Source organism: Equus caballus, chromosome 11 (assembly GCF_041296265.1).
Source record: "Equus caballus isolate H_3958 breed thoroughbred chromosome 11, TB-T2T, whole genome shotgun sequence".
Classification (NCBI taxonomy): domain Eukaryota; kingdom Metazoa; phylum Chordata; class Mammalia; order Perissodactyla; family Equidae; genus Equus; species Equus caballus.
The window spans coordinates 5411732-5533627 of NC_091694.1; the positions used below are offsets into that span (position 1 = coordinate 5411732).

The window sequence follows — 121896 nt, forward strand, 5'->3', positions numbered from 1 at the left end:
ATAGTACTGGAGGTTTTGGCCAGAGCAATTGGGCAAGAGAAAGGAATAAAAGGAATCCAAACAGGGAGTGAAGAAGTGAAACTCTCACCATTTGCAGACGACATGATTTTATATATAGAAAACCCTAAAGAATCCAGTGGAAAACTATTAGAAATAATTAACTACCTCAGTAAAGTTGCGGGGTACAAAATCAACTTACAAAAATCAGTTGCATTTCTGTACTCTAGTAACGAACTTACAGAAAGAGAACTCAAGAATACAATTCCATTTACAATCACAACAAAAAGAATAAAAGCCCTAGGAATAAATTTAACTAAGGAGGTGAAGGACTTATACAATGAAAACTATAAGACTTTATTGAAAGAAATAGATAATGACATAAAGAGATGAAAGGAGATTCCATCACATGGATTGGAAGAATAAACATAGTTAAAATGTCCATACTACCCAAAGCAATCTACAGATTCACTGCAATCCCAATCAGAATCCCAATGACATTCTTCACAGAAATAGAACAAAGAATCCTAAAATTCATATGGGGCAACAAAAGACCCTGAATTGCTAGGGCAATCTTGAGAAAAAAGAGCAAAGCTGGAGGCATCACAACCCCTGACTTCAAAATGTGCTACAAAGCCATAGTGATCAAAACAGCACGGTACTGATACAAAAACAGACACACAGATCAATGGAACAGAATTGAAAGCCCAGAAATAAAACCGCACATCTACAGACAGCTAATCTTTGACAAAGGTGCCAAAAACATACAATGGAGAAAAGACAGTCTCTTCAATAAATAGTGCTGGGAAAACTGGACAGCCACATGCAAAAGAATGAAAGTAGACCATTATCTCATGCCATACACAAAAATAAATTCAAAATGGATCAAAGACTTGAAGATAAGTCCTGAAACCATAAAACTCCTGGAAGATAATATAGATAGTACACTCTTTGACATCGAATTTAAAAGGATCTTTTCGAATACCAAGTCTTCTCAGACAAGGGAAACAAAAGAAAAACAAGTGGGAGTTCATCAGACTAAAGAGCTTCTGCAAGGCAAAAGAAACTAGGATCAAAACAAAAAGACAACCCACCAATTGGGAGAAAATATTTGCAAATCCTGTATCCGATAAGGGGTTAATCTCCATAATATATAAGAACTTACACAACTGAACAACAAAAAACCAAACAGCCCAATCAAATAATGGGCAGAGAATATGAAAAGACATTTTTCCAAAGAAGATATGCAGATGGCCAATAAACACGTGAAAAGATGCTCTAATCATCAGCGAAATGCAAATCAGAACTACCCTAAGATACAAACTTACGCCCATTAAAATGGCTATAATCACTAAGACTAAAAGCAACAAACGTTGGGGAGGCTGTGGAGAAAAGGGAACCCTCATCCACTGCTGATGGGAATGCAAACTGGTGCAGCCACTATGGAAAACAGTACGGAGATGCCTCAAAAAACTAAAAATAGAACTATCATATGACCCAGCTATCCCACTACTGGGTATCTACAACTTGAAATCAACAATCCAAAGTGACATATGCACCCCTATGTTCACTGCAGCACTATTCGCAGTAGCCAAGATGTGGTAACAATCCAAGTGCCCATCGACTGATGACTGGATGAAGAAGAGGTGGTATATATACACAATGGAATACTACTCAGCCATAAAAAAGACAAAACCATCCCATTTGCAACAACATGGATGGACCTGGAGAGAATTATGCTAAGAGAAATAAGCCAGACTGAGAAAGACAAACACCAGATGATTTCACTCATATGCGGACAAGCACATGGACAAAGAAAACAGTTCAGTGGTTACCAGGGAAAGAGGGGTGGAGGGTGGGCACAAGGGGTGAAGGGGAGCACTTACGTGGTGACAGACAAGAAATAATGTACAACTCAAATTTCACAGTGATTTAAACTATTATGAATTCAAATTAAAAAAATTTTTTTAAAAACATAAAAACCTTGGGGGTTGAGTCTGTAATGGCTGTCCCTGGGCAGACGCATGGCACATGTTACTGCATTTTTCGTTGCTCTGTGTACCCCGCATAGGAAGGAGGGAGCGTCAGAAGCCCGCGGAGAGATTTCTCCAGACTCCGCCTGTGTCCTTTCCCCTGCTCATACTATTGCGCGTCCTTTTGCTGTAGTCAACCTTAGCCGTGGGTACAACTATATGCTGAGTCCTGTGGGTCCTTCTAGTGAATCACCTCATGTGGGGGCAGTCTCAGGGACCCCGAAACCCAAAGAGAAAGACAGGGACTAAGAAAACCAAAGAGAAAGATGGAGACTGAGTGGAAATCCATTATAAACAGTCCCCATCCAAAACAGGGTTGAGCGTGTGCTGTATCTATGGATTGCCTTGGCTACAAATATTCTGAAAATTGAGAACGCCTTCAGCAGAACAGTCATGGAAGGGGCTGCTGGGTGAGGGCTGCAAGGCAGAATGCAGAATGGGACCCCAGAGAGGCATGGTAGGGAGTCAAGCCCTCACAGAGCTGCCCAACATGCCAGTTGAAAGTTAGGCATGGGGTATACGGTCTGCCGTGGTGGGCGACCCAGCCGTTTCCACTGTTGCGAAAGGGTGCCCCAGGGCAGAAATCCTGCTCCCCCCCATACCCACCCTCTCCAGGCCTTCCCTGCTCACGTCACCACCCTTTTCCAGGGCTGAAGATTCCACCCAGTCTGAAAGAGGTCTTCCTGGTGACTTGTGTCCACATCCATCCCCCTTCCTTCTTCCCCATAACACATTTAGTTGCCGGTGATTCCTCCTGAGGGTGACTGCACCGGGCCGTGCACTGTCCAAGGGGGGACTCACTTTGCCTCTTGTCTTGACCCACAATGCATTTAGGGCGTCACAATTTGGCAGTGACCTTCAGAAAGTCTCCAACAATGAGGGTGCCCGGCAGGCATGACTCAGTCCCAGATAGCACCTGCCCAACTGGGTGCTAGACGTCATCCTTGAGCCCCACACAAGCTCTGCTCCTGTTTCTCTCATCACAGAACAGATTATCTGGCACAGTCAGCCACGAGGAAACACATGCTGAGCTCAGCTGCTCCCGCCCTGACCAGACACCGACTGACTTTCTAACATCCCTGTAGAAATGGCACGCTGCGAAAGCAAAGGCAACAAAAGCAACAATCGACAAGTGGGACTCCATCAGTCTGAAAAGCTCTGCACACCAAAGGACAGCATCAACAAAACAGAAAGGCAACTCATGGGAGGGGAGAAAATATTCACAAAGCACACATATGATAAGGGGTTAATATCCAAAATGTACAAGGAACTCATACAACTCAATAGCAAAAAAAAAAAAAAAAAAAAAAACAACTTAAAAATGGGCGGAGGACCTGAATAGACATTTTTCCAAAGAAGATGTACAAACAGACATCAGGTACATGAAAAGGTGCTTACTATCATTAATCGTCAGGGAAACGCACATCAAAACCCCAATGAGATATGACCGCACACCTGTTAGGATGGCTATTATCAAAAAGACAAGAGATAACAAATGCTGGTGAGGATGCAGAGAGAAGGGAACCCTGGTGCACTGTTGGTGGGAATGTAAATTGCTGTAGCCACTATGGGAGACACTGTGGGGGGTCCTCAAGAATTTAGAAATAGAGCTACCGCATGACCCAGCAATCCCACTTCTGGGTATTTATCCAAAGGAAATGAAATCACTATCTCAAAGAGATATCTGTGCCCCCATGCTCATTGCAGCATTATTCATGGTAGCCAAGATATGGAAACAGCCTGTGTCTACCAAAGGGTGACAGGATAAAGAGGGCAAATATATACACAGTAGAATCTTATTCGGCCTGTAAAAAAGAAGGAGATCCTGTCATTTGCAACGACATGGATGAACCTGGAGGGCATCACGCTAAGTGAAATAAGCCAGGCAGAGAGAGACAAATACTGCATGGTATCATTTATATGTAGAATCTAAAAGGAAAAAAAAGGTCAAACTTGTAGAAACAGAGAGTAGAAAGGTGTTTGCCAGGGGCTGAGGGGTGTGGAAACAGGGAGAGGTTGGTAGCAGGGTACAAACTTCCATTATAAGATGAATAAGGTCATGAGGTCTGAGAATCTGATGAATAACGTGGTGACTATAGTTGGCAACGTATAGGTGGCATGTGCTAGGAGAGTAGAAGCTAAGTGTTCTCACACAGAAAGGTCACTGTGTGAGGTGAGGGGTGTGTTAATTAACTTGGAAGTGGGAAGTCTTTCACAACGCGTATGTATACCAAATCACCACATTGTACGATTTAAAAATATTATAATTTTTTTTTGTCAATTATAGCTCAATAGGCTGGGGAAAGACTCTCTGTCTCGATTATGGTGTTGGTGACTGGTGGATACATTGGTTGATACACTTAAAACATGTGTATTTTAATTTTGAAAGCTATACTTCAATAAAGTTGATTTATTTTTTCAGAAAGAAAAGAAGGGAGTGCCACACACTCCATGGGGTGGAGGGGGCATTCGGTCTTAACACTAAGCTGGGTCTGCCTTTCCCTTCTGTACACACACCAACACAAGACACGTAAAGGAACAGACACGCTGTCTGTGTTCCATTATGCAACCCATACCTGCACGCACACCCATACCTGCATGCACACCCACACCTGCATGCACACCCCACACCTGCATGCACACCCCACACCTGCATGCACACCTCACATCTGCATGCACACTCACACCTGCGTCCATACCCACACCTCCATGCACAACCCAACCTGCATGCACACCTCACACCTGCATGCACATCCACACCTGCATGCACACCCCACACCTGCACACACACCCCACAACACATGGATGCACACCTCATACCTGCACACACACCTCACAGCTGCAGGCATGGACCTGCCGAGATGCATAACTGAACCTACCCCCAGGGTGTCACCGGCTGTCACTTTGATGCCAGGCCAGAGGAGAAGGCCCAGCTCCACTTGACCGACTGACCACAGACAGGTCCAGGAGACTGACCCCTCCTGGACAAGCCCCCTCAGGGACTAGGAGGACTCGTCCTGCTTCTCAGGCAGCGGCTGCACCGCCGTCCCCCCTGCCGAGGATGCTGGATCAGTCTGCCAGGGCTGCCATGATGAAGTGCGGAAGCCTGGGCAGCTGAAACACAGAAATCTACTTTCTCACACTTCTGGAGGCTGAAGTCCCAGGCGGAGGTGTGGGCAGGGCTGGCTCCTTCTGAGGCCTCTCTCCTCAGTTTGTAGGACCTTCGTGTGGTCTTCCCTCTGTGTCTCTGTGTCCTAATCTCCTCTTATAAGGCCACTGGTCATATTAGATTAGGGCCCACCCTAATGACCTCATTTTAACTGAATCACCTCTTTAAAGACCTCTCTCCAAATACAGTGACACCCCGAGGTCCTGGGGGCGAGGGCTTCAACACGCGAATCTGGAGAAGGGGGCACAATTCAGCCCACGACTGGTGCCCGCCCAGAAAACTGCCCCCCAGCAGCAAAGTGGTTAAAGTTAGAAGGCAGGAGTGGGGGCGGGTGGGGAGTGTGTGTCTGCATTAAGCAGATTAAAGGGGGAAGTAGTGCTCAGAGCCTCAGCTGTAATTAGAGAAATTAAAGTGAGGGCTGACGGAGCAGGCGCTCTCCTGCCTTATAATTAGGGTGGGATTGCGCTGTTGCTCATGGGGAAGTCGGGGTTTGCTGCTGCCGGGCTCTGTAATAAGGGAGGGGGCAGAGGAAGTAGGCAGACTTCAGCCAAGGTCCTCAGCTTTGGCTCAGGACAGACCGTCTCATGACCCTCCATGGTCAAAGCGCACCCCGACTCTCGCCTCCACCCTCTCACAGAGGAGAGCTGGGCGCAGCTCCAACCCGGGGAGGGCAGTCAGCCCCTCTCCCCAGGGGCAGCTCAACATGCTCCCTGGGCTACAAGAGGAGGTGTTCGTTTGAAACCTAAAGGTAGCAAAGGACCGATCCAGCCCGCTGGACACACTGGGTCTAAAGGGAAAGATTCCTGAGGATGCTTCTGGTGGGGGTGGGGCCAGAGCAGGTAGGGGGGCGCAGAGTGGACCCCTTGCTCAGCCCGAGGCCACGGAATGAGCAGCAAGTCCTGACTTCAGCTTGGGACGCCAATGGTGTGAGGCCGACTTCTCTTGCTCAGGAAGTCTGGCTTCCGCCTTCCTTCTACCCTGCACCCAAACATAGGAATGGGGTGTGGGGGTGTCCAGGGACAGTGATTACATAGCCAAGGACAGACACGGAAACACAGCCCGCACAGACAGGCAGGCAGGGATGCAGGGAGGGAGCGAGAGAGCGAGAGTGCGCACGAGCTTGACCCAGGGCTGATCATGAGTGTTTTTACTGGGAAGACAGGACGAGCAGGACAGAGCTCCAGCCTCATATTCCCGTCGGGGAGCCAGGTACATACGCCATCTCAGGGATGGCATGCTCTCTACAAAGAAGACTAGGGCTGTGCTGGGGCACAAGCGGCTGTGGGGCCAGCCCTCTTTGAGGAGGCGAATTCAGACTGGAGTGAGGAGAGGACACATCATGCAAGAGGAGGGAAGAGGGTCCCCAGAGCAACAATAGCAAACCCAGGAGCCCTGGGCGTGAGACTCGCACACAGAAAGGCGGGCGGCTGGAGTCCAGTAGACAAGGGCATGTAGAAGGAGACGGGGTTGAGAGGCGGGTGGGGGCCCGAAGGCTGTGGTCCAAAGGTGGGATTTTTCTGGCATATGTGCAGTTGCAGGGGGCAAGGTGCTAGGAGTCATGCTTTAGATGGATCAGGCGGGCTGCTGGGTGATGAGGACACAGGAGAGGAGGGGAGGCAGGGAGGCCAGTGCAGGTGCGTTGGGAATATGTTTGAAGGGAAGAGCCCACATGACCTGCTCGGGGTTGAGATGTTAAGGGCATGAGAAAGAAGGAGTCAAATAGGACTCCTGGGCTTGGGGGTCGAGCAGTGGGGCGGGTGGGTGCCGTTCTCTGAGAAGGGGAAGGCTGGGGCATGGAGGACTTGGGGGAAATGAGATAAAGAGTTTTAGCATGTTAAATTCAACGTGCCCGTCAGCCATCCAGTGGGAGTGTGTCAACAAGGCAGCTTGAGATGGTTCTGGAGCCCAGGAGAGGGACCCATAAGAGCAGCCAGCAGCCAGTGTGGCTACTTACATTGAAATTAATTAAAATGAAGTGGAAAGGAAAATTCAGTTCCTGAATCACGCTGGCCATGCTGCAGGGGGCGCGACAGCCACATGTGGCTTGTGGCTACTGCATTGGACAGTGAGGATAGAGGACATCTCCTTCATCACAGAAAGCTATATGGGCAGTGCTGAGAGAACAAACAGAGAGAGGAGAGCCATGGACTGAGCCCAGGGACAGGCTGACGCTGAGGACTGGGAAGGCGAGGCGTGGTTGGTAAGGGAAACCTGGCGAGCAGGAGGTGTCCATGGTGTGAGACGGTGCTGAGAGGTGAGGCCACTCACCAGAGACTTGTCAGGGCCATTCAGTGAAGACTGAAGCCAAGCGGAGTGGGTTGAGGAGAGAACGGAGGTGAGGAAGTGTAGACCATGAGAGGGAAGAAATGCACATTAATTCAAGAGCAATAACCAGGAAGCAGAAGGACGCTCAGGTCAGTGTCCTCATTAAGGAGGAAGGACTGGGGCCTTTAGGCCTCAGTGCTGCTAACAATGCATGGCAGCCACTTGCTGGCTGGTGTCCTCGGGAGCCCAGAGGACAGAGCCCAGGTTGGGAGTCACCTGGACCGTGACTTACGAGTGGCACTCTGCTGTCTTTCTGCTCATTCTAGATCCAGGTGCTATTGACACTGGCCCACTTCCACAGCCGGGCTAGAGCTCTTCAGTGGGAGTGGAACCTGTCTCAGGGGTCTAGGCCAGCACAGCCATTTCCACAGGATCAGAGCCTTCTCACTGGGTGGACCCATGGAAGCAGACGCTCCCACTCCCGGGCCCTGTGCCTGGAAAAGTCTGCGCTGCTTCCTTGAACCATAAGCTTGGGGCACAGGTGGACGGCCCCAGCCCCAAGCAGGCCGAGCAGAGCCCCAGGACGCAGGCCCTGGGCAGGGGTTCTAAGGCCCCGTCTCTGCCGCTTCCTGTGGGATCATACACATCACCCCGCAGACCCCCGCCCAGGGAAACAGCCCAGGTCATCCAAAGGCCCCACCCCACTCGTAGCTCTGTCCCCACAGGAGGAATAAGGCGAGGTGTGTTACGTGGCTCAGGCTGCCACAACGTGCCACAGACTGGAGAGTTTAAACAACAGAAATTTGCTTTCTCGCCGCTCTGGAGGCTGCAACCGAGATCCGGGTGCGGGCAGGCCGGTCTCTCGCCAGGCCTCTCTCCTCGGTTCGCAGCTGCCGCCTCCTTGCCATGTCCTCCGTCTGCGCACACACAGCCCTGGTGTCTCTCTGTGTGCCCGAATTTCCTCTTCTCAGTAAAGACACCAGTTGGATTGCACGAGGGCCACCCTCACGGTAGCATTTTCATTTACTCCCCTCTTTCAAGGCCCTTTCTCCAAAAACAGTCACGTTCTGAGGCACTGGGTGTGGGGGGGAAGTGGGGGGAGAGCCTCAACACATGAATTCTGGAGGGACACATTTCAGCCCGTAACACGTGGTTTACCGTTCCTATTCCTGGACACTCGAAACAGGAGGAGACCACGGCAGAGGCCCCCTCCCCACCGGGAGCCACCCTCCACGGCCTTCAGGAGACACAGTCTGAGCCTGTCGCCGTGACCCGGCTCTGGGTTCAAATCCTGCACAGACAGTAATGATGCAAATGATGTAAATTAAGTATGGGAACAAAGGAAATATTCCAAAATATTGAATGGCAGACTTAAGGGCGGGTTAAATTTTTTTCATTTTCCAATTTTTTTATAGTTAGTATGTATTAACTATTGTTTGTAATGAAGCATTTTTTTCAAACCCCAATTCAGTCACATACCGTGAAACCATGGGCAAATCACTCGTCCCAGGCTTGACTTCTCCATCTGTGAAACGGGGATAGTATGGCTCCCTATAAAGGTGGCTGGAGAATTAAATGACATTATTTACAGCAATGGTTCTCAAACTTTTGTCCCAGAATCTCTTTACCCTCTTAAAAAGTATTACAGATCCCAAAGGGCTTTTGCTTACATGCATGGTATTGACCAAGTCTTACTATATTAGAACTTAAAACTGAGAAATTTGAATTTTTATTTATGAACTCACTTAAAAATAGCAATAATAAACCATTACATATTATAAATAAGATTTTTTTATTTTATTCAAAAATTTTTTTCCAGTGTTATTGAGATGTAATTGACGTATAACGTTGTGTAAGTTTAAGATGTATGTGTGTTGATTTGATACACTTATATGTTGCAAAATGATAACCTCTTTTCTATCTATTGTTTGCATCACTTTTTTTTTAAAGAGTTTTGTAATTTATCGAGGTAACATTGGTTTATAACTGAATAACATTTTTTAATGAAAAAAAACTCTCGTTTCCAAGACAACACAGTTTTACTGAGAGAAAAGCCATGGTTTTATATCAGTACAAATCTCTTTAATGTCTGACTTAACCTAAGTCAGCTGCACTCTCTTGTCTTTCTGCATTCGGTCAGTTTCGATTGAAGTGTGTAAAGAAAAAGTGGCGCCTCGTGGGGACCCCGCTCTGAGAACTGCTGACTTACGCGAAGCCTCTTCCGCCCGGCGGCCCCCACAGACAGGAGCTCAGTGCGTGCCCGTCCCCGGGAACAGGGCTGGGCGGTGGCCCTGGTTTCAGTTCTCCAGGGACACTGTCAGGGTTGTGTTGGCCTTGGTGCTAATTCGGCAGCACAGGGGTGGCCTCATGCCAGGGCCCAGAGACAGCGGGAAGTGACAAGACTGGAGGCCACAGGTTGGGAGGTGGTGATAAGGGAGAATAGAATCAACCCAGGAAAGCAAACTTTGATTAGCTAAAAACATCCATCAGTTAGACAGGCCCCCTCCAGCTGACCGCCCGCCCCCATTCAAATCCACAGAGAGCCAGAAGCAGGGCGCCAAGCCAGGACTGAGATCGGGCTATTAGACCGTTCAAGACAGGCTTTCACGGCTCCGACTCCCAGTCGTTTCCACCGCACAAAGGAAATGTACTTTGTGGACACAATGAGAGCAAATCGGTTTCCATTTTCGTTCCCTGTCTCCGCCCCTGCTCAGAGGCAAGCAATGGAGGAAAATAAGCATAATTCAGTGCAGACAAGACAAAAATAAGTTTAGCAACAAAAGGAACATCTTGTAAGGGGGCGCAGGGCTGATGTGTCGCACAGGGGTGGGAGCAGGTCCCCAGGGCACAGCAGGCTAGGGCAGTCCACGGAGACCCTGGGATGACAGGGTCCGGGGCCCTCGGCCCTGCTTTGAAGACTTCAAAGCAACCAGCTAGAGTCAGAGAGACCACTCTCCGGGGGTCGTTGCTGAAGCTGCAGGGATCAGTGATGAGGGCAGCCCCCCAGTCTGGGGACGACCCTCTTTGGTCCGGGTTGGGTGGCTGTCCTCCCTGACTGAGCCCTCAGGGTCTCTGCAGGAAGGGTGCTTTCAGCTGGCCTTTGGAAGAACAGAAACAGTTCCAAAGACACTCACTAGCCTTGCCCTGGCTCAGAGTGGACTCTTGTGCCTTTCTCTCGGTCATGCGAGGCCACCGAATGTCGGGGGCTACGACCCGGTCAGTTACTGCCCCTTCACTACCCTAACCTCTGCCGAACAGCACGCAGCTCTTTCTGAGAAGGCTGCATTCTCTTCCATCCAGGTGTTCTGGGTCCCAGCCGCCCACAGAAAGCAACATCCTGCCACTATGCTGAACAGCAGCTGCTGCTGGGCAAAGCAGAAGCTTCCAGGGGGGCAGCTTGGAAGGGTCTCTCTTCAGCTCCACCATCAAAATACCATCTACTGGGGGAGGCTTAAACAACAGAAATTTATTGTCTCACAGTTCTAGGGGCTGGAAGTCCACGGTCCGGGTGCCAGCATGGTCAGGTTCTGGTGACAGCCCTCTTCCTGGCTTGTCGACAGCGGCCTTCTCATTGTGTCTTCGCATGGCGGAGAGAGAGAGCAAGCTCTCTGATATCTCTTCCTACAGGGGCACTGATGCCATCATGGGGGCCCCAACCCCATGACCTCATCTACCCTGATCAACTACCCAGGGCCCATCTCCAAATACCATCACTCTGGGGATTAGGGCTTCATCCTATGAGTTTGGGGGATGAAAACATCCAGTCCATGACACTCTGGGAGCCCCTTCTCCACTATCGCCCCACAAAGGACCAGGGAGGCTGCTCGGCTGTAAAACTCGCTGCAGAGGGATGGATCGACGCTGTCACTGGGGGGGCCCGCAATGGTCATGCGGTCAATGCCGCAGCCTCTCCTGCCACAAGAGGTCCTGCTCTTGACAGCATCACCACTGGCAGGGAGACACTCCCGGAAGGAAGTGCTAAGCAGAGTGACTTTGCCTTTAGCGGGCGGGGAGAAGGGAGGAGAGAACCTGTATCTCGTGTGACTGTGTCATGTCTGTCACTCTGCCAGGCTCTTGGTATAATTTATTTAATCTTCACCTAACTTGCAAAGTAGGTGTTATTATCCCCATTTCACAAACAGGAAAATTGAGATCTCACAGCTGAGAAGTCCCAAGGCCAGGATCCTAAAGGGTCTGTCCTGTCCCAAAGCCGTGCACTTGCTACCACGTCACACTCCCAGAAGAACCAGAGGCTTCCCCAGGTTGAGTGGGGCTCCCCAAAAGGGTAACAGATTATTGGAGGAGGAAGGGATAAATCAGAGTAATGCCTGGTCAATGGTCCTGACCCAAAGCCATCATTCTTAGGTTGTGCCCTTTAGTTAAATAGAATGGGACGACATGCCCACAGCGTACCCTGTAAATTCCTGGGATTCTAAGTTGCTTTAAGATACATACTTGTTCAGTAAAGGGAAGAAAATGGCCTGATTCCTGCCTACCCTCCCCCAGTACTCTGCCCAGTGGCCTAAGGAGCTGGCCTGGCCTGCTCACTAAGGTTGTCCCCTCTGGCCAGAGCTGAGGCTTGCCAAGTCATCTTACCAGCAGCGACAATGGATAGAACCCACTGTCTAAAGACCTTGTTTTCTCCAGGGTAAGCACAATCGTGTGGATGCATTAACGCAGGTCTGGCCCAGCAGCCCCGGAGGATAAAGTCTCACCCTGCCCATCGTTCAGGCAGAGCCCCCGTCTGCAAACTTACAACCATTGGCAAAACATCTTTTCATGCTGACCTTTTATCGCTGGCATTTTCCTATATATGCTGCTACCTGCTGCTACGCATGTGTGTAATTTATGGATTTTAACTGGATGCTCTATCAAAGACAGAAGCAAGCTGTTTGCAAAGTGTACAGTTTGATAAAGTCGAATAAATTTAATGGACTGCTGAGCGGGCCTATCCCTTCTCCATAGCCAGAAAGGCATGCTGCTGATCCATAAACCTGCAGGTGTTAACAAAGCTCCTGCAAACCAAACCCCACTCCCCCAGCACACACACATTCCCGCAGACAGTGAAGGTGCCGGGCCGCCTCCATGATGGTCCCCAGAGATCCCCACCTCGTGTCCTTGAGGAATCCCCTTCGCTGGAGTGTGGGCTGGACTGAGGGGCCTGCCTCTAACAAACAGAATACACAGAAGTGACGGGCTGTCACTCCCAAAATTAGGTTACCAAGCAGTCTGTGGCTTCTGTCTTGCCTGCCCCTTTCTGGCTCTCTCTGAGGGCGGCCGCCCTGGAGAAGGCGGCCCTTGTCTTTGAAAAGAAGGAAAGGAATCGGAGGCTCTTTCTAGCATTCCCCTGCAGCACCCCCTCATGAGGGCACTTCCCTCTGGCTTTAAGGATTAAGTCCACACCTCTGGTGATACAGATGAGCATCCCCGTGGCTTCCTGAAATGAAGCTATTCAGAGCTAGGGAAGTACCGCTTCTCCCCCAACCCTGGGCTTGGAGGGCTGCCCAAAACCCTCCCCTGAAAAGAGGCTCTGGCACAGCCCTAACAAGATGCCACGATGACTGTTTGCTCTCCTGGAAGCTGGTAAATAATTCAGGAGAAATACTTCTCCCCGTGTTAATTAGCCCACATAGAATTTCACCGGCAAATGTGCACATCTCTCCAGCCAGCAGACAGCGGGTGTGGAGCCTCATTACGCAGCGATTGATGGCTGGCCGTATAGGTCATAGGAAAAAACCCTCCACCACGCTGAGAGGATGAGGCTGCGTGGAGCAGGAGGTCTTGGGGCTTCGGGCCCCTCGGGCTTTATTCCACACCCGGTTGTCTCACCCTCACCTGGAGGACACCCCACCCACGGAAGAGCCACAGCGCACCTGTGGGTACTCGGTCCCGTTCAACCCCGGCAGCCTGTGATCCTGGCGCAGCTAAGCCCGAGGGCCCGAGACTCGGGGCCTGCCCAAGTCGTCAGGCGGCTAGTGGGACGTAGAGCTAAACCCACCCAGGGCTGCTCCGCACTGGGACAAACCCTGGTTGGCCCACGTGTTCCCAGCAGGGAGCTGCTGTAAGGCAGAAGGGAGGGGAGGCCCCAAGGCAGGAACTGTGGTGGAGGCCTGGCGGCCTAGGTGGCCCCGCCCAGCAGCCGCGGTCCCGGAGCCCCGCGGGCAGGCTCCGTCTCAGGTGGCAGAGTGCAGCGGGGTGGCCGGCCGGCAAGGCAGTGCAACACGTGAGGCCAGGAGTGTGGACTGCTTCTCTGGGCCATCTGGAAGCTAAGGAAAGTGGGATGAATGAAGTTCCAGGGTTAGTGGTCTTGAGAAAAATACTCTTCAGTTTGTTTTGTGTTCAAGACATGGAGGGGTTTAAAAATGTGCTATATACATGCAATGGACTACTACTCAGCAATGAAAAAAACAAAATGGTCCCATTTGCAACAACATGGGTGGACCTTGTGGGTATGATGCTAAGCAAAATAGGCCAGACAAAGACAAATACTGCATGATTTCACTCCTATGTGGAAGATAAACAAACACGTGGATAAAGAGAACAGATTAGTGGTTACCAGAGGGGAAGAGGGTTGGAGGGAGAGCAAAAGAGGTAAAGGGGCACATGTGTATGGTGAGGGGTAAAAACTAGACTATTGGGGGTGAGCACGATGCAGTCTATACAGAAGCTGATACGTAATAATGTACACCTGAAATTACACAAGGTTATAAAGCCAACATGACCTCAATAAAATAACTGAAAACACACACACACAAAACAAACAAACGAGACTGGGAGCGGTTTATAAGGGAAGGGAAAGGTGCTGGGAGAGGAGCCACAGATGTGAAAGAGGATGCCAGGTAGTCGGACAGGCCAGCTTTTAGAGAGTCCCGGGAGGGAAGGACAGCTCAGAAACCCAGCTGCAGTGGCACCCCAGTGCACATTCATTCTCCCAAAGATGGCCCCCCCCGAAATATTTGTCACTTCCTGGAATCCCGTGCAGGTGACCTTATTTGAAAAAGATTCTGTGCAGATGTCATTATGAGCTCAACATGAGATCATCCTGGATTATCCAGTTGGGCTTCAATCCGATGACAAGTCCTTAGAAGAGAAAGGCAGAGGGAGATGTGGGAGGGAGAAGAAGAAGGCCACGTGAAGACAGAGGCAGAGATCGGAGTGAGGCAGCCACAAGCCAGGGAATGCCTGCAGCCACCAGAAGCTGGAAGGGGCGGAGAAGGATCCACCCCTGGAGTCTTCGGAGGGAGCACGGCTCTGCTGACACCTTGGTTGTGGATGTCTGTGAGAGCATCACTTTCTGTCACTTTAGGCCACCCAATTTGTGATGATTTGTTACAGCAGCCACAGGAAGCTGATGCACCTCCTGCGCTCAGCTCTCTGAGAGGCCAAGAATCGACCTACTGACAGATTGTCAAACGGCCGAGAAGAAGGGACCCTCCTCTGCCCAGCCAGGAGGGCGGAGAGAGTGGCTGGCGAAGGAAATGCAGGATGGCGCAGAGCTCGAAAGACAAGAGACCAGGTGGGCACGAGCAGGCGGCAGGTGTCTGGAGGACCACCACAGGTGGGTGCCCGGAGTTTGGAGGTGATGCTGTGGGAAATGTAACGGGAAATCAGGTGGAACCACAAGCTGTGGAAGGCCAGCTGAGGTTGGCAAAAGTAAAATGACGTGGGAGCAAATCACTGAGTTTCAAGACCGGCTGCAGTGACTCCTGGCATCCAGGAGCAATAGCAGGAAACAGGCAGGGCTGTGTGTGTGTGTGTGCGTGTGTGTGCATGTGCGTGTGTGTAGGGGAGGGGAGAGTTCAGAGCATCAAGGATGTTAGGAGGAAGTCACCAAAAGAGTAATTTGACCCTTTTTTGATATTTTGCCATCTGTACTTTATTTTTCTCATATATTTTAGCTGTACAATTTCAGAGTCTATTGTAAAAATCGTAACACTTCACCTCTAAATATATCAGCATGAATCTTCAAAACACAAGGAAAATTTCATATGTGAGTATTTCATATGTAATCAATATGTAAAGACAATTTCATATATAATCATAAAACCATAATCAAACATTAGAAAATTAACAATAATTCCATAATATCATCTGATGATCTATCTAATGATCTAGTCTCTAATCCGTGTCCAAATGTGTAAATTTTCTCAAGAATGTCTTTTATAACTACTTATTTTCAAACTGGTGTCTTTTCTAGGTTTATGAATTTCATTTGATTATATGACTCTGCAATCTTCCTTAGTTTATAACAATATTCCTCTTGTTTCGATTTTTTTGGAGATGAAACTCACATAGCACCAACAATGTCAAAGTGTACAATTCAGCAACACTTAGCACATTCGCAATGTTGTGCAATAATTTGACTTTTTTAAATAAAAATTTTTTAATTGAGGGTTTTTTTGTTATAAAAGTACTATGTGCTTACATTAAAAATAAAATATATTCAAGCAGTACCAAGGGCATAGTATTTGATCCTGAAATTGACTCAGACCAGCAGCCCCTGGAGCCCCCCAGAGATGCCCACGCCCCAAGTCTAGGCAGCACTAGCCCAGGACCTTCCTGCTTCCTCTCCAGGGAAAACTCACTTTTCCTTGTCCCATTCCCTGAGTGCTACGGGGTGAAAATGATGCTGGAAGAGTTCACCAAACAGTTCCTCTAAAACATACGTGTCCTCGAAAGCCCTCGGGCATGGCGCTGAGCGTGGGAATTCCAGGCTCCCCGAACTTCCCAACACCCACCCCCCCTTCCTTTCACCTCGTCCTAATATCCAGGCTCATACTTAATTGGGGGTGCAGCCCGTGGCCCCCCATTTTCCTCCTTCATGCTGCCTCTTTCAGGGACCCAGGACCCAGCAGGCGGCCCTTGCAGTGACCTAGCCACGGACCCCGTGTTTTCAGCTGCAGGAAAGGACAGATTGGACTAGATGATTTCAAAGACCCTGTGCAGCTCCAACGTAACGTCATTTGGCTGTAGACTGTGAAGTGCCCTGAAGCTCACGGGGGATTGAATGTCACTGTAAAGTGATGCTGAGTGGGAGGTCAGCTGTCCCCAGCACCAGAAAACACGTCCCGTGCCAGAAAAGTAACACCTGCCAGATCTGGAGCTTTGGGGTCACAGCCAGGGCTGACCCCACCACCTCACCACCTTTCCCATCCTGACCCAGCCCTTTCCGCCTCAGCTTGGGATCCAGGGGCAAAATCTACTGTCGGGAAAGGACAACAGCATTTCAACCTTGCTGTGTGTTTCAGCATGCTCCCTCCCCCAGGAGAGGGGGATGCACGTGACGTTTCAGAGTCACTGAGACTATCGAGGGTCTCCTCTATACGCAAGGTAGCCTCATACCTCCTTTTGGCCTCACCGGACTAGGACAGTCACTACAGCCCCATGAAGGAGCCATTTCTCCAGGGCTGCAGATGAAATCGAGGCCCAGAAGAGGTAAAGCGCTCCCCCAGGAGGACATCTAGGAAATGGCAGAGTGTAATTGATGCTGAGTCTGCCTGTCCCCAAGTCCCCTGGACCACCTAGTGGCACAGGGTGGGCATCATGACCTCAGCAGCCCTGAGCACCCACACAGTGAAGCTTCCTGCTCTGCTCCTGGACGAGGGGCCCTCCCTACACCTGCTCCCAGCAGCAGAGGCCTTGGGAAAGGCAGCCTCCTTGGCGGGGCACCCTGAGGGGGAGGGCAGAGTGGCTCCTGCTGGAGAAGCAGCCCTGGGGTGGGCGAGTGCGCTGCACCAGAGCAAGCTGACTCTCTCAGTATGTTGCTCACATTGCTGGTTGCTCTCTGCACTTACCTCCTTCCCTCAGTCCCACTACTGCCGCTGAGTGTCAAGAACCTGCCTTAATGCGACCCAACCCAACCCAGCAAAGTTAGACGTTGGAGAGAGATGATATCCACGGGCAGTTAATCCTGGAATCTTGGATGAGAAGAGTGGGGACCGCAAGCAATTCTCTTATGCACCCCCTCTTTGCCCACCTAAGGAAAGACGCTTGATTCTGTTCAGGGAGTGAGTGGGTTCCTCTGACCTCAGCGAAGAGGAAGAACGTTCTTCCCAGGGCCTCCATCTTTCCCACAAGGAGCTCCAAGGCCTGTGTGGTAGGTCAGCCGCCAGCCAGGCTCCCTGCTTCCTGCGGGGCACTCCATGGGGACCTCCACCGGCCGAGACTGGCCTGGGCCTTTGCAATCTCCTATCTTGCAGGCCTGTAATTTTCTGCCCAGAGGAGGCAGCTGGGAGCAGAGGGGATCCCTGTCTGCTCAGACCTTCCTTGGCCCAGGTTGGAGCAGAAATCTCTCCTTTCAGAGTGGGGCTCCCCTGTGCCAGAGGACCGCAGGCCGGGAGCTGGTGCCCTCTGGGGTAATCTGGACCACCCACCTTCTCCCACAGAAAGAATTAGCAGCAGTGGGTGGGCTCCCAGCCTCTCTACCCAAGAGTGTGAGACCAAGCAATTATGGCAAGCTGAGAAATTGTCAAAAGGTAAAGTCTGTCTTCAGGAAATCAACAGAGAACTGAGGACAAAGTAGGAGAGAACCTAGCCCTCTGGGACTCTTTTCAGCTAATGACATTTGCCAACCAGCCTCAGGGCATAGGCAGCCCACCGCAGGCAAGGCAGGAGAAAAGGCAGGAAGAGGAGAGAAAGGCACACGCTTTGCCCCATGGGCGGTCACCAGAGGCGGTGGGGAGGCCGGGTGAAGTCAGGGAGGAGAATGTGTAGGCTCGAAGGCTACCGTGGCCCAAGGCAGACAGGCCCCGAGGAGATGCACGTCAAAATGAAGTCCTGGAACTTAAATTATTAAAAAACATGGGATTGTTTAACCGAAAGTTGAAAATGAGACTCAGCCATCGCACACCCGTGTTGAAAGTTTAAGGCTTGGGGAGAAGGTATATTCATTTCCTCGGGCTGCTGGAACAAATTACCACAACTGGGGGCTTAAAATAAGGGAAACGTATTCCCTCCTGGTTCTGGAGGCCAGAGTCTGAAGTCAAGGTGTGGGCAGGGCTGGTTCCCTCGGAAGCTCTGAGGGAGCATCCGCGCCAGGCCTCTCCCCGAATCTCTGGGAGTCGCTGGCCATCCTCGGCGCTCCTTGGCTTGTAGCTGCACCCCGCCAGTCTCTGCCTCCGTCTTCACATCCCCTTTCCTTCTGTGCATCTCCATCTCAAACCTCCCTCTCCTTTCTCTTAGAAAGACACCAGCCATTGGATTCAGGGCCACTGTAAACCCAGGATGATCTTATCTCAAGAACCTCAACTTAATCACATCTGCAAAGACCCTATTTCCAAAAAAGGTCACATTCACGGGTACCAGAGTTTAGGGCACAGATATATCCTTAGGGGGACGCAATTCAACCCAAGACAGAGGGGTAACTGGCTTGTCCTAAACAAAGAACAGGGAAATTCATCAAAGTCCCAGTAGGGGCAGATTCGGCTGGACGGCAGCTGTGGCTTCCTGATGGCAAGTGCTGAGGGATACTACAGCAGGTGTCAAGGCTGGAGGATCCTTCCCCCAATATGGAGGAAGGATAGATGACCCCTGGAGCCAGCTGAAGGGTTCCCAGATAATGTCCACGTGGAAAAGCAGAGGGGAGCACAGAGAGCCCAGAAGACGAGGAAAAACGTCCCTGAATCCCCCCAGTGCTGTGAGTGCTCAGCAGTCAGGACACCATGACAGCGGGCTAGGCCCCTCCTTTGCACCCACTGCTGAGCTGCTGGCCTCTTCTTGGCAGCCTGCAGCAGCATTAAATGGTTCTCTGGCAAAATACATATATTCCTCTTCTGGTGTACTTTCTAGGAATTCTAGTGCTGGGGAAAAAATAGACCCTTGGTTAAAAAATGAATTTATACGTTGGTTTCAACTGCGACTTCCCAGCCTTCCTGTTTGTGTTTTCTTCTCAGGTCAAGGGCAACAAGCATTAAATGAGTCCCTCCTCCTGGAGCTCGTACACTGTTATGTTTTTAGGCAAAGCCACTTTCAAAAGAGTAATATGTGGAAAGGTTTTCAATTTTCCACAAATTGAGTTCTCGGTGCCTTTCAAGGAGGAAATGAAAGATAAGGACAATCTATGAACTCAAGGATTTAAATAGGAACATCAGAATTTAGGCCACAGGCCAGAGGACAGTGACGGATGCCTCCTCACCAACGCAGAGGAGGGCTGCGCAAGGTGGGGGTCAGAACAGGGCAGCAGAAGCTTCACTGGAGAGGTTGAGCTGAAGTTTAAATCTCATTCGAGTCCATTCTGCCGGTTCGATTCCTCTCCCATCCCGGCCCCCGTCTGAGCCACACAAAAAGGAGGCAACTACCTCCAGACGCCAGTTGCAAGAGAGGGACGCCCACTGCAGGGTGTGAAAGGACAGGGGCCAGGTTTCTGCACCTGAGGATCCTTTCCTGTAAGACTGCAAACCAGCACGGTAATTGCTACACACCCCCTCGTGGACAGAGACCCGTTCCACCCGGAATTTGTCCATTTTGCAGGCAATGCAGGACCAGAGGGCTACAGGGACATGGTTGAAACTTTTGCCCAAGCATTTAGAATTAATCTGAGGCTGCTAGCTAAGGGTTGGGGTGTTTGGTTGACCAGGAACACGGAAACAAACAGGCGGGCCTGGTCCAGCAGGACCTCCACTGGGGTAAGAATTAGAGTCTTTCCCGGGTAAAAGAAATCCTAGGACCCATCAGGTCCAAACTCTCATTTTCAGATGAGGAGATCCAGCAGGAAAAGTCGGCGACTTGCTTAAAGGCCCCCAGCTGGAACCCAGGTTTCTCTTTTGTCATTCTTCCTCAGCCTCCCAAAAGAGCAAGCAACAATCCCAGGACGGAAAAAGGGGCTCTGGGAGAGAAGCTCTGGCCAGTGGTCTGGCCTCTGGAGCTTTGCCCGGCCTTGTTTAACGTACGCCCTGCAGACCAGCTCTCCCCTCTCCTGGGAAAGTTCCCCTGTATTATCTGGGCAAATCCTGGCTTATCCTAGGACAGCAGACCATGATTGTATCCAGCGCTTGCCGAGCTCCCTAAGTGACGCTGTGCTGGCCTGGAAGTTCTGGGAGGGCCGAGCTCTGTGGCTTTTGCTCCCTAAAATCCATAGGTGCTTGGTATTCACTGAATTTATCCCAATAGGTGAGCATGACTTAGTTTTTCCTGAAGTCGGGAGCATTTTACGCTGACCTGGTTGCATCCTCTCCTGCTCCTCCTTATAACAAAAAAATATACATTTGGTAGACAACTAGCCAAAGTTATAGGTGCCAGGTGAAGCTACGTGGGAATTACACCAAATATCTACCGAGAGAGCCAATCCTGACATGCAAAGTGTTTCTTGTGGTCTCCAGTCTGCGTTAGAAGTGAACTTGAGTGAAACTGCTCTGTGTGATACTACAGTGGTGAATGCATGTCATTATGCATTTGTTCAAACCCATAGAATGTACAACACCAGACATGAACCCTGATGTAAGTGATGGACATAGGGTGTTTATGATGTGTTGGTGGAAGTTGCTAGACGGTATCAAATGCACCACTCTGGCACAGGATGTTTAAGGGGGGAGGTTGCGCAGGTATAAGGGCAATGGATGTATGGGGCCTCTCTCAACTCTCCACTCAATTTTGCCGTGAACCTAAAACTGCTCTAAAAAATTAAGCCTATTAAAAATCTTTTAGGGGCCGGCCTGGTGGCACAGTGGTTAATTGCGCACATTCTGCTTCGGCAGCCCGGGGTTCGCCTGTTCAGATCCTGGGTGCGGACATGGTACCACTTGGCACGCCATGCTGTGGCAGGTGTCCCACATATAAAGTAGAGGAAGATGGGCACGGATGTTAGCTCAGGTCCAGTCTTCCTCAGCAAAAAGAGGAGGATTGGCAGCAGATGTTAGCTCAGGGCTAATCTTCCTCAAAAAAAAAAAAAATCTTTAAAATTTTTTGAAAAAGTGAAACTTAATGAATGCATGAAATCGGTAAGTTTTTGCACAACCCAATTCCCACGGTAAATGGGAAAAGGGTCCTCGAATTTACACTGTCCCAGCTGCATTTGACAGCCCCGCAGAGTGCCAACCGTCAAGAAGAAAAGTCCAATGGCTCTAAGAGAGAGACTGGCTGCTGGATACGCATGACCGAGGCGCCGGGGAGGAGAGGAGGGTACAAAGCAGACTCCCAGGGCCCCCAGGGTCTGCGTCACTTCACAGCTTGACTTCCGGTATTGCAGTCCTATTAGCTGATGGGTTAGAGGTCACCTCAAAGTCCAGGCCATCAGCTTTAGGTGGGCCCTCCAGGAAAGAGGACTTGCCCTCATCTCAAAGCTTATGGGAAACACTGCCTCTGTGAGGACAGCACCGCCCTCCCAACAAATGGCACTGTGCTGTAGGAGTGCAGAAAACAGGGCGCCGGCCCCCGCTCAGCAGCCTCGGTCTAGCTGAGGAAAAATAATGATTACCCACTGTATTAGTTTCTGTGGCTGCTAATACAAGTTACCACAAACTAGTGGCTTAAAACAACACAGACTTCTTCTCTTACCGCTGTGGAGGTCAGAGGGCCGACGTGGTTTCACGGGCTCACACCAAGCTGCCGGGAAGGCTGCTTCCTCCTGGGGGCCCTCAGGGGAGTGGGTCTCCTTGCCTTTTCCCTCTCTGACCCTCCTGCCTCCCTCTCACAAGAACCCTGTGACCGGGCCTGCCTGGTGGCACAGCGGTTAAGTTCGCACATTCCGCTTCTCGGCAGCCCGGGGTTCGCCTGTTCGGATCCCGGGTGCGGACATGGCACCGCTTGGCACGCCATGCTGTGGCAGGCGTCCCACATATAAAGTGGAGGAAGATGGGCATGGATGTTAGCTCAGGGCTAATCTTCCTCAGCAAAAAGAGGAGGATTGGCAGTAGTTAGCTCAGGGCTAACCTTCCTCAAAAAAAAAAAGAAGCTTGTGACCACACTAGGCCCACCCAGATCATCGGGACAGCCTCCCCATCTCAAGAGCCCTAACTTCACCACAACTGCAGAATCCGTTTTGCCGAGTGAGGCTCACAGGTTCTGGGAATTAGGACGTGAACGTCTTTGGGTGGCCATTATTCTGTCTACCACATCCAACCAACCGTTAAGTGCCAAATTCTGTGGAGACAGTTTTACTCAAAGACATCAGTTTGGCCCCTTATGAACGAGGCGGTCCCTTTCAATGCCAAAATGCCTCAGAAGTCTTTGGTCTCAGCTAATTCTTGCCATCCCCTAGAATAGCGGCTCTCCCCAGGAGGAGGAGATGTCCCTAGGAGACATCTGGCAATATCTAGAGATACTTTTGGTTGTCACACCTGGAGGAGTGGGGTGCTCTGGCATCTAGTGGGGAGAGGCCAGGGATGCTGCTCAACATCCTGCACTGCCCAGGACGGCCCCACAGCAGAGACGGACCTGGCCCAAATGTCAAAGGCACCACGGCTAAGAAACCCTGCTCTAGAAATCCAGAAAGGGATATGTTCAAGAACAAGGCTCTGGACCACAAAAGGGAGAAACAGCAGAATGAAAGAGACGCGCCTTCAGATCTCCTCATAGGCTGAAAACCACAGGAACAGGGACTGCACGGGCCCGCAGCTCCCAGCAACTCCGAGAGGCCCTCCCCTAGCCAGAAGCCACATTGAATCTCCCTGTGACTCCCACTTCACAAATGACCTGCCACTTAAGTCCTCCACTCTGCACAGATGCTGCTCCTTCCTATCATTTTTCCCCCAACACTGAGACTGCTGGTTTATTCGCCCAGTGCGGGCACTTGAAGGTACTTTATTGCCTTGAAATATTTTTAATCTCATTTTTCTTTGCATGAAATGAAATTCACTCTGCAGCCCCCTGAGGTCATTTTTCATCTCTTCACCCTCGGCGACACTGGTAAAGAGGGCATTGAGACCTTTCTTCAGCAGGCTCTGTCATTTTTTCCATTTTCGAGCGTAAGTGTTAATACTTGCAGGCTCGGCTGGGTTTAAATTGGCTTTGCTGTGGGAACCGTGCAGTTTCCAATAACACAGAAAGACAAGTGGCAAAAAATCTGCACAGAAGAGCATAATTTTGGAGATAGAGACAAACAAGACTGAGTCAGCAAGTGCTGGGACCTGCAGTCCCACGTCCCCGGCATAGCATCTCAGCCCTGTGCTGTAGTTTCAGATGCACTTGGGAAATTTCAGCAATTTACTCCTCCCTAAATGCTTCCGAGATCTTCCCAACCCACTCTCCGCATCTGGTAATGTTAGTCCCAAGCTCTAATGGACCTTAAACAAAACCTATGCTCCCCACGTCCTGATGAGGCAATGCTTCCACAAGCTTCTCTGATGTGCTCAGTAACTAAATTCTTTTGGACTAGATCAAAGAAAAGAGATGCCATACACTTTGAGTTCAACTTTTGGAATTCCAGTTAACCCAACAATTTAGTGAGCACCTAGGCAGAGGTCATGTTGAGAGGCAGCTGGGCCGAGTGCAGTGGAAAGAAGTCTGTTCCGAGGTGGCAGTGCCACCTGTCTGCCCTGCTAGGTGAGTCCCCATCTCTCTGAGTTCAGTTCTGAGCCATAATACGAGGATGCTAATTCCTCTCTCCTAACGTCTATGCCGAGTTCTTGGGAGGCTCGAGTGAAAATGTCCTTGAGAGGGCTCTGCAAAGTCAGTTTGTAGAAATGTGAAGTTTTATTCTACAGGTAAGGCTGCAGGAGGAGAATTATTTTCACTCAAAAGCGCAGGCCGCAGAAATGGCCTCAGGGCCTGAGCCACACAGAATTCCAGGCAGAGGCTGCAGCCCAAACCTGAACTTGGCTGAGCTGGCCCGAGTCCTAACTGCAACTCTGCTGGCTCGCTCTTGACTTGAGTACAATTGAACCTCGCCGTTTTGTGTCTTCACGCGATAACAAGAATAAGATTGCTCCTTGAAGTGGGATTAAGGCGCGCGTGTTTTTGCAAAGATGAAGCACTGTGCCACTGCGTATTGTTATGTCCCTCCTGGCTCACCTAGTCAAAACCCAAGGCCTGCTGACCAATCCTGTGGGCGTGTGATGTTCGTGCTGTGAACGTGAGCAACACCTTACTGTCCTTTTGTTACCGGTGTCACCGTGAGTCAGAGCCGATGCTCAATTTTCCCCCAGGTTATTCTTGGTTTGCATCAGGAACTGACGCATGTTTACAGGCCTGGGTTTCAAATGGCCAAAGAAAGAACAACAAGCCTGAAGATGGAAACAGAGGCTGGAGAGGCCCAATATATCGAAAGCAAGTCACATGTGCATTCATAGATAAATACTTAATGGCCCAGCATGAATTCCATCAATAAATGCAGTGTTCATTCACTCCCCACTGCGCGCCAGGGAACAGATCTGCTCTTGGTGCCCTGAATTCCATTTCCCGTAAACATTCTAATACAAAGGACAGATGAGTTCTTGTGTGGAACAATCTATCAGAGGCCGTCAGGAAAGCATCTCAAGTATCTAACAGCTCCTCCTTTTTGGAAAATTGGTGTAACATTCACTCCTTGTAACTGTGATTTAGTGACTCCTTAGCAGTTTCTAGAGTTGTGCACCATCTCCACAATCCAGTTCTAGAACATTTTCATCACCCTAAAAAGTTCCCTTGTACCCTTTTGAGTTAATCTCTGGTGTTACCCCCAGGCAATCACTAATCTGCTTTCTGTCTCTATAAATTTGCCTTTTGTGGACATTTCATATAAATGGGATTCTACAGTGTGTGGTCTTTGTGTTTGCTTTCCTCTACATTTTGAGGGTCGTCTATGATGTAGCAAGAATCAGTTGATTCCTTTTCGTTGGTGAGTAGTGTTCCATTGTAGGGATTATGCCTCATTTCGTTTATCCATTCACCTGCTGATCACATGTCCGTTGTTTCCCGTTTTTGACTATTATACATAATGCTGCTATGGACATTCGAGTACCTGTCTCGTGTGGGTAAATTCCTAGGAGTCAAATTTCCGGGTCATATGGTAAGTTTATGTTTAACATTTTGAGAAATTGCCAAACTGTTTTCCGAAGTAGATGTGCCATTTTATAGTCCAGCAGTGATATGTGAGAGTTTCAGTTTCTTTAAACATTCACCAACACTTGCTATTGTCTATCTTTTTCATTATAGTAATCCTCTTCTCCTAGGTGGATAGTGGTCTCTCATTGTGGTTTTAATTTACATTTACCAAAGGATTAATGATGCTAATCAGCTTTTCATGTGCTTATTAGCCATTCATGTATCTTCTTTGGTGAAATCAAATCTTTTGCCCATTTTTAAATTGGATTTTATTATTACTAATACATTGTAAAAGTTCTCTATATATATTCTGGATGGAAGTTGGTTGGGGTTTTTTTTTCATCAGATAAAAATTTGCAAATATTTTCTCCCAGTTTGTGGCTTGTCTTTCCTTTTTTTTTTTTTTGAGGAAGATTAGCCCCGAGCTAACATCTGCTGCCAATCCTCCTCTTTTTGCTGAGGAAGACTGGCCCTGAGCTAACATCCGTGCCCATCTTCCTCTACTTTATATGTGGGACACCTGCCACAGCATGGCTTGCCAAGAGGTGCCATGCCGACACCCGGGATCTGAATCAGCGAACCCCGGGCTGCCAAAGCGGAACGTTGCAAACTTAACCGCTGCACCACCGAGCCAGCCCCATCTTCCCATTTTCTGAATGTGGTCCCTTGAAGCATAAAAGTTTTTAATTTCGATGAAGTCTAATTTATCAATTTTTTGGATCATGCTTTTGGTGTCATATCTCAGAACTCTTACCTAACCAAGGTCACGAAGATTTTCTCCAGTGTTTCCACCTAGAAGTTTATAGTTTTAACTCTTATCTTTAGATCTATGATCCATTTTGCATTAATTTTTATGTATGGTGTGAAGTAAGGGTCTAAGTTCATCTCTTTTGCAGTGGATATCTAATTGTCCCAGCAACATTTGTGAACAGACAATGCTTGTCTTGGTACTTCTGTCGAAATTGTCTTGGTACATCTGCCGAAAATCAATTGATCATAAAAGTAAGGATTTCTGGACTCTCAGTTATCTTCCACTGATCTGTCCTTACGTCAACACTGTGCTGTCTTGGACAGGCCCTGTGGCCAGTGGTCAAGTTCATGCGCTGTGCTTCAGCGGCCCCAGGTTTCACTGGTTTAGATCCTAGGCATGGACCTGGCACCGCTCATCAGGCCATGCTGAGGTGGCATCCCACATAGCAGAGCCAGAAGGACCTACAACTGGAACATGCAACTATGTACTTGGGGGCTTTGGGGAGAAGAAGAAGATAAAAAGAAAAGATGGGCAACAGATGTTAGCTCAGGTGCCAATCTTTAAAAAAAAAAAAAGTGAATGTCCCTCCATGTTTGTTCTTTTTCAAAACCATTTTGCCAATTCCAGGTCCTTTGTGTTTCCTTATAAAGTTTAAAGTCAACTTGTCAATTTCTACAAAAAATATCCAGCTGGGATTTTGATAGGAATTGCATTGAATTTATAGTTCAGTGTGGTGAGAATTTCCATCTTGACAATTTGAGTCTTCCCATCCGTGAACATACCTCTCTCCATTTATTTAGATCTTTAATTTCTCTCAGCCATGCTTTGTAGTTTTTAATATACATTGCATTTTTGAGTTAAATTTATTACTATTTTATTCTTTTTGATGCTATCGCGAATGGAATTGTGTTAATTTCATTTTCAGATTGCTCAGTACCAGTAAATAGAAATACAATTGCTTTCTCTATATTAATCTTGTATCCTGCAACCTTCATAAACTCATTAGTTCTAATAGGTGTTTGTGTGTGTGTGTGTGTGTGTATTTTTAGAATTATTTACATACAAGATTCTGTCATCGGCAATTGACAGTTTCTTTGACAGTCTGGATGCTTTTTGTTTTGTTTTGTTTTTTGGTCTTTTTTCAGAAGTGCCAAAAGTGTACATCTGCCATGTTTCTGATCTTAGGGAAAAAGGATTTAATCTTCCACCATTAAGCATGATGTTAGCTGTGGGTTTTTCCGTAGATGACCCTATCAGGTTGAAGAAGTTTTCTATTCCTACTTTAATGAGAGGTATTTATCTTTTGTTTGTTTGTTTGTTTTTAAAGATTGGCACCTGAGCTAACAACTGTTGCCAATCTTTTTCTTCTTCTTCTCCCCAAACCGCCCCCCCCCCCCCCCGCCAGTACATAGTTGTATATTCTAGTTGTAGGTCCTTCTGGTTGTGCTATTTGGGATGCGGCCTCAGCGTGGCCTGATGAGCAGAGCCATGTCCATGCCCAGCATCCGTACTGGTGAAACCCTGGGCTGCAGAAGCCGAGCGCGTGAACTTAACCTCTTGGCCATGGGGCCAGCCCTTGTTTGTTTGTTTTTGACCATGAATGGTGTTGGAGTCCAGCGTGTTTTCTGTGATGAGAGCAATCACGTAATTTTTGTCTTCTATTCTATTAATATGGTGTATTACTGTAGTGCAATAAAAAATATATGTTTGGTCTTTTTCCCTGGTTCCCGGCACAGAGCTCCTAAAACCCCTGGAATTTCCTGAGTGGTAGGAGCATCTTTGGTTATCCATAACAAGCTGCTTTCAACCATAGCTGAGTTTATGCTAATGAGGTGACTCTTGGTGGGCCCTTAGATAGTTTCAAGACGGGGCTCGTTGCCTGGGGACCCAACTGCGTCATCAGACAGTTGGAACTTCAGCCCCACCTCTAGGAGGGGAGAGGAGCTGGAGATTGAGTTAATCACCAATGCCGATGATTTAATCAATCAGACCTAATTCATAAAATCTTGATACAAACTCTTGACCAAGGTTCAGGGAGGTTCTGGGTTGGTGAACTCATCGATGTGCTGAGAGGGTGGCATGCTTAGCTAGGACATGGCAGCTTTGTGCCCCCAGCCCTACCTTGCCCTGTGTATCTCTTCCATTTGGCTGTTCCTGAGTTGTATCATTTATAATAAAATTGCAATAGTAAATCTGGTGCTTTTGATACCAAACCTTTAATCTCACCTTTGTGTGCCCGGTGCTCAATAAGTCAATCACTGAGACACCGGTGCTTGGAGACGAGAAGGCAGGAGGATAGGTTCTCTCAAGTCTGCCTTAACAAAAGAAGAAAGCAGTGGCGTTTAAGGAGCTAAGAGGCTTGGGAGGAGCAGTTTCAGAGAAACCAAGGGGATCTGTGTTTCTTTTACTCCAGATAAGCCCTTAGGCAATCAGACTTCTCACTGTCAACTGGCAGCCGGGGACTGGTTCTCTAGTGATGTATCTTCCTTAAAGTCATTCTTTTCTTCTGCAAAACAAGCTCACAAATCCTTGTGACCCTTGAGTCACCCCTCAGGTTAAAGAAGAAACAGCAAATTAACAAGATTAACTTCATTTCCTCTGTGTCTGTGTTGGGAACAAGGTCGAAGGGTAATCACGTTCTTATTGAATATTTACAGTAACCCTTAGGTACCCGCTTTGCTTTCCTGACTCTGTGAGTTGTTCTAGAGAATTATCACACCTAAGGGAGGAGTGTGGGAGACCCTGAGTTGGACGTACGAGAACCTTGGGCACAGCCAAGACTTGTGGCTGGCATCTGAAGTGGGGGCTGTCTTGTGGGACCGAGCCTTCAACTTATGGGATCTGTGCTAACTCTGGCTAGCTAGTGTCAGAACTGAATTGACTTGTAGGACACCCACTTGATGTTGGAGAATTCCTGGTGCTGAAAAATGACAGAATTATATTAATTGATTTTTGGATGTTAAACTAATCTTGCACTCCTGGGCTAAATCCCACTGGGTCATGTTGTTTAATCCTCTTTATATGTTTGTTTTATCTGGATTTGCTAATATTTTGACCTCTCTGTTCATGAAGGATATTTGACTGTAGTTTTCTTCCCTTGCAATGTCTTTGTCTTTGGTGTCATACTGGCCTTGTGGAATGAGTCGGAAAGTGTTTCCTTCCTCCTCTATTTTCTGAAAGGATTTATGAAGGATAAGTATTATTTCTTCTTTAAATATTTTATAAAATTCACCAGTGAAGCTATTTAGGACTGAAGTTTTCTTTGTGGGAAGATTTTTAATGACTAATTAAATTTCTTTATTTCTTATAGGGCTTTTCATATTTCCTATTCCTTCTTGAGTCAATTTCAGTGTCTTTCTAGGAATTTGTCCATTTCCCCTTAGTGATGTAAGTCTCCGCCTCTTGAGGTTAACTTTCATTAATATGGAATGTACTTAATGTTGAAAGTTGCAATATTAACTTACTTATTCTTACTTACCCCTGAATTTAAGCCCATAACTCTCATTGGTCATTGCAGAGTATGACCATGCCATCACTCTGTCATACGCTTGAGATGGGTATGGTTTTTATAAAGGGACAAATACAGGAAGTTCTACTGGAACACAGAGCACATCTCAGGTTATTTCACTGCAGCTGATCAGTTCTGTAGCGGTAAGAAAAGTTTACGGACAGCTATCCACTGCACTCTGTTCTACAGCCAGAACACAAATACTGATGACCACTAAGGGGCTTTTTCAAACAGATTATTATGTGTGTCATTTTCTTTCTTAAAAAAAATTTAGGGGCCGCCTCCATGGCCCAGTGGTTAAGTTTGCGCGCTCTGCTGTGGCGGCCCAGGGTTCGGATCCTGGGTGTGGACATGGCACCACTTGTCAGGCCACGTTGAGGTGGCGTCCCACCTCCCACCACTAGAAGGACGTGCAACCAAGATATACAACTGTGTACAGGGGGGTTTTGGGGAGATAAAGCAGAAAAAAAATTTAATAGTAGTGACAATCTATTGCAAGTTGGCCATTACCCACAGAGGAATGGCCCAGCCCATTCAGAGACCACGGCACAAAGGAGAAGGCTTTTTAATTGGAGAAAATTTCATAAGTGACCATTAGCAGGGCAATTCTTCCCTCTCTGTGCCCGAATAAGTGATTTCTTCCTGGACACTGATGAGAGATTTTCACATATTGAGGTATATGGGGTAATTTCTGGTTCAAAAGTGGTTCGGCTTGAGCTAAAGAAGCCTGACTTATGGCCTGTCCAACACACACTGTACCTCTGCTCTAACCATTAAAGTGAAGAACGCACTCTCTTGAGATGGGAATGTGTGCATCCCCTCCCATATTAGTCCCTTTCCCAGCATCAAGGTGGCGCTGACCTGCTCATTTGCAACTGAATACCTCTCTGAACTTTGATGAATAGTATCCTGGGTGTGTTTAATGTATGTTCTTTGTTCTAAAAAGGTGTTAGACTGTCCTGGAAACCATGCTTCTCTGGAATGCTTTCTTCCTTTCTGGAAAAGGCCTTCCCGGGTTATAATCCTCACCCCGGCTGGAGTCAAACTCACTTTCTCTCTCTTTGCTGTGGAATGGTTGTCGGTGATTTTGCATTGACAACACTGAAGGAAGTTTTTGGACTTTTTTTTACCTTCTTTAAGGGCACCAATTCAGTACTTTGACTCCAAGAAAACCCTTTTAGCCAGATATTTGGTGAAAAGAGAAAACAACAAAGTTTAAGACTGCAGAGAGTGGCTGGAACAGCAAGAAGGGACATACCTTTTTCTCTAGACAAGCTGATTTTATTTTTGCTTTGTGAAGACAGCAGGTTGAGTCTTCCTCTCATTACGTCACTCTGACCCTGATCCTGAACCTGACCCTGACCCTGAACTGCCTCCTTCTTTCATTTATAAGGACCCTTCTGATTACATTAGGCAGACCAAGGTAATCCAGGATAATCTCCCCATTTCAAGGTCAGCTGATTAGCAACCTTAATCCCATCTGAAACCTTAATTCCCCTTTACCATGTAATATATTCACAGGTTCCAGTGATAAGCACATGGAAATATTTGGGGGGTGGGTGTCCTCCTCCTTCTTTTTCTTTCTTTTTTTTTTTGGTGAGGAAGGCTGTCCCTGAGCTAACACCTGTTACCAATCTTCCTGTTTTTGCTTGAGGAAGATTGTCCCTGAGCTAACATCTGTGTCAATCTTCCTCTATTTTTGTATGTGGGACATCGGCACAGCACGGCTTGATGAGCAGTGTGCAGGTCCGTGCCCGAGAGCTGAACCCACAAACCCCTGGACACTGAAACGGAGTGTGCAAACTTAAACACTGCCACTCGGCTGGCCCCTCGGGGGGTCCTTATTCTGCCCACCACAGTCCCCCTAGCAACCGGAAAACAAGTTTTGTCTCCATATTGCTTCTGCTGTGACAATCCTGGCATCCAGCCGTGACAGCCACCTGTAACATAGCTGGAGCACAGCTGTTAATTGTCTAGGTTCTGAAGCAGACACCTGGAGTTTAATTAAGCTCTATCACTTACTAGCTCTGCCATCTTGGTGTATTACTTGACCTCTCTGTGCCTTTCTCACTGCTGTTTATAGACGGCTTCCTCGTGTATAAAACGGGTATAATAATGGTACCTAGCTTAGAATACTTGTAAAGTGCTTAGAACAGCACCTGGGACGGTTAAGCACTCAACGTTTATTAGTGAAATCTGGAAACAAAGAAAATTAGCCTTGGGAAGTCAGATCTTGGAGGGCTTGGTGGCACTGTGTGAATGTGCTGTGGCCCATCTAGCAAATTAATTAACATGAACAGGCACAAATAATCCTGCCCTGCATGGGGCTGCTCAACTTTTGCTAGTTTTAATGATTACACGGACCCAGAAAGGAATGAAATGAAAGAAGTGATCTCTCAGGAAAGAAAACAGACTGTCTAACAAACCCAGTGTACTTGGTCCTGCAAAACACGGAGCCTGGGCTAAAGGGTCCCCAGTCACAGGGTTTGCTGATGCGAAGGCGACGGCCTTCAGTCTAACGCAGTTCTGGACACAAACAAGTCCTCACCGGCAGAACGGAGCCCACGCGCTGGAGCTTTGGGTCCACCACCTGCAGAAGAACCAGCCCAGATGCCCCCGCACGGCTCCTCTGACAGCACCATCCACCCAGCAGACCCCTCGCCTGACACGCCGACGGGAAGCGTTTGCTGCGCTCCTCTTTTATTTGAATGGTTGTAAGCACACAAAAGAAGTAGAGGGAAAAAAGCTGCTTTTCCTCAATATGTGCTCTCACAGAGCCTACAAGATGTCATCAAAACTGTGCTTTCAGTTCGTGTGACAATTATCTCAAAAGATCTCTTTTAAAATGTAAAACAGAGACAACTAAACCAATAAAAAAGAAAGTCAAACAGGCTTAGAATATAAACAAAAAGATTGAAGAATTGGGAATATCTGACAACATTTTAAGGAAGAAAAGAAAAAAAGAGGGCTATGAATTGAAATGGAGTCAAAAAGAAATGCCCAAATGAGCCTCTTTTGGATTCGATGTCTCTAAAACTGCAATCAGCTTTTTCTTTAAATTATCCACCTCAGTTCACACAGAATTAGGGCAGAGCGACTCGTGATAAAAACATCAAACCTTCCAGATTTAATAGCAGCTCAGAAAACCAACAGTCACAAGCAGATGTAGCAGGGAAGTGCTCAAGGCATATTCCAAGTATTTGTAGACAAAGTAGAAAATAATGTCGAGTCTGAAAGCCACTGGGAAACATTATAGTTTCTTGGCTTACCAGATTAACAAAAATACACTTCCTAGTACTAAAATTTAGTATATTGTGGATCAACAAAAAGAAATCATACTCCAGAGAATGAGAAGATAAGCCATAGCCTGGGAGAAAACATTTGCAAAAGATACATCTGATAAAGGGCTGTTAGCCAAAATATACAAAGAATAAAGATCTTAACAGATACCTCACCAGAGAAGATACAGGGGTGGCAAATAAGCACGTGACAAGATGCTCCACATCATATATCATCAAGGAAATGCAGCTTAAAACAGCAATGAGATACCACTTCATACCTTTTGAAGGCTGAATAATATTCCACTGGATGGATATACCACATTCATCCCTCTGATGACAGACACACTTGGGTTGTTTCCACCTTTTGACTATTGGGAATAATGCTGCTACAAATGTGGTTGTACAACTATCTCTTCAAGTCCTTGCTATCAATTCTTTTGGGTGTATACCCAGAAATGGAATTGCTGGCACATACGGTAATTCTAGTTTTAGTTTTCTGAGGAACTGCCAGTTTTCCACAGAGGCTGTACCATTTTAGGTTCCCATCAACAGTGCACAAGGCTTCCAATTTCTCCAATCCTCACCCAAACTTGCTATTTTCTGTTTTTTTGATAGTAGCTATCCTAATGGGTGTGAGGATCTCAAAATATCTTACCCATTGATCGGCAACGTATTTGCATTTTGAGAACCTAAAAACTCCCAAGGGATTTATTGTATGCAAATCAACAACTAACCAACCAACTAAAACTCTCAGAGGAAAGAAATCCTATAAAGAGCCAAAGCCCAGGTTCAAATGTTTTCAAGCTTTTGGGTATGAGAAAACTCTGGGGGTGAGGGGGCGGGGCACCTCTTCACACTCACAGAGAAAACATCTGGGATTCAGAGTCGCTCAAGGTCTAAACCAATTTCAATACATACCATATGACATTTTCAATAAAAGAGCAGCACACCCATATTTACACACACACACCCCCATGTGAGACTAAGCTAAGACTTTTACTTGCCTAGAGATACGAAGATAAAATTACTTGACAGGGTATATAAGAGAAGTATAAAAATTACTCTTTATTTCATTGTCACGTTTCATTTTTAACACAAATAATAAAAATTTAAAAGATGAACTTAATGATAGCAGCCATCCAAAGGGCCCACCGAGAGCAATACTACGTATAGACATAAAAACTAAGTAAAAACAAGACCTCAAGAAACAAAAAAGGTGAGTACAGAACTTGAAGTGAATAATGCCGTGCACAGCGGTGGGAGGCGCCCGGAAGCCGTGTTCCGACGCATCCACCTCACTCCAGCTCGTCTCCCTCCGACAACAGTTCCCGGCACTCCTGCAGGAGGTGATAGGATGCCACAGCTTCCCTGGATTGAAGTGCTCAGCGTCGTTAACAGAGGCTTCTGAACCTCTTTCCGCCAGCCTTGTTGGTGAGACCCATTATGAAGAAGGAGCCTGGGCGAAGGAGCGATGTGTGAATGCAGGATCCAGTTCTCAGCCTCAGTGTCAGAGAGCTTAAGCCCAGAGTGATAAGCAGTCTGGTAAGATGGTCCCAAAGATCCCTGCCTGTTGATCCCCAGTCCCCTGTGTAATCCCCTCCCTTGAGTATGGGCGGGAGCTAGTGACTTGCATCTAACAAAGAGAAAACAGCAAAAGTGAGGGGGTGTCACTTTCGAGATGAAGTTATAAAAGACCGTGACTTCTGTCTTGCTCCGACTCTCCCTTTGGCTTTTCTCGCTCGCTTTCTTTGATGAAGACAGCTGCCATGTTGTGAGCTGCCCTGAGGACAGCTCCATGGAACAAGGAACAGAGGGTGGCTTTCAGCCAACAGCCATGAGGAACTAAGACCCTTCGTCCAACAGCCTGCTGGGAGCCGACTCCTGCCAACAACCACAGGAGTGAGCTGAGAGGTGGGGCCTCCCCGAGCAGAGCCCAGCCAACACCTTGACTGCACGCAGCCTTGTGACAGACCCTGGTCAGAGGACCTAGCCTAGCCACGCCCAGACTCCTGACGGACAGACAGTGTGGGATGATAAAGGTGTGCTGTTTTACGCGGCTGAGTTTCGGGGTAACACGCCGTGATAGATGAATACACCTGGGTCAACAATAATGTGCTTCAAGAGATGATAACATCATTCGTATTAATTCCGAAATAGCATTTACAAATTATTTATATAGGGTCAACTAATAAGTAAGTTTATCTCAACTTCAAGAAAGAAACTCAAAACTTGGTAACCTACTACAGAAGGGTTTAGTGTTCCACACAAACGAAACTTCTCTAAGGACTCTAGCTAACTACAGGGTTTTTGAACTCCCTGCGCTTGCCATGGCATCTGAAAGTCACGTTTCATCGTATTTCTTTAGATTTGTAAGTCAACTATACATTTCTAAATTTCTAGCAGGTTTTTAAAAAACAGTGGGAAACAAGACATTGTTTGTCTTCTTGGCTAAATTCGCTTTGCCAGAAAACTCGTTTATACAGTTAAGCATCACAGTTAAAGGCGGGCTCCTGTGTTCATGTGAAATGTCCAGAACAGGCAACTCCAGAGACACAACGTAGACAGTGACTGCCAGTTCTAGCCCAGGGAACGGGGAATGAATGCTGAGAGGCAGGGGGTTTCTTTTCGGGGTGATGAAAATGTTCTGGAATTTGATCACAGTGATAGCTGTACAACCTTGTGAATAGACTAAAAAACCACTACACTGTACACTTTAAAATGGTGAGTTTGACGGTTTCTGAATTACATCCCAATTAAAAAAGTTTTTTTAAGCAAGCTCTGCTGGATGAAAGCTAACATGTCCACTTAAACATCTCCCCACATAGTTGCACCCCACCCCCAGACATATGTATGGAATGGGGTCTGCATTACATCCTCTAGGAAAATTACTAGCAAAAATCCTCCTCCAGTAAATGTGTTTGTTTTTTTAATGTGTTTTGTTAATTTACAAATGTTATTATATTACTGTTTTTTTAAGATTTAAGACAATTTTTACCTCACTTTATAATATGTACTTAATTAGCCACTCCTTGCTATGAACTGCAAGGTAAGAAAACTTATCAAACCAAACGTTTAAAGAGGAAGAAAGTGCAAATCTTTTCAAAGAGAAGATTCCACTTCAGCATCTCACAATTTATTTACATGTCATCCCCAGACACATATACGGAGTGGCAGGTGCTCCCTCCTATTCCACAGTAACACAGACTTCATCCGGAGCAGGAGTCTTTATATGACACAGGGCCTAGTATTTTGAATCAAGGCAGGACCTTTCAAAGAGAACAGGAGGGAGAAGAAAACATTTACATTCTGTAACATGATTATAAGGAACTTGAGTTAGATTAACTGAAAAACAACATCTTTGAACAATTATAACTGACGGAACAAACTTCCCTTAGTCCACTTGTTTTAAATAGCTAATATCTGTAAACTTGAATACCAACTCTGGCAGATTCAGCAGTCTTAATTCTTTGTCTTTCCGTACTAAACATCATCCAATCTATCGTGACAACGAAATGTGGCTTCTTCAACCCAGCCCCGGCACTCAGCTGTGTCGGGTGAAGACGCGCGCCTCCTCGCACTGGCGCCTCATCAGATGCTTCCGTAGTCGGAGCCGCGGGCTACAGTGGCGGCAGCTTCCCACTCCACAGTGAAGAATGAAACAGTTCCAAAAAACCCAAAGATCACCATGACCAGGAGTTGCCAATGAAGGAGAAGGTAGTTACTGTAGAAAAATGCCACAGCTGCACAAATGGACTACGAAGAAACAAAACAAAACAAAACAAATCACAACATGCGCACGGGTGACCCAAGCCCCACCATCAGCCCCAGTGCCCTCGGACGCCAGCTGCGGGGACTGGCACTGCTCCGCTCTTTCTGCATCTAGCCAGGCCTTCATGAGTCACTAGCTCACAAACATGCACCAGGAACTCCATTGAGAGTGGGTAACAATCAAGTAAGCTACCATCCCTGCTCTTTAAAATAGCATTTTGTGAAAAACTGGAGTAATAAAATAATGTGCATGCACAGGGAGAAACATACTTGTCTACATTCTGAATGGAGTCTGGCGTCTAAGGAAGGAAGTCTAATCTGAGCCACAGAGATCAGAATGTCAAGTCTCTCAGACAAGCAAGGGGAAAAAACCACACCGCTCACTGCTTCCTAACTCTGATCCCAAATCCTTTTAAAGGGTGGCCCTGACTGTCACTTAAGAAACACTGAGGACAAAGTTAAGGCACTAAAAGAAGAACCCCACTTTCGACACCATCTGAAGACGCAGTTACCTGAACAAACTTAAAGACCGCAAAGGCCGGGGCGCTGTCCTCGGAGTAGAGGAAGCCCAGAATGCTGAGCAGCTGGGTGTTGAAGCAGCTGTCCCCCAGGCCCAGCAGGAAGCTGCAGAAGACGGCAACTTCTTTGCTGAATAAAATGAAAAGTAACTTAGAATGAGGATTAACAAGATTTGTTAGAACCACTTCAAATGCAGACACACCTCACCCGCAAAAGCATTGTACTGTCGAGCTTTAAAGACTACGAAACAAGAAAAAACAAACGCTGGAACTTGCAAAGCAAGAACTCCTGCTCAGACGTGCTCACCCGCGCAGGCCAGCAAACGCTGGTCTGTTAAGTATTTGGGAAGCGGGGCTGCCCGTGGGCTGTGGATCTGGACACAGGCGTCCACATCTGGAATGACTTTGAGAGCTGCCCGCAGTAAGACAACATCCTCGAAACTTATACATAAACTTATAGAAACAACTGGGAAAGGACTGGACGGCCCACCGGCCCGTGGATTATCCCTTGCTCTTCCCTGTTTCTCGTCGAGGCCCTAACTTCTAGAGATTTCACTGCTCAAGAAGCAGAGGGATAAAATTCAAATCAGACACTGCACGTGCTCCCTCACGGAGCAAGAAAAAGATTTAGTGGGGAGAAAGCTTAAAACCAACAGTTACAAAGACAACTTGGGATTCTCTATGGATTCCTACTGAAACTTATTCTGGCTCCACTGAGACTTGGCAGATGAATTTATAAAGACAACAGACTTTCAGAAAAGGATTAATTGTTCCATTTTAAATATTTGGCCATCCGTTATCTTCTGCCCTTCCTTAAATTACTAGAAAAATGACAGTCACTGTACCTGGATTTGATGTAAGCACTGCTATCAGTTCCTTCAACAGGAGCAATAGGGGCGTCCGCAGGCATGTTGAGAAATATTAAATAAAAAGCTGTAAAATGCACCAGGATGCCCAACAGCACAACTGGATTCCTACCAAAACGATTATTCTTGCTCAGCAGGCCAAAGAGGCTTCCACCTGTAAAATCGATGAAGTAGAGAACAGGAAAACCCAAGATCAAGTTAATAAATCAAAATCTTGGTTCTTCGAACAAACCAATAGCTAATTTAATCAAGGGGGGAAAAAAGAAAGAAAGCACAAATAGACAAATAAGAAAAAGGATTGAAACAGAAGAAATTTTAAAAGTGAGAACAGACTTCTGGGTAGGATGGAGAAACAGTGACTTGCTGTACCCCCTGCCTAAAAACAGTGTGCAGAAAACATGAAGCAATGGTTTTGAAGACACTGGATATCAGGCAATAAAGGACGGTGACCTCTGAGACAGGAAACAAATGAGTTGAGGCCTACACCTGCCCCCGCTGAAGCTGCCGGCTGCAGAGAGGCTGCGCTACGGGAGGGAGAGGGAGCCCCGCAGCCCTCCTAGTTGAGGAGACAGAGCCAAGAGCTGGGGGTACCAAGGAGGCTCGAGTTCCCAGGTCAGGCTATCAGAAAGGAGAGCTGCACGGAGACTATTCCAGAGAGCTGCAGAGGGTCAGTCCCCCGCATCTTCACCAAGTGCCAAGGAGCACATCATGTGAGTAAATTAGCAGAGGCCGGGGAAGAACCGTCCAAGAGAACTCAAGGTCTTAGTGCTCTTCCCTGGGCTGGCAATAACGCCCGGTCCCACCAGCCAGACTGGAAATCTTACGGTTCACAGGCACTGGGTACACACAGAAGGGTCTTCCCGCAGGAGTGGGGAATAATTAGCCCTTGTCTGAGCACTGCTCCGGTCCTGCCTAACAAATCTTAAAAGCAAGACCTGGAAGAATCATACCGTCTCCAAGTAAATGAACTGCACCCAGGAACAAAGCTCAAGAAGATTCATGGACTACAGAAACATCCAGCACCCAACAAGGGAAAGTGCAAAATATCTGGTACCCAAAACATTAGCAGGCATGCAAAAAGCAGGAAAATAGGACGCAGCATGGGCAGAAAAATCAGTCACACAGAGTGATCATGCAACCCAGCGATTCCAGTCCTGGGTACCTACCCAAGAGAAATGAAACATAAAACTGTACACAAACGCTCACAGCAGCATTACTCACAATGACCCCAAAGTGGAAACAACCCAAGATCCATCAAATGATGAAGGGATGAATAAAAGGGTATAGTCAAACAATTAAATATTATTTGATAATAAAAAGGAATGAAGTACTGATACGTGCTGTAACCTGGAAGAACCTTGAAAACACCCTAACTGAAAGAGGCCAGACACAAGAGACCACAGATTGTGTGATCCAACTCATGTGAAACGTCCAGGATAAGCAAATCTATAGAGAAAGAAAGCAGATTAGTAGTTGTCTGGGGAAGGGCAATGAAAACGTTTTAAAATTGGATTGTAGTGATGGCCGTGCAACCCTTGGATACCCTAAAAAACTGAGCCAGACACTTGAAATGGGTGAATTATATCTTAGTAAAGTTGTAAAAAACTACCAGAACTGTCACTGACGACAGACTGACATTAAAACAACTACTGTAAGAGTATTCCATGTGTCCAAATACATATATACACCTAGTCCTGCTCCTGGTGTTGGCAATGAAGCAGGGAACAAAGTCTCCAAAGCTGCTTTCTCCATAGAGCTTAGCACCGTCTGCATCCTAAGCTTCCTATGCTTTTTACTGTCTGCGTTCTTCCCCTAGAATATAAGCTCCATGTGGGCAGGGAGTCTGCTGGGTTCACACAATGGATGCACAATAAACACCTGTGGAATTGACGAGTTCCTCAGATGTGACACAGGTCCAGTAGGCTGCAGGTGTTGAACAACTCTCTGTTGCATGAGGGATACCCAGTGTGGGGTAATAAAAACATACACTCAGTCTTTGCCTTGCCCCCCACCCATCCCTTTCTGGCACAGAGCTCCTAAGACCCCAGGAATTTCCTCAGTGATAGGAGTGGCTTTGGCATCTATAACAATCCCTTTCAATCACACCAGGCTACGCTTACGAGGTAATTCTTGGGGCAGGGGTGGCCCTAAATGGCTTCAGGATGCGGGCTGGTTGCCAGAAGGACCAGCCTTGACGAGGGTTGGGACTCTGTGGCCCACCCATGGACCTTGCGGGAGGGGAGAGGGGCCGGAGATTGAGTTCAATCACCAACGGCCGATGATTTAATCAACCGTGCCCACATAATGAAATCTTCATAAAAACCCCTAAACAACAGGTTTGGGAGAGCTTTCTGGTTGCTGAAGGCATCCACATGCTGGGAGGGTGGACAGAGGTTCCTGTGCTCGGGACTCTTCTGGACTTTGCCCTATATTCCTCTTCATCTGGCTGTCGGTTTGTTTCCTTTACAATAAACTTTAATAGTAAGTATAGCATTTTCCTGTGGGGTTGTGGGACCGCCTGAATTTATAGCCAAGTCAGACAGAACTGTGGGGAACCTGGGGACCCAAGGCTTACGACTGGGGTCTGAAGCGAGGGCGATCTTGCGGGATTGAACCCTTGAACCTGAGGAGTCTGACACCAACTCCCGTACTCAGCGTCAGAATTGAACTGTATCGTCGGACATCCAGCTGGAGTCAGAGATTCCGAGGACAAGAAAGTCAGGGATTCTAAGACACCTTCCCTAAGTATTCAAGAGGAAAGGCTGGGAGACCACGTGTTCTCCTGTTTACGGTTTTGTCTTTGAATTACTTGGCAAATGTTTTATAATTTAGTTATCTTAGAACAGTAATAACAAAAAAACAAAGATATACGCAATTGGGCAAAAATAAGCAAGGAAACAGAAATTCAAGGACAGACAGGTAAAGTACACTTAAAATTTCTATTAAAACTATAACAAACAGATTTAATAAAAAAAAAACTTTTTTAACCAACCTAAAATTTCTCCAATGCCAATGAAAATGCCAGAAAGTCCAATGAGGCTTTTCTCTTCTGTTCCAAATTTATTTACAGCGCCAATACAGGTTCCATACACACCAGAGAAGAAAGTCAACTCCAGACCTTAAGGAAAAATCAGACTCAAGTTAACTGTCCATTCCCATTCTCCCTCAGTTCCTGTCTCGGAGTATTTGAGCTGTATAAATATAAAACAAACATACAAAACAAAATTCACACAGGCTGAAATGATACTCCAAAAGCAGAGCATAATTTTATGCTACATAACTGAGAAAATAGAATTAGCCACAAGATGGCAGTTGTCACATATTTCAGATAAAAATATACAACTTAAGCAAAGATATCTTTATGCTAAAAACAGTCACTCTGCGTGTAGACAGGGGATGGACAAAGGACATAATGAACACAAACTTGGAACAGTGAAGACCAAAGTGCTCATGATCCTTATTAGTAGTTTTCCGAAGGAACAGGAACATATGCTTGAAAAACCAATGCATATGTACTATCCACTTTTCCTTAAAGGCACAATAACGGTTTTTTAAAAATATGGTTTTATTTATTTTTTTTTTGAGGAAGATTAGCCCTGAGCTAACATCTGCTGCCAATCCTCCTCTTTTTGCTGAGGAAGACTGGCCCTGAGCTAACATCCGTGCCCATCTGCCTCTACTGTATATGTGGGACGCCTGCCACAGCATGGCCTAACAAGCAGTGCTAGGTCCACACCCAGGATGCAAATGGGTGAAACCGAGGCCGCCAAAGTGGAATGTGTGAAATTACCACTGCGCCACCAGGCCAGCCCCACAAGAATGTTTTAATTAAACCTTTTTTCCCAGGAAAAGAAATTCAAAACATTAGGGTAAAAAGGGCAAATCAGTAGAAGCCCTGCTTCCTCAATGCTACAAAACCTTCACTGAATTTTAAAGATGTTTAATATTCATTCTATTTCTCGTAAACGGAAGATGTTTATACCTATCAAGCACATAAAGGCAAAAGTAGTAACTGGCACATTACAGCACTTTCTAAAAGGAAACAGATTTCCTCATTTTTCTTAAGACCTAAGAGTGTTCCACCTGTTATCACACCAGGTTATCAGCGGTGAGCCACAGAGCTCCTTCCGTTTCATTAGAAATTTTCCTAATCCACATAAAATCACAAAGATTTACTCATAGCTATTTTCTGTAGTGCTCCATTTCGCCCTAAAATCACTGGTTGGGATGAACCACGCCTCCTGGTTTCCAAGCCCTGTGCAGAATCCCTCCCACGTTGAACCTGGGCTGGCCTTGATTTGCTTTCACCAACAGGACGCAGTGCAAGCGAGGCTGGGCTAGTGCTAGGCCTAAGCTTTAAGGTCTGGTCCTTTCTCCTTTCGACCTTTTTGGAGTCCTCAGCCACTAAGAAGTCTGGCTATCTTGCTGGGTCCAGAGGAGGGGATCACATGGGAGGGGTCATGCAGCTGGGGGCAGACTACATGCAGAGAGAGACCCAGCTTTGTATCTGACCCCTTCAGACATGAAAATGATATTATCTTGCAAGTTACAACCCTAGCTGCCCTCTAACAGCACCCACAAGAGACCCCAACTGAAACCAGCAAAAGAACTGTTCACTGAGTCCAGGCAATGCAGAGAATTGTGAGAAAGAATAACACGTTTGTTGTTTTCGGCCCTTACTGTTATTATACAAGAGAAAATCAAAACTGCAATTAATCCCATTACCTGTATAAGCAGTTGTAATACTAAGAAGGAGCATCTCCTTGGTGACACACAACTTAAGAGACTTTTCTGTAAAAAAAAAAAGTAAACAAAGAAAAGAAAAAATTTAGGAGTACTTAACTAGATTTTAAATAATCAAACAAAAATTCTGAGACATTTATTCAACCAAAAACACCCCTTGTCAATAATGCCAGTAAACAAATACATTGGGACAGAGGTTAATGATTGAGATTAAAATGCTTATTGAGTTATGAACTAAATCTGCCCTAAAAATAAAATGGTTATTTCAACTGCTTAAATATATTCTAGAGTCCTGTTTTCTCCAACACATTCTCCAGCTCTAATTTTAAAAAACTACACGAAATGGAGAAAAGAAATAGGATCAAAACAACACAATACTCTAACAGACTTGATTAAAGGTTAGGCTGTTAAGGGAGTCAACAGCTGGCAAAGTGCTAACGTCCCTCAGGAGTGGTCACGGGCAGCTTTGAGAGTAAACTCAAGAGACCCAGGGCGGGGCTTCTGACCACACAAGGCTGCGACTCTACCTCCTGAGACTCTCACTCTCTGGGGCTGAGGACTGAAATGTTAGTTTTGCATATTTGTTAACCATCACTTTAATGTTTGTTTTTATACTGTTCAATTTAGTTGAAATCTACAATAGAAAACACATTTCTAAAAACTGCACTTTTTAACTGTCTTTTTGAACCTGCTCACATTTCATAATTTAAGGCCACTAATCTAGTATCCTAAACTAATAGTGGACCCAGATTTTAGCTCTTATTCAATTGCTGGCTACAAAACTTACATAAGTCACAAACACTCTGTCCTGAATTTCTCCAAATGCAAAAGAGGATACTTTTCTCTCTAATTTCACTGAAATATAGAGACTAAATGCAATAAGATATTTTCACCATTTTCATGTATTTTCATGAAAAAATACATCATCAACACAAGGTTTAAAACAATATATATATATATTTTTAGGAAGATTAGCCCTGAGCTAACTGGGGCCAATCCTCCTCTTTTTGCTGAGGAAGACTGGCCCTGAGCCAACATCCATGTCCGTCTTCCTCTACTTTATACGTGGGACGCCTACCACAGCATGGCATGCCAAGTGGTGCCACGTCTGCACCGGGCATCCGAACCGGCGAACCCCAGGCCGCCGAAGCGGAACGTGTGCACTTAACTGCTGCACCATCAGGCTGGCCCTAAAACAATATTTTTAATTTAAAAAAGTTACAATAGCAAAGCATGATTATTTGTGAATAAGGAGAAGATTTAGCTAACAAAAAGAAATTTTAAAATACAATCTAGTATGATACTATAATGGTGAATACATGTCATTACACATTTGTCCAAACCCATAAAATGTACAACACCAAGAGTGAACCCTAATGTAAACTGCAGACTCTGGGTGATAATGACACATCACTGTAGGTTTATCGATTGTAACGAACGTACCACTATGGTGTGAGGCATTGATAACAGGGAGGCTATGCATGGCAGGTGGGGGGCAGGGAGTATATGGGAAATCTCTGCACCTTGTTCTCAATTTTGCTATGAACCTAAAACTGCCCTAAAGAAATGAAGTCTGTTAAAAAAAAGAAAGAAACAAAAAGCCCACAATCTATTTGCAGAAATCAACAAACTGATCCTAAAATTCATATGGAAATTCAAGGGATCTGCAATAGCCAAGACAATCTTGAAAAAGAACAACGTTGGAGGACTCAGACTTTCTAATTTCAAAACTTATCAACACAGCATGGTACTGGCATTAGGACAGACACACACATCAAGAAACAAACTCACACGTACGGTCAACTGATTTTCAACACGGTGCCAAGAAAATTCAGTGGGGGAAAGAATAGTCTCTGCCGCAAATGATGCTAGGACAACTGGATATGCACATCCAAAAGAAGGAAGTTAGAATCCTCTCTCACAACATAGACAAAAATTTACTCAAAATGGAGCGCAGACCTAAATGTAAGAGCTAATATAAAATTCTCAGAAGAAAATATAGGAGTAAATCTATGTGACCTGGAGTTAGGCAAAGTCGTCATGGACACTAAAAGCACCCAACAAAAGATAAAATAAATAAATCAAAAAAAAAAAAAATCAGACTTCACCAAAAATGTAAAACTTGTGTGCTTCAAAAGGTACCATCAAGAAAATGAAAAGTCAACCCAAAGAATGGGAGAAAATATTTGCAAATCATATTTATAAGGGACTTTCAACTAGAGTATGAAGAACTCTTACAGCTCAATACTAAAAAGACCATCCAATTAAAAAATGGGCAGAGGCTGGCCTGGTGGCGTAGTGGTTGGGTTCGTGCCCTCTGCTTCAGCGGCTAGGGGGTTCGCCGGTTCAGATCCAGGGTGCGGACGTATGCACCGCTTATCGAGCCATGCTGTGGCAGGTGTCCCACATACAAGTAGAGGGAGATGGGCACGGATGTTAGCTCAGGGCCAGTCTTCCTCAAAAAGCAAACAAAAAAACCCCCAAACAAGCAAACAGAAAAGTGAGCAAAGGATTTGAGCAAACATTTCTCCAAAGAAATGCAAATGGCCCATAAGCATATGACAATATGCTCAACATCATCCTCCGTTAGGGAGATGCAAATCCAAACCATAAGATACCATCTACACCTACCAGGATAGCTACAATCAAAAGACAGATAACTTAAGGACATGGGGGAACTGGAACCCTTGTACACTTCTGGTGGGAATGTAAAATGGTACAGCCACTTTGGAAAACAGTACAGCAGTTCCCCAAAAGGTTAAACACAGAGATACCACATGACTCAGCAATCCCACTACTCCTAGGTACATATCCAAGAAATCTGAAAACACATGTCCACACAAAAACTTGTACACGAATGTTCATAGAAGCATTATTCATGACACCTAAAAAGCAGAAATAACTTAAACTTTATAACATGCTATAACATGGATGAGCCTTGAAACCATTATGCTAAGTAAGAGAAACCTATTGCAAAAGATCACATATTGTATGATCCATTTATATGAAATGTGCAGGACAGGCAAATCCATAGAGACAGAAAGTAGATCAATGGATGCCGAGGGCTAGTGATGGGGGCTGGGGGGAGGAAATGGGAAGTGATTGCTGATGCGTACAGGGATTCTTCTTGGGGTGACGAATAGGTTCTAAAATTGATCGTGGTGATAGTTGCACAAGTCCGTGAATATACTAAAAACCAGCGAACTGTACATTTTAAATGGGTGCATTGTATAGTATGTGAATTGTATCTCAATAAAGCTATTCTATTATGGAAAAAAAATACAAGCTAACACTTAATGGGTCTCCTTCAAGACTTTCCTATGCTTTTTTTCTAAATTAAAACAAATTCCAGGGGCCGGCCCCGTGGCCAAGAGGTTAAGTTCGCGCACTCTGCTTTGGCTGCCCAGGGTTTCGCCGGTTCTGATCCTGGGCGCGGACCTGGCACTGCTCGTCAGCCATGCTGGGGCAGCATCTCGCATGCCACAACTAGAAGGACCCACAACTAAACATATATACAACTTTGTACCAGGGGGGCTTTGGGGAGAAGAAGGAAAAATAAAATCTTAAAAAAACCCAAAAACAAACAAAAAACAAATTCCACTATATATACACTATTTTTTAATTTGTTTTTCACATAACAGAGCAAATATTTTCTAATTTCAGTCAAGACCATTTTAATGGCTAGGGTAATCTAGTGTATAAATGTACTAATGCCTTGCAGTTGAATATTTAAATTACTTCCAGTTTCTCACTAATATAAACATCCTAGTAGTTAAATCTTGACAAAAATTCTTAATTATTTCCTGAGGATAATCCTTAGTGGAATTGCTGGGGTACAGATATAAACATGTTTTTTGTTTTGTTTTCTGTCCTTGGTGAGGAAGATTGTCACTGAGCTAACCTCTGTGCCAATCTTCTTCTACTTTGCATGTGGGATGCCGCCCCAGCATGGCTTGACAAGTGGTGCATAGGTCTGGGCCCAGGATCCAAACCCGTGAACCCCGGGCCACCAAAGTGGAGGGCACGAACCTAACCACTACACCACGGGGCTGGACCCCCAGATATGAACATTTTTAAGGCTTTTGCTACTTATTGACAAATAGCTCTTCAGAGAGTAATACAAGTGTACATTCTTATCAGCAGTGTGGTCTTATGCACCTAAGTACCTACTCCTCATAATACTGAGAATTATTTTCTATCTTTTGAAATTTTGTAGAAAACTAAAATTTGCATTTCTCATACTTAGGTTATAATAATTTTTCTATGTTCTCCTGGAGTGTGTATGCTTTTCTTTCCGGTTCAGAAGAGCTCTCCATCACATCCTGCTCATATTTTCGCTGCCACTGTCACGCCGTCAGGCTGTTCTGATACACGGAAGTTTTACATTTTAGGTAACCAAAGAGCTTCTTTTCCCCTATTGTTTGACTGAGCTGCTTGAAATACTTTTCTCTACCCAATTAATTTCTTCAATTACTTCTATGGTTTCCTTTTTATCTTCAACCTACCTGGAAATGTAGTATGAGATAGGAAGTATGAATCCATATCTTTTTACATGGTCAGCTATCTACCTTTGCTTATTTTGATTGTATTCTACGTTCCTATCTGGACATGGACCTGATTCTAGACTTTAGTTCCACTGCTCTTTCTATTCCAATGATTTCAAATGAATTCACACGAGGTTTTAATATTTATTAGGGAAAAGTCCTTTTCCTTTTTAAGAATTCTCTTGGCTATTCTCAGACATTTATTCTTCCACATGAACTCTGGGAGTGTTTCATTAAGACCAAAAAATAAATTTAAAAAAATTTCACTGAAATTTTCTGGAATTGCATTGAACTATACATTCGGTTGAGGAAATAAATGCTTTTTAGATAAGGAGGAACTTTTTCTGTACAACATCTATCATAGCATCAACCGAAGGAATGTCATGATTAAATAATAAATGAAACACTGGCCTACAGACAAACTACTTACAGCTTAAACATTCTTTCCCTTTCTGTCTTTGCCTTTGGCTTCCTCGTCACCTCATAACCTCATGTCCCTCCCCAACTGCCCAGGAAGCACCACCTAGGTCTGCTTGCCCTACAGTAGTTTATATGCCTTACTATTTTTGGCTGGTGCCTTCTTTATGACAGCCCAGCATCCTATTCCTCCTGAACCCTACTAAGAAACTAACTAGCTCCATGATGAAAAGCAGGCGGCCCTAATGGCATCAGTGCCTCATTTTACAGACGGAGAAATTGAGGCAAAGTCTGTACAACTACCTAGGAAGAACATCCTGAATCCAGTGAACACCACTAGAAAGACAAGAAGGGGGTTCAGTCACGGAGCAGGGAGGCTGCAGCAAGCCTCACCAAGGCTGGACAAACCATCCCACAACCCTGAAGGGCATCAACCTCCCTTTTCCTGACTCCATGATCACCAAATAAGCCAATTCGGCTTTCTAGGCCCCTGATAACAAGAAGGGAATATCCACGAAAGGGCTCACTAAAAAAACTAAATGCCATCATAAACGGTTACGTTGTCTTTCTGTGAGTTTGTTTGGTTTGAGTCTTTTCCCTCTGACCCCTCTGATCAATAATGGGACTTCTGACAAACAGGTTTCTAGACCTGCAAAGCTGGAAAGCCAGGCCTTTGACTGTGGTGACCTCCCATCTTGATGGGGACAGTCACGCTATATCCTTTCTAATTATAACCTGTAGCCCACTTTATAATTATGAATGTATTCCTCAAACATAAGAAATGCATATAATAAAAGCCCGATAAAACAGCCTCAACGATGATATACTATAAATGTGAGGCCCAGACTACCACACCCACAGGCTCTTTCTAAAAAAGACGTTACAGGAATTCCTGGCTAAAAGTTGGCGTGCTCTGTGTCATTCGATCTAGGTCACATCTGATTAAATCAAGAATTTGCACCCTAGCCCAAGGCAACCCATAGGCTAACCATAAGTACAGAGGAGCATAAGGCCCAGGGACCCACAGGGGTTTACTGAAAGAATGTCGTCCCCAAAGGCTACTCCCTCCTAGAATGTAGCTACATCAGCCAGACTCTCCCTCTTCGGGGGAAGACAGAGAAGCTGCGAGAGCTCTAGGCAAAGAACTGGCTGGTCTCAGGCTGCATTAGAATCGGAAGCCATGGCCGCCTGTTTCTGAAGGAACCACGAGATGGCCATTACGGGAATTGCTGGCTCTGCTGGTCAGGCAGTTTGGGCTCAAACCCCAGTTCAGCCAGGTACTAGCTGTTTGACCTTGAGTAAATAATTTCTCTCAGCCTCAGTTTTCTCTCCTACAAAATGGAGATAATGATGGCGTATGTTATATGCTACCAATAGAATTGTTGTGAGAATAATATAAAACATAACACATAGAGGTTTAGCCAGGAAGAACCCTCAGCAGATGAGCACAGCTGTTTTCACAAGCTACTGGGTCACCAGAGCTCCTGCTCCGTTCTGAGGAGTGACAAGCGACACCTGAAGAAATGGTTGGTACGTCCCCACTTCCTCGTGGAAACTCCCAGCTCCTGAGTTCTCTGCGGCCTCCCTCACACCCCGACTCGGGGAGGGCAGTCGGATTATCATCCATCCCTCACATCCCCCATGTTAGAGAGAGAGTTACTGAGAAGACTAAGGTATTTCAGAGCGGCATACCTGGAAAAACGAAAATACTGGGGTATCGTCAATCCAAAGTTACCAGGGAAAAGGGGAAAGGCAAACGCTGAAGTTGTTCCCGACACATCTTGCATTTCAGACACAGAAAATACTTACTAAATGCATCTACTGCCTTTGTCATATTGTTCTGGGCAGACCTGATAAAATAAAAACGAAAAATAAAAGTTTTTTCCCTTGAAAATTGAAAAGAGAAGAAAAACACTATCACATTTTCACTGCAGTTTGTAAATGCGCTGTCCTCTAAACGGTCTGGCGAACATGGCCGGCGCCCCTCAATGCTCCTTGCTCCAGGTGCCCCTTCAGGACCCACGTCCTTGCTTTGGAGAACGCGGTTAAGGTCCCACCAGGGCAGCTCCTTATTAACGATGGAAGACACAATTCTTTCACACTACATCCACATATTCATGCAAGTCTTTTTGAGAAATGATACTTCAGACAGGACAGAAATTTCTTCCACTCTGCTATTTTTCACACTGTAAAAACAATTTGTGAGATGGGGCTGGCCATCTTCGTGCGCTCCGCTGCAGGCGGCCCAGTGTTTCGTTGGTTCAAATCCTGGGCGCAGACATGGTACTGCTCATCGAGCCACCCTGAGGCGGCGTCCCACATGCCACAACTAGAAGGACTCACAACGAAGAATATACAACTATGCACCAGGGGGCTTTGGGGAGAAAAGGGAAAAAATAAAATAAAACCTTTAAAAAAAAAACAAAAACAAAAAAACACTTTGTGAGAATTCAATTTTCCACCACTCCTACCATGTAAAAAGTAAGTCCTGCAGCGTCAAAATTCTTCGAAAGCAACACCACCATCTGCGGTACGTGGTTGGGTGCAGTACAATCTATTAGTTAAAAATGTGGGAGTTGGAGTCCTGCTTTGCCATTTATTAATTGTATGGTTTTAGACAAGTCACTTCATTTTTCTAGGTTTCATTTCTTCATTTATGAAATAGGGACACTACCGCTTATCTATGAGAATTAAATGAGATAATATAATTTAAGTGTAGTTGTTTATTATGATTATGAAAGAAAGTTTTTAAAAGATTACATTTCCTGGGGCCAGCCTGGTGGCGCAGCGGTTAACTGCGCACGTTCCGCTTCTCGGCAGCCCGGGGTTCACCGGTTCGGATCCCGGGTGCGGACACGGCACCACTTGGCAAAAAGCCATGCTGTGGTAGGCGTCCCACATATAAAGTAGAGGAAGATGGGCACGGAAGTTAGCTCAGGGCCAGTCTTCCTCAGCAAAAAGAGGAGGATTGGCAGTAGTTAGCTCAGGGCTATCTTCCTCAAAGAAAAAAAAAAAGATTACATTTCCTGCCCTACCAGCCAATACAGTAATACCATCTTCTCCTATATCTTTAAATGATATTGTTTACCAAAAAAGAAAGCTAATGGAGATCTGGGTGACTTAGATAAATTACTGATTAAAAAAAGGTAGCATGTTCTAACCAACAGGAAAACTTTTTTCCCTCACCATAAAAACTCTTGCCCTCCCTGGAAGAAAATACTATTTAGACTCCAGTTAATTGACAGCACCCTCGTCTTATACTTGGACAGGATCAAATATAGGCCCCAAGTAAGTAGGAACTGATTTATCCTCCACAGACTATTAAAATATAATCAATTCAGCTAGCGCTCAGCTGCAAATCATTCCCAATTCACTCCGAGATTTTAAGGAAGCCATTTCTAGTGGGAGAATTCTAAAATAAAGTAAGGTCCTGCAGGAATGCGGGTGGGGTAAGCTCGATCATTATCAGGCCCTCTCAAAACCCTCCAACACGTTCCCATCTCGCTCTAAGTAAAAGCCACAACTGGCTCACCTCTCTCAGGTCTCGCCTCTCAAGGACAGCAGAATGTGTCACCCCAAAATATGACCGGATGGGTTCAAGACGTGCCACCCCAAAATATGTCGCTTTGGTACATTGATTATTTTGAGCTGCAGGTGCTTGAAAAACAGCAAATGCAGGGAGAGGCTTTCTCTGAACTCCCCTTGTCTGCCTACAGACAGATCCTCCAAAAGGAACTCAGCTGCCATAAATCTGCTCCCCAGGAGTTTCACCAACCAGGGAGGCCTGACTCCTGTCACAGGAGAGGGGACTAGACGTTGACACCACACCCAGACAAACCTAGTCACCAACTATCATAACTCCCATCTATTCTTCTACGGGCCCATTCGTCTTTCCTAAAAATCATTTACTCTCCCATCAGAGGCCCACATCTCTCCTTCCCTTCCTCTATTAAGAACATATTTAAGCCTACACTAGCCCATCTTGGGCAGTCACTCTTTTTTCCCTAGGTGTCTCCCATGTACACATGAGGTAGACATGTTAATAAACTTGCTTTTTTGTTTCTTGGGTTTTTTTAAATCTTAAGGGTTTTCTTTGTTTTGTTTTGTTTTGTTTTTTAAGGTATGCTTTTTTTTTGGTGAGGAAGATTGGCCCTGAGCTAACATCTGCTGCCAATCTACCTCTTTTTTTTTTTCTCCCCAAAGCCCCAGCACATAGTTGTATATCCTATTTGTAGGTCATTCTAGTTCCTATATGTGGGTTGCCATCATAGCATGGCTTGATGAGCTGTGTGTATGTCCGCACCCAGGATCCAAACTGGCGAACCCTGGGCCGCCGAAGGAGAGCACACAAACTTAACCACATGGCCACAGGCTGGCCCTGTTTTTTCTCTTGTTAATCTGTCTTTTATTACAGGGGTCTTAGCTAAGAACTCAGAAGAGTAAAGGGAAAATTACTGTTCCTCTCCTACAACCTAAATGTTACCTTCTCAGCCTTCCCTAGAAACTCTATAGTTATATATTATATACAACAACTATTATATACAAATAACTCTATTATAACCTATCATTGCAAGCCACCCTTCCAGCCCATACTTCCGTGCTCCTGCTCAGCTTTAGATTTCTTCTGTTTTAAAATCCCAGATGGCAAAGGAGAACAGGATTCTTTTGAAGGGTAATGAAAATGCTCTAAAACTGGCTGTGACAATGAACACACAACTTTGTGAATACGCTAAAAGTCAATGAACTGTACGCTTTAAATGGGTGAATTGTACAGTATGTCAGTTATATCTCACTTACAGCTGTTTAAAAAAAAATCCCCGTTTCTCCTTTCTCTCACCCACTGACAGAAAGTAAGCTCCATGAATGCAAGACTTCTGTTTGTTCAGTGAAGTACCCTCTAAACAACACCTGAATATACGAGGGAAGGAAGGACGAGCGGGAGGGAGGGAGGGTGGAGAGGCAACCGCCACTGCAGAAATTCCTGGAGCTCCCTCAGCCAACAGATCCCCCGAGATGCCCATGAAGCACATGAGGACAACTGAGATAGAGGACAGATATCCAGCTGTCTTCTCGTATCTTCAAGTCATTTTCTGTACAGCCTTTAAGTGAAATCGTTTAAAATCAGATCCTACTTATTCCCTCAATGGCTTCTAATCACACCAAGAAGACAACGCAAACTCCTGACATGGATTTACTACCGTCTAATCCCCGCCTACTGCAGACACTCCTGCTCCCACTCCCTCCCAATGCCAAACCTCTCTGGCCTCCTTGCAGTGCTGGTACCCACCGCATCCTTTCTACCGCCCGGCCTTGGCAATGGCCACCAGCTGATCCTCATCATTCTCAGCAACCAGGTCTCAGGGAGCCACCCAGCTCTCGGTCACCTCCCTCTCTTTCCCTGCCTTCTTAGCACTCAGGGTGCCGTTTTCTTCCATGTATACTGTCTACCAGTCCCTCTAAAATTAAGTCCCTTCAAAACAGGGACTTGTTGTCTCGTTCACTGCTGTATCCCTCTGGTTCTGAACAGGGCTGGCACACAGTCGGTGATTTTTACAGAATAAAGACACAGAAGCTTCAAGCTTGGGAGACAATTCAGGAAGAGAAAATGCTTAAAGGGCTGAGCAGCAGTCCTCAGTTCCACACCTCACCACAGTTACGTAATGCCTGTCTGTCAGCAAAGCTCCCCGAACACAGGGACGGGCGGCATTTGTCATCATAGCACCAACACCCAACATTTGCTGAATGAGCAGGTGTTTAATTTTTGTTGAAATTGTAGTATTCATCTTCACAGGCCCCTTCCCCAATATCTATTAGTTTGTGCCTAAATATATATATAATATATACATACACATATACAGATACATGTATACATAATTTATGCTATACAAACATTGTATATATACGTATAAATACTTATATATTCAAAGCAAAGGTAATGCCTCTCTTTTGCTTGAAACAAACTTAGTGAAATTTCGAACACAATGATCCTATGACTGGAGAATTTTAGACCCTTTTGGGATTAATAAGGCAGCACAGAAAGCTCAATGCAAAAGTTATAAGAATAAATAAAATGCTACAAGGCAATCTTTCCAATTTGCTAATTCACAAACAAAGCAAAAGGAGAGTGGCAAAGACTTCTCATTCCCCTTTCCTCAAATCTAGTTAATACCTGCAGAGAAATCTTCTCTGATGTTTTAAACTGTTTTACTTATAATTGAAATATGCTCGAGGTAATTCACAACTTTAGGGTTGTATACTTGTGTCCTCATTTGGACTACTTTGGGGAAACGATCTGCGTAGGCTGCTGCAAGAACCAGGTCCTGTACACAAGAGCACGGGCGTGCCCAAGCCTCATCTGTGACAACTGCTGACGGCCCTGCCACTCCCAGGGACCATGAGCATCAGATTTCAGGCTTGGATCCAAGAAACAGTGGCTGAGGGCAGACTGCTTCTTACTTAACTTTCTAAGCCCCTATCTTTGCACATTAAGACACATGAGATGCCTGCAGAATTGAAGGAGGAAATTGAGGCCTGGAGAAACCAAGGGGATTATTGCTACTGTCCAGGGTCACACAACTGGTCAGTGGCAACAACCAGTGGGATCACACTTAAATCCCCTGGAAACCTTGTCACTACCTCCCGGCCTCCGTTCTGCCTTCTTTTTCCTTATTCCTCCCCCGAAGATCCCCTTACCTTCTTTCTCCTCTGATTTGCTTTAAAACTTTTCCCTCATGTCTGGGCAATATTGGCTATCAGGCAGGGCTATAAAAAGGCTGGTAACCTCTAGACTAGATCTACTCTAAATAAATTTTCAAATAAAAAGGACATTTCCAACTTCTTACTCGTTGACTTCCAGGTCCTGGTCATCAGAAGATTCATCCTCTCCCAGGACATTTTCAGAATCTGGTTTCCGAATGAGAAAGAAAAGAACTGTCCCGACAAGGCTAATCACCGTCAGGGCAATAAACACGGTCCTCCGGTCACTCTCTGGAGAAAGAAGAAGAAAGGAGACAGCATTCACCTTACAAACAATTCCAGAGGCAGTATTATATCCAGAGGTTGTTTATAACCACCCAACGCTTCCTCACTAGACTCCTAGTTCACTGCATTAGTAAAAACCTAGCACAAGGAGACAGTAGGATACCTCCACTTCTGCCTTTCAACCGGAGAAATACTAATAAGCCAACAGACAAACAGCACAAGAACTTAATCATATTCTTTTAATCAAATCAGTGTACAGACAAAACAATTAAGAGTTCAAAAGCCTGACAACTTACTAGTATCATCCATGTACCTAGCATAACCTCCCCCCACCCCTGGCGATGCCGCTTGAAGCATAGCCAGAAACTGTAACCTCCTCGAGAACATTGTCCAAGGAAGAAAGTTGCTAAACGCTAAAATCTGAGAGGACTCAGGGTACAAGGCTCATCAGAACAACTCGAATGAAGCAATAACGGGTGTTTCTGTGGAACTATTATGCTTTGAATATATCTGAATAAAGCAAAGCAAATAAAACAGACCTGATATTTGCGTTTTCCCTTGCCAAGCAAAATAGATGTAGAGATTTCCAAAGAACAAGCTGGGGGAAGAAAAGGGAGGAGAGGATGCTGGGAAATTATTTTCATATTTATAGTTCTTTAAACAATTTTTCCATTATTTGTTAAAAAGAGAAAGGGAGGCATATATAATTTAAAAAGTATCTACCTGCCCCACCCAGATCATCTAAAAGGATCAACTCGACCCCTATTCCTTCTGAAAACTTCACTGACCCAGAGGGAATTCAGTCTCCTTCCACGTGACAGTAACCTGACTCAGAGCCGCCCTGCAAAGAAGACTTGACTCACTTTGAAACACATGATTTACTGGTACTGGGAAAATGATTCCTAGGAAACAAGCTTATGCTACTTCTAAAAGGCAATATTTTAAACAAGCTATGAAAAAAAAAATCCACGATCTAGTTATCTGCATCTAATCAGGTACTTATTTGGCATACTTTCCTAGAGAAGGAATCATTCACCTACACTCTGGTTTCTTAACAAACAACCCCTCAGAACTAAAGCCCTGCATTTGTTAAGCCTTTTCAACGCCAAAATTTTAGGCGAGATCCATAAGGGTAAAGCCTCAGGACAGATTCCATGACACAATGACTGTTGTTGCTTTTTACTGAGGAAATATATAACATGCCACATTGGTCAGTGTTAATAAAATTAGCCTCATTTTTGACTTTTAATATATTGGTTAACAGCTATCAGGAAGTGCAGCTCAATGGGAAGGACGTGACCTTTGGAACCCAGATAAGGATGGTCCAAGTCAGATCAGTTACTTAACTTTTAAGCCTCTACTTTCTCATCTGTAGAATGGAGATAATACTTTCTCATCTCATGAGGCTGTGAGGATTACCGAAATTAAGTAACGAATCTAACAGTCCCTGAAATATAGCACATGCTAAATATATTATGGTTAATACGATTTTCTATTTACTAATCATAAGTTCCAATGAGGTCAGTCTACACATTTTAAGTAACTCCATAAAATTTTAAATCTATAGCACATGCAGCTAGGAACTTAAGTCACGTAACATGGAAGATCTGAATTTTCAACACAACAAAGACCTAAAAAATGGTGTGACAAAAAAAATTAAAGGAAAGCTGAGCTCGAAAAGGATTATTACCTGGATTGTAAGAGTGCCCAGAAAATTCCACTGTTTCTCCCAATAGTGTGCTCATCTGAATTTATTGTAAGGCAGTTTCCTTGTGCTGTCCAAAGCACTAAAATTCAAATCAAAAGTTTATCAAAGGAATGAAATCACTTTGCTTTACATATTAAATACATAAATGATACTTAGATAAGCCCCAGAAAACAGAGAAAATAAACATCAAAATGCTTACCAGCAGCTGCAATTCCAATGAAAACAGAGGCTGTGTAGAAGGACCATGGGAAAGGCTGGATAAAAACGGCAATGTACATGCTAAAATATAACAGGTCAACGTATTACAGTCAAACAATACCTGAAATACAACGCCAATCATGCCTCCTAGGAAGCAATCTGAGGAGTCTCTTTTATTTTTTTTTCCTTGCTGAGGAAGATTTGCCCTGAGCTAATATCTGTTGCCAATCTTCCTCTTTTTTTTGCTTGAGGAAGACTGTCCCTAAGCTAACATCTGTGCCAATTGTCCTCTATTTTGCATGTGGGTCACCACCACAGCATGGCTGATGAGTGGTGTAGGTCTGCACCTGGGATCCAAACCCGTAACTCCACAAACCCTGGCCACAGGGCCGCTGAAGCAGAGCACACCGAACTTAACCACTACACTATGGGGCAAGCCCCTCTCTTCTTCTAAAATTCGACCTGTAAAGGACTTCTCCAGTCATGGGGGAAAAAAAGGGACAAATGTGACCTCTTCATTTCTTAATTTGCTAGTTCAAATTTGTAAAAACAGACATTGAATGAAGGTTTGCAATTGGCCTTGCCAATAGCTTAGCACATGATGGCACTGGAGTTCTATAGCCCAGAAGAAAAATTTAGTTTTTTCATTTGAATTCTGATTAGTTAACTCGATATAAAATAAGATTATTTCATGGGAAGTTATTTTCAACTCTGGCAGAAAGATATTTTTGGATACTATTTTTATTAATAGTAAAACAAAAGCAAATATACACACATTCCGTCACATTAAAACAATGTGGTGTCTCTGCGCATCAAGCAGAGAGGCAAACTTCTAAAATACTGCTTGTGTTCCACTTGATCCAAGTCGGCAAGTACTTTTTTGGGTTTTTTTTTGTTTTTTGAGGAAGAATTGCCCTGAGCTAACATCTGCTGCCAATCCTTGTCTTTTTTGCTTAGGGAGACTGGCCCTGAGCTAACATCTGTGCCCATCTTCCTCTATTTCGTGTGGGATGCCTGCCACAGCATGGCTTGCCAAGCAGTGCGTAGGTCCACACCCGGGATCCAAACTGGTGGGCCACCAAAGTGCAACGTGTGAACTTAACCGCTGCGCCACCGGGCTGACCCCTAAGTCAGCAAGTTCTTGTTAAAAGTTTGCTATATGCTTAAAAGATGCCGAAGGTGTTCTAAATGAGTGAAAGAAAATTACACTACTCACCTGTAAAATAAACCACTAGCAAACATAGAGAGCTGAGGTCCTACAATGGCAACCACTGATGGTGTAATCAAATTTGAAGCAGAGAACACTCCATAAATAATTGCCATGCTGTACAGAAAACATACAAAAGGAAAAAAAACACAATACTCCTGAAACACTGTCTCAAAAGTTCGCTTTTTCAAATCTATTTAGAGTCCATAGATTTTTTTTTGCAATAAGCATTCATATTCTTTAGTCACAATTTAGGATAATTATGTCATTAAACTAAATGCTATATTAAAATTTTCACTTGTACAAAATATTGAAGTCTCATCAAATGTCTCTGAATCAGTCTGCCTTGGACAATATGTTTTTAACGTACTGGTAAGTTATAACAGCTAACATTTAACACGTAACAGGCACCGTGCCAAGTACATATTTTCTCTTTTAATCCTAACAGATCTGTGAAGAAGGTATTATTATTATCCTCCTTTTACAGAAAAGAAAACTGAAACAGAGGGGTTATGGAACTTGCCAAAAGTCCAGCTGGATAGCTGGTGAATGGTGGAGCCAGGATCCCATCCCCGGTAATCCGACTTCAGAGGCCCTAGTCAACCAGTCTGCTCTACAAACTTAGCCTACAATTCCTGGCAACTGCGTGAAATGTCCCGCTATAAATAACAAGCACAGAGTTAAAACTCGCTTAACCCGGAACTTATTTAACCCCATCTGATGGTCTCACTTGAACGTTATTCAGCTACTGCAGACCCGCCCCTAGTACATGTCTTGTAGCACTGGGACTAAAATGCTGAATTCATTTACCAGCCACTACTTATAAATCCAAAATAAATTATTCTTTGGTTTTTATGAATTTCTCAAATATCAAATGTTCTTTCACTTGTTTTTTAGAATATGTATGCATATAAAGCACCACAAAAAGTTGTGGTATTATTATTAATCACTTAGAAAAACGGACATTAACATCCTATTACCCTCAAATATCACAGGCAAGGTCAGGTTTAGGATAGGTAATAAAGAACGAAATAAGAAGAGTTGGGGTGGGGTAGGGAGAGGTGTTGGCCATGATCTGCTATTTAACCACAAAGAAATTTAAAAATCTGTTTGTGCTTATACACTTGTACGCATTACGTCCCCAGCTTCAATCACAGTGCACTACCGACTTAGGAAGGTCTCTTCACTTCATTTTCTCCCTTTGTAAAATAGGGACTAAACACCTGAACAAAAATCTAAGCTCCTGGTGACAGTATATTAATCATTAGGAAATTAGGAGAACAGGAAGACCAAATGTTTCAGGAATCATATAAAACACCCCCTGTTTAGGTTTGGGAAGATGTAATTATGACAAGAACAATACTTGAGAGCTCATTATGTGCCAGGCACTGTGCCAAGAGCTTTACCTGCTTTATCTCAGCAAGGAAACTGGGCTCACGGAAGCAACCTGCCTAAGATAAGGCAGCAATTAAGGTGTGAAGCCCGGGTTTCAAACGCAGTGTCTAATTCTACATGAAACCTAAACTCATCACCTTAATTCTATTATGTTCTCCCAAACAGTCTAGGTACAGAGAAGAAAACGGCAATCACTACCGATTCAATCACGATATTTTATTGCTCATGCTTTTGACGGGATTTAAGCAATTACTGTATTATAAAGAGTAAAACCAGTCATACAACACGATACCTGGTATATCCACTGCCGTGAAAATCTGTGCTATTTAAGCTCCTGATGACAGTTTGCTGTGTGGAAGATAAAACTAATCAACGAAAACATTTTTGCAGTCTTCCCTCCCCCCTGGAAAGTCCGTCTCCAAATAATGACAAATAAAGTAAAAACTCAAGACGCTCAATACTTAATGTTGAAAGTCGACTATGAGAGAAGAGAAGGGACTGCAGAACAGAAGACAAACCAATGACGGGGGGGGGGGAGGGGGACCCCCTGTAACCATGCCCTCCTTAACTCTCCAAGTACCAACGCGGACCTTAATATAGACAAGAAATAAAATAGGTCAACGTACAAACCCCAAATCAAACCAGAGAACGAATGGTAATGTTTAACACCCCATATATTAAGAAGAAATGCCTGACAGATGAATTCAGACCTAATCACGAAAAACGAGGAAGGGTGAGAAAATAAAAGGTGCCATTTCAGCGCGCTGTCACAGACAATAAACGTTTATTATCATCCTTGGAATGCATTCTGATCGGCTCTGCAAAGGAGGGAGAACAGACCCCAACTCACCGCCACATTTCCACAAGTTTGAAAGGCGGTGAACATGAACATAAAGGCAATTCCTAAAATAATGATGTTGAAAAGCTTTTTGGATTCCGGGGACATTTTAGCTCAACTCTCCCGGAGGTCAGCAGCAGCCCAGGGCAGTCAGCTCTCCTCGGGGCGAACCACTGACAATCCTGGGGAAACAAACGAGACGGTGAGAGGAGGAGGCAGATCCGGGAGCGAGGCAGCCGAGCTGTCAACTTGCAGTTCTTGGAACGGAATCCCGGGCTCAGGGTGAAGTTCTCCCCACGGGCACAGTTAGGACATTCCTAGGATACGATCCGAGTAGGGGAGAGCCCAACACCCGGAAAAGCGCCAAGAACGTTGTTGCTCCAGGTTGAGGGGCCCGCAAACGGGATTAGGGTCCAAGGGCGAGCTGCAGCGGCCGGCGCCGCCCCGCCCGCCCGGCCCTGACTCACCGCGGGTCAGGCGACTCGGTCACCTGACCGCAGCCGCGGCGCCGGCCGCTCGGCCTGCTGGGAAATGTAGTCCCGGGCTGTTACCGGCCCCAGCCAAATGGGCATCGACAGCGGAACCCAGCGAAGAGAAGTCGGGGACTGCGGGAGGGGGCCTAGAGACGGCGTAGCAGGGTTTGACAAGGCCGGAGACACAAAAGGGCAAATGTGGGAAGGAGGGGTTCCTCTGATAGAGGCGGGGCTCAGGTCCGAGCAGGAAAGCTGCGTGGAGCTCGGATATTGGCATGAAAAGAAGGCGGGGCTGAGAAAGGAAACACCTCCTCTTCCTGCTGCCCGAGAGCGCCCGTCCGGCCTCGCTGCCGGAAGGAGCGTTTCGCGGGCTTTCCAACTGCCCGCAAATTCCGCTCCCACCTCCCAGCAACAGTGACTCCGCGCTTTTCGGCCCGCCCGCCGAGCTCTGCGCAGGCGCGCCGGGCAGGGGCGGGGCGTGCGGCAGCGACGTTACGGGGCGGGGCGAGGCGAGCCAATCAGAGGATTCATTTCCGGGTGGCGCGGGCGCCATTTTGTGAGGAAGGCTATAAATGAACGCTGGGGCCGGACGCCAGCCCAGTTGTTTCTGTGGTGGAGGGCCTTGCTCGTGTGTTCCGGTCCTCTGCTCGGCTTTCCCAAACGTTTCCACGCGGGCGCCAACTGCCAGCGGAGAGGCGCGGCGTCGAGCCGAGCTAGGCTGAGGAAACCGCCGCCGCCGCGCGCGCCCGCCCAGAGCGTTAGTTGGTCGACGCGCAGCCGCGGGCCCAGGGCCGAGTCTCCAGGGCCATGAGTTACGGCCGCCCGCCTCCCGATGTGGAGGGCATGACCTCCCTCAAGGTGGACAACCTGACCTACCGCACCTCGCCCGACACCCTGAGGCGCGTCTTCGAGAAGTACGGGCGCGTCGGCGACGTGTACATCCCGCGGGACCGCTACACCAAGGAGTCCCGCGGCTTCGCCTTCGTGCGCTTCCACGACAAGCGCGACGCCGAGGACGCCATGGACGCCATGGACGGCGCCGTGCTGGACGGCCGCGAGCTGCGCGTGCAGATGGCGCGCTACGGCCGCCCGCCGGACTCGCACCACAGCCGCCGCGGCCCGCCTCCCCGCAGGTACGGGGGCGGCGGCTACGGACGCCGCAGCCGCAGGTAACGGGCCGGCCGGGCGGCGGGCGGGCGGGCGGGGCCGGGAAATGGCGGCGGCGGCGATCATGGCGGCGGCGGCGCACGCGGGCGGGCGGGCGGGCGGGCGGGGCGCGGCTCGGCCCCGGCCCCGGCCCGGCCCCGCTGACGCCGCCGCCGCCCCCTGCAGCCCGAGGCGTCGCCGCCGCAGCCGCTCCCGCAGCCGCAGCCGCTCCCGCTCGCGGAGCCGCTCCCGCTACAGCCGCTCCAAGTCGCGCTCCCGCACGCGCTCGCGCTCACGCTCGACGTCCAAGTCCCGCTCGGCGCGGAGGTCCAAGTCCAAGTCGTCGTCGGTGTCGCGGTCGCGCTCCCGCTCCCGCTCGCGGTCCCGGTCGAGGAGTCCGCCGCCCGTGTCCAAGCGCGAGTCCAAGTCCAGGTCGCGGTCCAAGAGCCCGCCCAAGTCCCCGGAAGAGGAGGGAGCCGTGTCGTCCTGAGCGAACGGTAATGTCCGGCCGGGGGCGCGGGCGCAGCCGGGGGGCGCTGGCGGCGGCGGCCGCGCGGGGCTGCGGAGCGGAGGCGCGGAGCTAGCGAGGGGCTGCGGAGCGCGAGACCGACTGCTGGCTGCCTGTTTGTCGCTGTTTGACCACCGTCTGCATTTTCCCCTAAAGCTGCGGTCTCCTGTTTGGTAACAGACTGTGGGCCGGTTTTGCAGACTTTAGCTGGTTTGGCTGATCCTCGGGGACCAGGTTCTGTGGGCGTGTGTTGGAGCAGGTTTGTGCACGCGTTAAAGACGCACTATCCGCGGAGGCGGCCGGGGGGGCCGGATAGTGTGTCTTTAACTCCGGTCGTCGGTCCTGCGTTGAGAGGAGGGGCCCTCGGTAGCTCCGACGGAGGCCTGTTCCCGGGTGCGAACGTTGGGCTTGCGAGCTCCGAGGCCGAGCGCAGACCCCCCTCCGGCCGCTCTCGGAGCCGCGGTCGGCGCCCAGCCCCGCCCCCTTTTTTGTTTTCTCCCCCCGTGGTCCTCGGCAGCACGGGCGCGCGTGGGTGCGCGCTGGGGGCTGCGGAAGCCCCCCGACCGCCCGCGGCCCCGGCGCCTGGCAGAGGCCGCGCGCTGGGCGGCTGCGCGTGCGCGGCGAGCTGAGCCGGTCTCTCTTCGCACCTAGATGTGTCCGCGCGCGGCGTAGCGGAGGCCGTGGGGAGGACCCGCACCCAGTCCGCCGGAGAGTCCTTGGAGCGAGCAGCTGGCTACCGAAAGGTTATTTTGTAACATTTGTCTAACTTCTTACTTGTTTTAAGCTTTGCCTCAGGCGGCAAACTTCATTTTATGTGCCATTTTGTTGCTGTTATTCAAATTTCTTGTAATTTAGTGAGGTGAACGACTTCAGATTTCATTATTGGCTTGGATATTTGAGGTAAAACTTCCTTTTTGTTTATATAGTGCTGACTTTTTTTGTTTGAAATTGAACAGATTGGTAACCTAAATTGTGGCCTCCTGACTTTTTAAGGAAACGTGCAGCCATTACACACAGCCTAAAGCTGTCAAGAGATTGACTCAACATTGCCTTCATTCCTTAAAATTAAAACCTACGAAAGTTGGTGTAAATTTGTTTGTATATGTTATTTACCTGCAGATCTAAATGGTAATCTGAACCCAAATTTGTGTAAGACTTTTCAGGTGAAAAGACTTGATTTTTTTGAGAGGATTGTTGACCAAACACAATTCTAATCTCTTCTCTTATGTATTTTTGTGCACTAGGCGCAGTTGTGTAGCAGTTGAGTAATGCTGGTTAGCTGTTAAGGTGGCGTGTTGCAGTGCAGAGTGCTTGGCTGTTTCCTGTTTTCTCCTGATTGCTCCTGTGTAAAGATGCCTTGTCGTGCAGAAACAAATGGCTGTCCAGTTTATTAAAATGCCTGACAACTGCACTTCCAGTCACCCGGGCCTTGCATATAAATAACGGAGCATACAGTGAGCACATCTAGCTGATGATAAATACACCTTTTTTTTTTTTGTCTCCCCTAAAAATGATAAATTTGATCATCTTCATGTATGAACTTAAAATATGGAAAATGTTAAGGAAGCAAATGGTTTGTAATTTTGTAAGTACTTATAACATGGTGTATCTTTCTGCTCATGAAGATTCTGTACTATGACTTTTGTTTCTGTAGTTTAATTAAAACGTTTTCTTGGTGTTAGCTTTTCTCAGAATATGTCTTGGTCTTTTTTTCCCCCTTTATTTGAAAGATCTGTGCAGTTATTTTGTGAATGTTACTGAATGTATAGTATGAAAGTGAAGTGTCTAGTTGCTGGCCTTTTTACTGAGTTAAAAAGTGGAAATGCCAGTTCAGCACCCACTACCCCTAAAAACCATGCTCTAAGGTAGCACTTGGAGGTCGTGGGTACCCCCTTCTCTCATAACCTAACTTATGCCCCATTTTGATGACTTAAGAACAATCTCAGTCCTTTTTCTTACAGATGTTTTAATTTTTGTTTTCATGGCTATGTAACCCACGAGTGCTATCTAGGTGACCTTCCATAATCTCAGGCCAACAGATCTGACCGTCTTCAGATGGTACTGCTTGTGCTCTCAAGAAGCTGAAGTGGTCTGAGTCCTAGTTGCCATACCAGGTTGCTAATCAGTATTGACATATTGTCCTAAAACAGCTTGTACATGTAATCAGAGACTGTCCTTTGCAAAGGAGATGACCAGCATTTCAACAGTATGTCTTCCTGGGAGGGCAGACTCTGCTATGTTTTCTTTGTCTGCATCAAAAGACTCCAGAGGGATGTGGACACATTTCATATCCCACTTGTAGAGCAAAGCTTCAAGTGACCAGTCAGCACTGAAAAAAATAAATTGTTTTTTAAAAGTCATGCTTTTCCTGTTTTGCTTCAGATATATTTTCATTTTATCGTTAAACTAGGCATTGTGTAAAATAGGGCTTAAGTTAACTTTTAATAAAATTGAGAGTAAACCAGGATTATTCAGGCCTACCTTCTGACCTGGTAAGTAGACCATAACTGGACCTTGGGGTTCTTCTGCATCAAAAAGTATACCGTAGTTAAAATGTCTTCAAAGTCTGGAAAGAGAGGAATTCTTAAGACCCCTACTTACATAGCATCTCTGGCCAAATTTACTACTGAAGAGCAAAGAAGTGTTACCTTCTGGTTCAAAGAAGACATCAGATGCAAGAAGGATATCTTGTGGTGGCAGAGCCAGGAGCTCTTGAGACATGTGACCCCACGTTAGTCCTATGATGCGCACCTGTGGCAGGTTATTCATTTGGCAGCTTTGCCGACAGACTTCTAGACAGTGAGGCAGCTCTGAACTGTCTGACAGTATTACTTCAGCACCACATTTTGCAGCCATAATTCCTGGAAGGCTCACTCCCCCTCCAATCTAAGAAGTTAAAAGATGGCATTTGAAAGTGTCTAGAACTGTGAAGAATTGGGGATTTTGGCAGACAGTTCCCCATTTCATTCTTGCATTGATCTTTAAATACAGGACCAACATGTAAGGTATATTCTAGAGCTGGTATCTATAAAACCTGCCCTGATTAAATGCTGCTTTACAACATGTGAAGCTTAGGCTTTAAATTTGTTAGGACAAAAGTTATTTCCTTGATTCTTCTAGTTGGATCAAAGGGCATACAGGGCCCTGTATTGTGCAACTGACATAATGTTGCTTCCAAACTCACTGTCTCAGGCAGTTTCATTACTTAATATGCCCAGGGAAGTAGTTTGGGGACACCTGTTCTGTCATTTCCAGTTCTCTTTGGTCTCTAAGTTAAGGAGCTCCTAATAGGACACCAGGTCTCTAGAATCTCTGGTCAACTTGAGCGGGCACAGCCAGCCATTCAGTTGTTTATACCAACTTAATTGCTTTTATGTGGATAAAGCCTGACAGGTCTGCAACATGGCTTTCTACCGAAGGGGATTTTCCAGTTGGGTCTTGAAGAAAGTGACAAACACTTGTACGTGTAACACCAAAGAATTCTTGGTAAGTGTTAACATTTATATCGATTGAAATACAGGCTTCCCATTTTTCAGTTTGAGAGTGGGCAGGATCCTTGATCTTTTGTGAATGCCTAACAGTTTTACCACTATTCTGGACCAGAAGTATGCCAAACCCCTTCTCCACCCTTCGTTTCATTTACATGGTGGTGTGAAAGTTGAGGTGTTAACCTGCTGATTTGTCTCCAGCCTTTGGGTCTATTAGTATAGTACCATTTCTGCAAATGACGAAAGTGTATTTCTCCAGGCCTTCAGCAGTCTCAAGTCAGGTGGAGTTTGATAAGAAGAGCATGAGATACATTTTTAAACTAATCTCTAGATTTCCAAGAATGGGAAGGGCTAATCTGTGAGGACTGCAGGTGTTACAGCAGAGCCCGGATGACCCTGTTGGGACAATCTGGAAGGACGATCTTAAGTGCTTCTGGGCCGAGATTCCATTAGTCAACAGGCTTCACTTAGAATAGGGGTCAGCAAACTCAAGGGCCAGATAGTGAACATTTTAGTCTTGGTGGGCCACGTATGGTCTCTGCCTATTCTTTTTTTAACACTTTAAAAATGTAGAAAGTGTTCTAGCTTACATGCTTTCCGAGCTAGCCAAAACAACCCTGACTTTAAAATATTTAACAAGCTAATAACAAGCATGTAGACTTAAATCTGAACATAGGATTTCTGGAAACCTCAAAGGCACTTGTACCTCTAAGACAGCCTTGCCTGGCAGAGATCTTCTGTGAAACCACAGGTACTGGGCTAGGACCACAGCACAGGGCCAAACATACATTCCATATTGGAGATGCAGGACCTGAAAAGAATTTTTTTGCATGCCATAAATAACTCATCTGCTGGAAGTTAGAATATTTATTTATACAACAATTACTGAGTGCCCAGCACTGGCATCCATTACAAGGACAGTTCTCTGCTCTCCAGTTCACAAATATGTGGGGATATAAAACTGCAGTACCATGTGGTAAGCACTCCATACCCTCACTGATTCAAGCATTTATCCAGCAACTGACTGGCTTAGTGTCTATTCTAGGCTGAGGGTGTATATATATAGATACATCCTACTGGGAAGAGACAGGCAACATGTAAGTAAATATAGTTTTGGTTGGTGAAAATGTAACAAAACAGAGTAATGGGGGTGTGGGGTGCGAGGGTTCAGTGATCACAAGGTGAGGTGGCTGCCCTAGATAGGGAGAGGGGGTGATTCAGGCAAAGGTCCTGAAGCAGGAACTGAAAGGCCTCTGGCTGGAGCATAGAAAGCACTGGCCACACGGGTATGGGGGCTGGAGGCAGGGCTCAGACCTGCGGGGTCTTGTAGACCACAGGAAGTTTTGCTTTTTTTCTATGTGCAATAAGATAACCGGAGGGTTTTAAGCACAGGCATAACTTGGTATGCTAAGAAACCATGTGGTCTTAGGAAGACATCCTAGAAGAGGTTTGAGTGGAGCTGAACTCAACTCGGAGTTAGGGAGGCAGGCAGCTTACAAAGCCTTTGGAAAAGCAGAATTGTGACACAGCACCGTATTTAGGGAGGCAAGATAACATAGCTCACACCTCTGGAATGAGCCTACCTGAGTTCAAACTCCAGATCTGTAACTGACCAGCTGTGTGACCTCACTCAAGGTCTGTGCTTCGGTTCCTCAACTGCAAAATACCATCTCAGGGTGATGAGGAAGATTCAATGCAAACTACTTAGTACAGTGCCAGGCCAAAAATAAGCATAGTTAGCTATTATTAAACCGCAAAATAGCAAGTCTTTGTTTTCTAGAGCAAAGGGTGACCCTAGTGGGGTGGTAGGAAAGGGGGCTGAAGAGGTAAAAACATCCAAGGTGAATGAACTGAAGGTCTGAACTTAATCAATCCACTCAACAAAAATATTAGTGTCTAGAATATGCTTGGCACTGTTCTCTTAGTGTAGGGGGTACAAGCATGATTAACGAGACAAAAAAGTCTGCTCTGGTGGATTTTACCCAGGAGTACAATTAAGGATTTCTGACAAGGAGTGGGTCAGCAGATTTGGGTGTAAAGAAAAGGGACCTCTACTCTCACAGGGTATATCTTCGCCCCCTAAATTTGGGGAGAACTCCAAATGGGTATTTCAATGTGAAGGCGTTTAGAAACTATCAGAAATGGGTTCCACTCCAGCCTTTAACTTCTGTTTCTCATCTTTAAACTGTTATTACTAATGCCTACCTCAAAGACTGCTGTTAAAGTCGAATGAAACACAGCAACGTGAAAGTGTTCTGAAAAACCGGACGTATATAAAATATAATTATTATTAAGAGTTTGGGGGCAGCCACCAGCTGAAAGAAGAGGTGAGTGCCAACCCAAGAAACTTTATTTGGGCAGTGAGAGTTGGAACTCCTGATCCCAGATAAAGCTGAATTAAGAAGCCCTTCAACAAGATCAAAGAAAACATTAGGTGTCAAAGAATGCCCTTTTCTGGCAAGAAATATTCGATGTGGAGAGGCCTCTCTCCTGGCAGGGTCCCCAAATTTCTTACTGAACGACATTTAATCTGCCAAAGGGCTTCAAACCGAACCTTTTCGCTCCGTGGTGCATCCCAAGGCAGGAAGCCGCGGACCCCTGCACCCCCATTCCTACCCCCCTGGTTGTCAGAACCGCTCCTGCCTGGGGCGCCACCGCAAAGACCAGAGGTGCGCCCGGCGGGTGCCGCTGCACGCACCTGCGGGACGTGGACCTCCAGCACGGCCCCCTCGGCTCCCGGGCCCGGCTCCTCCGAAAACCGAAAGCGCTGGGCCCGGACCACATGTCCTCGAAAGCCACGCTCGCCCAGAGGGGAGTCGGGTGCCGGCGGGAGCAGCGGAGGGCGCCGGGATCCCAGGCTGCGCGCGCGGGGGCCGCCTCCCCGGCGCCACGTGGCCATCCGCGTGCCCCGTCGGGTCGCCACAACCCGACGGCAAGAAGGGGGAAGCACTCCTAGGCCGACGAGGCAGCCGCGCAGCGAAAACCCACCCGAAGGCAAACAGGTGAGACACAGAGACAAGACCGGCCGGAAGCGGGCCACGAGAAGAGGCGCGCTGCCGGAAGTGACGCGCGGCCGGAAGCGGGCGCGGGAGAGGCGGGGCCGCACTGGGCGGGGCCTGAGCCGGCCCGACCTTCCAAACATGGCGGAGGCCCGGGGTGTGTGAGGGCGGACCCCGGAGGCGCCGAGGCCAATGGCTGACCGCGAGAGGCCGGGGGGCGGGGAAGACGGCAGCCGCATGCCCAACCCGAGGCCCGGGAGGTGGCTGGGGAGTGAATTTTCTGGAAGGCGACTTTAAAGCTGCCGGGCCGGAGCGAAGGGCGTTTGGGTGCCGCTGTCGCCGCCAGGGCCGGGGAGGGGGACGCGTTGGTGGCCGGAAGCGAGCTGCGCCGGGGTGGTCGCGGAGCCAGCTGGTGACCCCGCAGGATGAACCACAAGAGCAAGAAGCGGATCCGCGAGGCCAAGCGGAGTGCGCGGCCGGAGCTGAAGGACTCGCTGGACTGGACCCGGCACAACTACTACGAGAGCTTCTCGCTGAACCCGGCGGCCGTGGCGGTGAGCGGGCCGGGCCGGGCCGGGCACGGCGGGCGGGCATCGGGGCCGGGGCCGGGCACGGCGGGCGGGCTTCGGGGCCGGGGCCGGGCACCGCGGGCGGGCATCGGGGCCGGCGCCGGGGCCGGGCATGGGAACGGCGGGCGGGGGTCGGGGCCGGGGCCAGGCACGGCGGTCCCCGGGCGCTGTGGACCTCTCCGGGGCCATGGCCGCCCGCCCCGCCGGCGCTGAGCGCGGCCCCCAGAATTCCGATGGGCTCACCTGCACCCCGCGGAGGTCGGGGTCAAGGGGGCCCGGATTCCAGGGCGGGACTCCTTCCTCCCGGGCAGCTGGAGGCTCACGCCTTCGGCGCCCTCAATAAGAAGGCCTGTCGTCACTTGACCCCTTTGGGCGGCGGGACCCTCGGGGACCCACAAGTGGGAGATGCGAAGCCACCCTCCCTGGTGGGGTGGCGTTGGGTGCGACGTGCCAGCACGCACGCAGGTCCCCCTCCCTCCCGAAGAATCTGGCTCCTTAGGTATGTCATTGCTAATTGGCCCTGGGGGACACCCTTATCTGCCGCTAGACTTTTTTTTTTTTAACTGGATAGGTCTTTTTTTCTGATTTTCTCAGGATAACGTGGAGAGGGCAGACGCGTTACAGCTGTCGGTGGAAGAATTTGTGGAGCGATACGAAAGACCTTACAAGCCCGTGGTTCTGCTGAACGCCCAAGAGGGTTGGTCTGCGCAGGAGAAATGGACTCTCGAGCGCCTCAAAAGGAAATACCGGAACCAGAAGTTCAAGTGCGGTGAGGATAATGACGGCTACTCCGTGAAGATGAAGATGAAGTACTATATCGAGTACATGGAGAGCACTCGAGATGACAGTCCCCTCTACATTTTTGACAGCAGCTACGGTGAACACCCCAAGAGAAGGAAACTTTTGGAAGATTACAAGGTGCCCAAGTTTTTCACTGATGACCTCTTCCAGTACGCGGGGGAGAAGCGCAGGCCCCCTTACAGGTAAAGGACCTGACGGTGAAGCGGTTGCAGTTTCCTCTCCAACAGCATGGGGCAGCCGAGCTCAGTCAGCTCACCTGTTTCCAGCGCAGTGAGTGGTTCTCCCTTGGCTGCACGTGGAACTTAGAAGGCTGCTGATGCCTGCCTGGGTCCTACTGCCAGAGACGGATGTAATTAGTCTGGGCCTCAGGATTTCTGAAAGCTCCCCCCGCTGCTTCACATGTGCAACCAAAGTTGAGCCACTGGTCCATAAGAGAAGTTTTCAGAGTTCAGCAGTAAGCCGTGTCAGTGATTTTTCTTTTTTTTCTGTCAGAGCTTACTCCACGCACAATTCACCCAGCGTTTCTATGTAACAGAATTTGTGTAGTTTCTGAAATAAAGATAACATAATATATTGTATAAAACTGGAAACTTATTTTGTGTTGTTGTGCATAAAGTGAAATTATCCTTCACATCTTGGATGTTTCTATCTTTTAGGTGGTTTGTGATGGGGCCACCACGCTCTGGAACTGGAATTCACATCGACCCTCTGGGAACCAGTGCCTGGAATGCCTTAGTTCAGGGCCACAAGCGCTGGTGCCTGTTCCCTACGAGCACCCCCAGGGAACTCATCAAGGTGACCCGTGAAGAAGGAGGGAACCAGCAGGATGAAGCTATTACCTGGTTTAATATCATTCATCCCCGGACACAGCTTCCAACCTGGCCCCCCGAATTCAAACCCCTGGAAATCTTACAAAAGCCAGGAGAGACTGTCTTTGTACCAGGTATAGATGAACTGAAGGTACATTGTTTGATCTCAGTAATTTGTCGTTTTGGAGCAGAACTGTATAGAGAGGGAAGCAAAGATGTCTGCCTGCTGACTCTGAATGAACTGACCGGTGCCCCCCTCTGACAGTGATCGGTGCTGCATTGGCAAGCGCTTCGGGGCCTGCTGTCCATGTTTCTTGTAGCCCAAATGTGTAGTGACTGTTGATAAATTTTCTGTCTGTAGAGATCCTACTCTCTTTATCCCTTGAGTTACCTAGTGTCTTTGTGTCTGTGCAGTAACTTGTAGAAGCTTCTGTAAATGTGTTTGATACAGTGTAGCACTGGGTGAGTTGAGTGAGGACATAGTGACTTTAAGAGCTGGCCTGTTGGTATAGTGGTTAAGTTCATGTGCTCCACTTCCGTGGCCTGGGGTTTGCAGGTTTGGATCCTGGGCGTGGACCTCGCACTGCTCATCAAGCCTCGCTGTGGCAGCATCCCACATAAAATGGAGGAAGATTGGCACAGATGTTAGCTCAGCGACAATCTTCCTCAAGCAAGAAGAGGTAGATTGCCAACAGATGTTAGCTCAGGGCTAATCTTCCTCACGGGAGGGGAAAGAAAAAGAAAGGAAATAGGGACTTTGAGCCAAGAAGCAGGAAATCCCACACCTGAAAAGTACACTTTGTTTCAATACATTAAGTGTTGGGAGTGAGGATATTGAAGATGGGAGTTCTCTTCCTAGAAGCTGAAGAACTTGCTACCTTTACAGTTTGGGTCACAGCTTTAGGTTAACAGGGGTTGACAAATTTTGCTGTAAAGGGCCAGAGAGTAAATGTTTTAGGCACTGCGTGCCAGACCGTCTGTTGCAACTGCTTGGCTCTGCCTGTGTAGCAGGAAAGCAGCCACAGACAGTCTGCAAACGAACAGGCACAGCTGTGCTCCGATAAAGCTTTACACAGACTGGTCGTTTGTGATTCCTGGATCAGGAGGTGCATTCACCACTCTGGGCCCTGTGTCTCTGAGGGTCTCCCTCGTGGGTAGGAGTCCCCTGTTTTTGAAGTTTATGTTATACAGTGATTGTGTATAGAACCCAACCCCGTTTAACTGTGTATTGTTGGATTTCAGGAGGCTGGTGGCACGTTGTGCTCAATCTTGATACCACCATTGCCATCACCCAGAATTTTGCCAGCAGCACCAACTTTCCTGTTGTATGGCACAAGACGGTAAGAGGGAGACCAAAGTTATCAAGGAAATGGTATAGGTGAGAGATTTTTTTTTCTTGTTTTTGCTTTGTTCCAGTTTCTACCCCAGAGATTTGTACCCCAGTGGAAAGAGTCCACTGGTGCAATAACGTGTGCTGATTTTAGACAGGCTGGGAAAAGCTGGGGCTGCAAAACCCCATCAGTAGGAGGAGAGTGGGTCCAAGGTCAGGGCTAGTTCTCAGCATGCTTGCTGGCCTCGAGGTGACAGGCTAAGACTCTGCATGTTGATCCAAGTCAGTCAGTCACAACATGATCATAATTGGGATTGTTTCTCATTTTCTGTTTTTTTTGTATTTTGTTTTTTTTCTTTTTTCCCCCCCAAAGCTAGCACTAGCACAGGAAGCCATTTTGCTTGGGTTTTATTTTGGTTCCTTCCTTTCCTTACCCAGAAGCATTCCTCCCATTTGAACTTATTACCTTCAGTTCTTGTGAGTGAGGTGACTGCCCTGGAGACTTAGCTCCTCTGTTTATCCACAGAACAGACACAGCACGGGCAGCGGCAGTGCAAGCCACCCCCAGCCACCCCGTGCCACTGTGTCCCAACCCTGACCTGGAGGGACCAGCTCTCGGGGTAAGAGAGGGATTCTGGCTTGTTCAGTGCTCAGCCTCCCTGCTGAGAGGGCCAGCAAGGGTGGTGGCTTTGTTCTCCCCGGACTCTTGGGCCTCTGAGGCCCACTTACTCCATCCCGTAGGCCGCTGCGTGCTGCGATTTGGCATTCTGAAGGCCTTGCCATACAGCAGGTCTCTGTCCCTGGTTACACTGGATGCCAGGTTAGGTTCCTACGGGGAGGGCTGCTGCCTCTGAAAGTCCAGTTCAGTTTATCTTCGAGTGAGGGGGGACCCTCTCTGTTACTTGACACTTCGTGTTTCTTACAAACCTATTTGTTTCTATTCTTACAAATAGAATTTAACCAAGCCCAACTCCGATTGTGAAGTGCTGTACTGTGGAAGGGAAAGCTTCCCCAAAAATCGGCTAGGAAGGGCTCAGAAAAACAAGGAGGAGAGAGACTTTCTCCCAAGGGGGAAAAACTTAAGACCAACTCAAGGAAATGTGCCTTGCTGTCGACAGCCCGGCTGGCTCGTTGCACAGGTGGCAGTAGACCGCGTAGCTCGTTTTCTTTTCAGAAAAGCCTGAGCAGCCCGTTAGGGCTTTTGTTCCCAGCCTGTGGATTCGTGTGTCCTCACCACCACACAGCGCCCATTCTGAACCAGGCACTTCTGAGAGAGACAGGGCTCAGCTTTGAGTCTGGGTTATTGTGTGTGGCTGTCGTTGCCCCTCCCAGCACTGAGAACAGTGTCTCTTGTCTCTCAGGATCTTGAAGCAAGAGCACCCTGAGTTGGCGGTGCTGGCCGACTCCGTTGACCTGCAGGAATCCACAGGGATCGCCTCGGACAGCTCCAGTGACTCCTCCAGCTCCTCCAGCTCCAGCTCGTCTGACTCTGACTCAGAGGTGAGGCCTTGCTCGTTCTCCAGGCCTCAAGGGCAGGTCACCCCAGAAAAACCAGGTGTGACTCTCCCGCCTCCTCTCCAGGAGGGAGAAAGATGTGAAGGTTTTTCACTTTGTTCCAAGAACTACAACTGCCACCATTCCTGCTGTGTAGGGAATTTTGCCCGTTTTAGAGCTTTACACGTGTATGTGAGTCGTTAGAATAACCCCAGAAGGTAAAAGGAGTACTTGGGGATTTCGTCAAGTCCATGGTCCAGCATCACACAGCTGGCAAACAGCAGGGTTGGAATTCAGACTCAGAGCATTCTGACCTCAAAGTCCATGTTAAGAATTTTCTCTGTGGACTTGTAAGCCTAGAAACTCAGCAAATTCAGTGACTTGCCAAAAGCTAACACAGTATTGGGTAAGAGGGTCCTGTGCCCTTAGCAGATGGGATTTCTGTCTCGTCATTTTGCATCATCTACTGATGTAGTCTTTTCTTGTTGGGGCTGGGGGGTGTGTGCGTTGTGTGAACGGTCAGTGCTGTACTTGCTTGCTTTCCACTCCTCGGGCTCGCTGTTGGTACAGTGGGATTCCATAATGCGGTCTCAGACTGTAAAATATTCTTAGAGGGGGGTCTCTTGATCTCAAACAGATAAGCCTTCCATTAGAGAACACGGGAGGGCCACTGGGCATCTGAGGGGAGATTCCGGTTCTTTGGGGGCCAGAAACAGCTGAGGAGATGGGTATGCAGACTGTCTTACGGAGCTGCTGTCCAGCTGGTTTGCTTCTGGGAGAACGTGGACGCTATTTGCGCTGTCTCCTGAGGTTTGTGTAATGAAGAAGTGGGCTGCATCCAGTTGAATTCCTGTTTTCTCCTCCCGTATCCAGGGTGAGTCCGGGTCTGAAGGTGACGGGATGATGCACCGCAGAAAGAAGAGGAGGACGTGCAGCATGGTGGGCAATGGGGACACCACCTCCCAGGACGACTGTGTGAGCAAAGAGCGCAGCTCCTCCAGGTGACCGAGCGTGCTGTTGTCGGGGTAGAAGGACATGCCCGCAGCAAGCGGCAGGGCCCGGGGAGGGCAGCCCGTCGGATCTGCAGACAAGGGAGGGCCGGCGAAAGCCAGAGAATGAGGACACTCTTGGAATATGAGTCCATTCACTCAGCATTTGCTACAGTAGCTTTTTTCTTTGCTACCAGTGCAAATTAACATGGCTTGTTTTATGCATAAAGGCAAGAATCTATGTGGATGGTGCCAAGGAAACCCTTTACATTATTTAATAAAAATTAAACCTATTTTATATCTTGAGATTTTTTTCCTTTGACAATACCAGAACTTCCCTTGTTACTCTTCTTGTCGTGGTCTTAGGGGAAAGTAGGGACTCCACTGCTCTGTCTGTCTCCTCCTTGGGGAAGTGTTAGTTACAGCGGGAAAGGAGAAAAAGACTAGAGAAGTTCCCCAGTATCTTCTGCAGAGCCTGAGACGTGGCCTCCTGCTTTTTCTCCCAGTCTGCATTGCCAGCTTTGAGTGCTGGCACCAGGCCAGACAGCTGCAGGGAACTCAGATTTTTTTTTATAAAACCTTAATCATGTCTCCAGTGTTTTGTTTGTTTGTTTTATGAAACCAGATTGGATCTAAATAAATTAAAACATAAAAATCAAAAAGGTAACCTCTTTGCAAGCAGCTGCCCTAGTGCTGGGCACATGACAGACTCCCACTGAAGTCTGGTCACTCTGCAGGCGTCCAGGCTCTTTAAATCCCAGAGCCTTGTTTTCCAGGTGCTAGTTGAAGTGTCTTTGTCCATAGCATCAAAAGGTGAGATTTCGGGAAGATAGTAAAATACTGAAGCTTGTAGGATTCTCAGTGTCTGAAGTCCTTGACCACTGCCGGTGACATTCCTGTTATGTTCTTTGTCTCTCTGAGCAGCTGAGTGTTGTCTTAGATGTGCTGTGAAAGTTTAGGACCCACCTTCCTTTCTGTCGTCTTTTCCTCATTCTCTTTGGTCTCGCTGGAAGTCCATGGGGAAATTCAGATGTCTTATTCAAGTGAATTTCTCAGACTAGAATGTGCATTTCTCAACCCGAGTTGTCCTTTTCACAGCCGTACTCAGATTTCTTTTCTTGCCTTTTTAAGTTGTTTCTACTGTTGTAGACTTACGTCTGCACTTCCGTTGTGACTTCGTAATTTGTAAGAAAAATTTTTAGAGGAAGCTCTGCCATTATTTCAACATGGGGATCCTGGGGGTTCTGCTTTTACCGTTTCCTTCCAGCTCTGTACCCAGCTGTGCTGTCTACATGCTGATTACAGGCAGTTGTGCTTTCCTTGGCAGGATTAGGGACACCTGTGGAGGCCGTGCTCACCCCTGAGCAGATAAAGAGACTCTCCCGAGGTGGCTCCCGTGTAAGCTGTCCCTGGCCATCCAACTCAGTTTTCACGTCTTCTGCTCCTACCTTCTCCTTTGTCTTCTTTGAATTTGGATAATCCTTCTTTGGTCTAAGCTTCTGTCTTCGGTCAAATGCTGTTTTTACTGCTCACTAAGAATAGATTCTCAAGAAGTTCAAAAACTCGGCAAGCTCAGTGAAACACTGAAGGCTGATGTGATGTTGGCTAAGAAGGTTCTGTGCTGTCTCCTTTAAAACCAAGCTGGTCAACCCCGAGGCCGAGGGTTATGACCCTTTGAATGTCTGGTTGCGTCTGTTCCCTCCCTGATGTTGCTGAGGAGCTTCTGCTGTCCGCAGAGCCGGCTGCACACAAGCAGAGATGCTGCAAGTGGTGAGTGGACTTTGATTTGGGTGTGAACCAATGACGTGTAAGAAGTACTGTGAGTACGCTCCCTTCCTGGATGTCACTGTTTGTCTAAAAATGTGTTGAGTACAGCAACGCAGCCAGCGTGCCCAGCACCGCTCCCCACTGCCTAGTACCTTTTCTCCGTGCTCAGAGAGGCTGTTAAATTGCAGGGTGTTTGTGTGTGGTGTATTTGGGGGAGCGATGACACATCGGGTTTTTTTGCTTATGAACAGAGTGGGAACGGTGTTCACTGTGTTCTTATCACAGAACTTAAACTATAAATAGGGCCAGTTCCAACAGATTTGTCCCATTCTCTCCCAGCATGTGGTCTCTAAGTCAGAAGCTCCCATTCTGGAGGTGACTTCATGATGAGCGTCCCCATTTGTTTGACCTGCAGGTGTTAGGTGGGTGGCTTGTGCTACACACCAGGAATAAGTTCAGAGACGGTGCTTCTAGTCTTCAGGATCTGTTTAGGCTTCTCAGTAACTCTGGTATGAATACTTGGGGATTGACCAGCAGGTTCCATCTCATGCCCTCTTGATTCACCTGCTTGCCTTAATCTGTCCCTAAATTCAACTAAATTTAAGTAAAAATAAGAAGGGGACTGTCAAGGACATGCCCAGTGAAAAGCACTGTCCTGGGCTGGAATGTAGGTAAGGGCATAGGCAGCCAGAGGGGAGAAGGAGCTCTCCCTGTAGTTGCCCAGAGGAGAGAGTGTGGAATACTGGAATTGCATGGTGTTGCCTCTCAAAATCCCCCTAAAAATGAGTATAATTGGGAATCCAGGTCTCTCCTTGCCAAATGTTACATTTTTAACAGACTGGTTATCATTTCCTGACGCTGGATCCGTCATGTGGCTTTACTGTAGGAGGATGGTCCCCTATTTTGTCTTAGTCCAGTTTTCTTCAGCCTAAAATACCAACCCAAATATGTGGCTGGGTTGGATGGAGAACTGGCCATCTTCCTGGGCGTCCGCGTGCATCACTCTGCCTGCCGCATGGCGCGGCTCTCCCACTCCTTCCCAGGCCACAGGGCTCGGGTTTCAGGGTGGGCCCACTGTGTGTTTGAGTGGGAGTAAAGTCAAACCTTGAAGGTGTAGTCTCTTTGTATTAATGTCTGAATGGTGTTCCTCCTTCTCTTTTTTAAAAATTTTTCTTGCCATCTTCAAAATGCTTTTTTCTTTTCCCCAGTATTGCTTCCTGGCTGCCACACTCACCTTCCTCTCAAATCCATACCAACTGCTCCTTTCTAAAACCAAAGGCAAAAGGCTGTTTGCCGCCAGGGGGCGTGGTGGGACGCGTTTCCAGGGGCTGGGATGGTGGAGCGGAAATTTGAATTTGAGAGATTAGCCACCCAGTTTTCTTCCCCAGGTACCCAAGGTGATCTTGTGTGATAAACAGTATCCAGAAAGAAGGGATCCAGCCTGTCCAACAGGCCTGCGGTCACCTCTCCTCAAAGGGTCTGGGTAGCACAGATCACATGCTGCTGTTGGCTCTTGCCAACCCATGATGACTGTGGAACACTCTTTATTTGCTTTAGCCAGGCCAGAGATTCAACAGCCCCCCTTTCACTGTCGCTGTCGGCCAGCCAGGCGCACCACTGTGTTAGCAGAGCAGGGATGAGGTGGGGAAGCCACGGGAAGGGAGTGGTGGTGGCTGGGTGATCAGGATAAGGTAGGAAGTGGGCAGCAAGGGCTCCATCTGTTCTAAAGTTAACCCTTCTACCCTCCGAGCATGAGCTACTCCTTTGAGTGGCATCAGCAATAGTAAGGGGAAGGATACAACATTAAACTGTTTTTAGGGACTATTTTCCAAGATGACACTAGTCTTCAGATCAATGGGCTGTCTTGAAAGAAGGGATGTTACACTAGTCACTACTGATGGGGAGGAGCAGGGTGGGCGAGACAAGAGTGGAGGACCAGGACAGCCAGGACAGGAGGAGAGTTCTGGGTCTCTGGGAATCCAGGGCTGCACACAGGGGCCTCTGGGCTCAGTAGTAGCACTGTGATGTTTACCGTGACACCTTTGAAGGGAGAGCCACCAAAAACAAGGACATTATTCACATTTCGCTTGTGCTTGCAGATGCCCATTTATTAATCATTCAAGCATTCTGCAAATGTTTGAGTGCCAGGCACTGTTCTAGGTGCTGGTGAGCCAGCAATGACAAGCCCAGGTCCTTGACCTCGTGAGCTTAATGGACAGTAAATGTGCTGTTGTTCACAAGGGCCGCTGGTCAGCGTAAGTAGAGCTGTGCACATCTGTTTCTACAACCAGAAAAGCAAGTTTAGCCCTTACTAAACGCAAGTTATGAGATCTTCATAAGAGAACATAATTATCATTATAGCTGTATTCTTAACTTAGGATGTGGCTTCTTTGCAAGTTAGCTAAAGGTATTTAAACTAAGGATAGCAAGAAAGTTGCTGGTGCAAGTGCTTTACAAATTTATTCAAGGTTCAGCCTTGATGTGACTTAGGACTTTAGACGAGAGTGTGGGATGGAACAGGAATTGTGCAGTAAACGTAGAAAGTGTTCTCTAGGAGGTAGATGTCTAAGCACGCAGCTTAGGTTCGCGGGATAGTGTAGCATTTCCACAAATAAGTTGTTTGTCATGTGTGTTCTGAACACTGCTGATGGTGCCATGTGGAGTCTGGTTTCTCCCTACAACCCCGTTCCCTGGCTTCTGTCAAGATGTGACATTGTGTGCAGTAAAACCAGATGAACTGTGTGCCCTAGGGTAGTGGCTCTCAACTTTATCTCATTGTTGGTTAAAAAACTGGAAACATCTAGCCCCCACTGCATCTCCCAGGAGGATTGGCCCCGGCCTGCTGTCTCCGAGGTGACCGCACACCACAGAAGAACTGGGACTGTCTGCTGAGTGCCTCGTGCCTCCTGCAGTTGTCAAATGGAACTCTGAGCAGCCTCCTCCTTCTGCTCCCGTCTCCGTGGGGTCCGCCACAAAATGCCTGTGGGTCTGCCATTTGATTGGTATTTTTAACTTTCACTTGGATGAAACTTGTTCATCATTTTAAATAAAGCAACTTGATTTGGAGTTGGGTTTTTTGCATTGTTTTGTCCTCGTTTCTTTTCACTGTAACTGAGTTTGCCTGCACAATAGGACATCTTAAATCTCTACTTTAAAACGGTGGGGATGGGGCTGCCCTGTGGCCCAGCTGTTGAGTTCGCGTGCTCTGCTTCAGCGGCCCAGGGTTTCGCCGATTCGGATCCTGGGCGTGGACTTGGCACCGCTCATCAAGCCATGCTGAGGCAGTGTGCTATATGCCACAACCAGAAGGACCCACAACTAAAATACACAACTATGTACCGGGGGGCTTTGGGGAGAAAAATAAAATCTTTAAAATAATTAAGGTTGGGTTGAGAGTGGTTGAGAAATAATGTTTTTGGTTACAGCATATTTATCTCAAACATACACTATTCAGCAACTGAGCCCTGAAAGGATCTGGAGAAACAAAAACAGTAGACTTCCCTTCCCTCATCCCACCCTCCCATACATTCCAGAATTATGCAGAGAAGAAAGTCAGGAGGGGAAAGAGTTGACTCAGGGTACCTGGAGCTGAGTTCCAGAAACTGGTCTTCGGCGGGCAGTCTCCTTACCAAGAGGCATGTGTTGAAGGCTGCTGGCTCTCAGCCCAGAGGGGCATTCACTGGCCAGGAACTGGAAACGGCCTCTGCGAGATTGCATGGAGGGGGCCCTGAGGAACAGAAGCAGCCTTTGACATGTCTGTGGAGCAGGTTGCTGTGGGTTTTCATCATCTCACAGCAGCCAGCCACACTTCATGTGAGCCTTCCTGCGTTGACTTGGCCCTCAGCATTCCCAGACTAGCACTTCTGTTTCTGAGATGCTCTAAGATGACCTTCTGTGCAGGGCTAAAATGATGCTGAAAGATCTAAGAGCACCTGAGTAAGGGGTATTTCAAACCGGTTTTCAAAAGGAGCCTACGCCCAAAGCTTCAGGCCTGGCCGGGGCAGGGAAGATTGGCCCTCCTCGGGCCCCAGAGGTCGTGGCTCCTGTCCCCACACGTCTGAGTCACCCGCAGCGGCCAAAGGATGGCGGGGGCGGGGCCGGGGCGTGGCGACGGCGGGGGCTCCGCCCTGGGGCGGGCGCGGGCGGGGCGCGGCGGCCTCCTCGGGGTCCCCGCGGGCTGGCACTCGGGCGGCCGCGGCGCGATGGAGGCGCCGGCCGAGCTGCTGGCCGCGCTGCCCGCGCTGGCCACCGCGCTGGCGCTGCTGCTCGCCTGGCTCCTGGTGCGGCGCGGGGCGGCCGCGAGCCCGGAGCCCACCGGCGCGCCCCCAGAGCCCGCGCCCCCGGAGCCCGCGCCCCCGGAGCCCGCGCCCCCGGCCGAGACCGGCGGGACCCCCGCGCCGCCCGGGCCCTGCGCCCCCGAGCTGGCGGCCGCGCCCGAGCGGCCGGGGGAGCCCAACGGACAGGGGGAGCCCGCGGGGCCGGCGGAGGCGGAGGAGCAGGCGGCGGAGGCGAGGCAGGTACGGACCCGGCCCTCCCGGGCGCCCCTCCCCACCCCGGGCTTGGTTTCATCGCGGCTCCGGCCGCCGCCCTTCCTCCCCGCGCGGGGACGGGAACCGGGTCCCCAGCCTCGGGCAGGGCCGCCCCGAGGGAGGGCAGAGCCCGCGGCCGGCAGAAAAGGAGGCCCCCGCGAGCAAACTCACCATCCTCCCTGGAGAGTGTCGCCGAGAGCGAGCGTGTCCGAGTTGTTTCCTTGTTTTGCTTGCTTTCCGCGTCTCGGCTCCCTCCTCCCCGGCCCAGGGCGACGCCCCGCAGCAGCTTCACCCCCAGGGTGCACACCCACCCCTCACCCCTCCCGCCCACGGGTTCCCAAATCCACGTGCATGTGGCTTATTTCAAGGCCTGCAATGAGAGTTGTCTTGATAGTGAAAAAAAAAATACTTAAAGAAAAAAAAAAAGCTGCCCTTTTCTTTTTAGACCGATTTGAAATCCAGACTTCAGAGTCAGTGATGTCGCGTTGTGTGAAGCCCATAGGGTGGGACTGAAAGAAAAGGCACCGGTCATTGCCATCATTTTTATTGTCGTTTTCACACTGCACATGTGCGTTGGCACATCTCCCCTGGGGTTGCAGATAAGCCTGGCCAGCCAGGATGGAGTGAAGATGCAGAATAAAGCCTCCTGCAGGGTGGGGGAGCGCCCCCAAACCAGCTCTCCTTCTTCTGCCCCCAGCCCACTCTGGCCTGCTCCATCAGCTCTGTCCTGACCTCTCTGTCTAGCTTCAGGACACCCAGAGCTGTCTGATAGCTCACGTGTGCTCATCTGATAGCCCCATAGACTTTTTCCCATCATCTCTTTTTAGATTGCAAACCTGCTTGCCAGGCGTGAAAGCCCACGTTCCGCGGATTTCAGCACCCTTGGTGGCTCCAGGCCACCGCTGAGGGTCCCAGTCTGATTGTAATGCCTTGTTCTTATTCCTGAGCTCCTTTTCTTGGAAGGGAGGCTGGCTGGGATGGTAGGAACCATGAGCAAGCTGCTTTGGTGCGTTGTCAGCGTGTCTGCAGTGCCCGCTCTATCTTTTGCTGGACATAGTGGTTTTGCGCTGGAGAGAACCCTTGGGAGCGTGGGGGGCAGCAAGGCTGGGCGGAGGCCTTTCTCTTCGCTCAGTGTGCCAGACCCCCTCTGAGCAGGTGCTTTGCTTGACAAGTGGGTAACTAATTGCCTTATTAGAGTGGATTCCAACCAGCCTGGGAAGGGCTGTCTGTTCGTCCCAGGGAGGACAGGGGCTCTGGTTTAATGGGAACTAGCACTCTCGGCGGGGGAGCGGAGGCCCCGTTGTTCTTGCTAACCTCACCCGCGGCAGTGGCAGGTGGGGCTTGGACGGATGCTGCTGTCTTAGGTTTGCTCCCATATTTGGGATTCCTGCCCGTGCTCATGGCGTCTTGGGAACGGAAGTGTGTGGACTGTTCTCAGGCTGCCACTTGCTCTCAGTCAGCCCTGCTCCTGCAGTTCACACAGCCGCCCCTTTCACCCAGCGGCAGGTTCTAGACTGAAGTTTAAAATGCCCTTTAGTGGCTGTCAATCATATCTTGATCCTCTGGGTTACAGCATTTCTGAAAGAACTTTCTACAAGGCCTTTGGGCTCTCGGCAATATAGTATCTTAACGTAGTGGGTTTCGTGCCGTTGTTTAAATAGCAGCCCTCAAACGGTTTCCTCCATCTGGGAGAATTCACGTCCTGTGGGGGTGAGTGGGTGCTTTGAAGGAAAAGGTACATTACAGGGGTTCACATACCAGCACAGACTCGGAAGCTCCCGCCGCTGGTGCCGCTGCCAGAGAGGATGACTCTGTGAGAGTAGAGGCTTGTGTTGTCCTCCCTCCATGGGACCCTGCCCTGAGGGAATCCACTCAACTGGAGGATTTAAACTCACAGTTAAATCAGTTTCCTCCCTCGGGGGTCTTGCCCTCCCTTCTGGGTTCACTCCCCGGCCCTTGCTGAGCTGGCATGCTCCCCTCGACTTCGACACACAGACGTTAAGTCCTTGCTGTGCATAAGGCCCTGGGGCCAGGGGCCGCGAGGGACACAGACATCTACTGCCCCCTCCGCCCACCCTGACTGCTCCGCCTTGCCCGTGGTGGTACCCTTTGGAAATGGACTTGAGCATTTTCAAGAGCAGGTCCCAGTGCCTTCTTCTGATTGTCATAGTGCCTGAGCCTGGAGAGCAGGCAGGAAGGACCCCCCGGGGAAATAACTCAGGTCCGCATTTGGGGAAGCAGCGGGAGAGGCTCTCAGCCAGCCTCCTTGCCTCTCGCTAAGTGAGCACCAGCAGTGGGGAGGAGGGAGGCCGCCCCGCTGTTGTGAGCGGGAAGTCGCTGCACCCCCCCAGAGCAGCCAACCACGCTGAACTCGCCTCTCCCCGCCCCCCTCGTTTTCCATTAACCACGTTTCTTCTAATCCAATCGTCTTCCTTCCCTGCGAGGCCTGGGAGGCCCAGGGCAGCTGCTGCCTCCACTCACAAAGCTGATTATTGAGAAGGCTCCGGAGCCCAGGGAAGCCGCCTTCCCCTGCAGCTGTGGGTCACTGGGCAGCGACCCCTCCATGCTGGGGAACAAAGTAGCCAGCAGGCCCCTGATGAACTGACTGACACACTGAGCAGCAACTGAAGAAATGAGGGGGAGACCAGCCAGGCCAGGGCTGAGGGCAGAGTTACATTAGAACCTCTTTCTTTTCTTTCCCGTTAGGGATTAGTGCGGGGCTGGGCAGGGAGGAAGGGGGTAGGTATGCCTCGCCCTCACAAAGAATTATGAGCAAACAATGTCATGGACAAGAGCTGGTCCCTTTTAAGGCCAGGAAACAGTGCTTTTGGGAACTGATGTGTAGGGTGGGATTTAGGATTTGCAGGCCTCTTCCCTGCTGAAGGCGTGGACTCCAGCAAGGCAGCAACGTGGGATTCCCCACCAGTGGTCTTGGGTGAAGGACCCGGGTCTGGGGTCATTGGAATAGTACTAGTTAAATGCCGTGTCTGTGCCAGAAGTCTGACGTCTTGGCACTTGGGTCCTAGCGCCACTCGAAAACTGAGTCGGGACTGTCCTAAAGGGCAGCTGGCCAAAGTCACCCAGCACAACAGTCAGGGAGACTCTTCTAGATGGAAGGAGACTGAAGAGACATGACAGACAAAGGCAGTGCTTGGTGCTTGATTGGATGCCGGCTCAGGGTCGGGGCGGGCAGCTATAAGGAACATTTGGAGATAACTGGGACGATCTTCAAGTGAGTAGTTTATTGGATAAGTTTATTCCATCAGTGCTCAATTTCTTGAGTGTGATGCTGGCCTTGCGGTTATGTAGAAAAATGTCCTTGTTCTTAGGAAGATGTGTGCCGAAACATTTAGGGATGACACGTCATGATTCAAATAGTTACACGCACACACACAAGCGTGGGTGTGGATGTAGAGAGAAAGAATGCAAAGATGGCAAAATGCTAACAATTGGTGAATCTAGGTGAAGGGTATATGAGTGTTCATGGCATTATTCTTCCAACTTTTCTGTAGGCTTGGAATTTTTCAAAAGTGTTGGAAAAAAGAAACCCAGTGGGGCATTCCTCAGGAAGGGCTTGGTTTTTTGGGCACGCTGGTGGTGCTGGTCCTGTGGGGCCGCACAGCGTCCATCTGTCTGTCCTGGACATGCAGCTGGGCCCTGCTTCACCTTTCTGAAGTTATCCTGCTGTTTGGTCCATCTTGTGTCCCCTGCCCTCACCAGCCTTGTCACCACAGGTGTGCCCCCGAGAGGCCAAAGACCTTTCAAAGAGCAGGTGAATCCCCTCCGTCATCATCGGTCCTGGCCTTCATGATGTCAGCGTGGCCCCACTTTCTGTTCTCTTACCAAAAGCAGGGAAGCCAGCTAGTGGAGGGCCAAATCCATATCTGGCAGTCGCTCACATCCCTCGGAATCTTGTCTGAGTCAGCTCGGGCTGCTATAACAAAATACCACAGACTGGGGGACTTACACAGTAGACATTTATTTCTCACAGTTCTGGAAGCTGGCAAGTTCAAGCAGATTCAGCATATGAATTCTGGGGGACATAAACATAACAGGTCTAGGGATTCACTGGGGAAAAACTGGAGATAATCCAAATGTCCATTAATTAGGACATGGGATTAATTAGCAAATTTGGTAGGAAGAAGAAAGGAAAAAAGCAGAACACAAAACAGTAATAGTGTGTTCACACTGTTCACAGTCATTACAGCGATGAGCACCAGCTGAATGGGAGCCTGTGCAGAGGCCTGGAACCGAGTTCGCTGTTCATAGTGGAAGAGGGTATTTTGGTAAAGTCATTTAAGCCCATCATTTAATTTTTTTCATATGAGAAAGAAGTCTAGGAGCTTTCCTAATGGTTAAACCTTGTTCTTTCTTTCAGAGATAGTCTTGTTTGCACACAGAAAATTTAGCTGCCAGAATTTTTAGTGAGAAGTAGTAAATTTTTTTAACGAGCATATCTTTTTTCTTTTTTTTTTTTTGGTTTTAAAGAGCATGTCTTAAGAAAAAAGCTGGCTGGCTTTGGAGAATTAGAAAGCAAACACTGAGCATGTTCACTTTTAGACAGTTTCTTTTTGTAGCCCTGCTCTTTCCCAGACAGTTGGCCCAAACCACGGTGGGGTGGGGGGGAGACCAACTTAGACCATCGCTGGATGTTCTTCCAGAGAAATGCCAAATCCCTGGCAGCCAGGGCATTTCTGGAACAACCTGAATCTGAGCACACTCGGTTTGCCACTGGTAAGGAAAAATGAATGGAACAGGCCTCCTAATGGGGTTCAGACACCTCCTCCTATAAGGGGTGCTGATGCACGGATAGAGCTGGGGGCTGGCATTCCGGGTGCTCGCTGCTTGGTCAGAACTGAAAGGAAGCCTGAGATGCCCAGCAGGCCTGAGATGCCCAGCGGTCATTCCTTCCCTCCTGTAGGGAGGCCGGAGCATCAGTCACTTTCTTCCAGCCAGAGAATAGCAAATGAGATTAAATGGCCCAAAGGAATCCCAGTGGAGGAATTCATGGAACTTCTTTATCTAATGTTTTGCCTCTGAATAGCCATAGGACTTGGGGAAATCAATTAACCTTTGGGCCTCAGTTTCCCCATCTGCAAAATGAAGGGATTGAGGTAAAACGACAGCTGATGTCTCTTAGAGCTCTCACAATCCGGGACTATGTACTCTCCAGCCATCAGCTCCTGTGTCGTGGCCCGTGTAAGGGTGTGTGCATGTGTGTGTGTGTTTGGGTGTTTAATATTTTCAAGTAGAAACTCCTTGCACACATTGCGAACCCTCTGGACAGCCTGACCCTTGGTTGAGACAACCCTCGGCGTGTTCTCAGCCAGGGCCTAGTTCTGTGACCTTGGTATTCATCAGTTTTCCCCCACCCATTCCACTTTTCTTACCTGCTGAGGACTCAGAGTCTGAGACCAATCTCAAGACAAGAAAATTCTTCCAGGGGCCGGCCCTGTGGCCGAGTGGTTAAGTTCGGGCTCCGCTTCGGCGGCCCAGGGTTTGGCCGGTTCAGATCCTGGGCGCGGACATGGCACCGCTCATCAGGCCACTCTGAGGTGGCGTCCCACATGCCACAACTAGAAGGACCCACAACTAAAAAATATACAACTATGTACAGGGGGGCTTTGGGGAGAAAAAGGAAAAATTAAATCTTTAAAAAAAAAAGAAAATTCCTCCAGCCCGGTAGTGTCCTGTGAAGATCAGTAAATGCTACTGATGGTCGGCCATTCTTGTCTCTGTTCCTCATGGAGTCTAAAACTGGTTTCTCTTCCTATGGTTGAGGCTTCCTCAAGAGATTTAAAAAGTGGCCACTGAATGTTCTATGATGATCCTTACAGTTGGTCACCGTCACAATTCTGTGGCCTGGCTTTCCCCAACACGATGATTTCGTTTCCTGTGTTCCTCTTAGATCTGATTTTCTCAGTCCCTTAGTATTCTTCCCTGTCCTGACCTTCTCTATTTATCCCAAAATGTAGAGACTAGGATTCACCTGGTTCTCACTGATAGGGTCGGGTGGAGTGCAGACTGCTGCCCCAGGGTGGTTTTTCATGAAGCTTTGATGTCCTCTGAATCCTCTTTGTGGGAACAGTGCCAAGAACCTGATAGGATTGAATCTGGCATGCTTGATCATGTGAGCGAGAGCTTGTGAATGTGCCCTCCACTGGGGTAAGAGGCCAGAGTCCACCATGGTCCTTTTAGTCTGGACCTTTGAACACGCGGCCCTGCAGGCTGGCTCTGCCCTGCCCTGGGGTGCTGTGTAGCTTGTAAGGTGCATACCAGATCTTAGGCTCTCCTCCTCCTCACCCCCTGCTTCTTGGGTCAGCGGCTCACCCAGTGTTCTTTGTTTGCTCTTTGCCCCCTCTCGAAAGGCTCATGCCCATACCAACCAGCAGAGGCCTTATTTCTGGACCTGGACCGCCACTGCTACCTCCCAGAATGCACTGGCCACCGTCATCCTCCTGATCAGTAGTTGATGATGCCCAACTTCACACACCCAGCCCTCTCCCTGAGCTCCATCCCCTACGGCCAGCTGCTTCCTCCACATTTCCCCTTGGTTGTCCAATGGACACCTCAGACCAACACGTCTGATTAGAGTTCTTGATTTCTGCCTACCATGGCGTGCCCTCTGTCCCCCTCCCACCCCAGCGTTCTCCATCTTCTCTTCAGAGCTCCACCACTACCCCCTCAGCTGCTCAGGCCAAAAGCCCACGTCAAACTTGTTTTCTGATTTTCCCTCTCTTGCCTGCAGTCGCCCCATCAGCGAGTCCTGTCCCCTCTGTCTCCAGAACACCTCTGAAATTCAGCACTTCTCTCTGTCATTCTGGCTACTACTCCCGTCCATGGCACATCCGGGCTGTTCATAACCTCTTAGCTGCTTTCCCTGCTTCCAGGGCCCCACCCATGCCACACCCAGCAACCAGCGTGATCTTTATAGCTGAGAAACCACATCTCATGCTCTCCTGCCCTCCAGTGGCTTCCATCACACGCAGAATAAATTCCAAACTCTTACCACGGCGCCTAAGGCCCGGCAGGACCCTGCCAGCTCTGCCTCCTCTCCTAGCTGCCCCTGCCCCACTCCGCTGCAGCCGTGGAAGCCGTTCCGGTGCTGCAGCCAGGTCTGCACCACGTCTGGACCCTGGTGTTTGCTGACCCTCTGCCTGGCACACCCTTCCCTTCCGAGATCTTCGCACGCTCGCTCCTCCCCACCTTTCAAGTCGCTGTGTCTGTGACCACATTAGCAGATGTAAATCCCCACACGCCACACATCATCCTTTCCGGCTTTCTTCATGGTGCTCAATATGGTCTGAGGTCATCTCTTATTTTAGTGTGCATTGTCTGCCGCAGTGGAATGTGGACTCTTGGGAACGGGGTCCTTGCCTGCCACGTTCACGGCCCCGTTGCCAGCTCCTACAACAGACCTGGAACACAGTGGCACCAGTAAGTACTTGCTGAATGAATAAGCTGCCATAACAACAAAAAGAAAGGGAAGGAAAGACTGTCGGCTCCCAACTGCCCTGGGCAGCAGGCAGGAGTCTTACTTCTCTTCTGCCCCGGCCTCTAGCCCGGTGCCTTGCATGTTGCCTGCGTGCTCTAGAGCTGTGTATTATACCCCAGAGGGGCAGCCTGCTCTGTAAGGTAGTGAGCTCCCCAAGGGTGAAGTGTTCAAAAAGAGACTGGATAGGGACCGGCCTGGTGGTGCAGTGGTTAAGTTCACACGTTCCGCTTCGGCAGCCTGGGGTTCGTCAGTTTGGATCCCGGGTGCGGACATGGCACCGCTTGGCAAGCCATGCTGTGGCAGGCATCCCACATATAAAGTAGAGGAAGATGGGCACAGATGTTAGCTCAGGGCCAGTCTTCCTCAGCAAAAAGAGGAGGATTGGCAGCAGATGTTAGCTCAGGGCTAATCTTCCTCAAAAAAAAAAAAAAAAAAGAGAGACTGGATGACCAGCAAGTCACCAGAGGTTTTATCAACTAGACTTTTGTACTGGGTCAAAGCCACAGTAGATCAGTGGTTTTTGAACATTTTTTTTTTTTTTTAAAGATTGGTACCTGCGCTAACATCTGTTGCGAATCTTCTTTTTTTTCTTCTTCTTCTTCTCCCCAAAGCCCCCTGGTACATAGTTGTATATTCTAGTTGTGAGTGCCTCTGGTTGTGCTATATGGGATGCCGCCTCAACACGACCTGATGAGCAGTGCCATGTCCGGGTCCAGGATCTGAACCAGTGAAACCCTGGGCCACTGAAGTGGAGTGCGCGAACTTAACCACTCGGCCATGGGGCCGGCCCCTCTAACATTTTTTAAAGCAGCGGATACCTTTTTTCTCTTTGATCTTAAGTGGAAGCCCAGTGCATAAACTGAAAGCAGAACTGCCCTGGGTAGGGGACTTGGCCCCTCTATTCCTCTCCCTCCTCCTTGCAGCAGTCCCTAGGTCCCCACGGAGCTCCAGGGCCCTGCCGACCGAGGTTAGGATAAAATCTGAGCTCAAGACTCTTCTAGCCAGGTCTTGTGACCCTGGAGGACCCCACCCAGACAGGGGAGGCAACAGGGCCCAGAGGTGAACAGGGATGGCAGATCGTGTGCCCGAGGCCGTGGTCCCAAGGATGACCCTGAGTTCCAGCTCACCTGCCTCGGCCAGGACACAGGCAGTGGGTGAGAGAGGAGAGCCCGTCCCAATAAGTCGTTGGAGACTGACCTCTCTCAAGCAGGAGGCAGGAGAACTTCGAAAGCTGGGTATTGTTTGAATTGAACATGGCAACTGTCTTTATGCAGCTTTGAGGAGGAAAAGCATCATAAAGTCCACACTTTCAGGTGTTCTCAGAGCTAGTGAATTGGAGGGGAGTGGGGTCAAGGACACGGTGCCGAATGAGGGCACTGAGTGACTATGGCGGGAGCCTAGAGGGTGAATCCCAGAGACCTCTCAGAGGCAGGGGAGAGTTGAGAAGTCAGGATGGAAAGGAAGCGTCCGGCTTGAATCAGCATTCCCGGCCGTAAGGAAGTGTCAAAGATGCTGTGCGGCAGAGAAAAGCTGGTGAGTTGAGAGGGGGCCAGTTTGGGACAAGAAGATGTAAGTTCCTTGTCACGGGGGACATGCCTCATCCAGCTGCTAATATTGATTTAGAGAGTTGGCCAGAGTGTCCTCTGCCTGGAGCTGTCATCTGAGGCGCGCGGTGGCTGAGTTGTTTTGATGGTGCATATGGAAAGACCTGGCCATGACCTCTGCTGGCCGGCACTCCCCACCCAGCTCCCGGAGCTGGCGCCAGCCCTGCTTTCTCTGCTTGCCCCGGAGCTGACATTCCCCTCTGAATGCTAGAGATGAACTGTCTGATCGCCTAATGGAATCCTTCTGGCAGGAGGGAGAGCGTCGAGCATCATCAGGCCCACGGTAGCCCCGGTGCCTTGCCCGTTCCTGGTGCCCCTCTCGGAAACCTTCTCCAGAGATGGTGTGGTTGATTGGGCCTGACCCAGGCTTCGGGAAGTGCATGGGGAATCGTGCAGGCCCCTCGAGAGCTTCCTGTTATCTCTGTCTTGCTCGCAGGGAGAGGGAGGGACAGGCATTTCCAAGGGAGTTAGGCCTCCCTCTCTGCCTGCCTTGTGGAGTTCCGGTCCTCTGAAAGCAGTCTGATTAACCATGGGGTTGGTATGGTCACAGCAGGAGCCAGTTCAGGTGGCTGGTCACAGGGTCCCAACAGATCCCGTTTGCAGGACTCAAGGGCAGAACCATCTCCTCGGGCAGACAGACAGACCGACAGGTTGATGGACAGATACCTGTCTCTCTCCCTCTCTCTCCGTGTCTCTGTCTCTTTCTCTCCCTCTCTCTGGCTCCCTCGTCCTGTCTCTCTGTCCGTGTCATGCCTCGTCCCCCCGCCATCTCTCTGCTCTGCTTCAGCACTATGTATCAGGCCTGGATCAGCCAGGGCAGCCATAAATGGAGTGTGCTGCCTGAGGGTGTGTGTCCAGCTCTTGGGGGTTCCAAGAGGCCTCCCTCTGAGTCCCTCTGCACCCTACAGCCACCTGCCTGTCCCCTGCCACCACCCCTTGGCCTCTGGGGGACCCAGGTCTTGGGCTCCTGGCACTGGCGATGCTGTAGGAGGCGTGTCCCCTGTGCTTTGCCCTCCCCCACCCCCCTCCATTGGAGAAAAAAGCTGAATTAGAAAAGTATCCCAAAACACGTGAAGTTAAAGCTGGTCTCTACCCAGTAATAGAATGCCGAGACTCCAGTCAGTGAGGAGACTGGCACTGGGTCTCAGCCCAGGCGTGCTTTGGGGACCAGCCAGGATGATGCAAGCTGTCTGTCTCAGAGGCTGTCACCAACTCACAATTTTCATTAAATTGATTTGCTTTCATTAGAGCGTGGCGTATTCGTGTGCTAGGGCTGCTGTGACAAAGTACCGCAGACTGGCCGCCTAGACAACAGACGTTGCTTTTCTCCAGAACCATGGGGGCGGGGGCGGGCAGGTGTGTTCTCTCCTGAGACCTCGCTTCTTGGCTTGCAGATGGCTGTCTTCTTGCTGTGTCCTCACATGGTTTTTCCTCTGCGTGCCTGCATTCCTGCGTCTCTGTGTGTCCAAATTTCTAAGGACACCAGTCAGATTGGTTTAGAGGCCAACGAGTGACCTCATTTTAACTTACTTTCTTCTTTAAGGACCCTCTCTCCAAATACAGTCACGGTCTGAAGCACTGGGGCTTAGGACCTCAACAAATGAATCTGGGGAGTGTCACAATCCAACCCATAACATAGCGGTACCATGCGACACTCTTACGACCAAGGGCATCGACAAGAAATCAACAGAGATGGTCTTTTGTGATGTTTGCAGTCAGCGCTCTGAGCAGCTGCTGGGTTCATGCTGCCTCCAGGCATGGTCCCAGCCGAGCCGTGTGGCACAGCTGCCCCAGCCAGCCATGGGAGAACAAGCCCAAAGGGGCAATTCGGTCCTCGAGACCCCCAAGGGATTGCCTTTGGCCAACTGCAGCCACCCTTCGCTGATTCACTCAACAAACACTGAGCTGAGAGCCTGATTCAGGCTCTCACCTCAGCTTTGAACCTTCTCCTCAGAGCTCTTCCTGCCTCCCCTCTTGCCCCTTGCCAGTGCAGTGCATTCCCATGGACTGCTCCGACATGCAGCTCTCGTCATCCTGTTTCTCCCCATTTAAAGGCTTCCAGTGGCTCCTCATCGCCTCGTCCCATATTAGATCTCTGTGGTGCAGGCCCCGCGTTCCTGGCGACTCCGCTCCGTGCAATCACACCAAGCTGCAATGAGTCACGGCAGAAGCCGTGGTGTTCCGTGCCTGGCAAATTCATCTCAGACCCAGCTCAGGATTCTTGTCCCTTCTAAGGCCTTCCCTGAACCCCTCAGGCTCAGCTGAGCTCCCCTCCACAGGGCCCCCCCACCGTGTTGCTTAGATGCGCAATGTGTTGCTGAAAACAGACTTGCAGGACTGCCTGTGCCAAGGCAGGGCTGCAGACGGAGTGTGCCGCAGGAAGGTACAAAGGTGCAACCCTCAGTGACGGCTCTTCCGGACAAAGCCTTCGACGGAACAGTTCTGGCATTTTATCTGTGGTTTCACGCTATTCCTTCCCTTCACTGTCGCACACACAGTTCACCCTCTTGAAGCAAAGAGCGTTAGACTGAGGCTAAAGAGCCACCACTTCCAGAAGCATTTCCCTCTTTGTCTCAATCACACTGTTTCTGAAACCTGCCCCTCTTATTACCTGTACCAGCACTTTTCGTTTTTCTGTTGTGTACACATTTTTTATAAAATAAGGGCAAAATGCAATAAACAGTGATGTTTTACTTTTTTCTTTTTTAATAAGAGAATTCTTTCCCTTACTATGATGTTATCTAAAAGCCCACTAAATAACCCAGATAAACACGAGGCCCTGGGGCGCCTTGCTGGGGTGCAGTTTGAAAACCATGCCATCGCTCCCCCACCCCTACCCTGCAACTTCTGTGCGGCTGGAATTTGATGCAGGCAACGCCCTCCCCAGAGAACTTGAGACATTCTTGGCTTGGGTGTGAGTGGACAGTGACAGGTTAGGACCCTCTGGCTGTTGGTGACAGAAGCTCGGCTCAGGTGAGCTTGCACAGAACCAGGAGTCTAGTCGCTCATGTATAGGGGTGAAATGGACTTGGGGGCAGCCAGGGCCAGGGGCCTCTACCCCAGGCGACCCTAGGCAGCTGGGAGCTCCCAGGCTCACAGCTCTGAGTATGGAGGGGGTGAGGTCTGACTCCCCGACCTGCAGTTCCCACTAGGACCACAGGCCTCAAGGGACGTCTTCTAAAAAGAGGGGCTTTCTGCGCAGAGAGGAAACAGTGAGCGGCCAATGCAGCAGTGTTTTTTAGACTTCATTAAGTCTCGCCATGAAAAATTAATTTTAAATTGCATCCCTGTATGTAGAGTCGCAGAACCGCACCAGAAGTTTTATGAAACAATATCTACCTCTGCCACACACACAACACTATCTTTAATTTAATTCTGGGATGCAGGGGTGCCCACAAAGTCTTCGTGCAGTTTTAAATTTTAATAACTTAGGAAGGGTAAATGCTACAAACCTCCAAAACACATCAGTTGAATATTTACTTATTTAAATGTCTTTTGCACTCAGTTTCCTGACATTTGAAAGCTGTTTTTCATTTTAATTCTTTGCAACGTACCAGAATCTAGACGGATGGGTAGATGGAGGAATCCTCTCCTCGGGCACCTTGGAGACCTGGTCAAGACCCTTGAGGTCACATGAGCATAGAGTCCTCGTGAGATCGTAAGGCTGGAACGACCAAGGCAAGCCCTTCAGTCACTGACCATCAGCCCACGGGTGCTTTTTCCGAGTCCGAAAATCAAGTAAAGCCATGTTTAGCACTAAAAGTGGTGTTACATGAATTTGAGCAAGAAACATCAATATATTTAAAATGTAAATAACAAAGCTTTCAAATGTTGTTTTTGGGTAGCATTTATGCTTTTGAAGTTATTAAAGCTTAAAGTTATTCAAACTTCACTAAGACTTTGGTTGCACATTTCTTTAAATACTAGCAGCAACCTCTAGATTGCTTTCACCACCTACCAAGTGGGTCACTACGAGTTTACAAAGCACCGCACTTCCAAAGTCAAGTGCAAAATCCACACGTAGACCAGCCTCTCCCCAGGAGGGCGTTGGCAGGTCGACCAATGCCAGGTCCCTTTGGGATGACAGCGTCTGCCTTGCCTCTTGCCAGTCTCACCCTGGGTGGCAATTATGTGTGTATATTTCTTTCCTGCTGGACCAGGAGTTCCTTAAGGACAGGGACTGTGCTTGTTTCTCTTGTTTTTCTTTTATCTTTGTGTCCCTCGCACATAACAGGAGAATCCACCTCCTCTCTAGTCTCAGCCTTGGGCTTATTTCTGGGGTCCAGCCCTGAGTAGGGTAATGGCTATTTATCTCTTTTTCTTTTTTCTCTTTCCTTTTTAAATAAAGAAAAAAAAAATAGCCCAATCTCACAGTTCAGAGACCCCGCTGGGTAGCATTTTTAAAATATATTGAGTGATTCATGCATATTATTAGAAAATCCAAATTATAGTGAAATGTGTAAGATGGAAAGGACGGGCTGCCCGCCTGCTTTTCCCCCCGAAGGCGGACACTGTAACAGCGCCTTCGGTGTCCTTCCAGAAAACCATTTCCCTGCCTTTATGAGCATATATGTGCACTTCCGTTTTGACATCTACGCCCAAAAGATCGCACTCCTCACGCTGTGCTGCCTCCTGCTTTTTCCCCTTGGCAATTTATCTGGATGCACTTTTCACATCAGTGCGTACAACTGCCTCCTTTTTAATGCACAGAGCTGCATGGTAGACATGGCCTGTAATATGTTTAACCCGCTAATATTTTGGTGAACATATTAGCCTAATATATTTAACTATAATATATTTAACTCTACACGCAAACAGTTAGTTGTTTCCAGCTTTGTCTTTTCTGCTGCACACAGAGTCATTGTATAAAAACCCAGATAGATGGTTTCCAGCCCTAGAAATGGGTTTGCTGGGTCAAACAGGTGTCTCCTTTCCCTGCCCCTGAAGAGGCCTGCCTCCTCCCGCAGCCACAAAGACGCTTTGCTGTGTGACATTCATGGGGCATCTGGACCCCCAGGCTGCAGGTTCTGACCAGCGCTCAAGGCAGCGTCGCTCACATTGACATGATGCTGAAGCTTAGGGGGAGAAGAGCCAGCTCCTGTCTCCCGCCCTGCTCCTCCTGCTGCATTTTGTGTGGTCCAGAGAGAGAGAAAGTCACAGCAACAAACACAAGGCCATGCGGGGTTTGCCACCTTTGACCAGCTGGTGGGATTGTGCAAGCTTTGCCTCCCAGCTTCACTGGCTCTGTTGTTATGGAGCCTGCCTGATGCTCGTGACTCCTGCTGAGGCTGCAAACTCTGCTAGACGGGAACCAGAGTCCTAAAGGCCTGAGTTTGGATTCGTTTGCCGTGCTGCCTTCTCCACTGTGGGGCAGCTCATTCACGTTTGTGTTCCCCTGTCTTGAGCCTGCGGTGATTCCCATATTTGCCCACTGCGCTTCTAAGTCCAGCTCCTTGGGCTGCACGTCCCCTCACGCGCCCTTCAGTCCCTTGTAGCCTGAGCAACGGGCACATCCTTCTCATCCCCCAACATTCCTCCAGGTTGAAGTCACTCCTTCCTTCTACCAAGGCCATCCCGGGACATTCCTCCAGCCATCTGTTTATTGTGTCTGTGCGTGGGAGAGAGCCGGGCTGAAGGAGGTAGAGCTCCAATTTGGGAAAATGGACAGTGAAATGGTTAGGGCTAGAAACGACGTTAGAGGAAGCAGACACGGAGCCTGCAACCACGAATGCAGCTTCTCGGTGATGCCCAGCCCAGCCTGGGCCCCAGAGAGCCTGCCAGCTTCTCTCTTGTGCCTCTTGTTCCACTCACTACACTATAGTGAGAGGTGGAGTCCCCTGTCCACTTATCAAAATGGCATCCAAAGGCTTTGACCAGCACCCACCTGAAAAGGGTAAACTGACTGAGGGGCACAGGTCAAAACCTCAGCTCCTCGGCCCAGACTCCCCCAATCATCTTGGCCAACTGGCATTTGCGCTGACATCACAGGTTTCTAGTGACCTGCCAGCTGACTGTGGCCCCCACGTGGGTCCTCCCAGCCACGCTCAAAGGACAGACCAGTGCTGTGCATGGTCAGGCTGGCCATTGCCTGCCCCCCACCTCCCTGACATTCTGCCCAATACTGCCCATGCCCCTGAGACGGTCACTCACTTCCAGTCCCCATGGTGCTGCAGCACAGCTGTCCTATGAGTGGGCCCACGGGTCAGGTTGCTGTTACTGTGGGGTCAAACCCCGGAATGACAGTATCAAGGAGTAAACCATGGCAAGCTCCGGGTGCCTGGGCACTGACCCCTCTCCTCGTCTTGCAGGAGGAGGAGCAGGAGCAGGACGGCGAGGAGGGCCCACCCCAAGCAGGACCTGAAGAAGAAGACGGTGAGTGGGACCCAGCCTCTACCCGCACCTCACTGCCCCTCACTCTGGCCGTGGAGGCAGGGCTACACCCTGGTTCCCTGGGATACCAGACGAGAGGAGTGGGTGCAGGGTGAGAGGAGAGGGGAGAGGCCCCGAGGACACCCAGGCCAGAGCCTGGCACCCCTCCGACCTCTCACCCTTCTGCATCCATCTCCCTATCCACCTCCTTTGCTCCTTCAGTCTTCACTTTCGAGTCTCTCCAAATACAAATGCGAGTGTCTCCAAATACAGGTGACCCATCTCGTGAATGAGCGAGTGCCCTGACCTTCTGTTTCCTGCCTCTTAGCTCCCCTCTCATCACCGCTTCATGCGTTTCACATTTCTCTCCAAATATCTCTGACCTATTTTATGGAGAGTAAAGCCGCTCACAAGGCCGCTGCCCGTGCTTTCCGCAGAATAAAGGCCCCAGGAGAGGAAATGCCTGATTGCTGAGCAGCTCCAGCTAGCTAGCCAGACCTCCCTGACCGTCAGATTCCAGGCGGCCAGGGGAAGAAGAAGGGAGTGCCCAGGAGCACTGAGAAAAGGAACAGAGTCGAACTTGACCGAGTGGAAGGCCACGGTGTGTTTGCCCTGGGCACCCGGGGGCAGCGCCCCTGGACAGACAGGGACACAACCAAACACAGCATGGGGGGCTTCTGTTAGATCTATCCTGTTTTATTTGTTTAAAAAAACCCTGAAGCAAAAATAGCAAAATGTCAACATTTGTTATATCTGTATGGCATTATTACTTGCTGCGCTTTTGTGTATGTTTGAAATATTTCATAATTTTTTAAAAAGCGAGACTGTTGCTGTCACTTTAAGTCAACTGTTGGCAGGAGCAGTGGAAAGAGGGCCGCAGGAATGCAGTACCCACAGGCGGAGGCTGCCGGCAGGGCAGTGGGGGCGGCTGGGGCCCACAGCCTCTCCCTGAGGCCGGCAGGTTTCCATCAATACAGCCTCAGAGGAAGGGGGAAGGGCAGGCAGCTGCAGGGGGGTGGCGGGTGGGGGAGTGGACACCAGCCCCTTGCCAGGCGCTCTCTCTCCCAGCTGTTGGTTTTCCCAGATCATCTGCAGGAGCCGTGGCCCTGGCGTTTGTCTCTGCCACGTTAATGGATCCTGTTAGTGACTTGGGGACACAGAAGGCAAAAGCTGAGGCTGCTGGAGGCCCCTGAGCCAGGACAAGGGGAGGCTCAGCGGACCACTCTTCTGAGCCCCCCGCCCCACCATGTGCCTTGTCACTGGGTCCTCCCTCCTTATCTAACTGCTGCCTCTGGACACCCCCCCACCGCCATCCCGCAGCAGCCTCCTGCCAGCCCTGACAAGGCGGCAGGAGGAGAGGTTTATGGCCCCAGCTGTCAGAAGGAAACAGGAGCGGCCCCCAGCCCCTCTACAGAGAGCAGCTCAGTCCCCGAGGCTAATTGATTCGTGTGGCTCAGACGCCTTCCCTAAGGATTCTGGATTCACATTAGACTGCAAGAGGAAGTCCCCTTCCCTGGGGGCTGTCACATCAAACCCTCTGGTCTAGCAAAATTGGGAGCGGCTGTGTGTCACTTGGTACACAAATGTGATTAAGTGAGAGGCTTTTCAAGTCGTTTGTTCTCCCTGGTTCAGAAAACATAAAACTAATCAGACCTGCCCCATAAATCGAAACCTTGAGTAGTACCCAGCTGGCAGCATTTTTTATGTTTTATTTTCCCAAAACATAGCAGCACAATGACCTTGATGTTGAGGGTAATAATGGGTTTTCTTTGTCTCTTGCCCCTTTTTGAGGTCCCGACTTGAGCACTGGTTTCCAGCTTGTTCTGAGACTGCTCTGTGTGATTCTGCCCCTACGGCAGCCTTTTCAGGGTTTTCCTGGTGACCAAAGACCCAGGTCCCTCAAACAGCAGCCGCGGATACTCAGCACAGTTCCCAGATCCCAGCAGTGCAAGCCCTGTGCTGCTGGAAGCTCCTGATTCTGCGGCCCGGAGGGAATGGTGATGTCTGGCCCTTTGCTCATCAGCAGGAGCCGAGCTCAGCCTGGAGGGAGGAGTTGGCCAACGGGAGTGAGGGTCTCCAGTCAGGAGGGAGGCATGGAGGCACCCTGTCTCTGCGCCAAGCCCCATCTCACTGGGAGGAAGAACAAGGCCTCCCATGGCCCCTCATCCCCCATGCCCTCCTGTCCCCTTGCTGTCTGCCACCCAGTGTCACTGGCCTCCTTGCTTTGTCGGATGTCTCCCCAGACACTGCAGGACTTGCCCCACCATCTAACGGTGACTCAGCATCATCTTCTGTAAAGCGCCCCCAGTCGTTAAACTTCCAAGCAGCCTCCTCCCCAGCTCCCTCTCCCCCGTGCTGTCCTTTCCTGCACAGCTCATGACCAACTGCACACTCTGTACTTTAATTACTTGGTGTATGTTTTATTCATTGCCGAGTCCCCAGCACCTAGCATAGTGCTCACTAAATATTTGTTGAATGAACGAAGAGCGAATTAATTCTTGTACAAATGTGGTAACTGCTTCCTAAGGCGGGGCTTCAGTCCCAGGGCACTTGGCTGGAGTGAGGGAGCGCAGGAAGATGTCCGCACTGGAGCCGGCCAGCTTCCTGCTCCTGAGCAAGGTTCTGGTGAGAGGCACACACAATGCCCACAACATAATGTTTGGGTTCTGAATTTGCATCCAGAACCTTCTCCTGTTGGCCCAGAGACCTGAATCCTAATCCGAGAGGCCATGGCCTTTTCCTCCCCTTGAGCCCACATCTGCCTGTTTGATCACTCGGGTGGCTGCCAGCTAGAGGAAGTCAGGTGGCCTGGCAGCAGGATGTGCAAGTGTGAGATTCCTGACATTGGAGTGACAGAGAGGTAAACCTTCTAGGACAGAACTGAAAAAGAACATCCGTGTGGGAGGGTGATTTGCTGGTCTCTGCATTTCCCCCACTCAATTCTTTATACATTAATGGAAATTAGAGAAGACAAGCCATTCAGCCTCTGTCCCTGGGGCTGGCTGAGGCCGTCCACCCTCACCTGCTGGGCTGAAGGACCACTTAAGGGCATCGCTCCCCGGTGGGACTCTCTCCATCTGGACACTCGGGCCAGGGGCATGTTCTGGAGCACTTCCCTCTTCTGCCCTTGCAGCCTGCGTCTTGTGTGTACTGCCTCCCTCTGGCCTGTGTGCCCAACGCCTGCCTTCACTCCGTGTCACATGTCCCTACTTTCCTCTGTCCAAACCCCCTGCTGTGCCCTCGTCAGGCCTCAAGAACTGCCCTTTGTTTATTCAAAGGCAGCTATGCCCCCCCATGCCTGGCCTACGTGACACCCCTGGACTGCAGGACATGCATCCCCAAGCCCGGGAGACCGGACGACCTCGGCAGGAGGGTCCCTGTGCCGCCCTCTAGACCTGGGACCCGCGGAGAGGCAGGGGACCCAGGGCCTGGGCACAGCCCACTTCTGGGAGAGAAGCTCCCCACGCCTGCCTGTGTAATTAGCCCAGCAGTAATGACGGGGCTTCAGGAAGAGGGGAGAAAAGCCTCGCAGACAGTGGTTTGGCGAGAGCCTCTGCTGGAGTGGGGTGGACAGAAAGCTCTGTGGACCGCTCAGCCTGGTCTTGGGAGGGAACCCTTGTTTGGTGGATGGAGCCATATTGTAAAGGTGGAGGGCATTGGTTTCTCTCCAGCTGTCTCATTTCTGTCTGTGTGTCCCCGTTTCGAGTTCCTAAGTTGCTGTGGGGTTTCCTGGAAAGGGGTGGGAGAAGGACCTGTCAGGTGCAGGTGGGGATGAGAAGGCAGTGTCATGAGAGTGCAGTCGCCTCCGAGGCTGGGGCAGTACCTGGGCTGGCGCTGGGTGTGTGTGGGGCCCTCTGCCCCCTTTGAAAGGGGGGTCCTCTCTGGCTGGGATGGTTCTTTGAAACTAACAAAGGGAAGGGGGCTCTGAGTTTTGGGGAGAGGCCCAACACCCACACCTCTCACTGGGTCTCCTCTCTGCAGGAGGAGAGGCCTTCTCCTTTAAGTACAGCCCTGGGAAGCTGCGGGGAAACCAGTACAAGAAGATGATGACCAAGGAGGAGCTGGAGGAGGAACAGAGGTAGGCGCCTCCCCTTCCTCTTGGGACTGCTCAGCTTTTGGCTGTGAGGCTCCAGGGAGCCCTGACCTTCCTACCCCCTCATTCAGGAGCCAGGAGAGGGGCCAGGCCTCCCACAAGCTCCGCCCCCTGACCCACTCTTCCATTTTCCTTTTAGGGGTTCTTGGCAGTATTCAGCCAGGCTCTATTTCCCCCTGGAGACAGTCCCCTTGGGCACTGGGAGGAGCTGGGGATGGGCGAGGGCAGCCAGCCGGGGCCCATCCCTTGCATTTCCCACCCTCCCCCTGCCAAAAAGGACAAAGCGAGATGCCAGGGAAGAGCTGGAGCAGATGTGGCTGTTCACTTGCGCGTAGAGTTCACGACAAAACCAATCTGTCACTTGAGGACAGAGCAGGATTCTTCATGCTCACCCACTGGCAGCCCCCGCCCAGCGCCCGCTGCCACTTGTATCTGCGCTGCTCCGTGGAGCTGAGGCCATTGCAGCTGCTCATTATTTAGAACTGGGCTGTTCTCCCCACCCAGCCGGACACCTGCTGCACGCCCATGGGCTTCCCTGCCTTCCTGTCCACTCCATCCCGCCAGGGTGGCTAGGGAACACTCTGCAGGCAGCCAGACAGCTAGGGACAGGCCATGGAGAGGAGTGGTGGTCTGACCCTGAGCCCAGCCAGCTCCTGCACTCAAGCCTCCTGTCGCCTGGAGTCCTTTGGTTCAAGTGAAAGCCTAAAAAGGAGTCTGAATGGGAGCCATGCGGTTTCCGGTTTCTGAGCCCTGGCATCCCCCAGGGGCTGTGGCGATCACCCTCACTTGCTAGCATAAGCTAAGCTGGCGTTCTAGGGTCAGAAAGGGAACTCAGCCACCCTTTTGTTACCGCTTACCACCCACCAGTATCCCTCAAAAGTCAGAAGCCGCTCGGCCCAGGAGAATCCCTGTGTGCCCTCCTGGAGCTGTCACAAGTTCTCCCAAGCCTGGCCCAGAAGGCCCTTCACCTGGGGGCAGAGGGGTGGCAGGTCCCCACGCCTCGGTGCTAACGTCGCTGCCTCTGGGCATGACCCGGTTTGCTGCCTTTATATTTCAGGATTGAGCTGACCTCTGACCTCACTTCCCTGTAGCAAGTTCCTTAGGTCCTGAGCCTCAAATATTCTTGCAAATCCTTTTGGTAAGGAGACTGACTTCTTAGACCAGTGATGCTTCCCTCATCCTGTCTGTTAATGTGCCCCCAACGCGACTGACGTGGTCTAAACCTCTGCTCCTCCACCACCTTCATAACCAATTAACACGTTTCTGGGCACCCGAGCCGACTCCTCCTCCAGCACAGATCACTGGGCCAACAGGCCTCCTTCCCAGGGCTGCGAGGTCCTGGAGGCCGAGTTAACCCAAGTCCCTGCTGGGCCTGAAGGGCCAGCTGGTGGGGCGCTAGCGCCCCCTTGTGAGGCTGGCGGAGAACTGTCTTCCCCGGGACCGCGGGGGCTGAGGAAACGCACACTGTGTCACCCCTGCAGCTTTAGTCCTGTCCTACAAAGGTGACGCAGCTTGTAGAACAGTGCACGGCAGAAACCCTGTGCCCCCAGTTTGTGGGATAGGCGGGTTTTTAGTCCAGTGTGATAGGAACATGGCTGCGCTCCTTCCTTTCCCTGTGGTCTGTGGCTGCTTTCACACTGCAGTGGTCACGTGAGTAGTTGCAACCAAGACTCATGGACCGCAAAGCTTAAAAGAGTCATCATCTGGCCCTTTACAGAAAAAGTTTACAGCCCCTAATTTAAGGTTAGAGAGGGCTTGACACACCTGTGGTCCCGCAAAGGTCCCTGTGGACAGAGGCTGTGGCCAGGACCCTGGCTTAGTCTGCGTGCTCAGGTAGGTGTGCACTGCAGGTTTGAGCGACCATCAGAAGAAAGACCAGTCAGTGGGCTAGATGCCAGGCCTTGGGCCGGGGGTCAGGCTGCTACTGCCGCTGGGTTCAGAGCTGGGACCTCGAGAATGTGGGCGGAAAGTCCCTTTTCCGTTGTGTTCAGACAGCAGACTCTGCATTGCCCAAGAGGGTCTTTCCATACGAGATCTTTGGGGGTGTCTAGACCACTGATCCACACTTTGCTATTCCATGGGGTCAAGACTGGGCCAGAGTGCTGCTCCTGGGGTGAAGGAGGGGTTCTCACCGCCTCGTCTGCAGGCTGTGGTTATCACTGGGGTGCCCCGAGTTGAGGAAGGACTGGTGGGCTTCAAGGCCTTTGAACGCGGTCCTCACAGGGTGGGGCTGGAGTTCACGTTCATTTTCATTACTGCCCCTGCCCAGCATGCTCCCCATGGCATCTGACGTGTCTGCCTGTGCCATCTGCTTGCTCCCTCCTGCCCCTGCATGTGGTGAGCCCACGTGGCGCTGCATGGGGCCTCTTGATGCCCACCCCTCCTGTGGCTGCCTCTGTTCCTCACATGGCGATGCTTGGGGTTGCAGAGGCTGGGAAGTTTGGCTTTGTCTTTTCATCTACAGCACGATAGTTCCCATGGGGACCAGCAGAGCTGACAGGTGTAAGACAGTTCTGGTCCCAGCTGAGTCCAGGAAACTGCCCTGGAATCATCAGAATGAAAAATAACATGTATATTACTGTCAAACCACTAAAAGCACAGGCCGGTGAAAAGTATGCTCTCTTCTTTGCCTGTCCGATTCTTCCCAACCAACTCTGGCTGTTTCTAATTCCTTTCCTGGCACTCAGGGTACTAGCCAAGTTTCCAGCTAGTTAACAAATAAAAGCTACAAGTCCCTGACTTTAAATATATTAACTCAGCCGATGCAGCAGGATCGAGAGCCTAAATATTTAGCATTCGCATGATCCAGCAGTCCCCAGAAGCCTCAGTTTACAAGTTACCAGGGCATGGCATGTAGGAAGCAGGACTGAAAGCAAGAGACCCCAAATTTGTTCCTCCATGTGTTTAATCAGGCACTCCCATCCTTGGAACTGCTCACAGATCGGACTCCTTCCGCACTGGGGGCAGAAAATGCTGAGGTTTGTAAATCCAGAGGCAGCTGCTGCTTCAGAAAGACCCGGCTTTGTCCTTGTCTGCCCACTTCCCCCTGGGCCTCCCCTGGGGCCTGGCTCACGGGCATCCTTGGCATTGCCTCTACCTGGCGGGGGCAGTCCTCGGGTTCCCACTGCAGCTCCCCTGGGAGATGCCACATCATCAGAGTGTCGCTGAGACGGTGTGCTTGCAGGCTCGTGACTGCTCACCCCAGCGAGATGCTGTCCCCCTCACCCCAGAGCAGGTGAAGCTAGAGAGCTCGGCTGCCTTCTACGTCAGCAGAGAAAAGGAGAAGCGCCACTGTCCACTCCTCTCCTTGTCCACCATCCGTTATTCCCACCTTCTGCTCTAGGGGAAGAGTGGAACCCAGGTTGTAGATCAGGCTGGCTCTGATAGATGAGGCCCCGGGACCCCAGCACCCACTCCATTCTGACGGTCTCTGGGGCTGTGCTGACCTTTCTGGAAGTGGACATGAGTCTAGTGGAAGGGGTTTTATATGGCATAATGGGCGAGTGTGAGGAGGTGGACGAGCCCTGGCTGTGGGGTATTCTCCTGATTTCTGCCGCCTGATGTGTCCGTGAACGAGCCACTAGAATTTCCAGAAATCCGCGCTGACTCTGACTTCCAGAAGAGGGCGCCAGAGGGACAAAATCAAATCCCGTGGCTCCCTCCGCGCGGCTGTGTGCTTCTGTGTGTCCTTTAGGAAAGGTGGGCGTGGCGTTCGCCTCATCTGAGGGAGCACGCATCCTTGGGTGCCGGAAGGGACAAAACCCAGCCAGCGGAAATAGGAAATAATCTAGGGTGACGGGGCCACAGAGCAGCCACACTGTCAAAGACCAGAAGCGTCCAGTATCTGACCAGCCTAACTACCTAAGTGTAGCATCTAACCTGCCCAACTACCTAACGTGGGACCTGACCTGCCATCTATATGCCTCGCGGGCAGGGAAGGGGCGGCCATAGAGGGCCCGTCTGGGTCCTGGCAGGCTGGTGGAATGGACTATCCTGCTGCAGGTGATGAGACACACGCTGCCCCTTGTGTGTCTCAGAAAGCGGCATCCAGCCGGCTTCTGCAATCCCGAACATTCTCCTTCCTCAGCCCCGTATCCCCCTTTCCTCTCCCGTGGTCCTAGTAAGACGGAACGAGTGAAATAAATTCTCTTTTCTCCCCATTTCTCTTTACAGAACTGAAGACTAATGAAGTTGTCCTTAGCCTCCTCCCAAGGCTTTTCCTTTGGGCATCTTAAAAGCTTGAGAGATAAAACGGAAACCCCCAGAGAGGAGCCATGCGGGCTCCGGGGCGCGTCTTGCCTCCATAAGTCCACTGGGACATAGACCCTCAGTAGGGCTTTGCCCTTGGCTGGGACGACCCAGGAATGGCCTTGGCGCCCCCAGTGTAAGGTGTTCCCCGTTGTGTGGATTGCTTTGTTAAGCTGAAGGGTTGTAAGAGTTTGATCTCACATCCTGGACTTCGATTTTTCTTATCACTCAACCTTGCTCCCCACACACCCTTCACACCTGAGGTATGGCCATTGTCAGCAACTTCCTCATTTAAAATCAGTATAGTTTCATTCCAGCCCTCCTGCTTTTTCGTTCACTGAAGCCAAACCGTGAAAGACTGTGAGGTGCGATGGGCAAATGAGATGGAGCTGCGTGTGCTCACTAGCTGGGTCAGGCCGGGTCGACGGCCCTCCTTTCCCTTGGGGCTCACTCCCCCCTCTCTCTGGCTGGCTCGGGTGTCGGGGGAGAGACGCCATATTGATGACGGGCGCAAAGGACCAGTGCCAGCTATCGATTCCCATTGTCCTTGTCTCTCACTTAGGGGAGACTCGAATCCGGCCCTCTTGTTGCTAAGAGGCCTTTTCACCCATGTTCTTACCAGCTCAGCCGAATCTCCACCTTCGCTTTGGCAGAAGCAATAATAATAGTGTTCGCTTAAAATAGATTTCTTGACAACGCCTTCTCCTAGAAGGATTCATAGATGAGTTAGAACCTCACCAGATAATCAAATCAGTCCCAGATTTGTTTCTTGGAATTTTATATTTGACAATATTTATACTATACCAAACTAATCTGCAGTTTTTAGATGTGTTGATGAAAACATTTTTTTTTAAGCAATAAGTTTATAGAAATTTTTTTCCATTTAATGGAAGGCTGAGAAATGTCCAAGGTCAACCCCTAGGGCAGTTCGTTTCCAGTGACCTTCTCCTCTGGGCCTAATACCCTAGGTTCAGGGACTTAGGGCAGAGCAGGCAGTGAAGGAACAGGCACACGGAGCTCCGTGACAAATAGATGCATTCTGTGAGCCAGGTGTCCCCACACAGCAATAGTAATGTCCTCCACGCTGGGATCTCATTGATACAATAGGAGGTGACTCCCTCCAGGCTAGTTATCTAAGTTCATCTGGAAACTCTCTGAACGTGGCTCGTAGGCTCCGAGCCTCCCGTGCTCCTGGGCTGGGATCTGTGTGTCAGCCTTTTTGTTCAGTCCAATAAACTTTGAGTAGCTGATCTTGATTACTGTGTGTTTTTTCAGTTTTGCTTTGTTTTAAAAGAATAACCTCCCTTGGACCCATTTTTGTGAGCTCGCTCTCATTTTGATGCCTGTTACTCTCCAGCAGAGTATGAAGTCATACGTCTATCCTGTTAAAAATATGCAAGCACCACAGCCATCAAAAACACAGGAGAGGGGCCAGCCCAGTGGCGTAGTGGTTAAGTTTGGCACACTCCACTTTGGTGGCCCAGGTTTGCAGGTTTGGATCCCAGGTGCGGACCTACACCACTCGTCAGCCATGGTTTGGCGACATCCCGCATACAAAATTGAGGAGGATAGGCACAGATGTTAGCTCAGGACAAATCTTCCTCAGCAAAAAAAACCAAAAAAACACAGGAGAGAATTTGTGTTCCCTCTGGGTGCCCACAGGTACATCTGGATGGTGGTTCCACCCAAGGAGCTAAACGCACACCCTTTGAATTCCCCGTAGTTTCTTCGGGCAGTAGAGTTCAGAGTACTTATCGTAGGTTCCTTCTCCTCCAGACAGGAAAACAGACTGCAGAAATCACTCTCCCAGGGTGATGGAGAGAGGCTGGGATCTGGGACTTTGGTATTTCAGCTCCTAGATCCTGCTCTAGTCAGAAAACCAACTGCTGGGTGGGAGATGCGGGGTTAGTGCAGAAGAAATACGTTAGGACAAGTGTAAGACCAGACATTGGGACCCCCCCCCGGCAGTGTTGGGGTGCTGGCCCAGCAGGGCCACGGTGGCTGGGCGCTGTGCTCAAGGCCCGCCCGCTATGCTGGACCTGCACTGACTTTAGCAGAGCCAGCTGCAGGCAGGGGCTGAGAGGGCCGACGCTGCCCTTTGGTTTACATCCTCTGAAGGGGGCCCGGGCCAAGCGGGTGGTGTGGTGTGGAGCGAGGGGCCGCAGAAGCCTCACCAGAATCGTGAGACGGTGCCAGCGCGCCGTGCCCAGCCATGTCACAGCACAGCACCAGAGCAGAACAAACAGGGCCTAACTGTGCCCTGGTTTCCACTGCAGAGCTTCACCCCTCGCTTTCATGTTTGCGCTCATGGGAGTGGTCCTGTGCCAGTCGGATGGTGTGGCGGAGCCTCATAAAGATAACAGAACATCACTGCCAGCTGCCCAGCTTGTGTGTAATAAACATAAAGCCGATCTCCAGCCAGGCCTGTTCCCTGGTGGGAGGGGCAGGGCCCTCGCTGGCCATAAGGCGTCCTTGTGCAAGTTAGAAAAAGGCGCCCCTCCCTCTGGGCAGCGAAACCCCATGCCCACCCTTGCCCCTTGGCCAAGCATGCTGCTTACACATCTGTATGCTCCCATTTCCCAGCCTACAATGGTTTTCCTTCCTTCACTTTTTGCTCATCCTCTGAACCAAGGCTGTTTCCAACATTCCTTCAGAGGCTCTCCAGCCACTGAGCAGAACACATCTTCTTCGTTACCTCACTGTGAGACGTGCGGTCAACATTACAAGGAGGTTGGGACGGCCCCGTGGCAGAGTGGTTAAATTCGCGTGCTCCGCTTCAGCGGCCCAAGGCTTCGCCAGTTCAGATCCTGGGCGTGGATATGGCACCGCTCATCAGGCCATGCTGAGGCGGTGTCCCACATGCCACAACTAGAGGGACCTGCAACTAGAATATGCAACTATGTACTGGGGGGCTTTGGGGAGAAGAAGAAGGAAAAGATTGGCAACAGATATTAGCTCAGGTGCCAATCTTTAAAAAATAAAAATTAAAAAAACATTAAAAGGAGGCCCGAGGGGAAATTGAAGCACTGAGAACCTGAGTGATGACTGGGGGTCCCTCATCTCCAGAGCAAACCCAGGTTTTCAGAACCCTCACATTGTATTTGTTAGACCAAACCAGCTCCCGTGTTTTGCGTGGGTTTCCTTTTAGTTTGACTTCCTTCTTAGTCTGGAGAGCGAACGCAGTCACACAGGCGGGAGGGGTGTCCCAGCCCTATGGATGCGTGGTCTCTCTCCCTACTTTGGGTGGGGAGCATCTTCTTCCTCTTTATCCTTTCTTCTCAACAGAGTTCAGAAGGAACAGCTGGCAGCCATCTTCCAGCTCATGAAGGACAACAAGGAGACGTTCGGCGAGATGTCCGACGGCGACATGCAGGAGCAGCTCAGACTGTATGACATGTAGGCTGCCCGGCCCGGCAAGACGCGCCGACTGCTGACCCGGGACTCCGCCCTGACGCGCGACCCGCGGCCCGAGCCCCTGTGACTTTCAGACTTTTGTAGGCTTCATTCTATCTTAGATACGTAGATGCAGATGTATATTATATACGGATTTGCTCTGGCCTTTCAATTTATATATCATTTTACAGGATTCAGAATTGTCGTCTTCAGAGGAGAAAATCCTGGACTCCTTTGGCTTCTGCTGCTGGTGAGGGTGCACTGTCACACAGGTGACCCTCCGAGGCTGTCTTCTGATCCAGGTTAAATCTTCTGTGCAGAGCCAGGGCAGGCAGCAGCCCCGAGGGCCACTGGAATGCTCAGCCCCCCAGCACCGGGTAGGGAAAGGATTCAGGGGTGCTACGGGGACGATGAGCATCAGGGCCTGCTGCCTGCGTGTCCAGGCTAATAACGCTACACTCTCACTCTGCCTTAGAAGGACTTCTGGAAGCTTCTGTAGCTGTATGGAAGCAAGCAGTAGGGGAACATCTCTTAGCAAAAAGTCTAACTCAACACTCACTTTCCGTTCTGGAACAAAACAATAGGATCAGAGTTAAGACCTTCTAAGAGTTTCTCTCATTTAAGCATGAGACTTACACTACATATAATTAAAGACTTACATGAGAGCTTACAACGCATCTAGAACTATGCTAGACACTGTCGATAGACAAGATACGCTATGCGACACGATCCCTACCTTTAGAGAGATTAGCATCCTTTAGAGAAGACAGGGACATGTGCAAGAAAGAGAACCTCACCAGACAGCATTCAGTAAAACAGCACGATGAGCTCACAGGATAGTGTCTGGGCTCCTTCAGAGACCCATAAATTCCTGTGCGTCAGTGAATGCATGATGACGGAAATAACAGTGGTTCCTCCGTGCACACAGGTCCTGCTTCTACTCAGCCCATTGGCAGAAAAGTTCATAGCAAGCCGAGTTAGGGAGGGTATGCAAAAGAGAGAACCCATGAAGTTCTTCTAAATACATTTTATTTGCTGAAATAAAACTAAATCAACACACTTAATTAAGAGAAGCAGTGGCATTTTGTGCACCTCAAGGCGGAAATTATCCTGGGGAAAGAGTGAACCTTCTTTCATCATCTCCTGCTTGCTAGAATTTTCTGGCCCCCTCCCTGTTGTCATTGTGATTCCTTTTGCTTCTTTGCTGAACCGCACAGCAGGAGGGTCTGCTCCCTGTGTCTGTTGCTATATCCAAATGTCAGTGCTTTTTTCCAAGTTATTTTTTATCTTTTTTGTCACAGTTTTGAAAAATTTTTATGATTTAAGAATTGTCTGGGGCCCACCCCGTGGCCAAGTGGTTAAGTTCACGTGCTCTCTGCTTCCGTGGCCCAGGGTGTCGCTGGTTTGGATCCTGGGCACAGACCTAGCACTGCTCATCAGGCCACGCTGAGGCGGCGTCCCACATAGCACAGCCAGAAGGACCTACAACTAGAATATACAGCTGTGTACCCCAGGGCTTTGCGGAGAAGAAAAAAGAAAGAGGAGAACTGGCAACAGATGTTAGCTCAAGGCCAATCTTTCAAAAGAAAAAATTGTCCCCTTTCTCAGGTCCCAGGGACCCCCTTGTGTCGTTTTCTCTCCCTGTCCCCTAAGTGCACGTCTGCAGGCAGGGCGTCTCTCCCGGGCTGCACTGCAGAGCTTGCACTGCCTGCCCTTTATTTCCCTTTCCTCCTCTCCTTCCTCGAGTCCTTCTCTGATTATACCAAACAGGATGACTCGTGGGTGGATGCTCGAGTCAAAATCCTCACAGCTATGGGAAAGGTCAGCTGAAGGAACTTTCATATACTTGGGTCAGCTAAGATGTTCCGACTGCAAAGAACAGAAAACTCCAACTCAACTGTCTTAAACAAGAGGAGGGCGAGGTGACACGAGGAGTCCAAATGCAGAATGGCTGCAGGCCCAGAAGAGTCAGGGCCCAAGCTGCAATTTTAGCTCTGTCTCCCTCACATTGCAGGCTTTTGTCGCAGACTAGCTCATGGTCGCAAGATGGCTGCAGGAGTTCAGGTGTCACATCCAGACGCAGGAAAAGGGCCATCTCTTGCTGTGTCTCCAGGAGTGAGGGAACCTCTTCAGATACACTCTTCCTACCTCCTATCAGGTCCCAATTGGCCAGACTTTGTCCTGTGTCCATGCCTCACCAACCACTAGCAAGGAGATGGGACCACTATGGTTGGCTGAGATGCTTGGAGCTGGGGCCAGCATCCCCTGAACACGTGGCCAACCAGAGGAGGGGGTAACGGGCCTCATCAGGGTTCTGTGAGGAAGGGGCAGGAGGGATGGGTATTGGGTAGACACCAGGACCACTCTGTCACCTGGTGGGGATTTGAAGTGCTTGCCTGAAGTGCCTGGCATACTCGACATTCCTCCTGGGAGGTGGGTCTGTTGCCCGGGCCTCTGATGCTTCACAGAAGCAGTGCTGGCTCACCGCGACTTGGGTGGCTCTGACGCCATTTCCAGATAAGCACCGGCTTCTGTTTATAACTCTTCTGTCACCTCATCTGCCTCACTGGGACACCTTTGAATCTATTTGTGGCCAGAAGAGTCCTCTTAAAACAAAACCCATTTCAAACTGACACCCGTATGTCCCACCAGATATCAGTATTGCTAGTGGTCAAGAAAATCAATGTGCCTTTGAAAAAATGTACCTGCAGATTCAGAACCCGTTCTTAGAAGTCTCCCAGAGTCAACGCAAGAACTTAGCACACAACCGAAAGATAACATCCACCCAAGCTGAAACCAAGAGGAAATACTCTGTTGGTTCACAAGTTCACAAGTGTTGGGAGGAAGAAAGACCAATGCCATTCAGGCCCCTGAAACGAGTAGGGTGGTGGAGAAAGAAACACCAGGGCAGCAGGGAGCGAGCAAACACAGAGGGAAGGCCTCTCCAAGACAGGCCCTGGCAGGACACCACCAGTGTGTGCCTGCCTCGCAGGGCCCAGAGCCCCAGGGCCCCACGGAAGCCAGTCTCAACGGAACTCTCTTTGGGGCTGGCGGTTGGGAGGTGAGAGATTTTCAGGAGCTCAGAGTCTCCGCCCAGCAATGAGAATGGGTCTCCAAGCCTCTCAGGGCCTCCCCTGCACCCCTCCCACCACCTTGCTCTGGAGCCCTGCTCACAGGCTGGCCTGCCCGTGTGACACAAATAGCAGTGGCTTGTCACCCATCACACACCTGCAATGGGTTAAAGATCACGACCACAAACAGTTCATTTTTACTTACCGAATTCTGCTTGCTAGAAGTTTCAGGGCCTCCTTCCCTCAAGGTGTCTATCGTAACCTCCCTCACTGGGACAAAATTAGGTGTCTATTCACTTCCTGTCCTGAAGGTAATTGCCTTTTCCAGCAGCCATGTTGAAGAAAACGTGCGATCTAAGCAGCTTTAAGAGTGCCTACAACTGGGGGCAAACTTGCTGAGAACTCCCTGAGCACACAGCTTCCCTCCACCCCTTTGGATGATTTGTACTCGTTTTCAATTTTTTTTCAAATCTGCAAATGTAATAGTTTTCCTAAGAACAATCACTTTGAGGTTGCTTTGTTCTTCCCAATTTGATTATAAGAAAATACATTTGTCCAAAGGACCTCCCCGTACTCATCATTTGACAAAACCCAAGTTTATCTTCTGGGCAGCTCTCTGGGTCTAGACGATTTCAAGCGTAAGCATGGCTCGCTCTAGGCAGACCAGGCCTCATGCCTTTGGAAGGCCACAGCATCATTTATGTGGAATCAGGTCCCGCCTCTATCTGAGCCACATCTGCAGGGTTGCCAGGGCATGGAAAGACCCACAGTCATCATTCGGCCTCGTCATCCTCCCTATCTGGGATCCACGTCCTTTCTCTACTTTTCAGTGTAGGAGGGGAAGTTTGTGTTACCTTGAAGCAGCTAAAATCGTTTCCTTTCTCCCCACCTCACAGCCTCAAGGATACCCGGAGAGGGGCAGGGTGCCAGAAATCCTTAGCGCCATCTACAGCGTGGGCCCCAGTATAAATAATGTGAGGCCCACCCAGTCAAGCTCGCCTGTCCTTTCCGGGTCTAGTACAGGTTCCCAGGAGAGCAATGGCCAAGCTTGGCAAATTCCCATTGTCACAGACTTATGTTTTGTTTTGTTGTCTTTTGTTTTCTTTTACTGTTATTATTACTATCGCTTTATTTTTATTCTATTTCTACCCCCTTAAAGCTTTCACCAGATTCTTCTCCACCACCTCATCTACCCCTTATGAGCTACCATTTTTATTAGTTTTGGTTTTGTCCTTTCAGCATTTCTTTTTTGCTAAAGGTAGCAGCCTATATACTCAGCCCGGGTGGTCTAGTGGTTAAGATTCAGCGCTCTCACCACCTCGCCCGGGTTCGTTTCCCATTAGGGAACCACACCGCCTGTTTCGGTTGTCACACTGTGGCAGCTGCATGTTGCTAAAAGTTATGCCACTGGTATTTCTAATACCAGCAGGCTCCCCCATGGTGGACAGGTTTCAGCGGAGCTTCCAGACTAAGACAGACTAGGAACAAGGACCTGGCCACCCACTTCCGAAAAAACTGGCCTTGAAAACCCTATGAGCATGGCCTGACCTAGCACCGGAAAGTGAGAGAATGGCCCAAAAGGATTGGGCAGTGTTCTGCTCTGCTGTACACAGGGTCACTAGCAGTCAGAATCCACTCAGTGGCAGTAACTACAACAAGCAGGCCATCTACAATGCCTCTGGAGCTCTCCATAGAAAATACTGCTGGCCTCCTCTCCTAATGCCACAAGCCTGCTGGGCTCTCGTGCATTCAGCCATTCCCCTACTGATGACATTTGCATTGTTTCCTATCTTTTGCTAATTCAGATAACACCACCATAAATAAAACTTCGTGGACATGTTGTTTCCTGTTTGTGGAAGTGTATTTTCAGAGTAGATTCCTAGAAATGAATTGCTGGGTCAAAGGTAAACGCACGTGTTATTTTGTCATTTATTGCTCACCCATCCTACCCCCACGGGGAGTAGACCAATTTGCACTCCACCAGCTGCGTATGGAGAAAGCCAGTTTCTGGAACGTCCATAACGAAGTACCTTTTCAAATTTTTGGATCTTTGACAATCCGACAGATCAGAAATGTTCAATCAAGTTTCAATTTGCATTTTTCTTATAATGAAAAAGGTTAAGCATCCATTCAAATGTTTAAGGGTTCCTTGCATTTTTTTTCCGTTCTTGTCTCTTTCTGTTTTCTTTTGACTACCATTTATTTAGTCCTAGCTTAAATTCACCGAACAGGACACATTTCCGATTATCTTGGCGATGATTTCGGGGTCAGCGCTGGTCGTTGTCCAGCCCTGATCCTGCATGGAGAAGGGGAGCGCTTTATTAAGTAGAGAATCTAGGTAATTCCAAGAAAAGCCTTCCAAATTCAGGAGCCTTAGTAAAAGCCAAAATACTAACTGAACAAAAAAGATCGTCGCATGCGGCTCAATTCCATTTAAGAGTTAGTTAATCTTCCACCTTACATACTATGAGGAACCGCGCACAGGGAAAAAAAAAAACCACCCGCCCTCAGATTGGACCAATCACTTTCCACGGCCACTATCCCTTCGCGGCGTCTCAGTGGTTCGAGCATCTGCCAATCTTCCGCGAAGGCGACAATGTGGAATGATTGATGGGAGGTACCGCACCCGCCCCTCGCCGGCGAGCCAGCCTAGCTCCGAGATGGGAAGTCTCGGATATCCGGTGGCGTCCAGGCTCGGTTCCTCAGTGACTGACAAGAGCCTTTGTCCAATGAGGAGCGCGGGCTGGCCTGTCCCGCTCACGCGGGGGTCGGGGCCTGGGGTCCCGCTCTCTCCCGACGCGGGCGGCCCTGCTTCAGAACCCGAGCCGAGCCCCGTCTTGGCTCAAGTCCGGAGATCCGTCCCCGCACCAGGTGCCCGCCGCGAGCTGTCCCTCCTGGTTCCCCATCGCGACAGTCCCTGGAAGCTGGGACAGCCCCCGAGCAGTGCACCGCGCTAGACCCCATGACAAGAGGACGCCTTCCGGCCGGTCCTACACCCCAGGAGTCCATCATGTCCACTTTCCCCCAACACTCCCCAGGCCTGCCTCGAGCTGCTCGCGAGAGTGGCCCTGGTCTCAGCCCACTGTCCTGCAGCTGAATGCACCACACACACACACACCCTTGTTTATCACAGTCCCCGGTGTCCCCGCGCAACGGCGTGCACCGTTTTCTCACCGTGGTGTCTTTGGGATTGGGCTGACTTTCAAGAGATGCTAGGCGAAACGAGCCTCTCCTTCGCGCGGCCGTGCGTGCCCTTTCACGTTATGCCCCAGGGGCTCCAGCCCGGGTTTATCTACCAAGCACCGCGCCGAGCAAGTGTGAAATTCAGCTGGACTCTCCACTTGGCCTGAGTGATTGACCGCCCAAAGCCGGCCCGCTGGAGGCTCCACGCCCCTTGAAGGGTCCCACCAACCTCGAATCTTTGGGCCTGACCGTGGCCTGGGTCCTCGACAAATGAAAAGGGGGCCAGGCCTCAGACCAGGCTGGGTCATGGGGCTTACTGAACCGTGTTAAACATGTCAGTCTGCAATCAGGGTTTTTTGAAAATCTCATTTACTCTCTTCTTTAAGTACTTTAATTACATTTTGTTGAGCTCTCCAAATGGGGACAGGTTATACTGGCAGACTGTCAGTCATTTACCTCCTTCAGAAGTTTACCACGTTCGCCTCAGAACTGTGTTAGGTGGTGTCTTTGGTTCTCTTGTAATCAGCTTCAATGATCCTGCAAGTTAAATTTCAATCGAGAGGCAGCTGGCAAAGGGAATAAAATTAAGAAACTTGTTCCAGGAAGAAAGGTTCAACAAAAGAAATGGAAGCGAGGGAGCAAAGCAAGTAGGATTCAAATTTGAATATTGAGTGGTGTGAATTGGCACATTTATCCTTTCAGACGTCTATTGAGCCCGTCTTCATGCACAGCACTAAAGCTGGATGATGTAATGTGGAACGAACTCACTCGTTTCTGCTTTCAAGGCAAGGGGAGATGAAGTTTCAGTGCCTGTTGGAAGCGCACGGTAAGTGCAGAGCCCTGGGTACCTGGCCAACATTCTCTCGTGAATCATCACAACTCTGTGAAGGGCATGTATTCTCCTTTTATGCAAGAAGAAGACAAGACTCAAAAAATATTGAAGATAGCCCAATTTAAAAAGGAGCAGAAGGTATGAATAGACATTTCTGTGAAGATATACAAATGGCCAATAAGCATGTGAAAAGATGCTCAATGTGCAAATGAAATGTAAATCAAAACCGCAATGAGAAACCAGTCCACAGAAATAAAAGGGACAGAAATAACAAGTGTTGGTGAGGATGTGGGGAAGTTGGAACCCTCACACTCTTGGTGGGAATAGACAATGGAGCAGTTGTTTTGGAAAACAGTGGCAGCTCCTCCAAAGACTGAACAATGAATTGCTGTGTGACTCAGCAGTTCTGCTCCTGCGTATCTGATACCGACACTGATAGCAGTTTCCCCACATTAAACCCAGTGTATATGGGGTTAAAACCAAAGCACTCTTTCCCTGCTTACTCCCTGGCTTCCTGGCTCCAGAATCCACCATCCTCCACGGAGACAGACACCACCAAGGACAAGCGCCTGGATTCACTATCTCCTCCCCGCAAAGAGTCACAGGCTGGTGGGAAAGTTGCTGACCAGCAAGGTCACGGGCTCCTCCTCTCTGCAAGTAGTCTCAAGGCCAAAGACAGGCTGGTGGGAAAGCTCGGACCAGCAAGGCCATATGCTCCCCCTCCCCTACCTAAAACCCCAAATAAAAACCCTTCCTTTTAGTTTTTCGGGGAGTTTGGGATTTCAGCGTTATCTGCCCTCTCTCCTTGCTCAGCGCTGAGCAATAATAAAATTCCTACTTTCTTCCACCACACCCGGTGTCAGAGATTGGCTTGCTGCGCAACGGGTGAGCCAACTCAGCTCAGGTTCGATATCATGTCTACCCAAGTGAAATGAAAACATGTCCACAGTCGCCACAAAAAAGAAATGGTAATTATGTGACATGATAGAGGTGTTAGCTAAGGCCGTGGTGGGCATCATTTTGAAATATATAAGTGTATCAAATCAACACTCTGTACACCTTCAGTTTACACAATGTTATATGTCAATTAAATCTCAATAAAGCTGGAAAAAAAAACATGTCACAGAAAACTTATATCTGAGTGCTCATAGCAGCATTAGTTAAAAGGTGGAAACAAAGTAAATGTCCATCCACTGAAGAATGAATAAATAAGATGTGGTATATCCATATAAGGGATATTATTCAGCAAGAAGAAGGAAGGAAGCAGTTCCATGTTACAGCATGGATGAACCTTGAAAGTATTAGCTAAGTGAAAACAGCCAGTCACAAAAGACCACATATTGTACCATTTCATTCATATGAAATGTCCTGAGTGGCCAAGTTTATTGACAGAAAGTAGATTCGTGGTTGCCTGGGGCTAGGGGTTGGGTGGGGGGGAATGTGGAGTGACTGCTAATGGGTACAGGGTATTTTGGGGAAGTGATGAAAGCATTCTAAAATTGTGGTGATGTTTGAACAACTCTGAATATACCAAAGGCCACTGAACCGTATGCTTCAAATGGATGAATTGTGTGGTACGTGAATTATACCCCAATAAAGCAGTATCTAGTTATATGTAGTCTTTGCTTTTGTTTTTGTTTTGTGGCATTCCAGTCAAAATGGCAACACGAGCACATAGTGCACTTGCCTCTTTCGGTCTTTTGAGAGGATTTTTTTTTTTTTTTTGAGGAAGATTAGCCCTGAGCTAACTGCTGCCAATCCTCCTCTTTTTGCTGAGGAAGACTGGCCCTGAGCTAACATCCCTGCCCATATTCCTCTACTTTATATGTGGGACGCCTGCCACAGCACGGCTTGCCAAGCGGTGCCATGTCTGCACCCAGGATCTGAACCGGCGAACCCCAGGCCCCCGAAGCGGAATGTGTGCACTTAACTGCTGTACCACCAGGCCGCCCCGGGCTTTTTATTTTAATCTGTAACCATGAGAGAAAAAGACATGCGTTGGGTGTGTAGTAGCATAACTAATGTTTATTATGTGCTGGTGCCTGACTCCGTGATAAGAACTTTATGTTCTATGCTATTTAGTTCTTATGAGAAAAACAGTCTGTGGGAGGTTGGGTCCCCAGGAAGCCGACTCTGAAGTAGAGATTGGCATGCAAGAAGTTTATTAGGGAGTGCTCTGGGCCAACACCTATGGGAGGGAGGGACGGGGGCAGGACTGGACAAACAGAGAAGTCTGTGACACAGTGTCAGTAGAGGCCACAGCAGACCCCGTGGGGAGTTTTGAAGGCGGGATAGCCCTTCAGAGCCCATGGGATGTGAGGACCACGCCTTAATACCACCTTGTCCATCAGCTGTTGGATGCTGGCTGCCACAGGAGGTGCCCGCTCTCTCCAGTGACGCTGCTCCCCCTTACCCAGGGCCTGACAGTGGGGGCGGGGGGTGGGGGGAGGGAAAGCCTTCATTCCTGATGGGGAATCTGGGTGACACATCAAAGCATCCTCCATAATTACTATTTGCATTTTACAGATAAGAAAATTGAGGCATAGAGAGGCTAACCAGCCCAAGGTGCAGCTGAATAAGTCGCAGGAGAAATTCGAATCCGCTCAGGCTGGCTGCAGAGCTGGGGGCTCTCAGCTAGACTGCCTCTGCCCTGAGGAGCCTTGAGGGGCTGCGCAGAAGAGACCCACAGCCCAGGGTACTGCAGAGGACTTCTCCCTCCAGGGGTGGTGGGGCCCTGGGGCGTGGACCCCTCTGGGCCGCCCAGCAGGGTGACTTGTTAGAGACTGCAGGACTGGTCAAGCCAGTGGCTCCTGCACCCCCCGCACCCCTTTGGACCAGCCCAAAAGCACTAAGTGCCCTTTCTCAAGAAGACATGCTATAGCCACCTGCTGCTTCCGACTCCTCCTCCCCAGCCCATACGGCAAATGGAGACCCCATTAATAAATGAACAGGGACTCTGATAGAGGGGAGATGGGCAGGTAACCAAGTGTAACAGGAGGCTAGAATGAGATGCTTCTTGCCTCGTTTTCCACAAATAATATAGATCTCAGACACCAAAGATGGGGTCAAACAAAGGAAATCGTTTCTACAAATGTTGAAATTATCGTTTCTCACTTACACACTGTATTAGAGCTCATAGTAGTCATAGAAACCAGTTCTGGAGGGTTTATGGGAAAGAGGAACATACTAAAAGGAAATTGGGAGCTAAAGTTACCAGGAGAGCTGGAGAAGCAGAACTGGTCCTGGGAGGATGGCAATGCTTCCTGCACCCAAACCTCACAGTTGGCCCCATGGACGCCTTCGGTCCAGGACCCCCTGTTGACACCCTGCCTTCCGGCTGCCCCAGTAACCTCATTGTGTTCAGACACCTCTTCAGGTAGGTTCCACATTCTCTCTTCTCTTTGGACTCAGCCCTTAGGGCAATCTGGAAGTGCAGGGGCAACGCTGAGCCACTGGGATACAGGAGTCTTGGGTAATTCCCCAGCTGCCATCCTTGCGGCCCGTCCTGCGTGGTCCCCAGCAGACATGAGCCCTGTTGCCCACAGAGCAGCCAGCTCAACAATGCCCCTTCTCTGGCTTTTCCTCCTTCCCTGTCTCAGTGTCTCACCCTCTACTTCTTCACTCCTGCTTTCTGGGGACACTTCCCAAATAAACATCCTGCAGCCCCGAGTCCCGTCTCAAGCTCTGCTTTCTGGGGAACACTAACTGAGAGACACACACAGGTACCAAAAGTACAAAGATATGGACTGGATGCAAGCACATTTATGATAGAGGGTGCTTCCGGGAAGAAAGGAGAGGAATGGAAATAGGAGGGGAACAGAGGATTTCAAGTTAAACTCTAAGGTGTGTTTATTTCTATAAAATGCGTGTGTAGCTGAAGCAAAAATGACAAAATAGGGACATTTTAAATGTTGAGTATTACCACCTCACACCCACGAGGATGGCTATTATCCAAAAAAACAGAAAGCAAGTGTTGGTGAGATTGTGGAGAATTTGGAAATTGTTCTTTCCTGCTGGGACGGAAAATGGTGCAGCCGCTATGGAGAACAGTATGGCTGTTCCAAAAAAATTAAATGTAGAATTACCATATGATCCAACAATTCTACCTCTGGGCATATACTCAAAAGAATTGAAAGCAGGGACTCAAACAGATATTTGTACACTCGTGTTCATAGCAGCATTACTCACAGTAGCCAAGAGGTGGGAACAGCCCTAACATCCATCTGCAGATGAATGGATAAACAAAATGTTGTGTATCCACACAATGGGATATTATTCAGCCTTAAAAAGGAAGGAAATTCTGACATATGCTACAACATGGATGAACCTTGAGGACATTCTGCTAAGTGAAATAAGCCAGACACAAAAGGACAAATGTTGTCTGATTCCACTTTTATGAGGTTCCTAGAAGTCAGCTTCATAGAGACAGAATGTCGAACGGTGGGTGCCAGGCACTGGGGGTGGGGGCATGGGGAGTTATTGTTTAATGGGCAGAGTTTCAGTTGGGGAGATGAAAAATGTCTAGAGATGGATGGGGGGATGGTTGCACAACAGTGTGAAGATGCTTAATGCCACTTGCTTAATACACTCATTCACAATACATATTAATATACTTAAATACATATACATAATAATATACTTAAAATGGTTAAAATGGTCAATTTTATGTTATGAATATTTTACCACAATAAAAAAGTTACACATTCTGGGTATTATGTATCGAGATGTTTTATTCTCTATTTTGAATTGCAAAGTAATATCTCTTAATAAAAGAAAAGATCATGAAAAGTCTATGAAAATTTATGGAAGCAAAGGCAAATGGCCAATAAACACATGAAAAGATGCTCAAACGCACAAGCAATCAGAGAAATGTAAATGAAAGCAAGAATCCTTTTGCTTCTTTTACGTACTCAGAGTAGCAAAATATTTAAAGGTTGCACATTTTGCAAAGGTATGGGGAAAACAGTATTTTTACGTTCTGCTGGTGGAGATATAAATTGGTCGAGAAATTTGGTAAACTTTCTTAAAATTTAGACAAGATACTCTATAATGCAATAACCCTACTTCCTGATATGTACCCTAGAGAGATGTTGAGGGACACATGGATGTGTGCTCAGCAGCATCTGTGTGGTCACGGGACATTAGAAACAGCCAGGGACTAGGCAGTGTTATGTAGAAGTTAAAAGGAATGAAGCCATTCTACGTACCTGCAAGGAAAGATCCCTAAGACACATGGTTAAGAGAAGCAAGCCATCGCAGCACAGTAGTATAGTGCGTTACACTCAGATATATTGCCCACAGAGTTCAGTGGAGAGAGGGATGCATACCATACTATGAGCAGGTGGGATTGATATGGTCGCTAAGAAGGGCTTCAGCTTTATCGTTAGTGTTTAAATGTTTTACTATGAGAATGTAATTCTGTCTTATTTCATCATTAAAATGAAGAAATTTCAAGTGTATTCTGTGCTCTCTCTGTCTCTTTGGAATATGCGTGGATTCCTGCACTGTGCAGTGGCCAATGAGTAAGGTATAAAATGACCCTTCCGTTGGAGACCCCTGGACACTGTGGGTTCTCTACCACCAGTAGCCCATCCCAGTTCACCACCAGTGAAAGCTTTAACGACTTTGGGCTATCGGTTTCCTACCTAGAATTAGGGCTGGGGTCCTCGATGTCAGAGGGTGATCCAGCTCCTGATCCCACTTTATAGAGCCTGCTTCTCAGGTCCACTCCTGGTACCCAATTGCTTTTGCTTGAGTTCCTAGAAATGGACCCTGGGAAGGTGATTTGTGAGACAGGGTTTATTGGGGAGTGCACTTGAGAACAACACTGGTAAGGAGTAAGGGAAGCAGAACGGGGCAGAGGGAGAAGCTGGGCCTCCGTGTAGCTATAACAGAGGCCTCAGCCCAGCCCACCCCCTTCAAAGCTGGGATGGCCTCAGTTGTCCACGCGGAGGAGAGAGGATCAGGTCTTTGAGACTCCTCTCGGACCAGTCATTGAACACAGGCTGCTCCTAAGGAGGGAGCCATAACCTTGGGCAAGGCGATGCCCTTGGGCAGAGGGGAACTTCCAGAGAATGCTTTTAGCAGCTAACCCCACAGCAGCGGGGGAGAGGGATGCCTCAGTCCTGAACGGGGGTCTGGGCAGCCCCACGGTGACGCACTGCACTCTCACCACGTTTCGTGGGTGTGCTTTGTGGGGAGACCACTAGGTGAGCTTTACAACCGCCCAAATGCTCAGTAGGAAACACGTCCAGGACAAACACCTTCCTCCTGCTTTTTGTCTGTCTCTTTGGGTGTGACTGTCTCCAAGACAGTCTCTGTCTTTCTTCTCCCCTTCCCAAAGACTCCCAGCCGGGAAGGGGAGTGGAGAGAAAAGAAAATGGTGAGAAGAAACCTCCTGCTACAGGTGAACATTAAAAATCATTCTATGGCAAATAGATGATCAAAACTGAAGAACAAATTTTTGTTGTGTAAACGTTAGTAGAATTTAAATTTTCCTGCTTATGTCCAAACTATTACTTGAGACGTGAGTATAATGCTTAAAGCTTCTGTCCAGGGTTCATC

General features: G+C 48.8%; 5 protein-coding genes, 1 long non-coding RNA gene and 1 other non-coding gene across 38 annotated transcripts; 4 read left to right on the forward strand and 3 right to left on the reverse strand.

Moving 5' to 3' along the window:
• Positions 1-36070: 36070 nt before the first annotated feature.
• Positions 36071-60903, reverse strand: MFSD11 (major facilitator superfamily domain containing 11). 5 transcript variants are annotated; one of them, XM_023651947.2, is made up of 14 exons: positions 60610-60903; positions 60155-60324; positions 59597-59652; positions 57919-58026; positions 56704-56783; positions 56487-56583; positions 55336-55394; positions 54658-54802; positions 49625-49665; positions 42837-42902; positions 41104-41229; positions 38091-38265; positions 37240-37375; positions 36071-36712 (listed from the first exon to the last, which is right to left on the reverse strand). In XM_023651947.2, exons 2-14 carry the CDS (start codon positions 60248-60250, stop codon positions 36548-36550), a joined length of 1350 nt encoding a protein of 449 aa, XP_023507715.1. In that variant the 5' UTR covers positions 60251-60324; positions 60610-60903; the 3' UTR covers positions 36071-36547. The 5 variants fall into 5 exon arrangements, with proteins under 5 accessions (XP_023507715.1, XP_070082053.1, XP_070082052.1 ...); XM_070225952.1 differs by having other exon boundaries at positions 37240-37370; positions 60610-60749; XM_070225951.1 differs by lacking the exon at positions 59597-59652 and having other exon boundaries at positions 60610-60749.
• Positions 60387-60531, reverse strand: MIR9109 (microRNA mir-9109). The gene has a single exon (NR_128137.1). It is a non-coding gene; the product is annotated as a microRNA mir-9109 (primary transcript).
• SRSF2 (serine and arginine rich splicing factor 2) lies at positions 60705-63963 on the forward strand. Of its 8 annotated transcripts, none has more exons than XR_002811320.2 (5): positions 61423-61784; positions 61948-62258; positions 62426-62528; positions 62921-63012; positions 63514-63963. XR_002811320.2 is itself a non-coding variant. In XM_023651956.2 (3 exons), exons 1-2 carry the CDS (start codon positions 61423-61425, stop codon positions 62249-62251), a joined length of 666 nt encoding a protein of 221 aa, XP_023507724.1. In that variant the 5' UTR covers positions 60705-61422; the 3' UTR covers positions 62252-62258; positions 62921-63963. The 8 variants fall into 8 exon arrangements, 2 of the variants coding, with proteins under 2 accessions (XP_023507724.1, XP_070082062.1); XR_011422808.1 differs by having other exon boundaries at positions 61423-61748; XR_002811318.2 differs by having other exon boundaries at positions 62921-63963.
• A 252-nt stretch (positions 63964-64215) lies between these two features.
• Positions 64216-81601, reverse strand: METTL23 (methyltransferase like 23). 10 transcript variants are annotated; one of them, XM_023651954.2, is made up of 7 exons: positions 81216-81601; positions 80098-80242; positions 70383-70675; positions 66464-66568; positions 64918-65155; positions 64751-64835; positions 64216-64598 (listed from the first exon to the last, which is right to left on the reverse strand). In XM_023651954.2, exons 4-7 carry the CDS (start codon positions 66545-66547, stop codon positions 64433-64435), a joined length of 573 nt encoding a protein of 190 aa, XP_023507722.1. In that variant the 5' UTR covers positions 66548-66568; positions 70383-70675; positions 80098-80242; positions 81216-81601; the 3' UTR covers positions 64216-64432. The 10 variants fall into 10 exon arrangements, with proteins under 10 accessions (XP_023507722.1, XP_070082057.1, XP_070082058.1 ...); XM_070225956.1 differs by lacking the exon at positions 81216-81601 and adding an exon at positions 80448-80569; XM_070225957.1 differs by lacking the exon at positions 66464-66568.
• Positions 68765-79581, forward strand: JMJD6 (jumonji domain containing 6, arginine demethylase and lysine hydroxylase). Of its 8 annotated transcripts, none has more exons than XR_011422803.1 (8): positions 68765-69310; positions 69920-70308; positions 70783-71069; positions 72178-72313; positions 72792-72885; positions 73627-73765; positions 74633-74760; positions 76076-79581. XR_011422803.1 is itself a non-coding variant. In XM_023651948.2 (8 exons), the coding sequence occupies exons 1-8, from the start codon at positions 69182-69184 to the stop codon at positions 76110-76112; spliced, it is 1296 nt and encodes a 431-aa protein (XP_023507716.1). In that variant the 5' UTR covers positions 68765-69181; the 3' UTR covers positions 76113-79581. The 8 variants fall into 8 exon arrangements, 4 of the variants coding, with proteins under 4 accessions (XP_023507716.1, XP_023507720.1, XP_023507719.1 ...); XR_011422805.1 differs by having other exon boundaries at positions 72797-72885; XM_023651948.2 differs by having other exon boundaries at positions 72178-72275; positions 72797-72885.
• Positions 80583-109310, forward strand: MXRA7 (matrix remodeling associated 7). Of its 4 annotated transcripts, none has more exons than XM_023651959.2 (5): positions 80583-81032; positions 96452-96515; positions 100494-100590; positions 101663-101743; positions 104779-106109. In XM_023651959.2, exons 1-4 carry the CDS (start codon positions 80598-80600, stop codon positions 101694-101696), a joined length of 630 nt encoding a protein of 209 aa, XP_023507727.2. In that variant the 5' UTR covers positions 80583-80597; the 3' UTR covers positions 101697-101743; positions 104779-106109. The 4 variants fall into 4 exon arrangements, with proteins under 4 accessions (XP_023507727.2, XP_023507726.2, XP_023507725.2 ...); XM_023651958.2 differs by lacking the exon at positions 101663-101743 and adding an exon at positions 103518-103583; XM_023651957.2 differs by lacking the exons at positions 101663-101743; positions 104779-106109 and adding an exon at positions 108139-109310.
• An 8261-nt stretch (positions 109311-117571) lies between these two features.
• Positions 117572-119001, forward strand: LOC138916346 (uncharacterized). Of its 2 annotated transcripts, XR_011423548.1 has the most exons (3): positions 117572-117709; positions 117859-118027; positions 118744-119001. It is a non-coding gene; the product is annotated as an uncharacterized lncRNA (long non-coding RNA). The 2 variants fall into 2 exon arrangements; XR_011423547.1 differs by having other exon boundaries at positions 117859-119001.
• The last annotated feature ends 2895 nt before the right edge of the window (positions 119002-121896 follow it).

Bases quoted from the DNA above. Each gene is read 5' to 3' on its own strand.
- METTL23 (XM_005597117.4), bottom strand. From the start codon at position 68,656: ATGGCCACGTGGCGCCGGGGAGGCGGCCCCCGCGCGCGCAGCCTGGGA. The intron at 64,836-64,917 runs GTAACACTTCTT...CTCTCTTTCCAG, and splicing joins TGTCTTCTTTGAACCAGAAG to ACTTTGAAGACATTTTAACT. The intron at 64,599-64,750 runs GTAGGCCTGAAT...TATTTTTTTCAG, and splicing joins TCTACTTACCAGGTCAGAAG to TGCTGACTGGTCACTTGAAG.
- JMJD6 (XM_023651948.2), top strand. From the start codon at position 69,182: ATGAACCACAAGAGCAAGAAGCGGATCCGCGAGGCCAAGCGGAGTGCG. The intron at 73,766-74,632 runs GTGAGGCCTTGC...TCCCGTATCCAG, and splicing joins CGTCTGACTCTGACTCAGAG to GGTGAGTCCGGGTCTGAAGG. The intron at 74,761-76,075 runs GTGACCGAGCGT...TTTCCTTGGCAG, and splicing joins AAAGAGCGCAGCTCCTCCAG to GATTAGGGACACCTGTGGAG.
- MXRA7 (XM_023651957.2), top strand. From the start codon at position 80,598: ATGGCGGGGGCGGGGCCGGGGCGTGGCGACGGCGGGGGCTCCGCCCTG. The intron at 81,033-96,451 runs GTACGGACCCGG...CTCGTCTTGCAG, and splicing joins AGGCGGCGGAGGCGAGGCAG to GAGGAGGAGCAGGAGCAGGA. The intron at 96,516-100,493 runs GTGAGTGGGACC...TCCTCTCTGCAG, and splicing joins AGGACCTGAAGAAGAAGACG to GAGGAGAGGCCTTCTCCTTT.
- SRSF2 (XM_023651956.2), top strand. From the start codon at position 61,423: ATGAGTTACGGCCGCCCGCCTCCCGATGTGGAGGGCATGACCTCCCTC. The intron at 61,785-61,947 runs GTAACGGGCCGG...CGCCCCCTGCAG, and splicing joins TACGGACGCCGCAGCCGCAG to CCCGAGGCGTCGCCGCCGCA.
- MFSD11 (XM_023651947.2), bottom strand. From the start codon at position 60,250: ATGTCCCCGGAATCCAAAAAGCTTTTCAACATCATTATTTTAGGAATT. The intron at 56,784-57,918 runs GTGAGTAGTGTA...GTTATATTTTAG, and splicing joins GCTAGTGGTTTATTTTACAG to CATGTACATTGCCGTTTTTA. The intron at 55,395-56,486 runs GTAATAATCCTT...TTCTTCCCCCAG, and splicing joins TGGGCACTCTTACAATCCAG to CTTGTTCTTTGGAAATCTCT.